This window comes from Rhinolophus sinicus, chromosome 3 (genome assembly GCF_057876585.1).
Source record: "Rhinolophus sinicus isolate RSI-liver-muscle chromosome 3, RSI-T2T, whole genome shotgun sequence".
Lineage (NCBI taxonomy): Eukaryota > Metazoa > Chordata > Mammalia > Chiroptera > Rhinolophidae > Rhinolophus > Rhinolophus sinicus.
In genome coordinates, this window is record NC_142503.1 from 88430186 (window position 1) to 88574364 (window position 144179).

Here is a 144179-nt window from a genome sequence, read left to right on the forward strand (position 1 = left end):
GGGAGCAAGATCTCAAATGCTCCAGAGAGTAACAGGTTTGCAGTTTCTTTTGTGCATTTGAAATCAAGGAGGGAATATAAGGAAGATTACAGGGGGGAGGGGGGAGAAAGCAAGGCCGGGATTGGATTACAGAATAGTTAACAAGATTATGCGCTCTCTTGAGGGTGGTTATGGCTTATTTCAAAGGTGTGTTAATCCAGATGCACAGAAAGAATGGACAGGGCTTGCTTAAGGCAAAGATAATCCTTTTACATATCACTTTTTAGTGATATGCCTGGGGTATGACCACCCACCATAACCTGCCCAAGTTAGGGGTTTATGACCAAATCACCCTGTGAGGTTACTTTCCATAAAACACCTTTTTTTGCCCACAGAAGCCAGCCAAAGTCATGGAGAATCAACCACAGCTCAGAGGATAACGGAGGAGTGGCCTGGGGATGGGGGTGCAAAGGAAGTGGGATGGGGTGCAAAGGCAGAAAGAAAGGCCTGTGGTGGATACAGGAAAGCAAGCAGCCTATAAAGAACTGGAGTAGTTAACACCACAGAGCTAATTGCATTATAAGAAGCCAGGATAAATATTACTGCCTCCCTCCATGGAAAACTGGATGAACTAACATGGATAGATTTCCAGGACATTTTTAAGGGAAAAAAAAAATCAAGTTACATAAAAATATGTATAACACTACTTTTGTTTTTAAAAATCCACAAACTGGTATATATTTCCCAAAGGTAAATATGAATATCTATCTATACATTCATAGTGAAGAGACTGGAAGGATATTGTGGAAATAAACCAGGACCACCAAATGAGAACAATCAAGGGCTATTTATTCAGGGCTTGCTATAGCCAGGAAGTGTGGGAGAGGAGATATTTTCCTCTACTCTCAAGGTTCTCTTTGGCTGGTCTAATAATCAAATAGACCTAAGACAAGTTAGCAAGAGAAAGTAACCAAATTTAATACGTACTTATGGATGGAACCCCACATACATGAGAGAGTTAGAGACCCACATACATGAGAGATTCAGAGACAGAAAGGGAACATGGGCATATGAGATATTCTGAGCTGGGGATGAAGTAAGGTGCCTTGGGAGCATCAAGGGGGTCCTTGCAGAATGATAAGAAGAGCAGATGTTTAGTATTAATATAAGACCCAGTATTACATTATGTTATATTATACCCGGTCTCATATTCCCTGTTTCCCAGAAAATAAGACCTAGCTGGACAATCCGCTTTAATGTGACTTTTGGAGCAAAAATTAAGGTAAGACCTGGTATTATGTATTATATTATATATTATGATATGATATGATATGATATGATATGATATGATATGATATGATATGATATGATATAAGACCGGGTCTTATATTATAGTAAAAAAGACCAGATCTTATATTAATTTTTGCTCCAAAAGATATATTAGAGCTGATTGTCCAGCTAGGTCTTATTTTCAGGGAAACATGGTAAACAGAAGTTTGTCCTGCCCTACAGTACAGGTCAAAAGAGGTTACCTTTGATAATCTCCTATTATGGGCAAGGCCCCTAATTCAAGTTCTTCCAAGTAGTCAAGGGAGGGGCAGAAGTTTCTTCTGAACCAGCAGCTAAAATTGCCCTTAGTTCAAAACAATCCACATACTACAGCACATCTTGGATTGACTAGCTTTGAACCCCCACAGGAATCAGCCACCATCACTAATGTTTGGCAGAGGTTCAAAGACAAGCAGAGGAGTGGTGAAAAGAAGTGTGATAGAAGGGAAAAAAAGAAAAAAGGGAAGGCTTCAGTATGCCGTGACTGGAAATGGTTGGTATGGGAAGCTAGATGGGCACTAGAAGTGGGCCATACTGTGTGATTGTTTGGGGAGCATGTTTGACTTTCTGTTGTTGCTCCTGAGTTGGAAGCTGAGTCACTGATCAAGTTCTGACACTTTTGGACCAATTGCTGCAGAACTTGCGTGTCAGAGTTCTATTGAAACACATAGTCTGACATTGTTTGCTGTACATTCAGTTTCTCAATATGCACCAAACTGATAATAGTGGTCACCACTGGCAAGGTGGGATGGGGTAGGGTCATCAAAAACTAATTCTCTCATCAGTAATATTTCATTATTTTATAAGGAGAATACCTTTACTCATTTTTCACTTGTATATATATCTTTTAAATTCTGAAGCAAAATGACAGGATGGTAATTGTCATTCCTAATCCTTACGACACTACAAGATGGCTCCGATTCATATTTTACAGTTGAGGAAAACGAGGCACTAGGAAGTTAATCTGCCCAAGCCACATAGTTAATAAATAGCTGACAGAATTTAATTCCAAGTATATCAGATCTTAAAAGTTACTTCTCACTATGCCATACTGCTGCTTACAAAAGTCTAATTGTTTTAACATTACAAGAGAGAATGGTCATTCGTTCCACTTACAAAGGATAAGCATAGACAGGTTGGATTAAAACTATATTAGCATCTATTGGTACAATATTAGAACCTATCTACAAATAAGATATTAAAACTCAGAAACGTTGCCCTTTTCAAACTGAGTTTATAAAACTATCATGTAACAGTCCTGGATGAATTATTACAAGTCTGATCCTTTACATTTCCAGAAGGATATTTAAAATGCAGTCGTAACTAATTAGAAAATCGGAGAGTTTGGAACCTTTTTGTGTCTTTCAGTGAATTCCTTGCAGAGCACAATGTATCACGTATGTGCTGATGAAATGATGTGCCAATTTCTCTTCTAGGAGATGCTAATGAATCCATTTCCTGTGGGTTTAAAATCAGTTGACTGTTTCTCATTTGCTAATGTAACTAACCTAACTGATTATCTTGTTGATCAAGAGCTTATAAAGGTGTTATATTTACCACTTGAGTGCAAATCAATACGTGAATATTTGAATGAGCTGAACTCCATTTTTTTTTTACATCTTTAATTGGAATCACAGGTTGTGATGACCTGTGAATTAAAAAAAAATTATATTAAGTAACAATAGCACTCACATGAGACAACACATTAATATCTATAACTATTTTTGCCATTTTTCTGCCCTGAATATTAACTCAATGATTTACAAAATAATCCAACGGTTCTCAACACTGACTGTGAAAACCTCCCATTTTGTACAGCCCCTCGGAGCTCCACTGTGGTTATTAGACAGGATGCTTCCCGGTTCATGAATCGTTCAATAAAGCCTCTTAGATCTTCAAAGTTACTTGAATTTTTGCTCTTTAACAGTCTGTGGAACTAGCCTAAGTTATTTCATGCCAGCTTGAGTGGGGTTTTTATTGCTTGCAACCAATATAATAAAATATATATGTTTTATTGAAAAATAAATAAGCATTGAAACTGAAAAATATAATAAGAATTTAACATTTTTGTAACATCAGAACCAAGTTTTGAAGTTAGGGACTAACTCATGCTCCCCTCCCGTCTTCCAATCATGGTTTTAAAATCCTGTGTGTGTGTGTGTGTGTGTGTGTGTGTGTGTGTGTGTGTGTGTGTGAAATATAACATATGCAGAAAATGCATAAAACAATATGTGTAACTACCACCCCACTCAAAAAACAGAATTTTATTGGCAACTCGGAAGTCCACTTGTGTTATCTTCCAATCATTAATTTCAATGTACCCACTGAAGGTGACCACTATTCTAACTTGTATGGTAATCAGGTCCTTACATTTCAGTATAGGTCTACTACTTAAGCCAGAATGTCTAAAATATAAAACTTTGCCTGTTTTTAAATTTTCTCTGATAGGAATTATGTGTTGTGTTTGGCTTCTTTCAACATTGCACGTGTGAGATCCATCCATGTTCTTGCATGTAGCTGTAGCTCATTCATTCTCATTGCTGTATAATATTTTATTGTATGAATATATAACCAGTTATTTATTCATTCTACTGTTGATAGACATGTGAATTTTTCCCACTGTTTGGCTATTATAAATAATGCTGCTGTGGACATGTTTGTACATACTTCTTTGTACACACATGCAAGCATTTCTGTTGGGTACATACCTACCAGTGGAATCACAGGTTATAGAATATAATTATGCTCAACTTTAATACATATTTTCAAACTGATTTCCATAGTATTTATAACAATCTACATTCCTTTCAGCAATGGAAAAAGAGTTCCTTTTGCTCTACATTTTCACCAATACTTGACATTATCTGTCTAACCAGATGGGTGTCTAGGAATTTCATTTTGTTTTTAATCAAAATTAACATGATCACTAATGAAATTAAGTACCTTCTGATATGTTTACTAGCCATTTGGATACCTCTTCAGTAAAGTGCTGTTCAAGTCTTTTGCCCATTTTTCTAATTTTTTTTGTCATTTTCATATTAATTTGTGGTGAGATTTGCTTTGTACTGAATGTAAGCCCTCTTTCATTACATGTGTTGCAAATATATTCTCCAAGTTTGTCCTGACATTTCACTCCCTTAATGGTGTATTTTGATGAACAAAAGTTCTTAATTTTAATGTAGTCTCATTTACCATCTATATCTATACCTATACTTATTTACCATCTATATCTATACTTATTTATCATCTATATCTATACTTATTTACCATCTATACCATTACTTATCTATAATTAGTATCCATCAAAAAAATGAATCCATCAAAAAACTGAATGGATAAACAATTAAATATGATTCAATCATAAAAATAAATGAAGTTCTGAAACCTGTTACAACATGGATGAACCTTCAAAATATAATGCTAAGTGAAATAAGCCAGTCACAAAAGGACAAATATAGTATGATTCCACGCATAGGAAATATTATTAACAGGCAAATTCATGAAACAGAAAGTAGAATATATGTTACCAGGGATGGGGGAGGAGAGAATGGAATTCTTGCATAATGACTATACAATTTTAAATGACGAAAAGTTCGGGAAATATGTAGTGGTGATGGTTGCAAAACATTATGAAGGCAATTAGTGCCACTGAATTGTACACTTAAAAATGGTTAAAAAGATAAATTGTATGTTATGCATATTTTACCACAATGAAAAAAAAAGAATTCAGCTCTCACAACAATTGTTGCACTTTTGTGCTTGTGCATTACTTGATTTTCTTTCTCCTGGCTGCTCTAAAATTTTCTTGGTTTTGGTTTTCAACATTTTTACTTTTTCCCCCCGCTTTGATATAGGCCTGTTTTTGTTTATCTTTCCTGTTTTTCCTAGGCACCTTGAAACTGGGGCTTTATGTCTTTATTAGCTTTGGAAAGTTCTTGGTCATTATTTCTTCAAATATTGCTTTTGTCCCACTCTTCCTTTCTTTGCCTCTGGGACTCTCTGAGGACCTTAGACGTTCTCACTAGATTTTCTAAGTCCCTTATACTTTCTTACCTATTTCCTATCCTTTACCTCTCTAAGCTTTATTTTGGATACTTTCTTCAATTTTACTAATTTTTTCTTCAACTGTCTTTAAGTTTTCCATGCTTCATTCTGCATATTTTGTGACCTATATTCCCCTCCACAGATTATCTCTATGATTTATCTGTCCATTGAGTTAATTTCAGTGATATTTTCAATTCTAGAATTTCTACTTGCTTCTTATTAAATTTTAATTTACAAATTTTTAATCTTTTGTCTCCCTAAAAAATAGTAAGTATAATCTGATAACTAGAATATGTGTCAAGTAACTCCATGATGTAAAGGTCCCATGTGTCTGTTTCTGTTTCTATTGCTTATTTGTTTACACACACACACACACACACACACATATGTACACATATATGTGTGTGTGTATATGTGTGTGTATATATGTATGTATATTGTCTATGTTGTCTTGCCTCTTCATGCAAAATTTTTTATAGATGTAAATTGAGGTCTAGGATGCTATTATCTTCTTCAAAAGGCGATTTATAATGAATTACTCCAAGTTCCTAGAAGTACTAGCAATCCAGGATCACTTCAAAACACTCACAAACGATTTAAAATAATCCCTGAAAATGCTTATCTGCTCCTTATTCTTGTTTTCTTCTAACCCTTGGGGTGCCAACCTCATTGGACAAAGAGTTCACCACGACCCCTGCTTGGTGGACCCCAGATTCTTATCTCTGCACCTCTAACTGCTTATTCTAGGCCTAAAAATCAGGGGCCAGCCTCTTCATTCCTGTCCCCAGGGAACAGCAGCCCAATTGCCTAGCTATTTCCCTAGGTCTCCATCTGCCCCCAGATCCTGGGGGGGGCGGGGGGGGTTCTTTCTTATTTTGTTAACTTGGAGATCCCCTCATGCTTTTTCTTTAAAGAGCTTTTTAAGTTGTTCTATAAGGAAAATTGATTTAAATTGTCTAACATATCAATACTAGATGACAAATCTAGACCCAAGTTTAATATTCTTTGAGAATTGCTGTTCACAAGAGTTAAGAACCTTATGAGTAAAATTGTCACTGTTTTTGGAGGAATACATTATAGGGTTTTAGAATAAATCCTCCCCAAAAACTCCATGTAAATTTTTATCGTGCACTGTATTATAGAAGGGACAAGTTGCCAGTCACCTACTGTTAGTATCAAATGAATCATAGCTGTCTGGCTTACAGGTCAACTGATTTCCAAGAGTGAGTGAGGATGAAAATTATCTAGAAAAATCACTTAGGAAGACAGTGCTATTTCTTTTTATTATTATTATCTAATTAAATTTCCAGATATGACATTCTATTTCCAAGCAGATGTGCAGCAGTATGTGCTGTATCTTATTATTAGTCATGAGAAAAGCATGTGTGAAACACAAGACAATGATTTTCAGAAAAGTTCTGGGGAACTTGCTGGGGAAGCAGAATAGCCATTTGATCCCATGCTCTGCATCAGGGGTCTATCAGGGCTCTACGTCATCAACCAATGGCCCATGGGTCAGATCCAGCCCAATCACTGTCTCGGTGTGGCCTGCAAGCTAAGAATGGTTTTCATGTTTTTAAAGGAACACACACACACACACACACACACACACACACACAATTACACACAATCACAGAAGCATATGTGACAGAGATCATATATGGTCTACCTAGCCCTTTATAGAAAAAGTTTGCTGATCTCTGTTCTATATCATCTATCAAGACCTGTGAAGATTTTAAGAATTTTACACTACTTGCAAGCTAAATAGTTAGCTTGCTATAGTTTCACAGATGCTGGCAGAATACATGAGACTCCAGGGTCAGAAACAAAGGACTTGATTACTCACAGCACAGCAGTCAACAGAATATCAGCATTAACACCAGTTCCCTACACCCCAGTTCCCACAAGACAAAGTAAAGAGAGCCAGGTAACACCTGCACACACAGTAGTTGTTTCTAAAAGAGGAGTTTAGAGAACTTGAGCTTGGGGATCCTGAACCTTCTATAATGGGCAGTGAGCATACCTGCTCTTTGCTTCCAGGGAGACATTATTTCAATCTCCCAAGGCTATCTGCTATACAAACATTCAAGAAAAGACAGCCTGGAACAAAAGCAATCAAGTTAATGTATCTGCTTGCAAGACATGCAGAAGCACACAAGATATGGAGAATTGTCTCCCAATAAATATAAACCGTCTACAGCTACCGCCTTTCAGTATGTTATGGTAGCTATATCATTCCTAAAGTGGATCTGAGCAAAGAAAGTTAAAGTATTTTCATATTCTCTTAAAAAGTAGAGAAAAAATACATGGTACCTCATAAATATTTCTAGAGGCAGTTTAAAATCCTAAAAACAATTTTTCAGCTATTTTGAAATTTATGCTATTCAGAAGGGTTTATGTTTAATAGTGTCCAGGCAACTGATAACTTATATATTCACCTTTTAACTAACTTTTCAACTGACTTCTAGATTTTCTTTAGTGGAGGCACAACGTATATATACCATGTTCAATTCAACTTTTAATACTATAGTTAAATGTTGTTTTTAAGTTATTCTAAAATTTAATGAGAAATACACATTAGAAAAGAACTTTTAAATATTTTAGGAACATTTTTAACTGTATGCTCTAACTAGTATTACACTTTTGTTTAATTTCTAGAAGGAGAGCCAGCTAAGCAGTTTTTTTTCACAGCATTATAATTGGGACAGTGTTTAAGTAAAAATTATGACATAGTTTTTTTTGGTTGTTTTTTTTTAACTCTTTCATAACAAAGTTTTACAAGGCTATAAACTGAATAGCACTTAGTTAAATATTTAACAAGCTGCTTTCATTGAAAACAATAAGCTCTGTGAAATTGGAAATCTTTTATAAAATCTAGATCATCTTTAAACATCAGATATAGGATAGTTAGTAGAATACTCTCAGCCCAGTATGAAAGTTTCTTAAACCCCTCACACCAAGAGCTTGAGGTTAAGTCTAAAATGGCCAGATGCTGCCATTTAGAGCTGGACTCTGGAAAAAGTCAGATTAGTTGGGGGACAATGTGGAATTTCGTGTTTCCAACTAGGCATTATCTGGTGGCTTTGAATTCCTAGCCTACTGAACAAAGCCTGAAGATAAGATTTTATGTTACAATGTTTAATTTTACTCAGTAATTTGTAAAAAGCTTTAAAACATATAAGAAACAAAAATATAAACTAAAACAGTCTTGCATGATTGGTTGCTCCCCACTATTTATAAGTGCTAGTATTTAGTTTTATTCAGTCTCTTATTTTAATTTGGGTTAAACAAGTCATTTTAGTTGAGAAATTAGAAATCATTTTAGCTGAGAAATAAGTATGAGCTAGGCTCACATGGATTATTTTTATATATTCAAATACTAACTCATTTTGATGTCCTTCAGTGTGTTGATAATCTTTGTATGCCTATCATATTTTAACTATTCTATTAAAATATCTATTATAGATTTTCTATGGTAAATGTAGACTATAGAAAAGTCCATGTAAATCAATTCCATTTCATTTATGGCAAGCCAAAATTTAACCATGGATAGATAAGTTGTTATAAGAAATGCTGGAACTTCTGACAGCTTCTGATACAGTGTTTCAGGTACAGTGAGGACCTATCCTTTGAAAGAAGTTGGAGAGAAGGTATTCTCTACCTTCTTAGAGAACATACTTTATGTTTGGTAAGATAACGTTCTTTACTAATAACACTTTTCCACCCATTGACTTTAGTATGACTGAAGGAAGAAGGAAATAGTAGTCTTTTAAATGTGAAACATACTTTTGTTTTGTTTGGATCATCAAAACTCATTAAATTCATCAAACTACAGTGGTTTCTTCTAGGAGTCTTTTCAGGTTTCTTTGCCAAAAAAAAAAAAAAAAACCAAACAGAGACTGTGAACTAAATTTAGCTATCTTTATAAATTCACAAAACAAATTGCAATACATGAAAGAGGCTTCTAAGCAATTTGAAAGTTATGTACAACCTGAAAATCATAAAGAACATTAAAATTTATGCACAAAAGTTATAAATAAAGTGTAAAAATTAGCCAAAAAATAGTCAAAATATTTGTAGCACACAACACACAAAAAGTTAATTAATTTATAATGAGTTTTACAAATCACTAAAGAAAAACACTTCAATTACCCAATAGAAAAATAGGCAAAGGATATTAACAGGCAGTTGACAGAAAAAGAAAACTAGAATCATGCTCAATTTTACTCATAATTAAATAAATGCAAACAAAAACAAATTATATTTTTTAGCTCTCAGAACGGCACACATAAAATAGTCTGATAATACACAATGTTGACAAATTAGCAATTAATGGAAATATAAACTGATATAACTTTTTGGAGGGCAATTTTGCAATATTTATCAAAATTTAAAATGGTTGCACACTCTGAACTATAACTCTATAGCTAGGAATTTATCTAATAAATAAACTAAAAAATTACAACACATATGTTCCAGTGCATTTATTGATCCATCATTGGTAATAACAGAAACTTGGAGATGACCTAAATACCCACTAATTAGTCTGCCTGGTTAAATAAATTATTATATTGCCAACCAAGTCAATATATTTAGCATTGCAAAGAAAGAATTATACATGTTTTTAAAAGAATAGAATCATACATGCTCTTAAACAACGTGAAAAAACACTAGGTGCATTATGATCTATTTATGTATATGAAGAAATACAAACTTGTTTAAGGAAGCATACAAAAACTCTTAATTAGGCAGTTATTTATGGCAGAAGTTTAGGGAGAGGAATTAATAGAGACTTAGTTTTTTACTTTATATCTTTTGCCTGATATAAAATTTTATTTTTTCATATATACTTGTCAATATATTATAGATTTATAATATATTATATATTTGATATATATCTATAGCACTTATAGATACATTATATCTCCCTATATTTATATTATATAATTGTTTCATAAATATACTGTTAATTACTAATATATAACAGTTACACAACTATTATATATTAATATAAGTAATAATGTATTATCTATATGTTATCATATAATACATTGTATATTATCATTACATAATTTATAATTATATACCATATTCTATATTTTATATATTATATAATATGTAATGTTTTATATATTATATGTTATATAATATATTAATATATCTCATCCACATTGAGACATCTTTTTAAACCAATGACTGGGTTTCTATCTTTTCCAGATGGTATTTAAAAATTTATTTTATAATAAAATACAATACCATAGTATACCAAATTTGTTTTCCTCTCTCAAGAAACTTTTAGCAAATATTTGAAGACATGGTAAAGAACCTTAAAAATAATACCATCCTTGATACAACCACTGGGAAAACTGATGAGTCAGAAAGTTAATAAGAACGAGTCTGGGAGCTAACAGGAACAGATTTAAAGATTAATCACTTAGCTCTGAGTCCCCCAGCTAGTACTACACTTGCAGGCTGACAAACACCAGGACAATTTTCAGAGGAAGCCAACTGCAACAAGAGTACTCAAAACCGGCCAGTGGAACCAGTAAACAACTGCAAGATGCCTAGCCCCCTGCATCCTGCATAGAAACATAAAACCCCAGCTAAGCAGCAACCTACTGCAGCTATCTACTCTAGATTCTGCCCCGGGCTCCTCTGCCGGTGTTTCTCTCCTTACTACCTGCGGTAGCCATATTCTTTACACACTGCCATGTGCATTCTCTCTGCTCAACCTTAATAAAACTTTCCTTGCTTTCCTACTTGTCTGAGTCTTGCAAATTTTTTCACATTCTGCGAATGACCCAGGGTAGTTCTACACCAATACAAAAACTGTCATCTATGATTTGTCACCTTCTATAGATGGTTTGTCACCATTTATCCAAGGTGAAGAACATATCCTATGAACCAGCAATAACCTCCTAAATATAGACCCTACAGGAATTTACACACATATTCACTATGATGTGTGCTGAAATATTCACAGCTGCCAGGTTCACAACAGCAAAAATAAAAACAAACCTGGAAACCACCAAAATATTCATTAACAGTAGGATGGCCACATCAGTTGTGGTATATCAATACAAGGTAATACTATAACATTGTGAAAATAAGTGCACCAAGACACATAAAACAGTATGGATCAGCTGTACAAACATATTCTGAAAAGAAGCAAGACACAAAAGAAACATGCAGTGTGAATCCATTTATAGAATTCTTAGGGATGTATATACAGATAGTAAAACCAAGGAAATGACTATCAGACTATCACAACCTGAGAGTGGGATAAAAGGGTTATGAGCCAGAATGGGGCACATTTGGGGGTTGGGTAATGTAATGTTTTGTGACCTAGATGCTGATTTATACAGATATATCAAATGTGCATGTATGTATTAAACACTTCCCTGTATGTATGTTATGCTCATAATAAAAACTATGAAAAGAAAATAAAGTACCCAATATCATTCTGCTTCAAAACCATGGTTCACACTACACCTGAAGCTGAAGCTGTGTAATAGTGAATGTCAACTATAATTAAATATATATAGTCACGGGATGTGGAGTACAGCATAGGGAATAGAGTCAATGGAATTGTAATAGCTGTATATGATATCAGAGGGGGAGTAGATTGGGGGAGGGGGTTATCAATTTGTGAAGGGTGTAAATGTCTATTACATTGTTTTGTACACCTGAAACTAATGAAAAATTTTTTAAAAAAACACTGTTCACATAGACAAAAAAACAACAACACTGTTCACATAGTCCAAAGGACATCTTACATGAATTTCCAAGGAGTCATCCTCAGGCTTGCAGGATAAATTCTAAAGTTGGGCATTTACAACTCTAAAATAATGTACAAAGAGACTGAATATGGAATCGTGTCTAAACCATCACAATAAAAATCAGTACCAGTACTGAGAATAGATTTAGATGAGAAGATAGAACTTCTGATTCTTTATTTGATCTTGAATATTCCTATGTCATTCCTAAATCAGACATAGGTCATTCCTTTTCAAAAATATTGTATTAATTTACTTCACCAATTGCAAATCCTCTTAAATAATCATACTAATATAACCTTCCTATCATCGTTGCTCATAGTCACCCAGCCTGCACAGAAAGAATCTGAGAGCTGAACAAAAGTACATGAAGCATATCAAGACACTTAAAAGTCATCCAGTTAAAAAAAAATCTCAACTCATGCTCCACATCCACATATATGGCGGCAGTGATGGCAGAGAGAGGGAAAAAGAGAAGCTTTGAATTACTATGACGTGCGCTCGTGTACACACACACACACACACACACACCATTTTGTAAGGAGTAAAACCCTTTGCATATTAGCTATGTGTTAATTTTTACTTAATATTTGTACATTCATTTTCAGTTCCATGTTCAACATAATTACCACTTTAATGCTAGTATCAGAATATTTTATAACCCTTTAAAATGCAGGTTTTTAAAAATGCTGGAAGGATTCATCATCATAGATAATTCCAGAGCTCCATGCGTTCTGGCTATCTATCCGAATGCCCAGTAAAAGATTGTATTTCCCAACTTGCTACACATAGCCAAGTGCCTAAATTTTGGCCAATGAGATGCAAGAGTGTGTGTTTAAGAAATTGCTTCTTTCCACTCTCTAGTTCCCCCTTCCCACTGATTGCAAAATAGCAAGAAAGGAAGCAACTGCCTCTGACCCACAGATGAGAGCCTGCAGATGAGAATGGCAGAGCTGTCTGACCAGCTTGAGACAAATCATTTCTGGACTATTGTCTGAGTAAAAAATAAGTATCCATCTTATTTAAGCATTGAAATTAGAGGATACTGGTAAAGTAGATATTCACATAAAAGCCTAAATATTTAGTTAAATTATTTGAAGAAAATTGTTAAATCATTGCCTTATACCAACGCAAAAATAAATGTTATAAGAATTAGAGGATTAAAAACCTTACACTGAAATGTATATACATATTGATTTTACGTACATGATCTTGTGATTGCAAAAACCTCTCTAAGCATTAGATCAAAGGTAAAAATCACAAAGAAAAAGATTGAGATACTTGATAGCAATACATTTTTTAAATAATTGAATGTCAATACTATAATGAACAGAACTACAAGGCAAACTGAAGAGGACCAATTTAGTTTAAGGCTTAAGCCTGTGATACACAAAAAGCTCAACAATGGTAAGTAAAAGACATCAGAAAAATGGCTAAAAAAAAACAAAAAACCAAAATACCCCCATGGTATTAATACTGATTCTTGGCTACAAGCCATAGGAACCACCTCTTAAACAGAGTTAATTCCTGGGAGAATATGGGAAACCTGAAAGGAAGAACTGGATGCGAAAAGGACAAGAGAAGTAGTTCCAGAGGGTGCTGGTAGCAGGAACTACTCGTACATTTTTCCTTGAGTGCTGTCACTGGAATAAACGAACAGTTCCCTGGAAACAGACTGAGATAGAGGATGGCATAGAGAAGGTTTCCGGGGAGGGCTCTCAGGAGATACACCTGTGAGGAAAAGAAGAGTGCAGGAATTGGGCAGAGGGAGCAGAAGCCTCAGCCAGTCCTACGGGTTGCTCTTGGGAGCAGTCGCAAATAGAGGCAAAAGCCTTTGCAGTGTCCCTTTAGCCAGTTGTCTTGGGCTGCACCAGGCAAGGCAATTCTCTAGTGACGGAGGCGGTGAGGTATGAGCAGTTAATAGTCCCAGCAACTGGGCTTATTTTCTGACTTTGTACCACACTACTCAAAATTCAAAACCCTTAGGAGAGCCAGATTGGCACATTTGGTCATGTGCTCACAATTTAGCTGGGCAGGCAAGGTCCTCTAATACTATGTCCTTCCAAAACTGCACAGAGAGGTCATTCCCACACCAAAAAACATTTGTATGCTATCACCAAAACGAGGCAGAATAGAAGTCAGGCCTCCAGGATACAGTAAATCTCTACTATAGCTATCAAAAAGTGCCTCAGAAATAATGATATACAAATGATTAATAAACATTAAAAAGTTCACCCTCACTAGCAGTCAATGATCTGAAAATTAAACCATCTTTTGCTAATCAGATTGACAAAGATAAAGAAGAAGGATCTTTCTCAGAAACTGTACAGGTGGTGAAATTCAGGTATTCAAATACAATGCTGATAGAAGAATAAATGGGTATAACCTCTCTGAAAACCAATTTTGCAATGTATGCCAGAAGATTTACCCTGTAATTTCACCTCTAGGAATTTATCCTATGGAAAAAAATTGATTATGAAGAAAGATACATGTACAATGATATTCAATGCAGCACATGCAGCACTGCTTGTTATAATTATAAAATAAATGAAATTCAAAAATAGGTGCTAGATTGAGTAAATTATAATAAATCCAAATGATGCAATATTATGAAGCCATTAGGAATCATGCAGCTTCAAGATATATACAGAAAGATGTTCATGCTATTGGTAAGTTTTAAAATTACAAAACAAAACATGTAATAAATCATTTTATATCATCATAAATGAAAAAGTAAATGTTATTTTAGGGCCTTTGATTTTTTTCCCCATGATTTCTCCATTAAACATGTATTACTTTTATAATTAGAAAAATCATATCAGTATCAAATTAATTGATCTCTTATAACTGAAAATTTTGATTTATATTCTAGAACTTTATGTCTTTAGAAGTGGGTTGAAATAGAGGTGGACTTTTAGTTCAAATTACTTAAAAGGCAAAAAACATTTTTTGACTAATCAGAAGAGTTGATACCCAGGGCCACATTTGAAGTCAGATATGGTAGCCCAGTTTTAAGTTAAAGCAATTACTTAACCTACCAAAATCTGTCTTTACCTTTATAATCATCAGTTGTTGTTTCTTTAACTGGAATATTGAACCTAATAGTTTTGGCCCACATTTAAAGGGAGATTAAATTACTTGGAAAGAGCCCAGCGGAAAGTAATAAAAATAATTACATACTTAGAAACTGGGCTCTATAATGACATGCAAGAGGAAATCATTTAGAAAGTAAAACCAAAAATAACCTTACATTTTATGTGTTACCATAACCTCTGAAGAATAGAACAAGAAGCAAAAAGGTTGAATTGTTAGAAAAACAATTTAGTTTAACCATTAGGAAGAATGTCCTCTTGTTTCAATGTTTATTACATGTCCAGTATTATGGCTGTAAAGACTTATAACCATTAGAATATGTTACTAAAGAAAGAAAATGTTTTGTTTTTCTTTAAGTGTCAAAGATAGAATAATTACTCTATTTTTTACAGTATGGGCTCACTACATATTGTTTTAGGACCCCTTCCATGTTTATGGTTTTTTGAATTTCAGTCATCTTGAACAATTATAAAAACATATCTCAATTATACTCATAGCTTTTTGAGAGTGAAAACATGAATTAATCATTAAGGAATATAACAGAGGATAAAAATTAGATATTTTTCATTAACAGTGAAAAAATATAGGTATGGAATTTAGTCATGGGGTACATTACAATATTTGACTGCGCAAGGGGGATGCAATTAAACTAATTATTAAGGTATGTGTTTTGTAAGGGTTGATGTATGTGTTTTAAACCTCTATTTTTTGGAAAGTGTAATGCAATACAGTGAATGCAGACAGAACATTCCTATAGCATACTTTAGTACATAACATACATTTAGTATGTAATGGTTTTAGTAACAAACCATTTAAAGAGCCCAGCAGGAGGAAAAATGGATTTAAAGTGTACAGGAAAGAAATCCTCAGTCTCGACTGTTGTCTTCCAAATAATTGATATTAACAACTGCTTTAAAAATTCAAAATTGGTAACAGAAGAAAATAGCTTACATACTACTCAAAAAATCACTTACATGCCTCTCAAAAACGAAAAGCAAAATTTAAAAACTAAACAGGTCACAAAAAAGATACAATTTTAAAGGTTTGCCTTAGCACTATTTCTTTTTTTTTAAATAAAATATTAAAAGTTTTAAACACTTATTTAATGTTTATATGCATCAGGGCTTATCATGTATCTGGCATTGTTCTAAGTAGCTTACAGATAGTAATTCATGTAATCCTCAGAACGCCATGCGGTAGCTACCATTATTATCACTATTTTTCAGATGAAGAAACACAGGCACAGAGATCACATTAGCCCAAGTTCACATGACCAGTAAGTAACTAGCGAAGCTGAGATTCAAATCCAGGCAGTCTGGCTATGGAGATTATGATTGTAACTACTAAGCTATTTTGTTAAAGTATTTACTTCATATATTAATATTTTATAACAATTTTGAAGTTTTCAAAATGTTCACAGCTTGCAGAGTTAGAAGTATAAAAGTAAATCAGTGTAGATGGAAGATAACTTTTCTAATACAAAATTTGAGTGGAAGATATTTCCTTGACTAGTTTTGTGATATACATTTGTAGGTAGAAGTGGGGATGAGAAAAGACAGAAACTACATTTATTTTAAATGTATTCATTGTGAATTTGCTGCTTGGATAAACAAAACATAAAAGATTTAAATTCAATAAAACTTTGGGCTGTCTTTTGTGAAAGACATAATTCACAAATATGATTTAAATATTATAGAAAACGCACAGATTTTCATTGTTTAATTCTATGACTGACTTTAAACTGTTTATAACATTTTTAATTAAAGAAGCATGTGATTGGGACTTGGGTAAGAAAAAATTATAACACAGCATAAACAAGCTTCTCTTGGTAACTTTTTTCCAAGATAGGCTAATCACTTTATTTCTCAATAGAAATACCACCGATTTAATCTGTATGCTGGTAAAAAAGGAAAAGGAAAACCATAACCAAGTAGACTGTGACCATAGCCCATCTAACGAAAACTTACTGTTAAATAAAAAAAGGAGCTGATTTAAATGCTCTACATGATTTCTACATGATTCTCACATGTTTTAATGCTAGCGATATGAAAAGTTGTAGGTCTAACACAATTTATATCTCCTTTTAGCATTTGTGAAATGAAAGGCATGGAATAACCTAAGTCCCTTTAGTTATAAATCAGCATACCTAGTACTAAGTACATTGAAACCTATACTGCCAAAGGCTAACTTTTGGGCAAAAGAGGAAAATGAGCAAAGTGACTTGGGTACTTCATCATGGCACTGATAATGATTCTGTTCTCCTCAAGGTTAGTCTTTAAACTGACACATGGTAAGTCTAATAATCAAATGTTTGCTGACAGTGAATTAAAGGAGACCTCTCCTGACAGTGTTTCTATGAGTTTCACATGTGTATTTTGATGATATCTCCTAGAATCCTTGTTCTCCTCCCATTACCCGCCCATTATATTGGCTAATACATGTTACTAAGTTCAATATGCTATATTCATCTTGTCCACCTCTTGGTCCAAGTTAATCCTACTTCTAAAATACCTTCAGCTGGTTTTCTTCTCATCTCTCAGGCCACTCCTCCTTTTCTCTACTCATTAAATGTTGGAATTCACCCTGAGCTTTCTTCTGAATTCTATATCTATACTGATCAATATGGTAGCCACCAGCTGAGGTAGCTATTTAATAAACTTAAATTAATAAAATAAAAAAATTTCCTAGTGAAATTCAAAATTCACTGCCTTGGTCGCAATAGCCATTTCAATAGCCACAGGTGGCTCATAGCTATCATATAGCTATGCTATAGACAGCACTGCTATAGAACATTTCCATCATCGCAGAAAGTTCTATTGTACACTGCAGTTATATACCATCTGCGAGTGACCCTTTTCATGTCTGAGGACAAAAAAAGGGGCTCTATGGAAAGTAACCTCACAGAGTGATCATAAAGTCCTAACTGGGCAGGTCAAGGTGGGCAGTCATACCCCAGGCATATAAGTTTTTAGTAAAAGGTTTATCTTTGCCTTAAGCAAGCCCTGTCCATTGTTTCTGTGCATCTACCATGTTTCCCTGGAAATAAGACCTACCACGAAAATAAGCCCCAGTTAAGATCATCAGCCAGATGGACGCATTTAGTACGTTATGACGATGTTCCAGAAAAAGATGACATGACTGTATTTGAATAAATGTACACTGCTGTACATGAAAAAATAAGACATCCCCTGAAAATACACCCTAATGCATCTTTTGGAGCAAAAATTAATATAAGACCTGGTCGGTCTTATTTTCAGGGAAATACGGTATAAGACCTGGTCTTATTTTCGGGGAAACATGGTAGGTTAACATGCCTTTGAAATAAGCCATAACCACACTCAAGAAAGCACATAATCATGTCAACTATTCTGCAATCCAATCCTGGCCTTGCTTTCTCCCTCCTCCATGTAATTTTCCATATATTACCTCCCCAATTTCAAATGCATAAAAGAAGCTGCAAACCTGTTACTCTCCAGAACATGTGAGATCTTGCTTTCTGGTATATGCCATCGTGTTGGCTCAAGTAAACCCTTATAAAAATTCTCTATGGGTTTGGATACTTTGTACATCGACATGTCCATGGTGTCAGTTATCACCTATTGTCAGAAGACCTCCACTTCTGTACTTGCTCACAAGCTTCTTCTTTGAGCACAAGATCCATGTAGCCAAATACTTCAACTTTGCCAAGTGGATGTCTCAAAAATACCTCAAGCCCAATATGTCCAAGACAAAATTTCTCATATTTGTCTCCAAACATAGTTTTACAATGTTCTCTTTCTCATGAATGTCACCACCATATAACCCCAGGCAAATAAGTTAGAAAACTCATTATCCCTATTCTCCCTCATTCCTCAATTCATTTCCAAGTCTTTTATCTCTCAAAATTTTTGAGGGTTCCAGTGTGGGGACAGAGCCCCAGAGAGCAGTTTCCAGGCTCTCGGCCTCATGTGGAAAGGTGCTGGCTCAGGTGGTAAATGGCCATCAACTATGATTGGATGGCCATCAGCTGTGGCTATTTGGCTGTCAGCTGTAACCAGTGAGCCATTGGCCACTAATATAACTGCTGTGGCTATGCAAGCAGAAAAGGGGGGCTAGGAAGAAGATGGTGACTGAGCTAGCAAGAGCGGATTACAGTTAGGTCGGTGGACAGTGTGGCTCCTGCTTCCCATGTCTCCAACCCAGCCGCCAGCGAGAATATAGTGTGTGTGACTCCCCTATCTATGTCTCCATGGGTGTTCCTTTTTGGCCTCACCATATCCTGCGTTCTTATGTGGGGTCAGGAGCAGAGACCCCGCAGGCCGCCCCACAGGACATCCAGTCAAGATGGTGGGTAAACACTGTGCTTATGATCTCTCACGACCACATCAAAATTACAACTAAACTACAAAACAACCATCATTGAGAATTACCTGAAATCTTGCGGAACAAAAGCCCTATAACTAGGGACATAGAGAAAAAGCGATCTCAAGACTGGTAGGAGGGTGGAGATGCAGAACAGGCTGGTTCCACACCCATGTGTGATCACTAAAAATTGGGAGGGATATCTTGGCTGCTGAGGTCCCCCCTGGAGGAGCAAGGGGTCCTATCCCCACCCCAGCCCAGGGTTCCAGTGCTGGGGAGAGAAGTCGTCATAATTTCTGGTTATGAAAATAAGCGAGGTTGTGGCTGAGTAAGAAGGAAGGCAGCTGCAGTCCCAGGTGGTTTTCTTAAAGGGGCTGTGCCAAACTCACTCACCTATGGAATCACTGGCTCTGAGCACCAGCAGTGGGGAAGCAGCTGAACAGGCAATGGGACATATAAGGGTGGTAGGAACTGAGTTGTTTGGCTTCAGGACAAGGGCTGGAGGGACAGCTTTCTCCCAGACAGAGGAGCTGGTGGAAACCACTGTTTCATTGTTGAGCCCTCCCCTTCCTGGCGTGCAGAAGCAGGTGACTGCCATATCTGAGTCTCCATAAAACTGGCTAATGCCATTCATTCACCAAGCCCTGGTGATTCCAGACTCCACCGCACCCAATTTTGGGGCACACCTAAACTGTTTCCAGTGGCTTGTTCATACAAACCTCCTACTTTGGCTCATGCTGTAGACTTTCCTAGGGTCTCTCAAAAGCTGACAAAACCCAGACAAGCAACATCTGGCTTGAGCATGTCCTGTATCTCTGGCTGAGCATCTCTAAGCTCAGCACTAGTGGTAGCCAACTTTGGTTCACGGCTTGGCCACTCGAGGCACTTCCAAGCATAGCATGGGTGGTGGCCATCTGCAAATTGCTGTGGTTCCTGCTGGGTGACCCTGGGTGGGCAGGGACTTTGGCTCAACTTGACCTGAAGCAGATCCTTTCCAAGGTGGTCCTGGAGCTGGTGCCCCAAGTGGCCAATTTTGAAATGAGCTGGAGCATCACCCGGCCATCTCCAAGAATGACACACCCAAGCGGCGGATTGGGCAGGTACCAGAGCCCTGCTGAGGCAGATCTGGCTCCGTAGGGTCAGCCCCTGCTCCACAACTCCTCCACTGTAGTCATGGCCAGTCCTCACAACAAATCAGCCTGCAGGTCAATCCCTCCCATTGACATGCAAATAGCAACCCAGGCTCAACTACCAGAGGAAGGCATACACAGCCCACACAAGGGACACACCTGGAGTGCCCAGCTCTAGTGACCAGGAAGACTGTGCCACTGAGCCCCACATAAGGTCACTCTACTAAGACAGGAGACATAGCAACCCTGCCTAGTACCTAGAAACAAACACAGGGAGGCAGCCAAAATGGGGAGAGAAAGAAACATGTCCCAAATAAAAGAACAGAACAAATCTCCAGAAAAAGAACTAAACAAAATGGAGACAAATAATCTACCAGATGCAGAGTTCCACAAACTGGTCATAGGAATGCTCCCCTCAAAATTCCATTTTGAGCTTCTTCAGTTAAATACCCAGAAATGGGATTATTAGGTCCTTCTTTGTCTCTTGTTATAGATAGTCTTTCTTTTCTTTTCTTTTATTTTATTATTATTTTTTAAGATTTTATTGGGGAAGGGGAACAGGACTTTATTGGGGAACAGTGTGTACTTCCAGGCCTTTTTTCCAAGTCAAGTTGTTGTGCTTTCAATCTTAGTTTTGGAGGGCGCAGCTCAGCTCCAGGTCCAGTTGTCGTTCTCTAGTTGCAGGGGGCACAGCCCACCATCACTTGTGGAGGTCGAACCGGCAACCTTGTGGTTGAGAGGGTGTGCTCCAACCAACTGAGCCATCTGGGAGCTCAGCTCAAGGTGCTGTGTTCAGTCTCAGTTGCAGGGGGCAGAGCCCACCATCCCTTGCGGGACTCGAGGAATTGAACTGGCAACCTTGTGGTTGAGAGCCCACTGGCCCATGTGAGAATCGAACCGGCAGCCTTTGGAGTTAGGAGCATGGAGCTCTAACCGCCTGAGCCACCGGGCCGGCCCGACAGTCTTTGTTTTAAAGTCTATTTTGTCTGGTATAAGTATTACTAACCCAGCCTTTGGTTTGTTTGTTTTCATTTTCATGAAATATCTTTTTCCATGACTTTACTTTCAGTCTCTGTGTATCTTTCAGTCTGAAGTGAGTCTCTTGTAGGCAGCAAATATAAGGGTCTTGTTTTCTTATCCATTCAGCCCCCTATCTTTTGATTGGAACATTTAATCCATTTACATTGAAAGTAATTGTTGATAGGTATATAGTAATTGGCATTTTATTATATTCGTATTTAAAATTTTTTTTCCCCATCGTAAAGAAATCCCTCTAAGATTCCTTGTAATACTGATTTGGCGGTGATGAACTCTAGTTTTTTCAAGGAAGACCTTTATCTGTCCTTTGATTCTAAATGATAGCTTTGCTGAATAGAGTAATCCCACTTCTGAGTATTTAACTGAAGAAACTCAAAACGGAAATTTGAGGGGAGGTGCTCATCCATATATTCATTGCTGCATTGTTTACAGTAGTCAAGATATGAAGGCTACCTGGGTGTCTCTGAATGGATAAATGGATAAAGAAGAGGTGGTACATATATACAATGGAATATTACTCAGCCATTAAAAAAAGAGAAAGAAATCTTGCCATCTGCAACAACACAGATGGACCTAGGAGGTATTATGCTGAGTGTAGTAAGTCAGACAGTGAAGGATAATGTCATATGATTTCACTTATAAGTGGAATCTAAAGAATAAAATAAACAAATGAACCAGAAGCAAACTCATAGAACATTTTGATGGTTGCCAGATGGAAGGGTGGTTGTGAGTGGGTGAAAAAGGGGAAGGAATTAAAAAATACAAATTGGTTGCTACACAGTAGTGATGGGGATGTAGGGTACAACATAAGGAATATAGTCAATAATATTGTAATAGCTATGTATGATTGCATATGGGTACTCGATCTATCAGGGTGATAGATGGGAGGGAATTGAGGCAGGGTGAAAAAGGCAAAGGGATTAAGAAGTACAAATTGGTAGTTATAAAAGTCATGGGGATGTAAAGCATAGGGAATATAGTCAGTAATATGGTAATAACTATGCATAGTGCCAGGTGTGTACTAGCCAGGGCGTTCACTTCATAATTATATAAATGTCTAACCACTATGCTGTATACCTGAAATTCATATAAAATAATATTGAATGTCAACTAAAATTGAAAAATTTTAAAAGGAAGGAAAACATAAATGGGAAATGAGAGGTTCCAAGTTCCAGGTATAAAACAAGTAAGTCATGGGAATGCAATATACAGCATAGGGAATATAGTCAATGATATTGTGATAGCGTGGTACAGTGTCAGATGGTTGTTGGACTTATGATGATCACCTCTTTAGCATAGGGAAATAATCAATAATATGGTAATAACTCTGTAGTGCTAGGTGGGTACCATTGAATAACTATGATGTACAACTGAAACTAATATAATATTGTATGTTAGCTATATTTTAATAAAAATCTTTAAAAAATTTTTTTCTTGTTCCCCATCTCCTCCGTAGTCTCTATAATCCAAACACTTCTATCTTGATTAGTGGACGAATCACCCTGGATTCAAATCTTGGTTTTGGCTGAGTGACCTCGGGTAAGTTACTCAACATGTTTTTCTTAACCAAGTGTTACATCTGTAAAATGAGAGAAATACTATGATTTTTTTCAGAGTTGTTGTAAGAACAAAATAAGATTTATTGATGTAGAGTTTAGCACAATAACCAGGACATAAATTCCCTATAAATGTTAGCTACTATTATTACTATCATCTTATGCCTAGATTACTGTAATTGTATCCTGTCTTGCCATGCTTACTGTTGCTCCTCTCCAATCTTCTCCCTACAGAATAACTACAGAGACTTTTAATGTAAATCTGATCATGTGCTTTTCTTCCTAGAAACCCATTAATAATTTTATAGCCTTTTAGAATAGACAGACTCATCTTATCACTCTTGCCCCTAAATTACTATGCTTTAACCAAATTGGCTTCAGGCTCCTTAGCAGTTCACGTTCATTCCACAATATTTCCCTGTTTTGAAACCCCTCTGCAAATTATATTTTGATCCTAATTATCCTTCAGACTTCAGCTGAAAAGTCACTTCCTTCCTAAGGCTGGTCCCTCTATTTTGCATTCTCATTCTACCATGTTCCTTTGTCCCAGAACTTCTCACTTTGCACACAATTATATGAATGACTACTTTCATTAGGGTGGTAATTGTGTTTTTTGCAATTATTTTTAACCTTTTAAACCACAATTACTTTGCACCAACCTAATTTTATTACTATACATTTGTTTCCTCCAACAGACATCTTAGACTGAGCTCCTGATATTCCTCCCATCCAAGGCTGCTCCATTCACCATCTACTCATCTAAAAAAATAATACCATCCTTCTTCCACTTGCTCAGGCCCAAACTCTTGGATTCTCTCTCATACTCCATTATCCATTAGCAACTTCTATTGCCTCCTCAGAATTGAACGATTTTCCCACCATTTCCACTGCTACCCATCTTGGTCAAAGCCTTATCATCACTTTCCGAATTTTTGTGTTACCTCTTAACACATTTCTTTGCTTCTTTCTTTGTCTCTACCACTTACCCCTTGTATATTTACAACAAGGCAGTTAGACTAACCATGTAAACATACATCAAATCATGTCATTCAATAATTTGCCATCTGCTGGGGACTGAATGGTGTCCCTCACTCCCCAATCCGTATGTTGTAGCCCTAACCTATATGACTGTATTAGAGAGAGTACCTTTAAAGTGGTTAAGATTAAATGAGGTCATAAGGGTGGAGGCCTGATCTGATAGAACTGGTGTTCTTAAAAAGAGACACTAGAGTTCTCTCTTCACCATGTGAAGACGCAACGAGAAGGTGGCGGTCTACAAGCCAGAAAGAGAACCCCTCACCAGAATCTAACCTTGCTGGCACCCTGAGCTGACTTTCTAGCATCTGGAACTGTAGGAAAATTTCTATTGTTTAAGTCACCAAGTCTATGATATTTTGTTATGGCAGCCCAAGTTGACTAATACTCCATCCCACTCAGAGTAAAAGTCAAAGACCTTCCAACAGCCTAAGAAGTCCTACACATTTTGGTCTGTCATGCCCCCAACATGTGAACTCTCCAACCTGTGAACTCTCCCACCTAATCACCTTTGATTCTCCCTATCCCTTAAGCAGCTTCAATCACACTGGCCCACATGCAATTCCATGCACATGTCAGACATGGTCTCATCTTTGGACTTCTGTTTTTCCTTTGCTTGGAACATTCCTTTCCCAAATATTTGCATCACTCACTTCCTCACTCAAATGTCACCTTCTCAGTGGAAACTTTTACCATCTCAATAGCACACACATATCCTTTTCCCCTTTCCTCAGCATTCCAAGCATGCTGTGTATTTCTATGTATTTCTACGTCCCTCTAGCATGCTATATATCTCTCTATCTTGTTTATTGCCTTTCTTTCTCACCCCAGATTATGAGCTCCACGAGAGAAGGGATTGTGTGTTTTGCTCACTGCTAGATCCCCAGGACACAGAGCACTTCACAGTACGTGCTTACCATTTATTCAGTTCAATGAATGTTGAATTCCAACAGCCACCTAATTAGTTTTGCACACAGGTCAGCTACAAAGGCTGCAATCCCCTAGTAGGAACAGCACAGCTTAAAGGACCACTTGATTTTTCTGGCCTTTTCTGGTTTTCTGCTAATATTACTAAAGCTCAAGAGCGGATTTGAAAACTGGCTACATGATGCAAGAGTGGTTCCTTCCTGTCTCCATCTTTACAATAGAGATAATAAACTGTGATGAAAAGTTATGCAGGTCAAATAAGATCATGGTTATGACAATTTTTAAAAAACTACCTGGTTGCAGCTTTCTTTACAGTATTGTATTTCAAAACAGTTCAGCAAACTCTGCAGCTGTTTGATCATACTTCTAGGGTTCGGCAAAGGATGGTGTTTATCCTCAAAAATAAAATTTAAAAATACATAAATAAAAATCAAGTGATTGAAGAAGCCATTCATTGTTACCTGTTTTTACATAGGGTTATGGGTAGAATTTAGGTTAAAAATGGATTCTGCTGCAACTTTAAGTTGCAAAAATAATTATTTTCCCGTACATTTTACAAAAGAGAAAATCGACCGCCGAGGAGTACCTCTGTTTGAATTAAAACAGGAATAATTCTTCACAACTTTAACCATGCTGAAACTTCCCCGTTACTGCTTTTATTATATCCATCTCTAAGCTTCCTATCATTTTTGGAGATGCCTCGTTACAAAAAGGTATCCCAACTAACCTTTCTCACCTTCAGACATCACAGCTTTTAAAATAAAGGTGTCATCGGAAATTTGCACACACCAAACTGCGTTAGGACTGGAACTGGTTTTTGGTTATGCAAATCTAACACTGCCAGGCGTGTGAGTTCACCGCCTCAAAGGCGGCACAGAGGAAATCCTGTTTTCCCCTAGGCTCAGGCCTGAATTGAATGCGGGGAGTCGCGGCGGGAAGGAGCTCCGCCGAGCAGGCCTCGCCGAGGGGCGCACCTCGCCCGCAACTCCGGAAGCACCTGCGCGCGGGACAGGAAAGCGCCCGGCAGCACCCGGAGGAGCCTGGGGCAGCAGGCGGCTCCAGTACCGCCGCGGGTACCGCGCGCCTGAGGGGAAGCGGCCCTGTAGCCCTGCAGCATCTCGCGAGATCTCGCCGGCTCACCCCCAAGTACTGCGAGCTCAGAACTTAAAAAAAAGCCAGCGGGGAGAGTCCCTAGAGCCGCCGCTGTGGTGGCAGCTACCGCTGGAGCATCAGCAGTCGGCGTGCCCCCAAGCAGGGCCCGCGCGCCCCTTCGCCGGCCGTGCCGGGAGCCGTCCGCAGCCTGGGCTGCCGCGGCCGGGGCTGTCGGCTCGTAGAGGCACAGCCCCAGGGGCGGGGAGACGGCCGGGGGGCCTGCTCCTCATCACCGCAGAGCGGGGCGGGGGAAGGAGGTGGGGGAAGATGGGAGGAGGGCGACGGAAGGGGAGGTAGCGGCGCGGATATCTTCCCGGCGACGGCGGTCAGGCGGCCGCGCCCGCTACCCGCTCGCTCTGCTCGTGCTGCCGGAGGCCCGGCGCGGACTGGCTGGACGCGGTCTTAACGCTGGCCGCTCTCGCGTGGGGCAGCGCAGGACCCCGGGAGGGCAGGGGCGCCCAGGGACCGTACGCCGAGTGCCACTGCAGGACCACGGGTGGGCGGGCTGAGGGGCGGAGGAGCTTCGGGCCCCGCCTCCCGCGTGCTGCAGCGGGAGCCTCCACCGCCGCGGCCCCGGCGAGGCTTTAAACAGCGGGGCCCGCCCCGCGGCCGCTGCACTCGCGCGCTGACTCGGCTCCTGACGGCGTTGGTGCCGGCCCGGTCGGGCTAGCGGCGGAGAGCGGGCGACGGCGAGAGCGACTCCCTCATCTGACGTTGCGGCCGCGGCCACCGCCGGCCAGGGGCGCGGAAGGCGTGCTGCCCGCGACGTCCGCCAGGCTCTCCGGGTCCTCCGGGGGTCGGGCAGCGATGGAGCCGAGGCCTACGGCGCCCTCCTCCGGCGCCCGGAGGCTGGCCGGGGTCGGGGAGACGCCGCCAGCCGCTCCGCTGGCTGCCTCTGGGGTGGACCTGCCCGGCGCGGCTGTGCCCTCGATGCCGGAGGATGCTGCGGCCGCTAGCCTGGGCGGCGGCGGGGTTCGCGGTGAGGGCTCAGCGGCGGCCGGGGACGGGCTGGGCAGACCCTTGGGGCCCACGCCGAGCCAGAGCCGCTTCCAGGTGGACCTGGTTTCCGAGAACGCGGGGCGGGCTGCTGCGGCGGCGGCAGCGGCCGGTGCTGCGGCGGGGAGCAAGGAGACCCCCACGGGCGGGAAAGTTAGCGGCGAAAGCGGGCCGGCCAAAGGTAGCGAGGAAGCCAAGGGCCGCTTCCGTGTGAACTTCGTGGACCCGGCTGCTTCCTCGGCGGACGAGAGCCTGTCGGATGCGGCAGGGGTCGGAGGCGAGGGGCCCAACGTGAGCTTCCAGAACGGCGGGGACACAGTGCTGAGCGAGGGTAGCAGCCTGCACTCGGGCGGCGGCGGCAGTGGGCACCACCAGCAGTACTACTATGACACCCACACCAACACCTACTACCTGCGCACCTTTGGGCACAACACCATGGACGCCGTGCCCAGGATCGACTACTACCGGCATACAGCCGCGCAGCTGGGCGAGAAGTTGCTCCGGCCAAGCCTAGCGGAACTCCACGATGAGCTGGAAAAGGTGAGCTCTCCCTGCAGCCCTGTTGCCAGTCCTCCCTCCTTCCCCAACCTCTGGTCCGCGCTGACCGCGGCATGTGGCCGCCGGCTCTCCACGGGTGAGGCGGCGGGAAAGGACGTGCACGACTCGCTGGCATCTTTGGATTCAGCTGTCAAGGGTGGAATTGCAGAGGAATGTAACTTAATCTCTTAAAAGTTTGCAGCGCGGGTTAGGCTAGTTACGTGATACAGGAGAGGCTGCGTTTAACAACCTTCCCCATCCAGTTATGTATCTCCTTGTACGCTTTTGTTTCTCACCCACGCTTAACAATTACCATCCCTTTGTATGACAGTTATGCTTGTGGGACCCGGGAAGGGAATGTGCAGGAGGTTTAGGTGAGGACGTCTCTCGGGAGAGAGTGGAGAGCACCTACCATCTGTGTCCTTTTCAAAGATTGTGTTGTATAGCTTATGTACACCCATTAGGGGTCCCAAGAGTGGGAACTTCAGTGTTTCAAGGAAAAATCTTAACAGGATGTGTTTGTGGTCTATGAATTATTAAAGCTCAATTCCTGCAGTCTTGAATATGCAAAGATCATAAATCTTGGGACATGCTGTTCCTTATAATGGCATAAATCCATTTTTTAATGTAAACCTTTTGGGAGAGGACTATATCAAAATACATAGGCGGGAATGGGGGGAAGCGGGACACAGAGGGGAGAGAGAGAGAGAGAGAGAGAGAGAGGAGAGAGGAGAGAGGAGAGAGAGAGAGAGATAGAGAATAGAGAATTGGTTTTTTTTCTGTGGAGGAAGTCCAGAAAGATTTTCTAGGGTCTTGCATAAGTAGTTATACTCTGCAAACAGAAAGCCATCCCTATAAATTCTATTGATTTTTGTAATTCTATTTTTTATGGCCACATACGACTTTTATTTCTTTAGGGTACAAAATCATTATTTCGAGATAACATTGATGCTTTTGAGGTTCAGTTAATATTTAACTTTTTTATGAGTTGGGATTACTTCAAATCTGCTTTTACAAGTGTGTAATGACTACATTGATGGAATTTTGTGAATGCAGAGAGTCGGTACCGTACAGGTTGAAATGATCATAATGTGGAAAAGTTTAAATACAGAAAGTATGTAATTTGTTTTGGATATGATTATTTGAACTCATAGTCATTTCGTACAAGACTGTACTTGTCCCAGTGTTTGATAATGTAACATTCATACAGTTTGAAATAATTACAGAGGTCCCAACCCTCACAGCTTATTGATTGTTTAAAAACCTGACATCATTTAGCTTTGGATAATGCTACTCCTGTTATTCCATTGTGGTATTTTGTCATATCAGAAGAAGAACAATTTTTAAAACACTTCTTTTATTCATACTCCTGTAGTTCCTCCCAGATCTATTTTTTGTTTCTTTTCAAAACTCAGTCTTTATAAAATAGGTTCGTAGCTGGTAATTTTCCCTTTTTAAGAGAACTTTTATACTGAAAATATTATACAGATACATTTCAGATTTATTTTACCAAAGCCGTGTAGTTTTAGCAGTAAAGCACTCTATATTTACCCGTAAGTTTTAGAAAGGCTTTTTAAATTGAAGGATATTATATTCCTTGAACTTGTATGCTTCCTAGGAAAGTTTTTATTTTAAATTATCTAGTAAGAAAGCACTAGAAATTCTCTAAAACTTCAGGGTTGTTTTTGTTTGTTTTGGCATTTTTGGTCAGTTTACAGTGTCTAAAAAAAGAAGACCTGTATTGCTAGCTGTATAGTACTTGAACTCAAGCAGACTGTCAGCCTCAGCTTTCTCAGCTTTCAGGGTTATTTTGAAAATTGGGAGGAAAAAATGCACATAAAGACGCATGTTCAGTGCCTGGAAAATAATGGCTAGGGTAGTCATTTCAGTCTTCTATTGATTGACCCTTCAGAAAGTATGTGGTTAAACTCTAGGATTTTAATTAGATTCTCAATTCCTACATTATCAGATAATGTATATAAAATGTTCAGAGTTTCATTTATGCAACAGGTAATATAATGAATTCTTTGTAGTTTTTTATCTACCACTCGGGTCCTTTATGTCCCACCCCCGACCTCCCCCCCCAAAAAAAAAAAAGATTTATTAGGTTAACTCAGCATAGAGCCTCCTATTGATGATACTTTTGTTTAGAATTTAGCAAATGGACTAAAGAAATGTTTCATGTTAAGGAGTACAAATCTGGCTATAGAGATACACCGTTGTTGAAGGAGGGCAGGAGAGGGGTGATAGCATAGGTTGGCTAGATCCCCAAAAGTTGTTCCTCACCCTGTCTAGATTGACTTCTATCTCCCTAAAACCGTTTGTAATACTTGTAGCCCCCAGTGAACCACATATTTTATAACATTTAATTCTAACACTTCATTGATTGTCATGTAGTAGTATAGATTGGTCACTAAGTGCTTGTGTATCTTCCATGGATCAAACTCTGTGCTAGGAACTATGGAAGAGCAAAAGCAAAAGACAAGCACTCCAGATTGTCAGGGGAAAGGACCACATTGTCTTTCTTCTACTTGAATTCCTTTCATTGCATAGCACTGTTACTTTGAAGTATTTTGCCTAAAAATCCAACAGAAAGGGAATAGTTAAATGTGCATGGTGCATCTTGCTGTATTATGCAGCCATTCTAGGGCCAGCACTGATGAATTCTCCGTTTATCAAACATTTATTGGTGAGAGGAATTTCTTAGGTGTTGGACACATGGCTGTAGCACTGTGGGGTGATGCAGTGATTAGAAAATCAGTTACGAACTCTGTTTAATCATACATTAACCAAATAGTTGAACAAATAACATAGTTAACAAACTTTTCTCCCCAATGCTATGCAAGGAAAGTACATATAGGATTCTAGTCAGGCTATAATAGGACCTAATTTTAATAGGAATTGGGGAGGCCTTTTTCAAGAAGTGTGACATTGAAGCTGAACCCTGAAGGATAAGTTGATGATAGGGCAGGACAACGTTCCAGGTCAAAAGAACATACGCGAAGGTAGTGAGGCGAGACATTGGTATGTCCAATGCTCTATAAGGAGGCTAGTGTAAGATTTTACAATAAATGCAGTCAGAAGGGATTGAAGGATTTTGTGTGAGGCGGCAACATGATCTGGTTTGTTTTAACATTGCTGGGTGCTGGGTGGAGAATGGATTGGCCAGGGCAAGAATGGAAGCAGTGAGACCCAAGCTATTACTGTGGTCTGGGTTGCAGATAATAAGGGTTGGTGGCAGAATGAATTGGATGTAGGTGGACTGGATGTGGGAGTGAAAGAGAAGCTGATTCCCAGGTTTTGGATTTGAGTAACTGAGTAGATGGTGTTATACATTTGGGGGGTGGGAGGAGAAAGAAATCTGTTTGGGTAGCCGGTAAGATGTCTTAGGGAGCGGGGCATTAAACATCTATATGTAAATGTATGTATGTGTGTATACACATACATATACGTATATATGTAAAAAATATATATATAGTGTATTTGTATATATGTGTGTATATAGTGTCTAAGGTTGTGGATGAAATTACTTAAGGAGAGTGGGTAGATGAGAGAACGGAAATAGGGTCTGGGAATGTCTGAAGGTCTGTTAGAGATTGAGAGACACTAGCAAAGGATATGAAGGAGCTGCTAGGCTGGTGAGAAATAGTCAAGCTGTGTCAGGGAGGCTGAAAAAAGTTTCAAAGAAGGCAGGAACTCTTTAGAGCTGATGCCAGAAATTGATTTTCTTAAAAAAAAAAAAAAAGTATTTCAAAAAATAAAACGAAATGGTGATTCCTGCTCCTACAAGAAGAAAAAAAGTGGAGGGAGGGTAAACAAAGAAATAAGAATTTGATGTACAACTTCAGCATGAAGATGGAAAGCATGATTATCAAATTTGGAAAAGTATGTGGTGGACAATCTCTAATAGCTCCTACTGAATATAAAGCACTATTACAGTAGTTTTAGAAGGTAGCATTACCTTTGTACAGTTTTCCTTAGGCCAAGGCTTAGGAGCCTTTTACTGGTAGTGTATCAAGTCTTTGTATAAGACCTCTGTTTTAGCCTTTTTCATTAATAAAATCAGACAGGTAAAGTGTCCTTTATGTCTCGATGAGCTTGTTGGTTTTTTCATTTAATTCCTAAGAAATAGGTTTTACATATATTTTACTCATGATAAAATGGGCTCACAGAAAGTGAAGAAATTGCTTAATATCACTCTCATGGAAAGTGGTACAGATGTAATTAACACCCAGCTTTTTCTGACTCTAATGCTAAGCCATAGGACCTCCTCTTTTTAATTATCTCTTTTCCTTTCTATCCCCCAGACCTGCTCTGAAATGGCAGGGATGTTGAGGGGGACACACTGGGGATTACCACCGTCACCTCTCTACCATGACCTCCTGAGAGTGGAATGATTACATAACAGAGAAGTGAGGAATTCTTGTGATGATGTATGACATGACTGCCTCTTTCCCTAGGATCTGAACTCGTGTCTCGTTCATCTTCATACAGAGAATAGGTACTCAATAAACATTTATTCACCGACTGTATTAGGGTGGGCAATTCCGCCTACTTGACAAGGACTTTCATTTAAAACGTTCAACAAGTATGTTACCTTTTCTAACTCCTGTAGCTGCTTCTGAGTGGGCTGTGTTGATTCTTGGACAAGAAATTCCACACACTACTAATCACTTCAGTGCATAGCTTGAGTCCTTAGAGGTCGTCCTGGAGGAACACGAATGAGTCACATCCCTGGGGTTAGGGAGTAGAGTAGTTCCAGGATTGAGTGAAGGTGGGACCCTGATAAGAAATATTTGCACGTGGCAAAGTCAAACTTGGACTATTTCACAATTTTGTCAGGGGCTCCACCCTGATATGGTGGAGCCAGCAGAGCTGAAGTCTGATGTATGTGTGCTGCTGTGTGCATTTCCTAGGTCGACACAAACTGCCAGCGAGATGGCAAGATCAACTGTGCGATTTCCAATGTGGCCCCCAGTCTACACTGCTGTGTAATCGATGTCTTCTCTGTGTATTGCTGTTCATACTCATATTCCCAGTCCTGTGGCACTAGAATCTAAAGGACCAAACAGTGTTTCTCGGTGCTGGTGGGTTGAGTGTGTTTGTTTTCATTAATTTTCAATTACGTTTCATATATATGTTTAGAAAGTCTGTAGTACTATGATCAAATTGGTTCCATGCTGAAGTGAAAAGAAGATGACTTTGGTGACTCAGCACATCCTTGCTGAGCACCAGCCACACTGTTCTCCGTGGCGGGGACAGGCAGTGAGCACAACAGAATTATGGCGCGTTCATTCCAGTGGCAGGAGACAAACAAATAGGTCCGGTGTAATTGCTGTGAAGAAAACTGAAGATGGGTAGTGATGCCTGGGGGGTTCTTTTTTGGAGTGGTTAGAGAAAGCCTCTCTGCTAGGTGAGCAGATGCTAGAAAGGAGTAAGAGCTCGTCCCATGCAGATACCTGGGGCGAAGAACATTCTAGGCAGCGGAACTGCAAACACCAAGACCCTGAGATGAGAGTGTGCTTGGCGTGACTGAGAAACAAGGCGGCCAGCAAGACTGGAGGGCCAAGTGGGAGGAGAGAGCAGTTGGGAGTGAGGAATGAATAGTGTAGAACTCGCACCTCATGACAAAGACAGGACTGGACTGTAAGTGAGGTCAGGAGCCATGGAGGCTTTTGAGCACAGACTTGATATGATCTGATTTACGTTTTTAAAATATCACTGATTCTGTGTGCAGAATACACTGTAAGGAGATAATGGTGGAAGCTGGGAGACCAGTTAGAAGCCTCTTACAGTGTTTCGGTGAAGATGATGATGACTTATTTACTAAGGTGGTAGTGTGTGATACAAAGAAAGGTGTTCTTCAAGTGCTGGGTGTGTTTGAAAGGTAGAATTACTGAGATTTGCTGATGGCTTGGATGAAGGGGATGGAAAGATTAATGCCAGGTTCCCCCAGCCCCCTTAGGGTGGGTGGAGTCCATAGATAGGGAAATTGGGAAGAGCAAGTTTGGGAGGTGGACTCAGGAGGTGAGTTTCATTCTACAAATTAGTTCTACAGTGGGAGCTACTGGTTAGTGAAATAAAAGAACTTAAGAAAATGGATTGTAAATTGTAGCATAAAAATGTGCTCGTATGCTACAAATTTTAGGTAAAGCCATGAAAACTCGTTTTTCAAATAGAGTACAAAGGGGTGGGGAACTAGTGGGTTGATTCCACAGAGTGAAAGGGTGGGGGGATGGACAACAAGGAAAACTACTTAAAATACTGAAGTTAAAACCAGATCAGTGGCTTTCTATTTAAAATACAGAAGCTGTCGTCTGCTAGTGGCTTTATTATTCTTCCATTTTTCACTAGAACCTGTACCAGTTCTGTCTTAAAGCTGTTATGAAAAATGTGGAGTTGATAAAGAACTTGGGGATTTCTAATTAGAAGAAAGGGAAAATCTGAAAAGCAAAAATAACTTAGTGGAATGTTGTCTCTCTGCAGAAGCTAATTATGGCTGGTGTGTTTGTAATACCCTTGGGCTCAAATTTCTCTTGCTTTAAATGTGCTGTTGCTGAACATTCACAAATTAGATGCTCATTTAGGTTGAGAACTCTAAAAACCTCTGGCATGGATCTTTGTTGCTTTGGTGTGAGTTAGTTCCTTCATCAATGTAGCTTCTAAATAGTTTAGTATGCAAGTCATTTTGGAGCTGTTTTGCAGATGGGGGGCTTGGTAGGCTAGGCTTGATTACTTGAGTGGAAGAAGACTCAAAGGACCTGGGACCCACCATCTCTGTAGTATGACTTCTACTACATCATTTCACCTGAATAGTTCTTGTTGAAGTCCCCAGTCACCTTAGACCTTATCACCAATTCAGGACACTCCCCCTCCCCCCCCCCCCCCAAGCAGCATTCAGCCTTTCACCAGCACTTGATGTTCTTTTGAAGTCTTGTCACTGCCTTGGCTTGCATAATAGCACTCTGTCTTTCCATTTTTCTTTTCCCACTCCGGCTCTTTCAGCCCAGTGTCTTTTGCGTTTTCTTTATCTCTAAACTGGCCACCCTCAAGGCTTGATTCTGGCTTTTGGTCTTCCTCTGTCTTCTTTCCCTACACTATATTATCTGTAGGCTAATGACTGAAAATTGTGTCTCCCACCTGTACCCCTTTACTGAGTGGGCATCCAGTGCCTGCTGGAAATTTTTGCTTTATGTCTCAAAGGCACCGCAGACTCACAAACTTGATTGCCTCACTCCCTCTCCAAAAACAAGACAGCCCAGGCCTTCTTCCAGTGTGTCCTATGTCTCTGTGAATGGTACCACTATTTATCGCATTGCACAAGTGAGAAACCTATGAGTCATCCTTGACGCTTTCTTTTATTCCTCCCATCCAATTCATCACTGAGTTCTATCACCTTTATTTCCTAAATATCTTTATCTTCACTATTATCATCCTAGACCCAACTGCAGCATGTGCCTCTACAGTAACCTGACTAGATTCTCCAAATTCACTATGCCTGCTTCTCCCCCCACCCCCCATCACTATTATGCCCAGAATGATCTTTTCAAAACAGAATGGGTTATGTCATTCCTTGGCTTAAAACTAGCCCTGCATTGTCTAGCTCTAGCGTACCTCTTCTCCAGTGTTGAAACTATTCAATGGCACAATACTTCCTTTGCTATAGGGTCCTTGTACTTCGTACTGTCTGAACTCTTCCTCTCTTCTCTCCCATACACAGTTAACTTTTCAGTTTAAAGATTTTACTTCAATCCGTATTTCCTCAGAGAGAAAGCCGTATTGTCCTCTAGTCTAGGACAAACCCTTTTTCCCCTTAAAGCCCTTATTTCAGTTAGTGATCGTATACTTATTAACATGGTTATTTGAGTCAACTTGAACTTCAAGCTGTATGAGAAGCACACTGTGTCTGTGTCTGCTTATCATCCCTGTCCCTAGCACCTTGTATGCAGGCTTGACCCTCAATCAATACATGTTGAATAATAGAACTAGTTCTTTATAAATTATGAATATTATGTTTAATTATATAAATATTATGTTATACTACACTATTTATAAATTAATGTAGTATAAAAGAATCTTAAACTCTTTTACGTACCTTATATTTGTTAGCTAGAATTTCTAAAGGACATTTGACAGGCAAATTGCCCCAATTTGCACATTTGAAGTTGAAGGTGCAAAAGAGCTAAGGAACTTGTGCAAAAGAGCTAAGTAAGGAACTTGTGCAAAAGAGCTAAGGAACTTGTGCAAAATCATAGGACCTGTAACTGGCAGAACAAGGATTGAAACTTGTGGCAAACATTCTGACTCCCAGTTGGTGTTACTTCCAATACCCTACAGTTTAATACTGTATAAGTTCTTGTTATTTTGGTGAGTTTTTTCTCTTTTTAAAATATCTGTGACAGTTGTTTATTATTCCATTAAAGATAAAGTAGAAAAGATTTGGACTCCTCAGTTTCAATGTGTGGATACATCTTTTCCTAGTAGAAGAGTCTTCAAAAAGAAATTAAATATAAGAAAGTTTCTTATAAATGGAGTCTTAACTAAGTTTTTTCCCCCATTTCCTCTGCCTTTCCCTATCACTATCTCCCATAAATTTGACCTAAATTTTTTAATGTTCTAGGGATGTGCTTTTCAATGTTGTAACCATTAGTCACAGGTGGCTGTTAAACTCAGTTTAAATTAAAATTAAAAATTATGTTCTTCAATTAATTACTCAAGCCACGTTTTAAGTGCTCATACTCACATGGGGCTAATGGCTACTGTATTGGACAGTGGAGATATAGACCATCTCCATCATCACAGAGAGATCTGTTACACAGGCCTGTCAAAGGAGCGATGTTTAAGGGAACTTTTCTCCTTTCCTCATTCCTCGTTTCTTTTTTTTTTTCCTTCCACATTAAATAGTCACCACTAGTTTAAAATAAAATTTTCTTCTAATTTTGCAGGGGATTCTTCCTCAAATAAAGGTTTCTAAAACATATTAGGCCCTCAATGAATTGTTTGTTGAATCAGTGGAATATTTTTTATTCCAAGAATTGAGATCTGGGTCTTTAATTGGAAAGGCTGTATAGAATTTCTTAACGTTATATAAAGTGTTAGAGTTTCCAAAGCACTCTAAAGCTACATACTCTATTTTTGGTCTTCAAATCTATCTTTAAAAGAGATGGGTTTTCAAAAGGTCTTGGAGTAACAGTCTCATTTTGCAAGGCTGTGGTTTGCCTAAAGCCACAAAGCTAATACTTGGTAAAGCTTTTGAAATTAGGTCTCTGTCCCCCATCCTTTTTTTCTGAACCAGTGATTCCTAAATTTCTAAATCACCTAGAGAAACATTACAGACTCTTCTCTGCCAAGGAATGTACATATAGTTTTCTACATATACAAAAACTTTCTGGTGATTTCCCAGAAAGCCAGGTTTGAGAACCATTTCCCAGACCATACTAAGAGTCCTACACTTTGGTTGTCCCAGTGACAATATGCATAGTTATTTTCTTTGATATGCTAGCTCTCAACTTTGAAATACCCTTTTATAGACAAATGCTAACTATGAAAATAATCTGTTTTCATAGCTTTATGATAAATTACTCTCTGTACTGGCTTAACTGTAAATTTATAGAAATAATAGATTTGGGTTATAGGCTTGGAGAAATTATGATGCTATCTCACTTATTTCTATCCCAATTATTTGGCATATTTGCTGATCAAAAAAAAAAGAAAAATGATCCAGTAATTCAGCAAGGCAACAACAACGACAACAAAAAAGGCCTCACACAAAAGGGATTCACCACACCTGCACTTGGGGACTGTATAGTTACACTTTATACATAGTTACAACAAATATGGCTGTCTGGTTTCCAGAACCAGGGCAGGTTAAAAAGAAGGAACACTGCAAAGGTGGATCCAGAGATAGCCAGCATGTTACAGAGACAAGATAAGAAAATCATGAAAAGCAGAAACAAAGTTCTCAGAAAATAGACTAGAATAGCCTTTTTAAGTAGATGCAAAGATATAGGACCTGAGTTTTGGTTATCGCAGCATCTCCATCTAGCATAATGCTGGCGCAAAATAAACGACAGTAGTTTAAATATTAATACAAGAAAGAGTCAACGAACTACATACACATTTTTGGAAAATTTCAGTCTCAAGTCATCCTAGAGTATTACATTTTCAGAGACTGAGGACTAAATCCTTTTCAAAACCCACACTTTAAAAATTGACTCCAAGGTTTTCACTTTCATTGTGTGTTGTTTATTTAAAATTTTTATTATTTCATTATGTAGAGAAAATAATATAGAAGGGTTGGAAAATAGAGAAAGTAAGTTACAGACTTTAAATTCTTAACATTTTTGCACTTTTATATATATTTTTAAACTACAATTTTATATTCTACTTTTCTCACCTAGTATTAAATAATCAATAGTAAAAAAATAGTTTCCTATTTCACCACTTAGTAGTTGTCTATTTAAGTGAATGTTTGTATGATACTCATACATGTACCATACGATACATGTATACCATAACTTGCATTTTCTCTTTGTAGACTATTTAGTCCATTTACATTTATTGTGATTTGGTTGTAATTAGGCCCGGTATTTTGCTGTTTTTCTTTTTTTTTTTTAAAATCTGGTTTATGATCCTCTAACTTTTTTATTGTTCCATTTTAATTCTTCTATTGAGTTTCTAAAAGTTTTGTATCTCTGCATTATTGTTTTAGTGGTTGCTCTACTTAGGGAGAATTTTGAATGTCTCAGCTAAAATACTGAACCTTAAAACAAAGTACTTTCCTTAGTGCTCTGGTTTTCATATAAATTATAAAACCAACAATACAGTTGTATTTTTGCTTTCAACAGTCACGGCTTTAAAAAAGAAAAATACATAATAGTGTTTTATACTCATATTTATTTTTATTGTTTTTCATTTCTTCTTATAGATCTGCGTTGCCATTTGATACCGATTTGGTTCCATGAGTACTTCTTGTAACGGAGGTCAACTGGCAACAAAATTCTTTTAGTTTTTAATTAGTTGAAGGTGTCTTTATTTCACTTCACTTTGGATGTAAACTTCTTGGTTGACAGGGTTTTCTTCTTTCAGCCCTTTGAATATGCACTTCCAGTGCCTTTTGGCCACCACCGTTTCTGATAGGACAGCCATTAATCATATCATTGCTCTTCTATATATATGTTGTTTTTCTCTGGTTGTTTTTAAGATATTATCTTTGGTTTTCAGCTGTTTTCATAGGGGTGTCTCTCTTCGTGTATCCTTTTTGGGTTTGTTAAGTTTCTTGTATCTATAAGTTAATTCTTTTCACTGCTTCCTCCGCCATTTCCATTCTGCTGTTGAATCCATCTAGTGAATTTTTTATTTCAATTATTGTGATTTTCAGGTCTAAACTTCTAATTTTTAAAATAGAGTTTCCATTTGTCAGTTGAGATTCCCTCTGTTATTCGCTGGTACCATATTTACCTTTAATTTTTGAACGTGTTTATTATACCTATTCTGAAATCTTTGCCTACTTGGAGTTAATTTCTAATGATTGGTTTGTTTGTTTTTATTACGAGTTCAATTTTCCTGTTTAGTAATATTTTGGGGTGAAAACTTGAAGTATAGATAATACATTGTAGTAACTTTGGGTTGTTGTTTATATTCTTCTAAGGATTATTGTTTTTTGTTCTAACATGTACTTAACTTGCCTAGGTTAAAACTTCAAACTGGTTCCTTTCCTGGCAATGTACTAGCTGATATCTGCTCTGTTTTATGGTTTCCAGCTGCTTTGTTTAGCCTGGCTCCTGGTGGAAGCTGGGTGGTTTCCCCTACACCTGTGTAATTTAGTTGTCAGCTGAGATTTGGGGCTTACCCTTACTATCATTACATTTTTTTCCTAGAGATTCCAATTTCCAATTCTTTTGCTGGCTTTTGGGCTCTCTTCTGTGATATTTCAAGTTATTAAGGCTTCAGTTTCAGCCTTCCAAGTTACACATCTCTGGGGAATGCTCTCAGTTAAAAAAGGCAGCAAACCCAGGGATCTCACCCACAGCAGCTCTATCTACCAAGAGTATTTCCTTTCTGGTCTTTGCTTTTCTCCCATTTGCCCTAGGTAGGTAGGTATGTATATTATTTTAAAAATAAAACAATTTTAAATATAGATCACATATTTATATTATTCATTACTACTGGAAGGTATAAGTTTTCTGGTGATTTGAATTTAAATGTTTTCAAGCTACGAGTTTATTGGCATTAGCAAGTTGGGATTTGAAATGATACATAATTATGCTATTCTTAATGCTTTCTGTTGTAATTCAGTCTTGAATGATTAGTAAAGAACATGATGGGCTAGGTAGAGGACTGAATTCTTTAACTGCAGTCAGCAGTTCTGACTTGGTTCATTGTAAAGTCACATGGCCACACCATCCACTTTTATCTGTGGCACTTGAGTTTTGAGCTTTGCATTAGTACCACTGGATATTAATAGACCATTGTTAACCAGAGCAGATTGGATTCCTGTAAAACAATACTTCGTTTTGAGAGAATAGCCTTTGGAGGGGGGGGCATTACACTGAATACACCAATCACCGACAGCACGGATAGGAAATGTTGGTGGCTTGAGGATGATATAATTGGCTAGTACTTGATGAAAAAATTGTTAGAATAAACCCAGCCACTTTGGCACCTCAATTTGCACATGTATGCATCAGTTTTAATTACTAATTTGGCTATGTTTCATGGTATTGACTTACCTTAGTATTAAGCAGATGCTATTAAACTATACAAGAAGAAATTTTTACCTTTAAAGTATCTTTATTAATACTTTAGTTCAGAGGTTTGCTTTTAGGATTTAAATAGCATTTTGGGGTGAACTTTTAACAGTTTAAGTGTAATTTTGGGTTTATTTAAATTGGTAATAAGCTGCTTGTAAACAAAGTAATAAATTCTTGTATATTAACTGTGCCCTGGAATAAAGATCCCCACTCCTCTGGCTGCCATTAGCAGTGATTTAATTTGCTTAATTAAAGATGGGCCTAGAAGTTTTGCTTCTATTCTCAGACTATGAAATCTAACCTGAACCTCAGCTAGGCCTGCTATAAAGTGCTTAATGGTTGCCAGAGGAAGTTACCATTTACTCAGTAGCTTTTAGTTCTAAAGAAGATACAGAACATTTCTAGTAGCATGATCTTTGATCATCACAGCCACATTCTTCACACTATACCCAACTGACTTGCAGATGGGGTAGGTGATAAATCCTCGCTCATCAGGCAAAAAGGTGATGCCATGTTTGTCTGTAAAGCTCATTGTTTTTGGTTATACTTTTAAAAGTATTTTTTGGGGGGCAGTCGTGATGGCTGAGTTGGTTAGAGCGCGAGCTCTGAACAACAGGGTTACCGGTTCGATTCCCACATGGGATGGTGGGCTGCTCCCCCTGCAAGTAAAGATTGTAAACGGCGACTAGACTTGGAGCTGAGCTGCGCCCTCCACAACTAGATTGAAGGGCAACGACTTGGAGCTGATGGGCCCTGGAGAAACACACTGTTCCCCAATAAAATTTATATTAAAAAAAGTCTTTTTATTGTGGAAAATAGCAGAGAAAAAAAATAATAAATGTATAACTTAAGTGATCAACACCCAGATCAAGAAATGGAACATTGCTGGCACCCCAGAAATCCTCTGTGCACTCCTTGCTGATCTCCCAAAGGAGCTGCTGTCATGGCTTAATGGTGATGATTTCCTTCAGCCTTGGTTTTAATTTTTTTTTTAAATGGCTTTCATTACCTTTATGTATTCCTGAAGAATATTACAGTTGACCTTTGAACAACGCAGGTTTGAACTGTGCAAGTCCACTTATACATGGATGTTTAAATAAATGTTATAAATGTATTTTCTCTTCCTTAATGATTTTCTTAATATGCTTTTTACTAGCTTACTTTGTTCTAAGAATGTAGTATATAATACACATAACATACAAAATATATGTTAATTGACTGTTTGTTATTGGTATGGTTTCCATAATAAGTCAATAGTAGGCTATTAGTAGTTAATTTTGGGGGGAGTCAAAATTATACATGTATTTTTGACTGCACAGGGGTTTGCCCCCCCAATCCCTGCATTATTCAAGGGTCAACTGTAGTCTAGTTTTGCCTGTGGAATTATACAGTATATTTTTATCTGCCATCTTTTGTCTTTTGTTCACTGTTAGGTTTGTTTGTATTGATAATTCATTCATTTTTATAGCTATTACATTTTTATTTCATTGTATGAGATGCTACAGTTTATTTATTCTGCAGTTACGGATGTTTGGATCGTGTCTAGTTTTTGACAGTTTTTTACAGTGCTAATATGAACATTGTTATACAAGTGTCCTGCTTCATGTTAGTATTGTTTATGTATAGAGATATACCTAGGAGTAGAATTGCTGGGTTAAAGGGTATGCATATTTTCAGCTTTAGAAGATAATGCCCAATTTTTTCCAAAATAGTTTACTAATTTATATTTCCATCATCATCATATTTTCTCGGTTCATCTTCTCAAACAGTATGGGGCAACCCAGTAATATTATCTCTTATTTTTACAGATGTGGAAACTAAGGGCCACAAGGGTTAAATAACTTGCCAGTGTTCACATAGGTAGTATGTAACAGAGCTGGAATTTGAATCTAGATATGACTTAGGAGCAGACTCGCTAAATTTCACTTCTGTTTCTGGACGTTATTTGGAAAACAGATTGCCCATAAAAGCTCAACATTTATTCACTGTGTCTCTGATAAAAATGATAGGAAAGGTGTGCCCTGGTGGACCTTCCATTTTAATGCATATTGAAGGAGTGGGGGTGGGTGGGTGCATAGATTACAAAAACTAAGTAAATTAAAAAGTTAATTACACACTGTGATGTATGCTATGAAGAGAATAAAAGAGGGGCTTGGATGAGAAGAAAGTATATATATGTTGGGTGGACTGGGAAGTAGAGGGCTCCATTTAAACTAAGACCTAACGGATGAGAAGGAGCCCAACCATCTTCCAAGTATGTTAAGCAAGCAAAAAGTCCCTCAGGAGAAAATACTTTAAAACCAGTATTTCAGCAATATTATCTAATAAAATATTTTAGTTGGAGCTCTTTTAGTAATTTTCTAACTTAAAGGATAGGCATTCAAGGGTATGTAAAAAACTTTAAGGAAAATTAATAGAAATAGGAAATTGGTCCATACAGTGGGAAAAAATACAGAAACTTTACTTATAAAACAGACTAATACCTTTTCTTTAATCATGTCAAATCTTACTATGAGTGGTTAACAAAACATTGATTACAAATTCAAGAATTCTGTGTGGATAATTTTATTTTTTAAGCCTTCTTGAAAGGAATTGCTAGCTTGAGCAACTAATGTGGGTCTTTAATTGGAAAAAAAATCCTAGGTAACACAGAAACTGAATGATTGGCCTATTTTAACTACCCTCTCTACCACAATAGCCTCCAAATAAACTTCCAAAGTAAAGTCACACACATAACTATCCAGTCACAGTTTCATACTTAAACATTTGACATGCCTTCCAGATGGGATATGTCTAGACACGAGCAATTCTTTCTCCACCATAGGTAGTCCAGTGCAGCTGTCTATAGCTTACAGCCCTGTAGGGCAAAGAGTTTTATAGACACTCTAGACCCTGGAGGAATTTCTACAAAGCACAGAGGTCTTTAAATTTCCTGTGGTGCCATCCAGTGCAGAACTTCTGTCATTTTTATGAGGACCATGTCAGGAAACCCCTAGCTTCTGTGTATTTGGAAGTACAGGAAGGAGGGAAAGATGAAGCAATGTGAAGAGTGAAAATAGCTAGAGAATTGGAAAGTTCAAGCAGGACAGTGTCCTAAACTGGGTGATTTGTCAATCTTATGCCTCCTTGTCCCAAAATAGATGCCTAATATAATTTACCTTGGTGTACTGTAATATGTGGAATTGTACCAGTTAGAAGAGTCTCTGAATTGCCATATTAATAGCTGCATGATTTGGGGAATCTTAATCTCTCAAAGACTGTTTCCTTGTTTGTTAAGGGGGGCTAATAATACCTCTCACCAATGTGCCAGTTCGGGGAAAGAGGACATGTAAGCATTTAAGGGAAGTGTCTGACTGTAACTTTCAAGGAAGCCAGACAGAGTATGAGGGTCTCACATACTAAGACTTCTTAGTTTATCCCATAGCTAACGGATAACCAGACCTAGATTATGTACAACTATATTTTATAAGAAACTCTTATTTCTTGAAGGCAGAAAAACTATTTTGTGTTTTGCAATATTACTTTGCACAAAAAACTTGGGGTCTATCACAATAAACGTGAATTGGGTTGGATTCTATGCCATGGTTAACATCACCCCCAAATATGCAAAATCAAGTTATTTGTTACCCTACAAACCAATTCTTTATCCAGGATTGCCCTCTTTAAAAGTCATGGGGAAAAAAATCATCCCTTTCCCTGTTCTATTTTCCAAGTGTTTGTGTAGTTATAGGAAATAGTAAGGGAATTTCTCAGAAACAGATGGAAATCTGCTTGCTAAATAGTCTTTTCCATCTTGTTTTTCATTTAGTGCAAGTGTTAATTTGAGGTAGGATATAAAACTCAGCTTCTGGAAGGGATTATTGTATTGGTTTTATTTATGTGTTACTTTCCCTAACAATGGACTTGTGACTTTTTTGGTAGTTGTAGTTACCAGCATTTTTTAGCATTGAGATGATGTGTGTGCTCTGCCAGAATAATTTGAAGTTGGATAACTTAAATGAGGGTAAATATTTTTGAATTTCTGTATTCTCTACCATAGCTACTACCCTGTATATAGCACCTTCTTCTGCATATGCAGTTGTTAAATGCATCAAAGCTTTATAGCTGCGTATCCCCCCCGCCCCATTTTTTCCTGCTCATGTTGCTTTTTTTCTGTCATTTTATTTAGTAAGGTTGATTTACTGTGTAAAAAGATACATCAATTGTGATTGGGACCCAAATTTTATTTCCCAGATCATCTGGCAGGGCTAGTCATTGTTTGACCCCTATTTTGTGACAGCAAGAAAATGATTAGCCTATACAAGTAACTTTGTCTTAATTGAAAAGCTAAAACAATCTCATATTCTTTCTTTTTCTGCTTTGCAGCTTTCTTCATCAATAATCACCCTTGTTTTTTATATATATACTTTTTGTAAATGAATACCTGCTCTTATACAATCTTCACATTATCTGTGTAAGTTAGTGTATTAGTTTAAGAACCACTTTCTAGTCACAGAGGTGATGCTAAAAGCAATTTTGATGCTAAAAACAATTTTGTTCCTTTACAAAGAAGCATACACTCATATGATCAAGATTTAATGCAATATGTATATACGTGTATCAGAGATGCAGTGAGGGGACAAAAAGAGGAGGATCCCTGGTTGAAGGAGGAGGTGCCTCAGGCTTTGGTCCTCCTGTAATGTCACAGGTCCCAGCTTTTCCACAGGTGCCATGGGAGCAGCACTGACTGGGTCCTGAGAGCATGTGGAGTTCCAGGGACACTTCTGCCATTGCTCTCATAAAGTCAAGTGAGTGTGTAATCGTGTTCTTGTTGGAAAATGGCCAGGCATTGAAAAGCCAGGCCACCTAGGAATAAGTTTCCTACTCATTATTTTGAAATCTATAACTAAGTCACACTCACATTTCTAACATGGCCTTGGCACTTAAATTGCTGCATTGTAATCAAGCTGTATCAGCTGGCTTTATAGCCATGCGCTAGAAGCCTTACTTGCTTTATATGGCTGTCTTATTACAAATTGATCTTTATTTAGAGCCTCAAGACTCCAAAGGGATGGTACTGGAGGCAGGGATTATCTCCATTTCACAGAGTAGGTAACTGATTTTCACAGAGAGGCTGACTTGAAAAGGAGTATTATTGAAAAAAGCAACCACCCTTTTATGGACTGGGTAAACATTTAATTTAATAGAGGCTGCTTAGTATAGTGGAAACTGCCTGGGATTAAAGTTAGAAGACCTACCTTTCATCTCTAGTCTCTACTATAAAAATATAAACTCTAGGAGGGCTGGAAAGTACCTAGTATGTGCTTGATAAAATTGATTAATAAATGTTTGTTTAATGAATGAGTGGAAGGATGTGATTGTGGTTTATCACCAGAAACTTTATTTGCAAATGAAGACTCTTCAAATAACAGAACATCAGAAGTTACTTTGGACTTTTTATAATAATATATTAAATACAGTTAAGGGTTTGGAACATTTCCCTCTTCAAAGGGTGCCCCTATTTGAATATCCTTAAGTCTACCTGGAACCAATACTGTGACAGCCTTAAGACCTGAAGAGACATTTTGGTACAGCTATGGTCAATTGTTCTTTAAAACAACAAACAAAACGAAAACTTAAACATTTCCCCCTCCTTCCAACTTAAAAAAATATATATGTAATTGTCTTTTGCCCACTGTGGCCTAAAATTGCTGAACAAAGACTTTTGCCCAGCCTTTACTATTGCCAGAAACGTGTTTTATTAGTATTTTAATTGTATTTAGAGGTTACAATGTTTAAATGATCTTGAGTTTTCTTTGCACAATGGTAAACACCTTTATTAACTTACTTTGGAAAAAAATGTGATCATAAATCATTTGATCCCCGCACAATCATCTTTCATGGGTTTGACTGACATCCTTGGCCAGTGACATTGCAGAGACCCACCTATGCTACATTATACACTTGAGATGAAAATTTTGTGGACTTAGTAACTGGGGTGTTCAAAGAAAGGTAAATACAATATTTTAGTGTAATGTGTACTTAAAGCATTTAACAGTGAAAAGTGCATTTAGGAACTGATAAGGGTGTCACAGGAGACATTTCTACACAATATGGTCCAGAGCTAGTTAAAGCAGTGTTAAGGTTTTTCATTGTAAGTTTCTTAAAAACTTGGGTAAGTATTTTTTTCTAAAGCTTGATTTTTGTCTATTATTTTAAAATGAAATCTGATTTCATCATAGATTGTCACAAAAAATACTGAAGACAATTTTAGTGTTAGGGAATAAACAGTACCTTGATTTTGTAAGAGTTTTTTGTTTTTTTAACTGAAAAATCACCATTAAACCAAGTCAGTATATTATAACTAGTGTTTTCTCTTAAGTCAAGCAGAATTGAAATGTGACCTTTGATACGTAAAAGATCATTTAAATCAGTGGGTTAAAAGATGAGTTAATTTTTGGATATTGGAAACTGAAAATACTTTGTAAATTTTTAGACATGTGCATTGAGGAATAAATCTAAAATACATTTATATTACAAAGGATTTTCATTATTAAGAACTTACTATCTTTCTGGTCAGATGCTTTTTTGATAGTTAAGTATTCACTGAAAGCTTAAGGAATTAAAAACTAATCAAAAAAGAGAAACCTTTTCCCTCTTTTCATTTAGAGGAAAGTTGCTGTTCATCACACATTGACAATTTCTTCTTCTCATTTGATAGGAATTGGAATAGTAAACATAATGAAATATCCAAGTGGCCACATCAGTATTTACACCCACAGCTGAAATTCAGAGGGAAGGTCTGACCTGGAAATGAATGGGAGCCATCACTTACTGCTTATCACATTTAGATGGTGTTTAAAGCTACAGGTCTGGTGAGATGACCATAGGAAGAAAATACAGAGTGAGAAAAGGAGCTGTCTAGGACCAAGTGTTGGAGGGACTGTTACTCTTCAATTGCTGGTAGAAGAGGCTGACAGAACGTATGGTATTTCAGGAAATGTTTCAGGAAAGAGGGAGTGTTTAACAGAATCATGCTGTTTCAAAAGTCCAGTGAGACAGAGACTGCAAAATGTACTTTAGAGAAGTCTTTGGATGTGTTATAAAACTTTCAGTGTTGGGATGGCGGGGGGCTGAAGCCAGGTTGCTGTGCGCTGAGGAATGTGCTATAGTATTTACAGCAAGTTCGGCTGGACGATTGCGATGGGTGGAGTGAGTGGTGTGCAGTAAAAAGTTAACCGCGGTTAAAGGAGAAAGAACGATCAAATTGAGGTGGAAATTTGAATGTATAAGGCAGAGAAGACATTATCCACAGTGTAAAAATTCTCCTTTTCTCTACTCTCTGCAAAGACGTACTGACCATGGGGACCAGAATTCTCTTTCATTCTTGTATTTTCTATATCCTCAGAAGAATGTTCAACTCCTCGTGTTTTTTCTTTGTAAGTTTCTTTTTTCATTCGGTTTCCGTATCTTCACCCACTAGCTGTTTACCTGGCCTTTCTCCTAAGTTCCAGTCATGAATTTTTTAACTGCTTGATAGAAAGAACTCTTGAATTGTCTCATGGCTCCTCAAATTCAGCACATCCAATTGAATTAATCATTTCCTTTTCAGGTGACATAATTTACTGGTATCTCTATTTCTCTAGTTAAGAAATCCTTCTAGTTACTGAGGGTCTTACTTATCTGGGTCTTCCCTTGTTTCCTCTGTCTCTTCCTCTCTCCTCCCTTCTGTTCTCCGCCCGACCCTCAATCCCTGCTTGGTAGATAGACTCAGAATCACAGTGCTGCTTTTTGAGAGATTATTTCCCCAAATAAATTCAGATTAATTTGGTCCATCTCATTTAATATGGTGTTATACATAAAATCATTTATGTTGCTATTTTTGATGTATTATCCATTATGTGAAAAACAGTAAAGAACACAAACCCATCGTTTCTGTGAAAAGGGTAGGTAAATTGAAGATTTTATTTATGTACCTTTGCGTCAGCATTATTTATAGTTCATAATTGTATATGTGAAATTCTTCTGAGTGTAAGGTTTTAAAGCAATATTTTTGTATGTAGACAAAATGCCATACCCAACAATTTACTTATTTCTCTGGAATTGATGTATTTAAAGAAATAAAATACAGATATTCCCCAACTTTTTGAAAACTTGTTTTATGCCACTTTACTTCTTACAATAGAACTGCACTAGTACTTATTTTCACTAACTGAAAGAAATCCAAAGAGAAGTTTTGCTTTTATGAAAAACTATGAAAAGCAAACATAGCATTCAGCATTTGTTTTGCAATGGGCCATTCTTTACGGAGGCGGTGCACACCCCAAGCAGTGAGAGTAGCCCCGCCAAGCTCCTTCCCCGGGAACTGCACTCAGCATCTCAGCATCAAGCTGTCATAACTTTGAACGGTGTCTGTGAGCACCTGTGCTTTAATCTCGATTTATTCGGTGCATTCATTAGCAAAGTGTGTCCTAAGGTAAAGCTTCTTCGCTTTACGCCATTTCAGCTTACAAAAGGTTTCATAGGAACGCTCTACTTTCAGATAGTGGGGGAAACCTACATGTGTGTTCTACTCTGGTTTCCTATTGCTTCCAGAAATTAATATAATCATAAACCCAATTTCATTATATTTAAGTCTATTGATTGAACTATAAGTAATAATACTTATTTGATTTTAATTTTTGAGTTGTATTTTAGAGATTATCAACAAATATTTTTTTAAATAGAGCTATTGGAACATGATGAGGAAGATAAACTTCACTTTATGTGGGCCTATCTTTATTTTAAAATACTACTCCATGCACTCTGGAAAAATCTTTGTGTTTTTGAATATAGTTGTTTGTAGTATTATAGTGGAAACTAGTATAGTTACTGCTAAGTCTTCAACTTTGAGGTGGAATTCTGATAAACACCCACAGCAGAAATTTTAAGATGCTTGCATGCTTTTGCTTTGTTAAAAAGACACCCACACCAATACTTAGCTTTGAAAAAAGTAGCCTATTTCATACACACATCTTTAGTTTTTTGTTTTTGTTTTTAAACTGAGATGAGAGAGAGAAGTCTTTTTGTGTATATTATGGACATTATATTTTCTTGTAATACTTGCAAATTATATGGTATTTTAAAGTCTTCTTTCATAAGTTAACTGAAGAGCACTAAATATCCTACAATGAGAAATAAGAAACTTCTGTCTGCTTTAAATTGAATTAACAGGCAAACATTTTTGTTCTGGCTTTTATTTGAATAATTGAACAGTTGAATCATCGGTTCTTTCGAGGAATCTTTTTTTTTTTTTTTTTTAATTTGGGATCATCACTGGTGCTCTACCATCTAGAACACACCCAACAGTGGCAATAAAACCTAAGCGGGTTTCTCTTGTGATTGCGCTATACAGACCCCAGGTCACAATTTTTTTTTTCTATTTATCCGTATTTCTAACAAGTTGAATGGTTACTTGTTTCCATGTTTATACCAGATTCTAAGCGAGGAACGGTAACAATAGGCAGACACATTGACTGAAATGAGGAGTAACAGTCTGCAGTCTGATATAAAACAAGAGATGAGAAAAATGATCAGACGTAGTCATTTCAAGAAGTATTCATGACCCAGCAATTCCATTCCTAGGTATATGCCCAAGATAATTAAAACATATGTTCACACAAAGACTTGTAGATAACTGTTCACAGCAGCATTATTCATAATAGCCAAAACGTGGAGTCAGCCCAGATATTCATCAGCTGCTGAGTGGATAAACAAAATACGGTACACCCATACCGTGGAATATTATTTGGCAATAAAAAAGTGAAGTACTGATACATGCTATATAACATGGATGTGGCTTGAAAACGTTATGCTAAGTGAAAGAAGCCACACACACAGGCCACACATTGTATGATTCATTATTCCATTTATATGAAATGTCAGAATAGCAAATCCATAGCAACAGAAAATCCATAAGTGATTGCCAGGAGCTGGAGGAAAAGGGTAATGGGGAGTGACTGCTAATGGGTATGAAGCTCGTTCTGGGAATGATGAAAATGTTCTAAAATTGACTGTGGTGATAATGGCACAACTTCATGAATATACTAAAAATCAATGATTTGTGTACTTTACATGGGTAAGTCGTGTGGTATGTAAATTATGTCTCAAATAAAGCTGTTTAAAAAGCGTAGCACTGGGATAATTAAAAATATTTGGGAGTGGTTAGTTCTTTATACCACTAGCTTGGGGCATCCCTCATACAGTATAATAGTCATCGATACAGTAGATAGTAGTTTTGGAACTGTGTGTTGAAAGGGAAATTGTTATAATTTATTTCTCTTAGGAACTGTTTTCAATTTGTGAACTATCGGAGTGGCTAAAGTAAAATTCATTTTTAAGTTCTTAATGATCTCTGAATGACTTATTTTCCATGTGTTTCACATAGTTGAAGTTATAGCTGTGTTTGTTAATGGAAACATGGAGATTAGTTGAAAATTTGATTGTTTTTCTCTTAGCACCATTAAAAAGCCTAAGTAAAATAATTTTTAAAAATATACTTAAAGATATTATTGCATTTAACTTCTGTTGCTTAAAAATCTAAAATTTAGCAGTAGTTAAGTTGTATAAATGTGGAATCTAAGAGCTAATCTAGGTTGATAGTACTTTGAAAAAGCATATAGCAATTATGCATTAAACAGAATTAAATTAATCCACCGAGCTAACAGATATTGGTCAAGGAAAATAGGGAAGTTTGGATTTTGACAGGTTTTGCTCTGTGGTAACACAGAACTTGCTAACAGCTCATTTCTATGAAAAATTAATATTCAGAATTCACTAGAAGATGTGAACCACTGAAAATTGTTTTTTGAAAAGTACTGTAGGAAATTTAGATCACAATTTTCAGGATTAAATGATAATTAATTTAGTTGGCTCTTTTGCATTTAAAGAATTATGTTTGAAATATAGCTGGGTTTTTTTTTACCTACGGTTGAGGATATGGGTAGAGGAAGAAGTATGGGGATAGTGTTAGGGCCATGATTTTAGATCTAGAACATTTTCTGTCTCCAACACCTCCCTCTACCCTTCATGACCTGTTTAGGGCACCAGTATTGGTTTGGAAATTTGTCATCTGCCTTGGGTCTGTTGGGACTGACCAAAAGTTGAGAACCAGGGAGAGAGGGAGAGAAAGAAGGTAGAGAACAAAAAACTTAAGAATTATAGAATCACACATGAAATGTAAAAACTATGAAGGAAACACTAATTATGAAAATGAATTGTGTTAACCAGTTCATGTCTGAATCTGAGAAAAATTACCAAGGGAAAAGTGAAGAGCACTGAGTGACTGAATGAAGAGAAGGAGTAAAGGGAGGAGTTCTGAGTGAATCTTGGGGTCTGTGGGAATCCTGCTGTCATCGACTGTCGAGGGAAAACTGTTCTTTGGTGGTGATGAGGAGTTTTAAATGGCTAACGGTGAAATTTCAGATGTGGAACGGATGCCAGCTAGGTAGTGTGAGGTGGCTGGAAAGACAAAGATGTGAATTGACTGACCCAGTAGCTTAACAAACCATACTCATTGTGTTCTCCAGATACCACCACAGTGTAATGAAAATCTGAAATGATTGAAATGGGTTTACTGTCATGATAAGATTTACATTTTTAAAGCTCAGTAATTAAGGTTTCTTCCACTTGATTGCTTTACATTTTCCTCAGGTAAAATATTCAGGAACCCTTCATTTTTGGAAATCTGTACCATGTCCTTCTAAACATGGTTGAGTGCATTTAGTGATGTTTGTTTTTATCAGGTGATTTTCAATTTTAAATAATTCTAAATTACATTTCCTTTTATAACCAGGAACCTTTTGAGGATGGCTTTGCAAATGGGGAAGAAAGTACTCCTGCCAGAGATGCTGTGGTCACGTATACAGCGGAAAGTAAAGGAGTTGTGAAGTTTGGCTGGATCAAGGGTGTATTAGTATGTACATAGAGACTTGATTTTAGAGTTAATAAAATTATACTGGACTACCTCTACACTGTATTTCATTGTCTCTTGTAAGTCTTGTATATTGTGACTTTTCAGTAAGTATGAAGCTGTTAAATTGATGAGAGCATTGGAATTAAGAAAGCGGAGCAGGCGATAGAGATGAAATATACCTGCTTCCTTTCCTGCTACCCCAGTATCTTTTGAAGAGAAATGTATAGAACAGAAATCCTTTTCTTAAGTGGTGAGGTCCCTTCAATAGATAGTTTTAGGTGATTAAGGTTCCGATTTACTTCTCTGTTTTCTGTATTCAAACCGGCGCTAAGGATCTGACTAGACAGACTGAAGTGACCTCTCACTGGGACTTCAGAAGCACTTAATTGGAGTTGCATTGACACTTAGGGGAGAGGTAGAGGAAAAATCCCAGTTCTAGTAGTAATTTCATTGCCTAATCAATAGTGAATGTGAAACTCCAGATAGTTTAGTTTGCCTGTGCTTAGATTTTAGTATTTTAGAAGATTATGTTCTATTTCTGAACATAATAAATAAAAATGAGGAAACTGTCTCACAAATAGTTTTTGAAAGATACGTGAACAATTGGCATTTTGTATTGACAAATATTATATAATACTTAAATCTCTTGTAGAAATCCTGACATGAGGATGTTATGAAAAAATAAACAAAAATTAAACTTACTTCCATTGATAAAGGGGAACATAGACTACTGGTTTTTAGGGTTGAAGTCTTAAAATATTCCTTGTACCTTTCGTGTTCAGTTGATTCTGCTGCTTCAGGAAAGTATGATGGGTGTGTGTATGTGTGTGTACACACACACTTGTATATATACACTCACGTATTACATTATACTTACATTAGCTCACATTTAAGCTCTTAAAAAACTGTTAAAGGGTGGGATAATAGTTATATTTAAAACAACTTTCTGTAGTTTTAAATGTATGTTATAACGACTTTGTAGTTTTAAATGTATGTTATAGTGCTTTTGGCTAGTTTAGCATTTATTGCTGTATCATACTCAATCATGTTCCTCATCTGTGCCTTGGCCTCTTCCTTTCCTAGGTACGTTGTATGTTAAACATCTGGGGTGTGATGCTCTTCATTAGACTGTCATGGATTGTAGGTCAAGCTGGAATAGGTAAGTGAAGTTCAGGCTGCTTGACTCATTGAGAATGAATAAGCTGTGTTCGTGTCTAGGCTCTGAACCTCATAATACAAGCGATTGGAATCATTCTAAGCTACGTTCTCCTTAGTATAAGATTCTAAGTTGTGTTCTCCTTAGTAAAAGATTGTTGTTTTAATGTTTTTTTCATAATTCAGATTTGATTTATTTAAAATGGGATAAAAATAAGGTAATTCGTAAGTTATAATCGGACTATCCAGTTGTAAATATGGCAGGTTAAAATAAAGGTGTAAGCATTCTCAGTCTCTCTTCTTTTTTCTAAAGGTCTGTCAGTCCTTGTAATAATGATGGCCACTGTTGTGACAACTATCACGGGTTTGTCAACTTCTGCCATAGCCACGAATGGATTTGTACGAGGAGGTAAATTCAGTCTCTGCACATCGTCGTCATCAGATTACTGTTACTAAAAGCACGACATTTACATCTTATTTTTCACCTTTTAAAAGCAACATACCAGGTCTGTGCAGGTAAAAAAAGGTTGCTACTGAGCACTTTCAAACAAGTCTATTTGAATATAAAATTTTATATTGACCCATACACAAACATGTACACTTTATTTAGGGTGTTCATTGTATTTGATAGAAACAATGGAGCTTCTGACTGGGTTTCTTCTTCACTGGGCTGCCCCTGGTTGCCTCCTCTCAGGCTTTAGCCCAGGGTCAGTAGCATGCATCCTGCATTAGGTCACTGTTATACAGGTGTGACCTCATTCCTCCCCATTGAGGGAAACAGGCAGAGTTCTTTCCCTGTGACCTAACAGCTTTTGTGAGTTACACCTGGGACTCTGAATCCATACCCTCAACTCCAGCTCTCTTCTATGGGTGCCCTGAGGCCTCTTTCATTGAACTTCAAGATCCGCCTTGTGAGATTTTTATCCTCTTAGCACCCAGGAGAATGGCCTTGGGACCCCTGAGAACAAGAAAAAAGGAATTGCGTTTTCCACACCAAAACTCATCAGACAGCTAGCACAAGGAAAAGATCCTAGAAGAAGGAGAGAAAATATGTACCAGCCTCTGCAAAGTCATCCTAGCAGATCAACTGAGAAAAGAAGCAGCCTGTTCCATCTGCCCCAACTCTTTTTCAGATTTGTATTTGACATTACGTACAGTCAATTTCTGGTTTATCTGCATCAGATATTTGGAGAGAGAACCAGACTGAGCTTTTCATTTTTTCCATCATCTTCATATTTCTTACATGCCAGAAGATTCAGATCAGCATGGCACTGGGGGAAAGCTGGGAACTCGTATCAGTGTGGTTATGATTATGCTGAACATGCATCACTGTCTGCTGAAGTCTCGTGCACATGAGGCTAGACTGAGTCATATGGGGTGTAAGATGTGGATATGTCCAACAGAGTTACCAGACAACACCAACTAAAAGGGTCTTTTTTGGCTTCTTGTGTACCAGATGCCCGTGCTTCATTTCTTTCTGTTACCACTGGGGAATGGAAATGGCAGAAGAAATGGGTTGGGGTGTTTGATATTTGAGAGAACCAGGAAATCATGAAAGAATTTCTCCTTGTTTTCAGCCTTTCGACTCTAGATTGTAAGCCTCAAGGGGAATGGGACATGAAGCCTCTGGCAGCATGAACCCCAGAGTATTCTCCATGTGAATTCAAACTGATGGGAAATACAGATTTTTCTACATTATGAGTAAAAACCCGTTTTATCTTTCAATAATACCATATTTTATGTATCTGCACAAATACATCTAGTTCAGAGACTTTGTGTCTAGTCTTTTGTCCTGGGATACTAAGGAAGTACGAGAATGTGGAATGCATGAAGATGTGCCTCAATAAATTACCATGTGTTGCAATTTTGTCTGAGCTCCCTCAAAATGATAGTTCACAAAGGAAGAAACTATAGGAAGAAACCCCAATGGATCATACAAGTCCAAATCCTTCTGTTCTTATCAGATATTCATACAAATGAGAGAGCAAATACTTGCTGAAATAATAGAACCTGAAGAAAAAAGAGAAAGGCATTAATTTAAAGAAATAACCAAATACTCTGAAGCTTTGCTAGAAGGCAGTTGTTTTTCCCTTGTTGAATGGTGACTTTGGACACCTGGCTGAGCCTTTACCAGAGTATAAATGAGTTGCATCATCTGTATTGAACATTTACTGGGGATTCTTTCAATGAACGTAAGCCTCTTCAGTCTTCTCTGTTATCTGCTTCATAGACTTGGATACCCCTAACAGGATTTATCTTGGTTTCCTGAGAAAATAGGATTTTCCACATGGGAGAAAGTACATACAGATATAAAAATTGAAGAGATTACATTGCACCCTGTATTCATGATTCTAAATTGAAAGTATCAGATCGGTATGACTCATAGATTTTTACCCCAAAAGTACACACTTCTTAGCTCTGTCCACAAAAATCACCTGGACCAACCCAGTAGCAACGAGCACCCTTAGTGCCCATGTTGTGTATTTCCATTCAAAGGAAGCAGGGAACCTTGGAGAAAAGGTCGATTCCAGATCTGGGCAGGAAATGTACTAGAGGAGGCTAGACATCTTACATCTGAAAGTAAAGAAGATAACAAAAGGCTACTAATTTCATGTCAGAAAGACCCAGGAGCCAACTTGAAGAAACTGATACTAAAGTTTGGATAGTTTGGACAGCAATACCACTACTAATAACAACTGATTTGAATACAAACATATGATAAGATCCTTAAGTTCACAGATCCCACAAAAAAGGTCTTTTTTCACCTTTGAAGAATGCTAAAGAATGCTATGAAAATTGAAAAATAAAGGTAAAGAATCTAATGTTAAATAAAGCTTTTATGAATGAAAGTTGCTTTTCCTGAACTCAGTGCAAGAAATTAATAAGAGATTTGTTCTTTAGATAATTATTCTATGTGATAAGAATGAAAGAGAATTAGAATATTCCAATTTTGTATACCCTTTACTCAATAAGAGTACCTGTGAAGTATTGTTTCCAACAAATTGACTCTGAATCACTTCGTGCCTTCAGCTCCAGGAATCATTTTATAGAATAAGCAGGGGAGAGAGGAACTTATTAAATGACACTGTCGGCTGATGCCAGCACATTCCAGACTGGGAATATCTCTGGAACAAACAATTTTTATTCAAAATTTTCCAAGGACCAAAAATATAAAGAGGTATGGTTGCAACAAACTTGAAGAGACTCAAGGTATAGATGTGCCTTTGTTTGCTGTTCTTAATAAACTACTTTAGGTTTTAGTAGGGTGGCACCACGAGTGCCTGGAGTGGATCTTCTCTAGCCCAGCCACTGAGGAGCTGATTTGGACTGCCTCCCGTGAAAGGGCTGCATGGAGAGGAGAGGAATAGAGCTAGAACTATGCAAAGGCTCGGGTGCCAAAGGCTTAGGTCGGAGAAATGGAGGAACACTATGGGAATAGTGATGTTCGGAGAACACTTTCAGTCGGTTGACTGAAAGTTGACTAATAAAGAAATTTTACCTAAAATACTGCTTAAAGGTTGCAGTTGTTCTATTTAGCAATTTCAATTTGAAGAGCCCCCTTTTAAACTTATGTAGTTATTAATATAAAGAACTATTTTTAGGTAGTGCTTAATAGTTTAATTTTGTTTATCTTATTTCTTATCTGAATTATAACATTTATCAATATTTTATTAATATTGAATAATATTTTCTCGTTTTGTAAGGTATATGTTTCCAGCCCTGTGGAAGTATGTGGAATTTATACTTTTCCTAGTGCTGTGTGCTTTTTTGCCATTGGAGAGACATTTAATATTACTAAGTAACCTTAACATTGGCTTTAACAGTACATTTCAGAGATTAAACAGTTACCAACCTAGAAAAGTATAGGTTGTACCCCCCAACCCCTCCCACACCCTGGATTCCCCCATTTAATCAGACAGACAGAAAGCACAAGGGCCCTTATTTTCCCTTGCTTCTGTAGTGGAAGTACGAGATGTGATCAAACAATACGGTGAATGTTTAAATAAAAAAAAAAAATTATTGCAGTAAAAGACACATTGCCATTAATCCCCCTCAAAATACTCTCCCTAACTTCGAACACATTTATCCCACCATTCTTACCACTTTCTGAAGCAGTTCTGGAAGTCCTCTTTTGTGAGTGTCTTTATTTGGTCTGTCCTGGCTGCCTCGATGTCCTGAATCATTTTGACTTTGGGGAAGAGCCAGAAGTCGCACGGTGCCAGATCTGGTGAATAAGGTGGATGAGGACACACCGTAATGTTTTTATGTGACAGAAATTGCCGTATACTAGAAGCGATGTGTGACATGGAGCATTGTCTTGATGAAGGATGATTTATGGCACACTTTAAAACACACCTTCTCTCAACCATAGCTCACACCTGACTGACTGTACCAAACAAGTTGAAACTTGTCAGACACTGTTACTAAGGTTTGATGCACCGCTTCCGGTATTGAAAATCCCTGCCTTTCCGTTGGATGCCTCTTGGCAGCAGCATTCACCATAGTTTTTTATCACAATGGAAAGGCTCTGTGTCACAAATCGCTTCTGGTATATGGCAGTTTCTGTCAAATAAAAACATTACGGTGTGTCGTCATCCATCTTATTCACTGGATCTGGCACCGTGCGACTACTGGCTCTTCCCCAAAGTCAAAATGACCAGGAAAGGTAAACGTTTGGAATTGATTCAGTACATCGAGGCAGCCACGACAGCATAACTAAAGACACTCAAAAAAAAAAAAAAGTCTATTAAAAAATGGACAGAAGACCCAAATAGATGTTTTTACAAAGAAGACAAGTTCATGAAAAGGTGCTTAACAGGGACATGCAAATCAAAACCACAGTGAGTTATCACCTCATACCTGTTAGAATGGCTAATAACAAAAAGACGAGATAATAAAAGCTGGTCAGGATGTGGGAAAATGGAACCCTTGTGCATTACTGGGAATGTAAATTGGTACAGCCACTATGGAAAACAGTATGGAAGTGTCTCAGAAAATGAATTACCATATAATCCAGCAAACTCACTTTTGGGTATTTAAATGAAGGAAATGAAATCATTATTTGGTAGAGATGCTTGTGCCCCTATGTTCCATTATGTTCACTGCAGCATTATTCACAATAGCCAAGACATAGAAACAACCTAAGTGTTCACTGATGGATGAATGGATGAAGAAAATGTGATATATATATGTCTATGTACACACACACAGAGGAATATTATTCAACCTTAAAAAGATCTTGCCATTTGCAACAACATGGATGAAACTTGAGGGTATTATGCTAAGTGAAATAAGTCAGAGAAAGGCAAATACTGTGTAATCTCGCTTATGTAGAATTTTAAAAAGCTAAACTAATAGAAACAGAGTAGAAAAGTGGCCGGGGGATGAAAGAAATGATGAGATGTTGGTCAAAGAATACAAACTTCCATTTATAAGAAGAGTAAGCTCTGGAGATCTAATGTATAGCATGGAGACTGTAGTTAACAGTACTGAGTGTATACTTGAAAGCTGCTAAGGAGTGGATCTTAAATGTTTTTACCATAACAACAAAAAGGTAATAGTGTGAGGTGAAGGATATGTTAACCTTATTTTGCCAGCATTTTACAATGTATAGGTGTATCAGATTGTCAGTGTGCATCTTAAACTTACACAATGTTACATGTCAACTGAACATCAATAAAGCTGGAGAAAAAAATTAATTGGCCCTACATGTGTGGTTTACTTCTGGACTCTGTACTGGCCCATTATCTATAGATCTATCCTGAATGTAATACCATACTATGTTGGTACTGTAGCTTTATAGAAATTCTTTAAAATGGGTAGTGTCAGTTTTCCAACTTTGTTCTTTTTCAAATTTGTTTTGGCTATTCTAGTTCTTTTGCCTTTTCATATGAATTTTAGAATCACCTTGTCCATTTCTGGGAAATAGCCTGCTGAAGTTTTGATTAGAATTGGGTTGAATCTGGAGATCAATCAATTTGGAGAGAATAAATATCTTGACTATGTCTTCCATTTCATAAACATGGTATATCTGTTTAGTTAACTTTTTTTTGTTTTAAGTTGTCAGTACACAGATCTTGCAAATATTTTTTAGATTTAGACTTAAATATTTCTTGTTTTTGAGTGCTATTGTAGGTTACTTTTTAAAATTTCAGTTTCTTAATTGTTCATTGCTAGTATATGGAAATAGGGATTTTGGTATATTTACCATATAACATGTCTATATTAACATTCTACAGAAAAACAGAACCAATAGGGGTGTGTGTGTGTATGTGTGTGTGTAAAGATTTGAAGGAATTGATTCCCATGATTATGGAGGCTGCAGGGCGTCTGCGCAGAATTCCCTCTTGTTCTGGGGAGGCCTGTCTTCTGTTCAGGCCTTCATCTGATTGAATGAGGCCCTCCCACATGATGGAGGAGGACACTTAAAATCCTAACTTTAGTACTTGTGTTTTTCCTTTAGGAGGAGCATATTACTTGATATCTAGAAGCCTAGGGCCAGAGTTTGGTGGTGCGATTGGCCTCATCTTTGCTTTTGCCAACGCTGTTGCAGTTGCTATGTATGTGGTTGGATTTGCAGAAACTGTGGTGGAGTTGCTTAAGGTAATTCACCTTTCCTCTAGTCGTTTGTTTCCCAAATGTTTTTTGCGGCCTTTTGTACCACTCACCATATTAGATGCTAAAGACAGTGATGCACACAAAATTCGTCCTTCAAGAAGTTTGGTGTGTGAAAAAGACAAAGAGAAAATCATCACAGAATGTCAGAAGTGGGTAACTGTGGGAGGCCTTAGCAACACAAAGGATAGAAGAGGTGTGTCAAGGAGAGGTGGGCTGTGGTTGAGGGGGACAGGGAAGAAAGGGAAACAAAGGCCTGGAAGGGATGGAGGGTGATGTTTAAAAATAAATAAATAAATATTTCTGGAGCACAAAGTGACAAGAGGCTTGAGACTAGGTAGAGGAAAAAGAATCAAGTCAGGAAGGGTCTTGTTAGCTATTAAGTTTCGGTCTTACTTGATTGGAGTTGGAGACCATGACATGATCAGATTTGAGACCTAAAGAAATATCTGACCACCGTATAGAGAATGGGTTTGAGGGATCACACCCGAAGGCGAAGGCCATCCCAGGAGAGGAGATGTGGCTGACATTAAAACAGTGACCAGTGGGCTGGAGAGGTCTGGGTGAATTTAAGAGGTTTGAAAAATGTGGAATAAGTGGACTTGATCAATGGGATGTGAGAAATTAAAAGAGAAAGAAGGACTTCAAATTTATACACAGATTTCCGAGTTGGGGATTTAGATGGACGGTAATACCATTCACTTGAGATAAGAGAGCACAGAACAGTTTAGTTCTGGATGTCTAATTTGAGGAACCAGAGGTATATCCAAGTGGAGCTGGCCAGAAAGTAGTTGATAACACAGCTCTGGAGTTTAGAAGAGAACTTGTTTGAAAAGAGTTATTAGGATGTGTGTAAAGTAGTAGAAGTGAAATAGGATTAAGCATCCTCGGCTGACACAGTTCATGTTAGGTTAGGTTGTAACTCCTTCTGTACTAGTATGCGGTACATTACGAAGTGTAAACTTTGAAAATGACACTTAATGTTGGCATTGACCTCATCTGTGTAGGCCAAAAGGTGGAGAAAAGGAAGGGCTATAAGTAAGCAACTAATAATCAAAAGTTTATATTTTTTCATCGTTTAGTATATGTTTTTAATCTCATTGATATTAAACCACAAATACTTTTGCTCATAGAATGGGAACAGTGTATTTTGGACAACTGCATGAAAGTGTATTGATCTCTTCTTTATGCAAACTAAAGACCATTTAAAGCATGAGTTCACTAATCACAACAAATACAAAATATATTTCTGCTATGTAACTTAAGAAAATTCTAACTATTAGTACTATTTAGTCATGATTTTTATTTGCCTGTTAGCAATTTTCCTTTTTGATTTATTGTGTCTGCACTAAATATAGAATTATTCATTTGATCATATTTTTGATGTCAGCAGATACTTGAATGACATCTCAATATTAAATAGTTATTCCTTTTCCTTAGGTTTCCATATTCATTTGTTAAATAAGCATTTATTCAACTTCTACATGTAAGGCGCGGTGCTTTCTCTAAAATGTTTCAAAATAATTAAAGACGTTATCTAAAATAACTAGTATTGCTATTTACATTTATAATTCTCTTTTTCTAGGAACATTCCTTACTTATGATAGATGAACTCAATGATATCCGAATTATTGGAGCCATTACAGTGGTGATCCTTTTAGGTATCTCAGTGGCTGGAATGGAGTGGGAAGCAAAAGTAAGTAATGATATCGGAATATCTGTAAATCTTTAATATATGAACTTTTAGAGCTTTTGTTTTAGGAATGCTATCAAGTGTAGTAATATTCTTAGATTTTGAAGGTTCCTAAATGGCCATTTTCAGAAAAAATTATGCATAAGGTTATTTTCTAATTGACAAGATGGGAAATATTTGGAGGTAGCCACCAGTCTAGAAACCAGTTAAACACAGTACTTTCTCAATTTTTGACTTCCTACCTCCCCTTCCATCCTCTATTCTTGATTTATGTTATATAGAAAGGCTCAGATCAGTATTAGGTAGCCCAAATGAAACTGCTGGCTTTGTGATTTATTTAAGAGATTGGCTTCAAAAATAAACATGGGGACAATAAGTTAATGCCCATTAGGGATAAGAGAAGCTAATCTTGCTCCCTGCTATTGAAATCTCAGAAATCCTAACAACCAAAGTCAGTCCCACTGTTTCTGGGGGAAATTGCTGAAGTCGTATGTTAACATGTAGGTAGAGCACTCAAACATATTTCTGTGTCTTTGAGAGAATGTGTCACAGCACAGTTTCCTGAGTAATGCATATCCACAAGGTGCTGCTGAGAACTCAAAAGTCCCTTCCAGGTTCCTTTGTGTTTACTTTTATAGATTGTACAAAATCTGACATTTGTGCTCTGTATGAGCTATGATAACATTTACCAAACCCAAAATTAGGAAAGTCTGAAAGAATAATTTTTCCATGGTTATTTAAGTCATTAGTATAAAATTAAATCATTTACTTAAGCATTTAACAAATTGACTTTACTGAAAAGACTAAAATTTCATACTACCTGGGACATGATTAGCATATAAGTTGTTCTTATTCCCACAGATAACACAGTTTTTCATGGGTAGCTGCTCAGTCTTATTGGGAGGTTAAGAGTGGAGGAGGAGAGGCAGGGGGTGGGCGAAATGGGTGAAGGGGGTCAAATGATACAAACTTCCAATTATAGGTAAGTGATGGATGTTAACTAGACTTACTGTGGTGATCATTTCACAATGTATACAAATATCAAATCATTATGTTGTACACCTGAAACTAATGTATTGTTCTATGTCAATTATGTGCCAATAAAACAAAGAGTGGAAGAGGAGAGATGGTAGTTCTCATAGATTGTTCCTTTTTTCCAGTCCCATTGCTATTACTTAAATTCCCCTCCTCAATGTTGTCTTTTTTCTATACTTTTTCTTTTTTTCCTATTACTGTCAGACATTCAATATTGTGTTTGGACTTGGTATAAAACTTTTTTTTGTAGTAAGTATGTTCCACATGTGAAGATTGTACTGTATGGTGGAGGGAACGGGAAAGGATGATACAGAATGAAAAGCCTGCAGTATTTTGGAATTTATAATGCTTCATGATTTGTGGGAGGACATGCATATTGTTGATTCATTTCAGAAATATATGGCATGATCCTACTTTTGCTATCCATTTTTCATTGTTTTGAACATTTTAGGATAGTTCTTTAAAGATTAGTCATTAGTTTAACAAATTTATTGAGCACCTACTTTGTGCTTGAAATTGAGGCACTGAGGAAACAAGATAAATCTTTTCCCCCATAGAAATTATAATCTAGTGGAACTGAATCAATGTATAAATATATGAGATAGATTTTGATTTTTAATATTTAAAATTCCAGGCTCAGATTGTTCTTTTGGTGATTCTGCTACTCGCCATTGCTGATTTCATCATAGGAACATTTATCCCATTGGAGAGCAAGAAGCCCAAAGGTTTCTTCAGTTATAAATGTAAGTAAAAATGATAGAACATTTTAAAGGTGCATATTATATACCATTCTATTAGTAAATAAATTTAGTGTGTTTTAGATACAATGTAATTGAGTTTGGTACAGTGACTCACACTGATTGACAATTGAATTTAGTTTTGTCTCCTTTATGTATGTTACAATTGGATTAAAAAATCAGTTTTATTTATGTCTTTCCTTTTCATTATTAGCAACAAAAGATAATAGAATGTAAAAAAAAAAAGTCAATGCCCACAGAAAAGGTGCTTTAGTTCTTTGCTAATTTGGGGAATTTGTATATGAAAAGTAATTTTTGTTCTGACTGGGCTTTTTCATTCTTTTAGTTGTATTGCATCACAACAGTATAAAAATACCTGAAACTGTGAAAGTAACTAGAAATACTAGTTTCTGTGTAATTGCAGTTTAAGTTTTTTTACAATTTGCATTATTAATTGTGTGAGAATTTCCTACAGTTTTCATCTTCTGTAACCCTTTCATTCTACATCTAATTGTCACTACTGGTGAAATTTACTTGTTATTTATTATTTCTGAAAGGGTCTATCTGTATCTTCTCTTCTACTTCCCACTTGTCACCCCCTGCATCCTCTCCCCACTTATTTGAGCAACTGTGACTTTGCTCCACAAAATAAAATGAAAGTAGGAAAGAATAGTTGCAATAGCTTATCAGGGCTTACCACTTGGGGTGACAGGTCTGTCTGTCTTTAGTTGATAAAAACTCCTTGATTTGAAGCCCTACAAGAAAAGACCTAGTTTAGATCTCCTGAGTTGTTTAGCCCAGAGCTACTCGTAAAGATACAGAATGTAAATCAATGTACTACTTCCTTCAGAAAATCTTACAGGAAAAATATCCACTGAACTAAACTATAGAGCCTATAGGCCTATTTGATTTACATTCTGGTGTAAGCTCCTTAATCTTGTTGCTGACTGGTGACAACATACAGTCTTTGGATCATAGGTGAGTAGCACTGGTTTAGCTCGTATCCGACCCTGATTTAGCTGGCTGGGCAATTTTCTGACATGAATTGTTTTAAGGTACTTATACCTTTACTCACATCTGGCTATTGTGCCTATAGGTCCTGGGTTGATAGATGTCTATTCTGACTACTAGTGCTCACGCCTACTTCTAAACTGTCTGGGCTTTAAATTCCTGATTTCCTGGGTTGGAGGAAGAGATGTCTGCTAGGCATGCCAGAAGTGAAAATTAGTAGCATCAGTTAGGTAGATAATTTTCTGTATTTTGTGCTCTCATAAATTATATTTGTGACATTTCTTCTAAATATAAATGATTTTTTTACCTCAATTTAAAAAATATGTGTTTTTAAAATTTTGATTTTTGTCACTTTTATTTGTAAAATAAACATTAAAAATTACAGTGGATGATTACTTCTAAAATATTACTAATACTATATATTTCTGTTTATGACTTTATTGATTTAAAAATATCTACAAATACCTGCTAGGCCATATTTTTCATTTCCTTTTTTTTCAGATCCTGGGCAACTTATAGAAGTATTACATAGTTAGCTAGTATAGTTAATTTATATTGTATGTAAGTAGCACATACAGGCTTATCTCAATCTGAGGTAAATAAACCTAAACATACTTTGGAATGTGACTTGTTTTGGTGGTTGATACTGCTTGGCTCTCCTCTCATTCTTTATACTAAGGCAGTGTCAGTAGTAAACAGGTTAATATTAATAAACTTGCCAGTTCAAATGACTATGTAATAGGGGTATTCATTTTTCCTCTTTTTTTTTTTTTTTTGATATGAGAAGTATTTCTCTTTCATCTGCTGTGTTCTCGATCACATTTCTTTTACTTTCTCAAAGGCATTTATCCTTTAATAATCGATTTTACTCCTTGCATCAAAACTCTTACCTATATATAAGTTTATGAAGTTGCTCTGTTAATCCCACCCTTGAAAATGCCATGTCTTTTCTTTCATTCTCCTCTAGTTACCATCTCATTTTCCAGTTCCCTTTCATAGATTTCTCAAATCCATACCTCTCACTTACTCTTTATTTCAAAATAATTTCAAACTTATTGAAAACTCGAAAAGTTAATACACTAAATTCCTTACACCCTTCACCTAGATTCACCAATGATAAATGCTTTTATATTCTTTTGTTTTGCCACATTTGTTTTATCACTTACATATATCTAATTATTACTAAAATTGCTAAACCTTTTGAGAGAAGTTGCAGAAGTCATGACTTCTTACCTCTAAACATTGTACTTAAGCATATCTATTAAGGAAAAGGACAATTCAGGAAGTTTAACTTTGGCACAGTGCTAATATCTAACATATGGTTCATGTACAAATTTTTCCAATTGTCCCTATAAAAATCTTTATAGTAACATTTCCTGTTCCAGGAACCCATCCATGATCATGCATTGCATTCAGTTGTCATGTCTCTTCATTCTCCTCTTTTAAAAAAATGGTCCTTTACATAATCTTCAATCTCCTTGAATCTGAAACTGCTCCTTAGCCTTTTTTTGTGATATTGACATTTTTCAAGAACAAGTCCCCAGAGTTGGGTTTGTCTGAGTTATTTCCATAGATTCAGATTATTCCTTTTTGCCAGAAACACTATATGAATGGCGTGTCCTCCTCAGTGCATCACATTAGGAGACTCACATGATGTCACTTTTTCCCATCATTGATGGTTTTATTTTGATGACTTGGTCAAAAGGGTACCTGAGAGGTTTTTTTTTTTACTGTATGGTTGCCATTTTCTTCTTTGTAATTGATAAGGCATCTGTGGTGGGGTACTTTGAGATGTGTGTAGCCTTTTCGCCATCATACTCGCCCCAGATGGTTTTATTTCTTCATCCTTAATCCTTTTCTGGCTTCTGTCTGGAAACGTCACAGCCACATGGTGCTAGATTGCCTGTGGGGCAACATTATATTTAGTTTTCCCATTCTGCTTGAAGTACTTTTCTTGTTTTAGTTGATGTCACACTGGTCATTGTGTCTATTACTCCTGTTATTCCTTCTCTTCTTTCTGTCTTCTAAATGTCAGAGTTGCACAGAGTCTGGTCCTGGGCCTTCTAATTATACTCTTTACTTTGGTGATGTCTATTCTCATTGTTCCAAGTGCTATCAAGAGACGTGTTTCTATTCCTGGATCTCTCCTTTAAACTCCACATAATGTGTATATATAAAAAGGGTGCCAAAAAAATGTATACACATTTTAAGAAAGGAAAAAACTGTATTAATATATGCCTATAACTAAAGATGAATACAAGTCACGTTTGACTTCTGCAATTACAAGAGGTGCTCAAAGTGGTTACCATCAGCGTCCAGACACTTCTGATTATGGCAAACTACTGCTTGAGCAACATGGACCAAAGTGTTAACATCTCTTAAAATGTGTATACATTTTTTTGGCACCCCTGGTATGTATGTATGTGTGTATATATATAGATATACGTATATATATCTGCTTATTTGATGTCTCTCCTACCTAATCCTTCTCAGACTTATCCATCTCAGTACGTAGAAGAAACCAGCATCTCAGAGTTTCTGATCTGCCCCCTGTCTAATCTTTCTCTAATCAGTACATTATTCTCTCCTCACTAGATTGAACCACTGCAGTAACCTCCATGGTCTCCCTGCTTCATATGTTGATGCCTTCAGTCCATTATCCACATAGCATCCACAAAAGCCTTAATCATATCAAATCATATCACATTATTTGCATGTTCCTAAGCCTTGGCTTCCATTATGTTTAGGATAAAATCTAAACTTTAAAATTTTGCATACTCTCACCCCCATTGATCTTTCCAATCTCATTTCGTTCCCCCCCTTACTATGTGAGCTTTACATTCTTTTTAATTCCTCAAGAAAGTTAAACTTTTTCCTCCCTCTGGGCCTTGATAAGTGTTGTTTCTTATTCTGATGTAATCTTTTTCCTGTTTGGCTAATTCTTGGCTCAGTAAAGTCTGTTTAAGTATTATCTCCTTCGTTATAGCTCTTCAGCTATAGCTCTTTAGCTCTGTAACTACATTGAACTAGATTCTCTCTTTCATTATTTACCGCAACACCCTGTTTCCATCAGTACATTTACTGCTATTTGTAAATGATCTGTTTCTTTACTTATTTTGTTAGCTCCCCATTGAGACTCTTTAAGTCCCGTAAACGTCGGAACCATGTCCAGCTTCTTGCTATTATATCTCTTACTATTATATCCCTGTCACAAGGTGAGTAGCACCTTGTGATACTCAGTGGCTCCAGTACTAGACCTGGCACATTGTAGATAATCAAATACTGAATGAATGGATAGATGGATGGATAAAGGACAATTAATTAGTTGTTTTATTGTTAGCACCTATCAGAATAGATGGAAACAGTAGGATTAGTTGCAGCTTTCATTACTGTTGAAATGGAAAGGAGCTTTACCTAATTTGCCTTAACTGAAATTATCTGGATGCCTGATGAATAACTTCAAAAATCGAACAGGTCACCACTACAAAACAGAGAAAGGTGTGCATATAGTATATAAGTTGGATGAAAGAAAAAAAAAATTGTTCAATTAGTATGATGTTCCGTTTATTTTCCTAACTCCTTTTTTGTTTCCTTGACCTCTCAGATTGAGGGGTTTATCCATGCTTTGATTTACATTTGGGCTAGTGACAACAATCAAGTTAGAGGTGCTTGAAACTTAATTATTAAGGTATACAAAATAGTAGGGCACGACCAGGTCAAATCATTTTGCTTGGAAAGTGTCCCCTCATACAAGAAAAGAGGAATATCAATAGTTGAACTAGGAAATATTCAAGAGTTTACCAGCTACTTGTACAAAAGTCAGGGACCATACACACCACTTACTCTTGACCTAATTATTGTGGTCTAACTTGCTATTCGCTAATTGCCAAAAAAATTTTGTTCTTTACAGCTGAAATATTTAATGAGAACTTTGGACCAGATTTTCGAGAGGAAGAGACTTTTTTTTCTGTCTTTGCCATCTTTTTTCCTGCTGCAACTGGTATTCTGGCTGGAGCAAATATCTCAGGTGATCTTGCAGTAAGTACTGTATTAATTATATATTAAAAAATACTGTACTGATTATATTTTTAAATGGCATATATATTTTTAAAGATAAGACTTAAAAAAAATCTTCTTGTCTTCTAGGATCCTCAGTCAGCCATACCCAAAGGAACACTTTTAGCCATTTTAATTACTACAGTGGTTTACGTAGGAATTGCAGTATCTGTAGGTAAATAGCTTTACATTTCTTTTTGTGTTTCAGAAATTTCATGATGTACATACTATAAATAGTTATTTTGTAATATATTTCTAACTTTTAAATTCAGAAATACTGCAATAAAAAGACATGGAGTTGCATATTTTAATTAAAAAACTGTTTTAAGTTAACTAGTAGTGATTTTATAGATATTATCTAAACCATCAAATGTTTTATTGCTCCTCCAGGATTTTTATTAATTATAATAAATTTAAAAAATTAAGTAAAATCTTATCGGCAAACTCTTAAATTTCACTGAGTATATTTATAGAAAATATTAATTCATATGTAAAATTTATATGCATTTTACTCTCTGTTACAAATTTTTGAATAATTTTATCTATGGTAATCTTATTATATGAAGATTGTTTCAAGCAGTGCCTGGCATTTTTTACCTTAAAAACTGATTTTGATGAACAGCACATATTATTAATACATTGAATGAAAAGTCTTACTGCTTACTAAGTTAAATGAAAATTGTTTTAAACCATTTTATTACATTTATGGAATCATAGCATTTTAGAACTTGAATGGACTTAAGTGGTCACCCAATCTCTAAATCCCCTTTTTATAGATGAGGGAATCAAAGCTACCAAAGATAACTGGTGCTTGCTTTAAAGAATTGGTTTCACGGAAAAGTGGGTTTTGATTTGTTTTTTTAATAAAGTCTTAAAAGCCTATTTATAAGTTTCTTTAACTGAAACACTTTAGTCCAGAAAAAATTTAATAACTATTAATTTATATATAATTTGTATGCAGTAATTAGATAAATTGTCTCAAATTTATTACACTTTCATGAAACTAGGTACTTTACCCAGAAAGCATTTCTTGAAATGTAAGCAATGTTTTTAATGTATGAACTCTAAAAGGCCAGTTTTACAGTTAAATGTCTTAAACATAATATAAGAGAAATTTTAGTTTAATACCAATTTAAAGAATCACAAACTCCAAATTCATAGACTGCAGAATATAAGGTTTCTGTAAGAAAATTTCACTTTTGTCATATATTCCGTGATTTGTTGGGAGGTAATGACAGAACTGTTTTTGCAAACTCTGCCTCTATTTTGCATCAATGTCATTTTGAAATTTCACTAAACAAAGACTTAGAAATGCTAATAATCATTATTGTGTTGGGCTAAATTAACATTTAAGAAAGGAATTGGATTTCATATAGCCTTACAATCCATCCATAAATCCCTGAAATTCATTTTGAACAAATGAATTATATATAATCTTACTGAAATATTTTTGTGTTCCCTTAAAAGTTCCTAGCATGCTTGTGTTTATCATACATAAGCTAGCTAAAGAAAATTTAGTTTTAAAGAATATAATTGATATAACTGCTTATGTTTCAAATTGGAAAATAATTTATTAGATCACATAAATGTTTCCTGTTTTTATTTGACCCTTTAACACTGTTGGCCCTCATACTCATTTTATTCTGTCCGCACTATGCCTTGGAGCAATAGGAGTAGCCCTGCCTCCCCAATATTAAGTAGCTGAACCAGTAAAGATTGTCTCTATACTAATGGTTGTATAACTGGTTCAAAGCAATGGAGCCTCCCCACCATCAAACATTTTTTGAAATACGAAGCACATAAAAGCATAACTGCTTTAGGACTAGATAGGGCTCGGTTCTCCCCTCACCCCTGCAATGGTTTCAGAAGTACCTTTAAAGAAACATGGTTTTGCAAACACTGCTCTGATTAGATGAAGAAATAATGAAGAACTATATGTAGTTGATCTAGTCATTAAAATATTCTCCCATTCAAATTTAATTTCCATGTATTGTTCAGTTTTTGCTGTTATGGTTATAATTTTTACCTCATGTGTGATGAGACAGTAGTGTTAAAGTGCTTCAAAAGTAAAAATATATGAAGTCTAAGGAATGCTAATTACTATTACTTATACATCATGTTATTCCAAATAATGAAGTGTTTTCTTCAAGAAAACTTTTTTAATGTTTATGGAAATTTTTAATTTTGCACAAAACCAAAGAGTGTTTTCTAATGAGCCTAATATAACAACCTTCTTCACCCAGCTTCAAAAAAGTTTTCAAGAATTATCAGTACATGGTTAATCTTATTTCATCTATATCCATTTACTCTGCCCCATAGGTTATTTTTAAGCAAATCTCAGATAAACCATATATTGTGATTAGAGTACACTTATTTGAGAAAAGGTTTAAATAGAATTATAATTCATTAATGTTCAAAATGTTTTCTTTCACAGAAGATAGTACCTGAACTCTGATCTTGGGGGCAGTTTTCAAATATAAAATATTTGGAGGGTAGGATAACGTTTCTGCCATTTGAACTCTTTCAACACAATGCTTTGATATTTCCTTAAGGGCATTTTCACCAAACAGGCCAGAAAGTAGTTTTGCTAATATACCATTTTCCACAACTATATTTACAAGCTTATTAAGTATATATATAAATATTTTTTATAAGGTTCCGTTTTATTCCTTAAATATTGGGGACTATGATGCTTTCCAAAGTCTGTTCCACGTAAAGCTATCTTAACTGTAAATGCAGTGTATGCTATTATAAGCAAGTACATATGCAGTCAGTATCATCATTTCTTTATGGGTATATGTGATTTTGAAATGAATATAAACATTAGCTTCTTATTTGTTCCTATTGTCATTTGGCCCTCAGGAGCTTGTGTGGTTCGGGATGCCACCGGGAACATTAATGACACTATTGTAACAGAGCTAACAAACTGTACTTCTGCAGCCTGCAAATTAAACTTTGACTTTTCTTATTGTGAAAGCAATCCTTGTTCCTATGGCCTAATGAACAACTTCCAGGTGAGCATCAAATTTATATTATATAAGTATTCTGTATTTATCTAGAGGTCAGACCGTTATCAAATCTGACCATTCAGAGTACAGCAATGACTTAGAAAGGAGGACTGTTGTTACTTTATACTTAGATCTTTTTTAAAGACTTTAGATAACTAATTGGGCAAACAAAAATTTGGAATGGTAAAGTCTGACGCTAGTCAAGAAGAGCAAAAGGGTCCCCAAAGACAACACTTTTATAATAGAGTATAATAGATTTAGTAGACTCTTTCAGAAACCCAGGAAGCATTGGAAGCATCTCACACATGGTCGTATTTGTTGGGTCTATTTTTGGATTCTCTATTCCATTGATTTTTGTGTCTATTCCTCCACCAATACCATACATTGATGTAGTTATACACATCTTGAGGTCAGGCAGATTGATTTTTCCCATTTTATCCTTTTTCAAAATTGTTTTAGTCTTTCCATGTAAGTTTTAGAATGATCTTATGTTTATCTACAAAAAGTCTTGCTTTGATAGGAACTGCACTGAATGTGTGTGTCAATTTGGGGAGAATTGAAATGTTTATTGTGTTGAGTATTCCAAACACAGTATGTTGCTCCATTTTTTTTTTTTTGGATGTTTGATTTCTTTCATCAGCATCGTATAGTTTTTAGACTACTAGTCCTATACATATTTTGTTAGATTCATACCTAAGTATTTAATTTTTATTTTGAACAATTTAAATCCACACTAATTGAAATAAGTTCAGTTTTCTAGGTAGAGTTGTCCACATAATTGCTTTATATAAATACCCTTTTTAAAAAGTATTGATCAGTATAAATAGTGTTATTTAATTAGATGTGGCCCATATAGTCATGCTGTGCCAAACCACCATTTAACAACAGAATTAAATTTTTTACGGACGCTTGAAAGTTTGTGAATGTTTAAAACATATGAACTATGTAAAGATTAGTAATCTCAAGTATTTGGAGAATGTCAGTGCTTCTGATTTTTATTGTTACCTTTATAAGATACTGAAAGTGAAATGAAATTTTTATAAAATTTATGGGTTTTTAGAAACTGAGAAAAGATTACATAGGGGAGAAGGAATCACTAAAATTTGGAGGATAATTTTGAAAATTGCTTGATAAGTTCTAGGATGCTAGAAGAAAAGAACACAAAGGTATAGATTCAGTAGATAAGACAAAATATTCTGCAGTAAATTTATAGAATAGATGGTTCTACTAATTGAAAGTGAAAAATAAAAATTTTGCTTCCTAGTGTTTTTCTAGTATTGTGTCAACACAATAAATAGAATACTTGAGGATTTGATATATTTCAGAACACTATAAATTTTATGTAGAATACATAAATATTGCAAAATTTTGTAACTTTAATTTTTAATGGCAATATTTTTATTTTCTATTGTATAGTTTCAAGCAATTGAGTACACTTTCAGTGGTTCTAAGTATTGAACCCAATTATGTAATAGAAGTTTGTTTTTCCTAGTCACAAGACTAGGCAAAATCATAGAAATGAAAGAAAGTATTCTTGTCCAGCTAATGATTCAGGCCAATTCTGACATTGATATTGTGTATGAAAGGCACAAATGTTGGTCTCTGCCCAGTGACTAAAGATGCCAATCAGTTTCTGTGTTGTTGCCTTAAAATAGAAAAGTGTGTTGTCTTTGTCAAGTGTAGTATGGACTCATTGAAGCAAAGAGAAGTTTGGTATACGTAAAGCTGCTTTTCTAATTTAAGTAAATAAATTTTTTTTAAAAGGCTTTCTAATGTGATAGAAAATTGGGGGGAAATTCCTGTGAAAATGTAAATTGGTTGTCATTTGGAGAATGAAGAATGCAGGATAGGACATAACTGAGGAGCATATAAGTGGGAGTCTCCATGAAATCTATGCAAAGCCACACTTTATAACTCTGTTTTGCATATAATTGACTTTTCATCTTCAGGAGGAAAAGGGATTTGATCCACCTTATTTGCCTGAAAATTTTAAGTTTATATGTATGTAGTCTTATGTTTCTTATTCTAGTTCTGCATTTTAATATCCTTTGAAACCTCTGACTCATCATTGCTTAATAAAGAAAATGTGAGCTTCTTTGCTCTGTCAGTCAAAGCCCTCCGTACCCAAACTTTAGTCCCACTGCCTTCTGTTCGGGCTGGACATCAGTCATTGTGTGTTAGTGTCTGTGTACCCGCACACACTGACCTCACTCTGTTCCTTTATTTGGTGCTTCACTCTGCTTGGAATGCAACCCCCTTTTCTGTGGAGATGGCCAAATCTGCGTGCCCTGAAGATTTTCCTAAATCCTAAATCATCAACACACACCCCAGATACAAAATTTCAACATTTATTTCACTTGCCACGTTTTTACCTTTTATTAGACTTTTGTCTTTTTTCCTTCTTTTTTAGAGACAAAACTGTTTTTTCTTTTCTTTGTTTCCACTATATCTGTGGACAACAGTGATAGTACCATTATTTATGTTATTATCATTATCCTTGCTACTCATATTTTACCATAAAATAGTGGGAAATTTAGAGGTTATTAGGTAAACATATTAACTAGAAAATAGGAAACTTGGGAAATAGTGTTTCCAGATGTTAAACAGGGAACATTATTTACCTCAATTTTGAGGTATAGAAGAAGAGAGAATGTAATTTTTTCCTCAATACACGATAGGTGAAAGGTTGTGGTTATAAGTAATGCCAGTGGTGTCAATTTTGCCTTATATCTGTCCTTTACAATCTCATTTCCTAAAGTTAGGACTGGCAATTCTAGATAACCTAGCACTAATAACTGTGAAAAATAGTGATTATGAAAAATGAATGGCATATATGTAACTACTAAATTGTTATTAAAGAGCTGAATAGAAAATCACCTTTTCAAGTTTTTCTTCTCCCCGAGATTCTCGGAGAAATCAATGCTAATGTTTCTTAAAACATTTAAATGTATTCTTCACTTTTAACCCTAGGACTTCTGAAATACATTTAAGTGAAAAAATGGTGGTTTATGTACACATGAAACCATATAGTCAAGTGTATAATAGTCATGAACAGCTCAGAGCCTGACTTCCTTATCTCCTTGGTCAGTGGCATGCTCTTGGTCAATATAAATGAAAGGCAAATGTCCACGAATGAAGTCATGACTGTAGTGATGATCATCATTCACTGCTGGTGAAATTTATAATGATTGAATCAAACTGACAGTAGCTGAATCCATCAACAATGCTTCTACCTTAATTTTGTATTTTGAGAAATTTTAAAACTGCAGAAAGGACAGTGCGGTGAATACCTATGTACCCATCTTTCACTTATATTGACTAGTTGTTTATATTTTGCCCCACTTGCTTATCTGGCTATGTATGTATATTATTTTTCTCAAACACATAAGAATATGAGTTGTGATAAATAAATACGGTATATATTTAAATAAAAAAATTTGTTACAGTAAAAGACATATTGCCATTAATTCCCCTCAAAATACTCCCTCTTGCTTTGAAGACACTTATCCCATCATTCTTGCCACTTTCTGAAGCAGTTCTGGAAGTCCTCTTTCATGAGTGTCTTTAGTTGTGCTGTTGTGACTGCCTCAGTGTCCTGAATCAATTCAAAACGTTTACCTTTCATGGTCATTTTGAGTTTGGGGAAGAGCCAGAAGTTGTACGGTGCCAGATCCGGTGAATAAGGTGGATGAGGACACACCGTAATGTTTTTATTTGACAGAAATTGCCATATACCAGAAACAATGTGTGACATGGAGCCTTTCCGTTCTGAACAAAAGCTATGGTGAATGCTGCTGCCAAGAGCCATCCAACAGAAAGGCAATGATCTTCAGTACCGGAAGTGGTACATCAAACCTTAGTAACAGTGTGTGACAAGTTTCAACTTGTTCAGTGCAGTCAGTTGGGTGTGAGCTGTGGTTAGGAGGTGTATTTTAAAGTGTGTTGTAAATCATCCTCCATCATGATAGCACTCTGTGTCACACATCGCTTCAGGTATAGAGCAATTTCTGTCAAATAAAAACATTATGGTGTGTCCTCATCCACCTTATTCACTGGATCTGGCACCATGTGACTTCAGGCTGTTCCCCAAAGTCAAAATGATTCAGGACATCGAGGCAGCCTTGACAGCACTTCTAAAGACACTAACAAAAGAAGACGTCCAGAACTGTTTCAGAAAGTGGCAAGAATGACAGGATAAGTGTGTTCGAAGCAAGGGGGAGTATTGTGAGGGGCATTAATGTCAATGTGTCTTTTACTGTAATACATTTTTCATTTAAACATTCACCGTATTGTTTAATCATACCTCATAAATTATAGACATCACAACATGAAAGTCAATTTGAAGTATTTAAAACACTCTATACATGCGAAGTACAATTATCCCATTCAAGCAATTTAAGTTGATAAAATACTGTTATCTAAATATATATTCCATATTCATATTTCCCCACCTGTCCCAGTAATGTCCTTTATAACTATTTTTCCCACATCCAGGATCCAATCTGGAATCACACATGGCAGTTAGTTATTATATTTTAAAATCTTAATCTAAAGGAGTTCCCAGCCTGACTATTTTAATCTAGTAGGATGTTGACATTTTGAAGAGTTAAGGCAAGTTATTTTGCAGTGTGCCACTTGGATGTATCTGATTGTCTTCTCATTATCTAAGTGATCAATCCATTTTTTAAAAAACTTCATCATAGGGAAATGTTTGAACATGTAAAAAGACAAGGAAAGCAATATAATGTACCCAATGTACACATTTTCCAGCTTCATCGGTTATCAGTGCTTGACTAATTTTGTTTTATTTATAACTCCCACATCCCAAATCCTAGACTTAGATTTTTTCAGCTAGAAATATTTCCACATTTAGCTCTAAAAGTAAGACTCTTTAAAAAAACAACCCTTCCCCCCGCCAAAAAATAAAATAACCACAATACTAATCTACTCTCTTAACATCAAAAATAGAAACAACCTTCCTAACCAAAGTATACCACCTTGAAAGATTCTTGCGAGAAAACTTATACTTTTTAGTCCGATTAACTGTCCATTTCCACCTACCAGTTGACTACAAATGCAGAGGTGAGAGGAACAGGTTAAACAACAGAGTGGAGATGAAGTCAGTGAAATCAAGAGTGGCATTTTTATAGGAGAAATAACATAAAAATAATAAAATGTAAAGGAAAGGGTGAACCCGTAGATTAAGAAAGACTTAAGACACACATCAACCAAAGGTAAAGTAGAATCCTTTTGTGGATTCTGATTTGAACAAACTATTTTAAAAAGCAAGAAAAGTGGGAGTTTGGGAATTTGGAGTGCCGCTCGGCTATTTGGTGCAGTGAAGTAATTATTCAGTTTTTAAGCTGTGACAATAGTTCTGTAGTTACAGTTTTTAAAAGTTGTTACTTATTAGAGGTAAATACCAAAACATTTATGCATGAAATGATATCTGTGGTTTGATTCACAATGATGTGGGGATTGGCCCTGAGTTGGTCATTGTTGTAACTAGATGATGGATACTTGGTGTTTCAATGTGCTCTTCTCTCTGCCATAGTGTGTCTTTGAAATTTTACAAAATAAAAAGATTTTTAAAGGTAAGAGCTAATGGTAAATCTGTTTTGGAAATTTAAGAGCTAGGGATAAATCTGCTTCAGCAATTTGTAATGAACATAACAATTATTACTGTTTATTATTATCAAATTTTCCCTAGTATTAGTCTCCTTCTTTAGATAATAATGATGTATAGTATCAAGTTCTTTTTTCACTTGTTTGTAAGACTTATTTTTTCCATTTTTATCACTTTTTTTAAGGTAATGAGCATGGTGTCAGGATTTGCACCATTAATTTCTGCAGGTATCTTTTCAGCCACTCTTTCTTCTGCGTTAGCATCCCTTGTGAGTGCTCCCAAAATATTTCAGGTAAATATTTTCACATTATGAACTTTATTAAAGGGGGAGTTAACGTACTATATTTTAATTTGGGATTGTTAATATTTTAAACTTGTTTCTTCTGTCAACCATATATATATATGTATATGTATATGTATGTATGTATATATATGTGTATATGTATATGTGTGTATATATATATACACACACGTACTAATGCTATTATATTGAATGCATATGAACATATTTATACAAACATTTATACATTCACATACTGTTAGAGTACAGTCTTTTTGTCTTTCTGGAACTACTGATGAATTTTTGCTTTTTTTGACATACTCTATTAGCATAAATTTTCATGTCTTAACCAAAGATAAGGAGTGCTTAATATGTGCCACACATTGTGTTAGATACTCACAGTGTAATGATGAATAAGTTAGACATTATCTCCCTTTAATGAGCATTAAATGAATAGCTGATACTGAATCGGAAATATTTTTTATTACTAAATAATAAATCCAGTAAATGAAATGTTGATTCTGCAGCTTTGTTCTTCACGTTGTAGTTATAGCCAGTTAGTACAGTAAAGGTGTAGAACTTCTTTCTTAAAACAATTTTCAGAATTTTTTTAAGAAAAATGATTAAGTTCTATAATTAGGAGTTTTAGCTGCTTTAAGTCTAGAATTTGAACTTGGTATGAAGTAGGTCATATCTCTGTCATACTTCTCAAGCTTCCAAATTTCTTCTATTTGTATGCCTGCTTTTCTGATTCCTTCATAAAACAGTTTCAACATAGGGGTGGGGTAAGGTGAATAAAAACTTCTGGTATTCTAAACCAGCTGCTGTTTGATTCTTGAAATGTTTGAATCACCTTTCCAGTTTGTAGGTGAAGAAGTATGAGACAGGGAAAAGAAGGAGGACAAAGAATTAGAAACGAGGGTTCCATTCCTAATTAACCTGTTGTAACTATAAGCAAATCTGCATATTTAATTTTGATATGTTTCATTTTATTGTTTACATTTTTTCATTAGGCTTTATGTAAGGATAACATCTACCCAGCTTTCCAGATGTTTGCTAAAGGTTATGGGAAAAACAATGAACCTCTTCGTGGCTACATCTTAACATTCTTAATTGCACTTGGATTCATCTTAATTGGTTAGTCATATAAATGGCCTGATAATGTAGATTTTGGTGCATTTATAATATTAGCTCTAAATATTGAATTATTAAATTAGAAACAAAATGTTACTTTGCCTAGTATACTAAGTTAGTTTCTTTTTGATCAAATGAGAGTGTTTTAAATCTACAAATAATAGCCCTCAATACATATTAACTAAAATTATTACCATCGCTAAGTCCCTGTTAGGGCTAGAAAGAACTCCTAGGTTCTTATCCCTAAAACAAATACAGTAAGAGCATAAAGAAAAGGATTTGAGCGTTCCCCTGAGGGTAGGACTTCCACTGATCTACTTTTTGGCACTTTTGCCTCTGATCACAAGTGAGCCAACGGGTCTTAACTGCTAAAGAAGACACTCAATTTTTATTAAAAGTCTAATGATAACCATCAGGTGTGGAAACTAACTCTCATGCAATGTCAGGTATGTATTTGGCATAGCTTCTTTTTGAGAACAAGTGGGCATTATTTAGTAGTTTCCCGCAATCCATTCTTTTTAAGGGTATGTATGTACCCTGCAGAAACTTGCATATATGCCCATACATAAGAATGTTTTTTGTGTCATTAATTATAGTAGGGAAAAATGGAAGCAACCTGAATACGTACCAGTGGAAGAATGAAACTGCAGAATAATATATAGCAGTAAAAAAAAAAAAGGAATAAACTTTGTTTTCATATATCAATATGAATGAATCTCAAGTATAATAAATGTAAAAAATAAAATTGCAGAATTATATAGTATGATACTATTTATGTAACTTTTAAAACACCCAGAACAGTACTACAGAATGCTAATGAACTATATATGTATGTAGTAAAACTATATAAAATCATTGGAAAAAGAATATACCCATTTTGGAAGAGTGAGGTATAAAGGGGGTTTCAAATGTGTACATAAGGTTTGATTTCTGCAAAATAAAATACATGAAGTACATATGGCAAAGTGTAAGTATTTATTAAATCTGGATGGTGGATATAGGAGTATTCATTATGCCATTATCTAAAGGTTTGAAATAATTCATGATTTTGGAAAGTTAAAAAATGCCTCATATGTCAACATGCCTGTTGTTTCTTTTGCAGCTGAACTGAATGTTATTGCTCCAATTATCTCTAACTTCTTCCTTGCGTCCTATGCACTGATCAATTTTTCAGTATTCCATGCATCACTTGCAAAATCTCCAGGTGATTTTACATTTTTTTGAAAATTTTGTAAATGTCATAATGTCTTTGACTTGAGAGAAAATAAAACTTTAACATTTTAAAGATGGTATATGTGGGATTAGCTCGCTGATGCTCCGTCTGTGAGTCACATTTTACAGTTGAATCAAATTGAGTCTTCAAAGATCTCCCAAATGGGAATGGAAGATAGTTTCTATAATCAACTCTTAGTATTTTAAGTAAGTAGATGAATTTTTAAAACTTCTCAGAAACATTTTGTTTGAACTGTTTTTTATATTCATTAGAATATGGATATATATCATGCTAAAAATCAGAAAATAAAGCCACACTATTAAGGACTCAATTTGAAACCTTTTTAAAATCTTTTCCAGTTTTCAGCTTTCACTAGGGTAGGTTGGTTTACACTTTTTTGGTAAAGAGTTTACTGAATACAGAACTAGTAAGATAGAATAATGTGGAAGTAAATAGATGGTGTGCCCTCTTCATAGCCATCAAGAATTGTGAAAGTAAATCATGATCAATAATGGCCTATGACTTTGCTGTTACATATTAGACATATACTTAATGTTTAAAACCCTCTCAGTGTAGCAACCACAAAATTATTTTGTGCATTCATATGTACCATTGTCTAAAGCAGATGAGGCATGTGAGTGACTTTTATTTATCTATTTTATTTGTTATTGTTAGGATGGCGGCCAGCATTCAAATACTACAACATGTGGATCTCACTCATTGGAGCAATTCTTTGTTGCATAGTGATGTTTGTCATTAACTGGTGGGCTGCATTGCTAACGTATGTGATAGTCTTGGGGCTGTATATTTATGTTACCTACAAAAAACCAGGTCAGTAACCTTTTCCATTTAGTATTTCAAGCTAGAACCTCTAGAAGTGTCTTGTTACCTTTTACTTAAGCATCATCTTTTGTGTATTTAAAAGTTTTATTTTGTGTCGAACTTCAAATACTTTGTTTCCAAATACATTTTAATGAAACAATTACTACAAGACTTTAGTCTATGGAATTCCATTCTCACCCATAAATTTAATTTAATCCTTTTTGTAGAAAATAACAAATCCATATAATTAACATTCTGTTGCACTCAGTATATTTTAAAATTATTCTTTGAGAGGATTAGATTTGTGGTAGTAGCAGCTGTTAGCCTAATAATCATATGTTTTATATGCTATGGCGTTAGTACCTACTGTACCGGTAATATGTACCATGGAATTCATAAAATACTGGAAGACACAGTATCTTCCCACTAGCTTACTGTGTATCAGGAAAAATTGGACAAACATATTTTAACTGGGAAATAGTCAAAGATTATCTAGAATATATCTTACTGATAACTGTTGGTATATCTTTACATAAGAAGATGATGCTAAGATATATTAGGATTGGTCCAGTATTCAGTGTGGTAACCCGAAACACAGGTTAGAAGAAAGATCCAGTGATAAGAGTTTTGAAAAGTTGTGGCCCAGTAGAATAGATTAGGAAGAGATTACAAGAGTAGTTGCAGTGTAGTCATTTTAAACAGTGAGGAAACATTTTGTGATTTTGATATGACACGGTGAGGTTTTAGAATAGCATGGTGGCTTTAGAAAGGAAATGGACAAAGAAAGCATTGTTTTAACCATCTTAGAAGCAATTATTTGTCTAGTATGCCTGTTACATCGCTAAAGTAACAAATGTCTAAAATCATCATTTGGTGTCCAGGCTGTTTATACAATAAGGAGTAAAATTTGCCTGTTTAAATAATTTAAACTGTTAAGTACTATAAATACTACTTCTTAACATTCAGAGATCTGTCTTTCCCTTTAAACTTTTGGCTATGTAAACACTAATTTTAAAATGTTTTCTTTATTTGTGAAAGACTTGAGTTGCATGCACAGCACGTCTGCAGCCCTGTCAGCTCCGTCTTTTCCAAATTGTACTTTCCCTTTAAATGCAACTATAGTTCAGATTAGCATTGTCTTCATGTCATGCTGGTTCCAACTGTAATAGTTTATTTTAGCAATTGACTATAAATGTGAAAGCATTGTTTACTTCTCTGTGTGTCTCATATTGGTTATTGATTGGGTTTTAATATTGGTGTTATGCCGCACGGACACTGTCTTCCCACAGATGTGAACTGGGGATCCTCTACACAAGCCCTGACTTACCTGAATGCACTGCAGCACTCGATCCGTCTTTCTGGAGTGGAAGACCATGTGAAAAACTTTAGGTAAGTGACTAGGTAACGTGGAAACTTTTGTCTCAGGTGATGATCAGATCTTCATTTACTGTTCAGTAACATTTGTATATGCTGATATTTCATGAAAAGTTCTCAAAAGCATAGAATATTTTTTGTTTGGTTGGACTTGGGCAATTTATTCAAAAACACGGTTGAGTTTTCTTCGTTACCAAAATTTTACAAACATAAATATCATCTGCCTTACAAAAATGTTATGAAAGTTTTAGAGGTCTCTCATCTGAAGACTTTTAAGTGGGAGTTATAAAGTGAAGTTTTTTCCCCCCTTTGTGGCCACTGAAGTTATATAACTACTGTATAACTACTGTGTATGGAATCCATAAAGATTTTTGACATAAATTGTTTTGTAATTTTATTAAGGAACTAAATATTTTCATCTTAGTTGCTTCTTTCTCATTATCTGCTTAACTGGAAACCACCTTTAGTGATAAAGAATCAATGCCTTAGAGTAAAGAGTATTTATTACTGTTTTTCTCAATAAATGACTTTATATTTTATCTCATAATAGTTTATTTGATCAGTCATCAGTTTAAAAACTATTCCTTAATTTAACATGCCTCTAATAATTGATGAGATTCATTTACTAAATCACTATTGATATATACTTTTCTAAATTCAGAAATACTATTTACTTATATAGATTCTTAGAAACTATAGATTATTATCTATTCTTAGTTAAAAATAGGCTTGTCATTTCTTTTTTTTTAAATGGATCATTAGTTGTTTTTACATTGTTCATTTAAGCCTGGCTGCGAACAGGTGACTTTCTGTAGTCATGAGTAATCCCCTTCTATTGGCTTTGGCAAAATAAACCCAGAAATATGTTCCATGTTTGTCAGTAAACCAAAAGAAAAATGTTTTTAAAGAAAGCCTGAGGAGTGGACAAGCACCAGAAAAGAATGGCTGTACCATATTTCTCCCAGTAAGAAAAGTCGTTGTGTATTTTCTTTGTGACTCTTGTTTAGATCTACCTCCTCTTTGTTTCTAAAATGAAAAGTTCCCTGAGACCACAGATCTTCAGCTTTGGAGTAGAGAGAACTTGGGAAAAGAAAAGGGAATGGGAGGAAAACTTTAATTTCAGTGCATGTTAGATAGTTGATGCCAAGTATGGCAGAAAATAGAAATCACTCCTTTATGTAAAAAATTGTATCCCAGAACAGAGTATATCCAAGAGTCAAAGTTAATTTGCCATCAATAAAAACCTGTTGCTTTGGCTTATCAGTAAGGGGAACATTTAAAAATATATATATTTTATTCCAATATGGCTTTTTTTTCTGGGTGCAGTACTATATTTTATTTTTAAAGTTTTATTAAATTTATTGGGGTGACATTGGTTAATGAGATTATATAGGTTTCAAATATACAATTCTAAAATATATCATCTATATTGTGCATTGTGTATGACTTTTAAAATTTTCACCAGAATTATGCATGAACATAGTTTAAAGAGGAAAAACTTAGATTTGTCATGAAAATCACAAGAATGACTGGGAGGTACAGGTAAATAGATGCCACTTGCAGAGATTGTCCCACTTCTCACATTCCTATTTCTCTCATACCACAAACAAACACTTAGAACTCTTAGCTGTTTCATTTACTATTTACTTCATACTCATATTCCCAAACAGCATGCTTCTCTTGCTGTACTTTTTAATCTTTAATTTTAGTCATTATCTATTGATGTCTTTCATCCACATGCACTCACTGCACACATGCACCCTTTCCCTGATCTCATCCAGAATATTTTTATGCCATGTTTGGATTACATCATGTTTGGTATTTATAGTTTTGTGACTTTTCAAACATGATTTGGAGCTAAGCCATGTAGTAAATTATGATTGCTTCGTCTTTCCTGTACAGCTGTCTTGTTTTCTCTGGTGCCCATAATTTTTTTTTTCTTACTTAATTTTATCACTATCTCAGCTTTCACCAAACTTGCTGAAAGAGTTTGTTTCCTTCGCTCTGTAGTTTCTGTTTCCTTGAACTGTCTTTCACTGTTTCTTGTCTGTTTAATTTGGGTTTCTTGGATTTAGCCTTGTCTGCAGTATCTGTGATCCTTGGCCAGGGAAGCCCTGCCCTGGTAGGTGGGGCTTGTCTGTGAAATCCTTAATATAGATTAATGTGGCCTTGCTGGTTCTCTGAGAAAGTTAAGTCGTCTTAAAGGCTTTCTTTTTCGGTCTGATAGATTTCCCAGAAGAAAATCTTTCAATATTCTGCTTGGTAATAAACTCCTGGGTACCGGTTTTGAGAGCCCAGTGGGAAAGGAAGCTCAGAGCTCTCAGGATAGAGCATTTAAGTGTTCTCCTAACTCCCTTATTTAAAGTAGCTGTTTCTGCCCCCAGATGTTGCTGATTTCTCTCCCACCAGAGGCCCTCTCTAGCAAATAAGCCCTCGCCTAATAGGATTGGAGAGGGACAGAGACGATGCCCATCATAGTGACAGAAATAATTTAGGTTTTCTAGTTGCTTCTTATGCAAACTTTAAACCAGTCCTTCTTATTTTAGTTTCACACATTGCCTGCCCTCCCCACCCCCCCACCCCACCCCCACTCCCAGAGGCATCTAACTCCGAGTCATTTTGGTGATTTTTTTAGGTGTAAATCAGGTAGCTTTGCAGCTTTCTCTAAAGCTCATTTAGGATCTAGCCTTTTCCTGATTTGTCAAATCCTTTATTGTTCGTCCATGTGTTTCCTAGCTTTTAATATTTTTATACTATTGTATCTGCGCCTGTTCTCCATCTTTTTGTGGTTTTGTGCCTTAAAAGATCCCACTGTATCCTGGAGATTTTTGAGGAAGGAGTTAAAAAGAAGGCAGATATTGACAGTCATTGCTGCTCAAGGTCATCCCTAATGTATTTTGCACTATACCTTTTTTGGTATGATAAAGCTATACGAAGTTATGCCTTTGTGCTATGTTTACTATTTAGTAAAGACAGACTACAGATTAATTTCCCATACTAATAGGTCATACTGAGTATAGGTTAAACCATGACAAAAAGCTGAAAAAATACAGTGGCTAAACAGGACAGACATCCGTGTTATGTGATATTCCAGAGGTAGAGGGATTGTTCTTTGGCAGGTAGGCAAATTTGCTACACTCGGTCATTCAGGTCCCACATTCCTTGTATTCATTCCCTTGGAGATTTTTGTCCATATGGTCAAAGTCATTACAACACACATGGCCTAGCTTACAGGAAAGGGAAAGAAAGTATGGAGTGCGGCCAGCTTTCGTTTTAAAGGACATGACCTGGAAATAGGAATATCTATGAGCGGTAATCAGTCATAGGCCCACTTTCAGCTGCTGGAAAGGCTAGGAAATGTAAGCTGTAGCTGGGGAGCCATTCAACCTGCAAAAGCTCAGACGGGGAGACTGGACTATATTAGCAGTCTGGGCTGTAGAGGATGATTTCACAATTGATTGCCCCAAAGCATTTCTCCCAGACAGAATTGGTTTTTCATATAGCTTGCTAAAATCCTGAATGTTAGTATATTTTTCAGTCTTTTTTAGGTTTCATGCTTATTTTATGAGTATAGTTAGAAACTACTCCAACAATTAATGTAGTGGTTAAGGCAGAATTTTTAGTCTATTTGCTTTTTCTTATTTCTGGTTTAATTATATACATTTTTGTTGTAAAGAACTTTTGCTAAACTGTTTGAACTTATAAAATGGATACCCAAATATTTTTTCATTAAACAAGATCATTTCTAGTCACGGAAAATTAGTATGAAAGTCATGCCATTGTCTTGTGTTTGCAAAGACATTTTAATTCAATTCTGGTTCTCTCCATCCATAATTAATTAGAATTAAAACTTTTAGTTCAAATAGAAGCCTTTTCTTCACAGATGGGTTTACTCATATGACAACAATCATTAAAATTAAGCTAGATTAGAGAGGGCTAATATTACAAAGTAGAAGTAATTATAATATGCTCAAGCTAAAAATGACAGTAAAGTAACCTGTTTTTGTACGTGAAGGCAAGGCCATACTCTCAGGAAGTTTTGTAAAGTGTGTGGAAGAACTGGAACATTTACTACCTTTAGAAGATGAAAATTTTTACTTATTTTTTTTAACTAGTATGGTCATGTCTTTCTGTAATATTTACCAGAATCTTGATGTGTAATATTAGCTATTAGTTTAGGACATTTGGCGTAATGCTCATTCCAAGAAAGTTCTTTTTCTGCGTTTCTCATACATCAAGAAACCCTGGTTAAAAGTCATCTATTATGACAACCTTGTGGCCTGTGTCTTGTGGACAGTTGCATTAATGAGATTCTAGTGTAATAATATATTCTTAGAGAAGTAAAATCACGTCCATGTTACCAAAACCCTAAACTCAATTTTGTTTTTAATCTTAAATTAGGCCACAGTGTCTTGTTATGACAGGTGCTCCAAACTCACGCCCAGCTTTACTTCATCTTGTTCATGATTTCACAAAAAATGTTGGTTTGATGATCTGTGGTCATGTACATATGGTAAGTGTTTGTTTTGTTTTTTATATTAAAACGTTTTTCACTCTGTGTATATAATTTATAATTTGTGGGACTTTCTAGATCTGAAATAATTTGACAACATAAATATGTTTGGCTTGTTTGGGTTTTTTTGAAGGTAGTTTTTTTCTTCAAAATATTTTTCCCGTTAAACTGTCTTAAAACCTTATTGCTAAAAAGACATTGGAATTTGAAACCTTAATTGTTTTTCTTATTTATTATGAGTAGATTTTAGCAAACTATATTGCCCATATAAAATGGTTTGGCTAAGCACAATAGCTTCTTGATAACTAAGGAGTCTAAATGAAATTCAGCATGTGCTTTTTCCTTACTGGTATTTCTTATAAAGTCCTGAGAACATTGTGAACATTTACTTACCAGGAAAAAAAAGAGTTTCGAGGAGGTAGACAAATCGTGGTAAATATCTAATATCAGGTGTATAACAAGAGCAGAGTGAATGCCAAATTTCCAAGTTTAAACACTTTTCATAACCCATTCATGTTTGTTTTAAACAAGAGTAAAATAATTAAAAATAATGGTAAACTTTCATCCAAAAGTAGTTTTATGTTTTTGGCATCTTGGCTATTGAAAATGGTCACTAGATGATGGATCTCCTGTTCTGCATGAGAAATTGGAGTATTTGTCAGATTAGTTTTTCTCCCAAGCTCTATTGTTCAGCTAGGAAAGATAAGTTGTACTTTTCCTTTACTTATTCATGTGTGATGAGGGTGTATTCTTAAAATAATTTTTACATTTTTGTTTTATACATTTGTGTATAACACATTTTATGTACTGTTTGCAAGGATCAAATAGAATTGCAAGTTAAAGCTCATTTTTATCCTTTAACAGAAGTATAAAGAAAAAATGCATTTATATTATATTACTCACTTTGATTTCCAATGATATTTCTAGGTTACTGAAAATGAACTCAGACATTTGGGACAAACAAAAAACAATCTAGGAAACTTTCTGTAGAAAAACAAAAGGCTCTTATTTTTCTCTTCTCCGTTTTCTATAACTTCTAATTCCTCTCATTTACTTAGCATCGAAAAGTTCTTATTTCTTTTTCAGTCTGTTCCTTCCTCTTCTCCCTTCTTTTGGCATTGCCTTAACTATTCCATCAGCTCGATCTTTTCATAATCTTAAGTACTGCAAAGAATTCACTGACATGAAAATGAAATGCTGTTATTATACTTCTCTCTTCTACTCCAAATGTTTAGGCACTTTGTTTAAGCCAATGTAACAGGAAGATTTTTATAAATGTGGATTAGATTACTTTTCAATTAAAGGTATTACTAATACGTTTTCCGTATAGGGCCCTCGAAGACAAGCCATGAAAGAGATGTCCATTGACCAAGCTAAATATCAGCGATGGCTTATTAAAAATAAAATGAAAGCTTTTTATGCTCCCGTACATGCAGATGATCTGAGAGAAGGTGCACAGTATTTGATGCAGGTAAAGTTGTTGTGCCTTTCAAATGAGCACATTTTAGTTTTGTTGTAAGCTTTTAAACACTTCTTTATTCTAGGTTTCATTCTTCATATTAATACAAATGGTAAAGCTTTTAAAATATCTTTATTAAAGTAGACTGCTAAGAGTTATATAAATGAGAGTTAAAGGGACTATATAGAAGTAATACACTGTTGGCTAACCGTGAAGTACCCATTTATAAATTATCTTAGCCTGTTTCTCTTCTTCTCTGTTTCCCATTCAACTTCCTGCTACACCTCACTGAGTTTTTTGTTTGTTTGTTTTTTGTAGGAGTGTTAAGTAATGGCAGTCCTTATTTATTTTCTTAAAAATTCCAGTTCTTTATTGTATTTCTCACTATTTATTTACTAGTACTAAACTTAGACTTCTCTTTCAGTTTTGTATGTGGCATAGTAGCCAGAATGTGGGATTTGGAATCAGTCCCAGGTTTAAATGCTAGCACTGCCACTTCCTTATTACGGGTTTTGGACTAAGCAAGTTACTTAATCTCTCTGAAACTCAGTTTCCTCAGCCCTAAAGGTTGTGGAGAGAAAAAAATGGGTTGATACAATGTTTGCCCACTGATTTTTATAGGAACCCCTCTCTCCAAAAGAAGCCCATTCACCATGTTAATTGTGGAGCTGCTTTGTTAAAGCAGAAGTGGGAGGCTGCCATCTGAGCCCCTTCTGTTTTGTGTTACTTAAAACTTGACATATACAGGATTAAGAATATCCTAGGCAGTCCTCAGGAATACTAAGGGGTGGGAGTGGGGCTGCTTTGGCAGATAGAAAGCCTGATCATAAAACTGTAGTAATAAGACATTGTGGTATTGAATTAGCAATAGATTATTAGATTAATGGAACAAAACAGAAGAAATAGAGCCACTCATATAGGAAATTTAATATATGACAGAGGTCGCATTGAAAGGATGACCTTGGACAATTGATTATCCATGTGAAAAAATAACATAACAGATCCTTACAAAGACCACACAAAAACCACTTCCAGATGGATTAAAGACCTAAATATGAAAGGTATTTTTTTAACCTTTAGACGAAAATATAATTTTGTGATGTTGGGCTAGAGAAGAATTTTTAAAAATGAGACAAAAAGTTGAACTATGAAGAAGAGCTCACTTATTTTTTAGGTAAAATTTAATACTTTGTGCTTCTAAAGAAAACATGGAAACAAAAAAGGAAGCCACAGACCAAAAGAAGATAATGTTACCAGCAAAAGAATATGGTTAAGAATATATAAAGAAATACTATACATCAATAAGAGGGGGAACAAAGCGCAGAAGATATGAGAAGTGGAAACCTAAATGACAGAAGTAAAGATTAAAACCACAATATAGTTTTATTTCATGCCCATCAGGTTGACCAAAATTAAGCCTGCCAAGTGTTAAAAATGGCATAGAGCAACTGGAAATCTTTGAGCTGCGTGGTATTGTAAGTTAGACAATCAATTTGGACAGCAACGTGGCAATTACCTGCAGATTTGAAAGTCTGGATATCCTAGGACACTCCATTCTTAAGTATATACTGTAGAGAAATTTACACACGTGAAATTTCATACAGACATTTGTGATAGTGAAAAGGAAATGGAAGAAACTTCATCGATTACAGGATTGAAAATTGTGGTATAATCAGTCATACAGTAGAATTCTGTATAGTGGGTGAAAGGAGCTATACATATCAACAGGGATAAACCTCAAAAAGTGTTAAGGAAAAATTGCAAGTTAAGAAAAGAATATGAAGAATATGAAGATATTATAAATTTTTAAAACTATGTAAATTTAAAATGTATATGTATGTGTGCCTAAATAATGAAATACATAGTAAAAATACAAAGGGCATGAAAAAGATACATAGGGTACTTGATGGGTTTTTGTAATGTTTATTTTCTTTCGCTAGATGGTGGGTATGATTATTTATTACTTTATTCACTTTTATATGTGAAATACTTATCTATTTCAAGTAGAATGCTACCCCTCATCATAAGGTTGTCTCTACTGGGTAAATCTTACTTGCTTTTGTACAATTTTATAGGAACATTTTGATAACTATGTATTTAATAAATTTTATGAAGGAAATATTTCCTTAGAGCAGTGGTTCTTAAACTTCATTATATATCAGAATCACCTGGCAGACTTGTTAAGACAGACTGCTGGGCCCCACCTTTGGAATCACTCAGTAGGTCTGGGGCAAGGCCCGAGAATTTGCATTCTAACAAGTTTCCATGTGATGCTGCTGCTGGTGGTTCAGTCCGGGTACTATTCTTCAACATTTCCACATAGAGGAAAAATTTAGGACAAGCATATTCATAGAGATAGAAGTAGATTTGATGTTACCAGGGCCTGGAGGGTGGTGACAATGGGTAAATTATTGCTTAGTGGTTACAGAACTTCTGTTTGAAGTGATGAGGAAGTTTTGGAAATAGATAGTGGGGTTGGTGGCACAGCATTGTCAATGTAATTAATGGCAATGAAGTATACATTTTAAAATGGTTAAAGTTACAAAATGTTTTATTTATCTTTTACCACAATAAAAAAAAATTATAAAAAACAAACAAAACAAAAAAACTTGTGTGCACGCTACCCTGGGAATAGAATTTTCAGTGTTATAAAATCTTACCAAAGCAGTGGTTCATTGGCTTTTTGGGCATGTTAAGCATTTTGCATTGGAAACTCTTGATGAGGTTGCAAGGAAAACTGATTGATGGAACAATTGAGGAAGGAAATTAACTAGCCAAATTTCAGCAGATACTTTGTCACGATTGGTAGAAAGAATTCAAAATTTAGTGTTGGTATGATTCAGAACTGTAACCAACGATGCATGTCCTGCATTTGGACTTTTGCTTCTAGGTTTTAATGGCTGTTATCAAAATATATCACTGAGAATACCACTGTATTATGATTTTTATAAAAGATTAAGTATATTCCGTCACCTTTCTTTTACTACAAATAGGAAAATTTTGATAAGTCGTAAAAGTACAAAAATGTACATTGAGAACTTTTCAAGTGTTTAATTTTACCTTTTATTTTGTATATGTTTAATCATAAGTACTATATGATTGATATAGTGTATGTAATTTATAAATATGCACGTACTGGATGTTTAAGAACTCTGGCCAGTAAGGGTGCATAGTTTTAAAATGTTTAGAGGTTTTCCATTTAAAGGATTTTATCATTTTAAAAACATTTTGTTGAATAGTAAGTATATCTTTAAAGTTGTATTTTTCCTATATTTTAGGCTGCTGGTCTTGGGCGTATGAAACCAAACACACTTGTCCTTGGATTTAAGAAAGATTGGTTGCAAGCAGATAAGAGGGAAGTGGATATGTATATAAATGTATTCCAGTAAGTATTCTTTCAATTCAGTAACTTGGCTCAGAAAAATGTAAATTTTGAAAGCTTGCACTGACTTTTGAAGACTGTTTCTCATATAGTCTCTTCCACTAGAAACATAAGAATGAAAAGAATCACATGAGGCTATTGAGGTTTTAAGTTGATGATCTACTAACAAAAAAATTGACTGATCTTTTTATGTCTCTTTACACACAAACATTCACACACATATCACACATACACGTACGCATATATCTGGCTTCCCATTTAAATTAGGAAGCTTTTTCACATCTTGACAGCTGTTGGTGAGCAGAGTTCCTGTATGTTGCTAGACCCATCACTTTCTAAGTTATGTCATTATAATAATACCTGCTGAGGAAGACATTGCATCACTGATACCAACCTTAGAGGTTAGGTTGTACCCCTCTCAAACTAATTCTGCAGTTAGTCACTTGGTCATCCATTAAATTATTTACATTTTTTAAAAAAATGTACTTAGATGTTTTGCTTCTCCACCCAGCCCCCTTGATGAACTACTGATAAGTTCTGAGTTTACTGTACACTTTCAGTGGTTTTTTCAATGATCTTTATCAGACAGCTTAGTTTTGACTTACATCACTTTAATTCCCTCTTATCTAGTGGGTTTTTTTGTATTCTTTTGTTACTTTGTCTTTCGGATTTTACTCTTCCTGTTATTATTTATTTCCATTACTGGAACTCCTGTTGTATCTCTATATAAAAGCACACAGCTGTTTGCCTGTATCATATACGATAGTTTTGTTTTCATAGCTGCCTTGAAACATCTCTGAGAAAGTAACCAGACTTCATACTTTACTTTTGTAAAAATGTTTAAATTACTTAAAAATGCCCTTTCTCCTTTTAGAAATGATCATACTCCATGACCTGCTCTCATTCTCAGTAAAATCTTTTTTGTCTTCATGTATTTCTCTTGGCTTTAAAGATACAAGCTTAAATTAAATATGAAAATCCCATTAAATATGGGATTCCTGAAAGTTGTTTTTCCACAATTTTAACTTGTTTCTGATAGGATAAAAATATAGTTACTGCTTTAAACAGCTGCTGTAGGTAGAATATCAGTACTCTAAAGATCTACATGTAAGTAGTTTTTAGAGGTATTACAGAAAAGGGGAAAGGGAATGGTATAAGATTGGAGAGTTAACATATGGATCTCACTAGAATTCTTAAAGCATATTAAAGAATCAGACATTTAAAGTTGAAAGTAATTTTAGAGGTCATCCACTATTGCCTTCAATTTATAAAAGTTGAGACCCATCTTTGTGATTCTTTTTTCCCCCTTATTGTAGTGATGCCTTTGACATCCAATATGGAGTGGTGGTTATCCGCCTAAAAGAGGGTCTGGATATATCTCATCTTCAAGGACAAGGTAAATCTTGTTTGAAATATGTTTTTTATTTTAAAAATAGAAATTACTTTGTTAGAAAACTATATATAATTCTTACAAGTTCTTCAACAATTTTAATGTTTACCATCTGTTCTGTGTTATGTACTTATTGTATGGCATTTTAAGATCATATATGTTTGGCTCCACCAAAGTTTGTGTTTACTCTCTGTACCAACCTGGATGGTGGCTAGTGATTATTAATCAAGAGAATAAAATTCAATCATAAATTTAACAGAAACAATTATTAGGTATGATTGTAGATTGGCCAAATTTGTAAAATTACATAATAAAATGGAGGAAAAAACTTTTTTTAAGTGCTATTTATTTTTCACTTCCTATTGATATGATTTAGCATGTTAAATTTAGTTTCAGGTGTACAAAGCAACGTAATAGACATTTACACCCCTCACAAAGTGATAACCCCGCTCCTCCAAGCTACTATCCCTCTGACATCTTGTATAGCTGTTACATTACCATTGACTATCTTCCTTATGCTATACTCCACCTCCCATGACTGTGTGTGTGTGCGTGTGTGTGTGTGTGTATAAGGTTGGTGCAAAAGTAATTGTGGTTTTTGCAATTGTTTTTAACCTTTTAAACCGCAGTTACTTTTGCACCAACCTAATATATATATATATATATATATATATATATATATATATATATATATATATATATATATATATATATATTTAATTATAATTGACATACAGTATTATTCTACATCAGCTTCAGGTGTACAGTGCAGTGGTCAGGCATCTACACAGTCTATGAAGTGATCTCCCTGATAAGTCCAGTGCCCATCTGGTACCTTACATGATCTTTACAACACTGTTGATTATATTCCCCACACTAGTGCTAAATCAGTAGACATTTTCTTGTTTATGAAAATCATGTTTTGTATATAGAGGCATAGTAATAATGAAAAACTAAACTTTATGATATCATTTACTACGTCTCAAAAAAAGACCCTGTAAATCATTTTTTAAAAGTTTTTACTTTGAAATAATTATAGACTCACAAGAAGTTGTAAAAAATAGTACACAGAGGTCCTTTGTACTCTCCATTTAGTTTTCCCCAATTGTAACGTCTTGCTTATCTGTAGTTCTATATCGAAACCGGGAAATTGACATTAGGACAATTTACGTACCGTATTGAGATTTCACCAGCTTTGTATACAAGTGTGTGTGCATGCATGTGTGTGTGGGGTCTATGCCATTGATCACAGATGCTGATTCACGTAACGAGCACCATGATCAAGATACAGCACCCGAGTGCCCCTACCCCTTATGGCCTTCAGCGTACTCTTCCCCTGCCGACCCCCATCACTAGCCGCACACCACTCATCTCTTCTCCAACTATAGCAGTTTTAAAGCATTAAAAATAACACATTTTTTTTAAAAGTGAAGATTAAAATCAATTATAATTTACCTACTACTTTTGCCAACTTTTAGAAAAATGATGGAAAATTCCACATCCTCTAATGATTTCATGGTAGTTTAAAAAATATTCTAAGCTCTAAGAAAATTTGCATACCTAATGTTTTCCCCTTATCAATTAATTAACCGAATGATCAAAATTAGCTAAGCCTAATTAGCTGAGAGGCATATAATGAACTTTTGTCATCTGTTTATATATTTAAACTGTTTTAATCCTCCCACTCCCCTCACCATTTTGTGCAGTTCTGAAAGGAATGTCTTTACCCATGTAACAAAAGTATGGCTTGCTGAAAACGAATTTTCTTACTCTGGAGTAGGCCTTGCAAAATACCTGTTTCATTCTCTCTTGCTCTAATAGTGATTTAGGTTTAGGGTACTTGTTAACTCTGCATAATTATTGGTAGTGTTTTCTTTCACTCAAAAATATCACAGCTTGGCTAATAAATTATATAGTTCTGTAATTTACTGAGATTTGAACGTGATTGGAACTTGAAGAAAATACTTTCATGTATTTATAATCATTATGAAAATTGTTTTGAAATCCTTGTTATTCATCATTAGGTTTGGAGACAGGGATTTGGTTTAGCACAGGAATCAAGACTACAGGCTTTGGAGTCAGATGTGCATTAAAAATCTCAGCTTTTTCTCTTAGTAGTTTTATAGCCTGGGGAAATTTGCTGACTTCCAACCCTCAGTTTCATCATCTGTTAAAACATAATTACTTCATAGGGTTGTTTTTGAAAGAATTGTTTTTTCAGTTACAGTTGACATTTAATATTATATTAGTTTCAGGTGTACAGCATGGTGGTTAGACATTTGTATAGCTTACAGTGATCCCCCGAAAAATCTAGTACCGCCATGACACTATACAGTTATTACAATATTACTGACTACGTTCCCTATGCTGTACTTTACATTCCCATGACTGTTTTGTAACAGCCAGTTTGTACTTCTTAATCCCTTCACCTTTTTCATCCAAGCCCCCAGGTCCCCCTCCCACCTGGAAACCATCAGTTTCTTCTCTGTATCTATGAGTCTGTTTCTTTTTTGTTCATTTATTTTGTTTTTCAGATTCCACATATAAGTGAGATCATGTGGTATTTGTCTTTCTCAGTCTGACTTATTTCACTTAGCATAATACCCTCTAGGTACATCCATATTATTATTGCAAATGGTAAGATTTCATTCTTTTTTATGGCAGAGTAATACTCCATTGTATAAACGCACCACAGTTTCTTTATCCAATCATCTATTGATGGGTATTTCGGTTGTTTCCATATCTTAGCTATTGTGAATAGCACTGAAATAAACATAGGGATACATACTTTTTTTTTCAATTTAGTGTTTTGGATAAATACTCAGGAGTGGAACTGCTGGGTCATAATGTAGTTCTACTTTTAATATTTTGAGGAACCTCCAGACTGCTTTCCATTGTGGCTGCACCAATCTGCAATCTCACCAACAGTGCACAAGAGTTCCCTTTTCTCCATGTCCTCACCAGCACTTGTTTGTTGATTTATTGATAATAGTCATTCTGACAGGAGTGAGGTGGTATCTTGTGATTTTTATTTGCATTTCTCTGATGATTAGTGAGGTTGAACATCTTTTCATATGTCTATTGTCCACCTGTATGTCCTCTTTGGAGAAATGTCTGTTCAGGTCCTCTGCCACTTTTAATTGGAATGTTTGTCTTTTTGGTGTTAAGTTATATGAGTTCCTATATATTTTGGGTATTAACCCCTTTTCTTATGTATCTTTGGCAAATATCTTCTCCCATTCGGTAGACTGTCTTTTTGTTTTGTTGATGGTTTCCTTCGCTGTGAAAAACTTTTTAGTTTGATGTAGTCCCATTTGTTAGTTTTTTCTTTTGTTTCCCTTCCCTGACGAGATATATCAGTAAAAATATTACTAAGGGTAATGTCTGGAAGTTTCCTGCCTGTTTTCTTCCAGGAGTTTTATGGTTTCAAGTCTTACATTTAAGTCTTTAATCCATTTTGAGTTTATTCTTGTATATGGTATAAGAAAGTGGTCTAATTTCATTTTTTTTGCATGTATCTATCCAGTTTTCACAACACCATTTCTTGAAGAGACTGTCTTTACCCCACTATAAAGTCTTGCCTCCTTTGTCATAGATTAGTTGACCATGGAGGCATGGGTTTATTTCTGGGCTCTCTGTTCTTTTGATCTATGTGTCTGTTTTTATGCCAGTATCATGCTGCTTTGATTACTGTAGTCTTGTAGTGTAGTTTGATATCAGGTAGTGTGATACATCCAGCTTTGTTCTTCTTTCTCAAGATTGCTGTGGCTGTTAGGGGTCTTCTATAGTTCCATATACATTTTAGGATTAATTGTTCTATCACATATTTTCTATTGTTATTTCTCTTAAAACACAAATTAGTGATCAGGATTAAGAATAGATGATCAATTTCTTATTATGTTTGTCTTTATAGTAAATGTTTTTATGGTGGAAGTTACATGTGTACTAATTCTTTCCCAAAAGATGGAAGAAGAAATGGTACTTTTACCATGAGCTTAGAAAAGGTCTCTGTCACCTAGTTTTGGCTCTGTAGTCATGGCTATAATTTTTCAGTGTTGTCTGTCATCGTACGTGTATATGAACATTTGTCACATTTTACATTTTTTTACATATGTAAATGACTTTGAGAGTAGAGTTGATTCACATGTCATACATCATTCCCTTGTCTACCAGATTCTTTGTTTCATGAATCTCACTCATTACCGATTGCCCAGCACATAATTCAAATGCTTGACACTTAGTTGTGGCTCAACATATTTAAGTGAATAGTCATTTCAAAACAGATTATCATATTTGTTTGCACAAGAAATCATTTAATATAAACTTATTTCATAATAAACTTTGCTTAGAATTGCCATTTAATTGATTTATGCCATGATGCTTTCTTTAATCGTTAATGTAAGATTTAGATAATATTTTGAATACTTTCATATCTACAGAAGAATTACTGTCATCACAAGAGAAATCTCCTGGTATGAAGGATGTGGTACTAAGTATGGAGTATAGTAAGAAATCAGATTTAGATACTTCCAAACCATCTGGTGAAAAACCTGTTACACATAAAGGTAATTTTTATTCGAACAAGAAATTTTATTGAGGTAATATTTTAATTGGGGGAGAAATGGTTTTTATTATATAATGTAGCTAATAAATTAACCTATTCTCAAACTTGTACTTTTCATTTCTAATTGCTCAGATAAAATTATGGCTTTCAAAAATGGCAAGAAAATGATTACTTATTTTTAAGATATTAAAGTAGATCATAGAACAGAAACCACACCAATTAATTATATACTAATGTTTTCTTGTATGTTTTTATTTATGCTTGCTTTAAATCAAACATTTTAATTTGAACCTTAGGTTAAATATAAACTTGGAAAGAAACATGATACTTTTAGAGCAGTGTGTATATAGGATATGATAGCATTGAAAGGAATGAAGTTTATATAATTAATTTACGTAATTTTTTGGTTCAAGTCAAGATACTTAAATACTAGGGGTTTTGTTTATGTGCTAAGATATTCAGGATTTTTTTTACATTTACTATATCTGAAGTTCTTTAGGTAAAACAATGTAATAAGAAATCAAGTGCAATTTTATTTCTCAGTTTAGTCTCTGAAGAAACAAACTATTTGAATTTGATTGCTGAATTATTAGGCCATAATTACAGACATAATACCCCGGTGGCTCATGTGCTTTAAGCCACAAAATGCTTTCCAAATCTTATGAGACTTTCAGGTGCTTTCATCCACAAATCTGTATGTCATGTTTATGAGAAAGAAAGAGGGATGACTTCCAAATCTTACTCTCCCGCCCTCACTCTCCTACCTCTGTTCAGTCTAGTATCTCCATCTGTCCTATTCCCAGCTGACACGCAACGAGAAATCTGCACTGTAAATCATCAAACCATATCATACTTTTGATTCCTGTAAAATAATTGCCATTCTTTTTCTGAAATTGATAACTTGGGACAAATCCCGTCTCTGAGAAAAGTGATCTCTCCTCCATTACTTAGAAGTGTTAATGTTACTTTTTTATTTCTTTCCTCCTCCTTTACCTTGTTTGCCTAGAGTAATGGTAGTGGAGAGCTTAGTTGAGACCCATTTTCCTTTTCAGTTCTTTTCTGGCTTGATTGTAATTTTTTTGTTTCATCTCAAAACTCTAAACTGATTGTGATAATACTATTCTTATGTTCCTGCATTTATTTTTAGTTTACAGTATATGTTCTTTCATTTCCTCTTACTTTTGTTCTTATCCTTTTTTCTTGCCCAAAACAAATCCTTTCTTTACAGAATCTTTTAGGAATAGATAAAACTATGATGAGGTTGGAGGAGAAGTAATAGTTACCAGGCATTTACTTTGTGTCTCCCACGTTGTAGTAGATGTTATCTATACATTAGCTCATTAATGTGTGTCCCAATCTTATGATGTCATTATTTTTATAAAGTAGGAAACTAGACAGTACATTTCTATCTTTTTATTGTAAAAATGTAAATACTTTCAACTTACTTTAAATCATTTTGAAGTATCAATATTTCCTTGACCATATCCAAGCTCTTTGAAATGAAGACAAAATATCCAATTATATTTATAAACGTTTTTATCATCAAAGACCTAATTTATAGGAACAATAATATTTAATACTAAAAAATTAAATGTAATAATTGAAATGGTTTTTGTTCCATAACAGGCATAAGAAATTAGCATTCAAAAGTAGCATTAAATTTATTTTGTGTTTATTTTCTATTTAGCCTGTTATTTTCAAAATTAGCATAGAAACTAGAAAAGTTTATACAATTTTAAAAGTTTTCAGAATTATAGATATTCTGGTGTAGTTATTATAACCATAGATATTTGAGATGTCTGTCTTGATTATTGAGGCATATATATAGTCTATAAGGGAACAAAGAGAGCAAGCACCCTTTGAATACTTACTTTGTGTTAAGCACTGAGCTAAATGCATTAATGCTTGCAGTATAACAGCCTTAAGCGTTAGGTATTGTTCATCCTTTTTACAACTGAGGAAAATGAGGAGTTCAGTCACACAGCCAGAAAAGGGGTTAGTGGGAATATCGGATTGCTGAGAGTCTGGCTGAAGAGCCCACTGCCGTGTATTCGTTCCTGTCCAAGTTGGGCGTTTTATATGCCTTAAACCTTAATAATACAAGCTTACATTAAGAAAAAACACTGAGGTTATGAAAACTTAACCCCAGGAAAATAATTTATAGATATTTAAATGTAAATGGACCAATATATGCATACATACATGCATATACATATACACAAATTGATGTATGTGTAAAAAAATCACTCTTGTATAACCTGGCATTTTGTATAAACCAAAAGACTGATCAAATTCTTCAATATTTCAAGCAGTGATTAACTTTTTACAAATACAAAATACCCATTAAATGCTTCTAAATTTACTTTTCAGTCATTTGCACAGTGATGCATTGGCATGATCAAAGTTTATATATTATCTGCAACATCAATTTTTTACTCTCATATTTCTACTCTGTAAGCCATAGTTCAACATCTTCAACTGATTTCAAGTATGAAAGTTGGAAAGTTTAAAAATTCTACTGAAGTTTTGGTCAGTTTGTACTGGAATAAAATTTAGGGATGAGTGTTAATCAGTAATCCCTTTGGAGGGGTCTAAAATATGTTTACTTTTTAAAGTCCTGAACACTCAGTGTAGAAAATACCTATCTTCAGTCTTGATTATTTTTCACAGACTGTTTCTTCATACTATGTTTTATTTATAAATGTGCTCTATTTACATTTTAATTATTTTATTAATATAAAGGCAATTAACTTATATTTTGTGTTTTTTAAACATAATCTAGATGAGGAAGAGGATGGCAAGACTCCAACTCAACCACTGTTGAAAAAAGGCAGGCATTTTTCATCATTTTCTTTTAATCCCTTTTTTCATACTGTTAACTCTTAACTCCAACCTTATGATTTTCTTTTTTTACATTAGTTTTTATTTTCATGGTGAGGTGATGTTACAGTTATTTATTAAATGCAGATTAGAAACATTATCATTAGTTCAACTAAAGAGTTAAAGCATTCCAGGAAAAGGTGATATATCAAAGACAAATGCTTTTATATCATCTTAGCATTTCTGAAATATTCAAACCCTGAAAGTCAATATTAATTTTTTAACTTAAACTGCATGGTTTAGATGATAAGTAGAGACACTGAAATAGGTTTATTTGCAGTGTCACTTGCATTCTTTACCATCAGTTGTACCCAGCCAAGTCCTTAATTTTGATACTAATATATTTTTCATTTCAAAAATTACAATATTTCTCACAGTCCTGCTGCGTTTGGGAGATACAGTCATGTCAACGTACATGAATTTTATGAAAAGGAGATAGAGGTGAGAGTTATGGAGCAGTGTGGTTTGGTAGCCATATTATTTCATCATGCAAAATCATTTGTCATGTTTGCGTACGTCATGGCAGCATGAAAAGTGAATGACAGACATTCTGCAGAAGGGATCAGATTTCCTCCTGTGGATTTCTGCTTTTCAAAATTTGGTGTAGGAATTTCATAATAGTCATTTGCTTGCTCACAGAGCCAGTGCTGATTCCCCCCCCCATTCCTGAGAATATAAAAGGGAACTCTCTTGATATATTGTCCAAAGACTTGTATCATATAGGTGCCCTTCCAGGGAGTTCCCATCATCTTTCTGTGGTTCAAAGAAAGATGTGGTTATATGGCTTTAGATTTGGGTGTTACATATTGAGGGGACAAATTTAGGTCAAGATAAGGGAATTTTTTCTTAGACTAAGAGGTTTTGCTGTGATAATTTTGTGATTGTATTGGTATGTCTTCCACTTCCTTCTGTCTTTCATATTATAGATAACATTTTATTTTTAAAAAATTTTTGAGCTTTGAATTATTGAGAATCCAGATTACAAAAGAAATATATTTATGGAATAGGCATAAACTTAATTTGTCCAGTTAGCCCAATATAGCCATTTAGAAATCAAAAGCCAGCAGTCAATTATAATATTCTTGATTGATATTTATGACTCTTTCAGAATGCTTAAAATTGGAAATTAGGCAAGATAATTTGGATGAGTTTAGCTATTGTAAAGATGTATTTATCTGTAACCATTTAAAAAGTATGCTTAAATCATAAACAACTGAAGGTTTATGATGGATGTCATACGCAGCTACCTGCATTATAAGCAATTGAATATATAAAAGTTAGGAAACTAGGAATTCAGCAAAAGGGACTTTAACATTTATCTCCCTCAAATCGTATTTTTCTCCTTAATCCTGTAGAATCCAAAAGCCCTGCTGTGCCTTTAAATGTAGCTGACCAAAAGCTTCTTGAGGCCAGTACACAGTTTCAGAAAAAACAAGGAAAGAAGACTATTGACGTCTGGTGGCTTTTTGATGATGGAGGTAAGGCTGTTTATATTTATATATATATATATATATATATATATATATAATATATATATATATATAATATATAATATATATATGTATTATATATATAATATATTTTTGTAAGATTTTTTTATTGGGGAAGGGGAACAGGACTTTATTGGGGAACAGTGTGTACTTCCAGGACTTTTTTTTTTTCTTTCCCCAAGTCAAGTTGTTGTCCTTTCAATCCTAGTTGTGGAGGGTGCCATTCATCTTCAAGTTGTTGTCCTTTCAGTCTTAGTTGTGGAAGGTGCAGCTCAGCTCCAGGTCCAGTTGCCATTGCTAGTTGCAGGGGGCGCAGCCCACCATGCCTTGCAGGAGTCGAACCAGCAACCTTGTGGTTGAGAGCCCGCGCTCCCTCCAACCAACTGAGCCATCCAGGAGGCAGCTCAGCTCAAGGTGCCGTGTTCAATCTTAGTTGCAGGGGTGGAGCCCACCATCCCTTGCGGGACTCAAGGAATTGAACCGGCAACCTTGTGGTTGAGAGCCCACTGGCCCATGTGGGAATCGAACCGGCAGCCTTTGGAGTTAGGAGCACGGAGCTCTAACCGCCTGAGCCACCAGGCCGGCCCTGTTAATATATTTTTTAACAGTTTTAAATGTACTCAAGTTGTGGGAATACTACTAAGAATTGGCAGATACTCTTCACCAAGAGACAGACCCCATTCCAGTTTTGCCAACGCTCCCAAAAGCAATAGGATTAATTTCAGAATCAGGCATTGCGCTTAGTGGTCACGTCTCTTCATTGTCCTCCAATTTGGGAGTTGCTAGGTCTTTCCGTGAGCTTCATGGTATTAACATTTTTTAAAAATTACAGACCATTTTGTAGACTGTCACGTAAAATTTGGAGTGCCATTTGATGTTGCATCATAATTATTTTCAAGTTAAGTATTTTTGGTAGAAATATCATGGAAGCGATGCTGTTCTCTTCTTCTGTCCATATCTCACCGTGGTATATGATGGTGATTTGTCCCATCACTGGTGAACTGTTGAGTAAGGTGGTTTTCCCCAGGTTTATACACTGAGAGTTACTGGTTTCCCCTTTTATAGTTACAGATATTTGGGGGGTGGGGAGTTACTTTGAGACTATGTCAATATACCATTGTTAATATAACTTTTACCACCACCTTAAGCATCCATTGATATTTCTGCCTGAACTTATTATTGTTGTTATGGTGGATTTGTGGTTGCCAAATGATGATTTTCCAATCCTATAACTTCTTCCTCATTTGTTAGTTGGCATTTAACTACAAGGAAGAGCTTTCTGTTTATTTCTATCTGTGCGGACTCTTGGATTTCTCTTGTATTCACTGGGAAATGCTTTGTCATTCTCATTATTTGTTTTGATATTCAAATTGTCCTGGATTTCCTGTTTAGTCTTTTGTGTCCATTTGTCATGTCCCAATCATTCTTTATTTTCTGATCTAATAAGATGTTCCAGGCTCAGTTTTGTACTTTCCTTACACCAGCCGTTGAATCACCCCTTTATCCAAGGAGCCCTGATTCCTTTTAATAGAGAGTGGTATTGAGAATAAAAGGTCAGGGCATTAGACATGCTTGTTGCTACTGGGGTGTCCTTGCTCCCAGACCCTCTCAGTGGACAGATTTGGAAAATACACGTATACTGGGGGTGCCAAAAAAATGTGTACACATGACTTGTATTCTTCATCTTTTGTTATTGGCATATATCAAGTATTACAATTTTAATAGTTTTTTCCTTTCTTAAAATGTGTATACATTTTTTTTGGCACCCTCTGTATATGTGTGTATGTGTACATGTAAATTGGAAACCACTTCCAGTCTAACACTGAGGGATTCAGGTCCAGCTTCTCCCAATTTATGTTTTCTTATTTATTTTAGTGAGAAACCTGACTCCCATTAGCTTCAATGAATATTCTCAACCTTCCTGTACGTGGCTAATTTCCCAACTCTGCCAGGTCACTGTCCCATTTCACTGCCTTGCTCACATGGGCCCTGGCTCATTGGGCTTCCCTCTTAGTTCAGCCCTGCCTATGGCTTTATGACTGAATCCTGAAAGGACAGAAAGAAAAAATTTGTTTTATATTGAGATGTAGTAAGCATGTTTTTAGAGACTAAATTGAATTAAAAGTTGTTAATTGAAAAATCAGCATTTAGTAAATGATTTGTTGTATTTTCATGATTCAGGTTTGACCTTATTGATACCTTATCTTCTGACTACCAAGAAAAAGTGGAAAGATTGTAAGATCAGAGTATTCATTGGTGGAAAAATAAACAGAATAGACCATGATCGGAGAGCGTAAGTCTACTTTAAATTGAAGGGCATTTAACTAGTAGTACTTTGCTATTACAATATAGATTCGATAGGATAAAAATTAGGCAATCCATAAAATGTCAGTCATGTGTTCTGTTCTATACTAAAGCTGAAAATTGTAAAGACATAAAACCTTATTGTCTTGAATTTAGCCTTTATGTTTAAGTTGTAAATATTTAGTTTTACTGATAATGTAATAATTTATAATATATTGACATTTTGAAAGTTTTTATTAAATACGGTATTAAAGTGTTAAGCAGTTTTTTTTCTTTTAAATCAGGGGAGAAAGTGCATATTCATATATGGGATACATTTTGTAGACTTCTAGACAACAGAAATGCAGGATGCCATTGTCATTCATTCTCTTTGTCTGTATTGTCACAATTCTAGGTTTGGTTTCAGTGCTTCTCTAAGTACCCTGTGTCTTGTGTCTGACCTTTTCAACATATATTGTACACATTGCTCCCACCTTCATGTTTGGAAAGCATAGCTTGATCATGATTCCTCTGCCCAAAATACCTTTAACTTCTTCTCTGTTATATACCATAGAAAGTCTATGCCAAAATGTGACAAGGCCCTTTACAACGTCTTCCTGTTCTCTTTCTGTTTTTATCTCCTGTTCCCCCCCCCATATTCCTTATACTGTAATTTACATTTTCTCCACCTGCCTTAAACTTGCATGTGATTTCAGACTTCTACTCCTTTGTCTACTCCCCTCTCTCTGCTATAAATAGCTCTTTACTGCCTCCCTTCTCTGTTAAAATACTCCATTCTTTTAAAGACCAGAATGGATGTCACCTTCTTCATAATGCCTTCCCTAATTTTTTTCCCCTTGTCCTCCCCAGTTGTTACATTTCCTTTCTAAATCATGATACCACTCACCACATTCTGGGGCTAAAATTTGAGTTTCGTGGGCCCTAGAACACATGGCAGGCACCTAGTAGATTTATACCAGAATTCAACTAGGTGTTTATTCATTTCAAATAGTGAATTATGCAAGAAATAGTAGAAATAATGTAAAAGTTAAACCTGTTGCTCATCTGTTTTCCAATATCTTAATTTAGAAAACTTATTTTATTAAAAATGAAATCTTGTTGTTAATTGCTTTTCCTGTTTGTATGTTTCAGCTTTCCTATTGTCACCAAGGCTTTCTTGCCAGCTATGCCTCCATAAAAGTATTTATTTACTGAAATATCAGAGACTTGTTGGGGCTCCTTACCCATGCCTGTCCAAGTCCTCCCCACCCCGCAGAAAAAGGCTGTGGACTTAATCTATGCCATCACTTACAGCTTCAGTTTGGCCCAAAAAGTTACATGTGGGCCTTGAGATATGCATTCTTCATGGATGAAAAATAATCCACAATTAATTAAACAAATAACTATTTACTAGTTTTTACTGAAGTCCATGTACTTAATAATATAATTTGACTAAAATTAACTTTAAAGAAACTAGTTGCCATTTAAATTTCATTATTAATGTCTTCTCTGTCCATTCATTATTGGATACTAAGGAGAGATTCAGAGAAAATAAAAGAATATAACAGAATTCTCTACTCAGGGAATTTAGACCTCTATTTTGTGCATATACTGTGTGAATTAATTCAGATGGACTTTGTTTAGCACCTAATAGACTTCATAAATCATGCTTTTCAGATACATAAATCAGGTACACAGACGCAGCCCTAAATAGAATAAAAATACTTGTACACAGCCTTCACGTATCTCAGTGCTATTAATTTTTGTTCTAGGATGGCTACTTTGCTTAGCAAGTTCCGGATAGACTTCTCTGATATCATGGTCCTGGGAGATATTAATACTAAACCAAAGAAAGAAAAGTAAGTAATTGAATAAGTTGCTTTGTACAAATTTCTGCACCTTTTATAGATAACCTACCCAGACACTTCAGTAACAGATCATTCAACTTAAATTATCGGGAGGTTTTGCCTGCTGTTAATTACATGTGAAGTCAGCTTTTTAAATCTAGCACAGATAGTTGGCACGCCTATAGCAGATATCGAAGCGCTTTCAATTTTCAAAGAATTCAATTACTGTTTATAAGTAATTTCTGAAAATCATAATGCCACAGAAACTCCACGTGGTTCTTTAAAGTTCCATTGTTTATGACCACTCAATCCCTACTCCACATCTGAATTACTTTACACTCTTTTGTTTTATTACTAAAATAGGAGAATCTAAGAATTTACTTATAATAGTTACATTCACAGTTCTCAACAGTCAAAAGTAGACTTGTGGAATATTCTATCTGAAAATAATATATAGTGGTTGTTACAATTATATGTATATTACCAGACAGAATTTTAATTATTCTCAGATAAATGTTGAATAAATGATGATGCTGGTATAAAGAATTCATTTTAAATAGAAAATAATAAGGAATACCTTTGTAAGGTTGTAATCAGGGAGAGATTTGTATGAGACTTCATACTCAAAAATGGGTGTCACATGTCCCATTCTAATGTATGTGTGGAGGCTTCCCCACACCAACAAGCAATTCTTGAACACCAGCAAGGTGTCTGAGAATTCAACTCAGGACATTGTCTACCCAGAGATAGAATCAGATTGCACAGCTTAAAGGGCTCAGTCCCACAAGAATTGCCCTCCACTTTAGATGCCAGTCACAAGCCTACGTTGTTACCTGTACTTCTGACCAAGTGGCTATAAATCAGTGGTTCTCACAACCCCCTCCTCGTGTTCAATTAATTTACTAGAACAGTCACTAGATTGCCGATTTCTTACAATGGATATTAAAGGATACAAATCAATAGCCAGATGAAGGGATACATAGGACGAGGTCCCCAAGCAAGGAACTTCTGGCCTCGTGGAGCTTGGGGCCTGGCAAGGTGGTACATGGAAACATTCTGGTTCCCCAAAATGGAAGCTCTCCAAAAAGGAGGGAAAGGAACCCATGAGCTGTCCTCCTGGGTCTTTATGGAGGCTTCATTGTATAGTCATGATTGCCTAAGTCATTGGCAATTGAACTCCATCCCCAGCCACTTCCCTGTCCCAGTAGGTTGTGGATGGGGGCTGCAACTGAAAGTTCCAAATCTCTAATCACAAGGTGGGTTCTCCTGGCAACCAGCTCCCACCCTTGTTATCCAAAAGGTACCTCATTAATATAACAAAACACCTTTATCACTTTCAACACAGGAGATTCCAAGGGTTTTGGGAGCTGTGAGCCAGGAACTGTGTATGAAGACCAAATGTCATAAATCACAGTATTGCATTGCTGAAAAATGCTTTTTGCATTCATGGAAGAGTAGAATGTTCTAATTCATGTTCTTTTAGTATCTTTTGTCCTATTAAGTATCTCTGGATCTAGAGATTAATTCTGCATCTTCTTAAATGTTTAGTATTTGCCCTTTCCTCCCTTCAAGATGCTGTAATCTTATACTACTTTTATTTAGTGGTCCTAGAACTGGGTTATCCTTTGATAAAGGATTAACATAGTTTCACTTATTGCTCACAGGAATCATTCTGGCTGTTGTGAAAATTTACTTAAGTTGAGGGGGGTGGGCATAGGAGCAGGGGTAGATACAGAGAGATCACAGTATTTAGAGTATGGAGGGGAGTATGGTAGATGGAAAATACTAACTTTTCAAGTTATAATTTAGCGTTTATAGATCTTATTGTTAAGTAATTCAAAATAAAGATAATTATCTGTACTCTTTCTATTTTTTTTTAAGTATTGTAGCTTTTGATGAAATGATTGAGCCATACAGACTTCATGAAGATGATAAAGAACAAGATATTGCAGATAAAATGAAAGAAGATGAACCATGGCGAATAACAGATAATGAGCTTGAACTTTATAAGACCAAGGTATTCTTTTCATTAACCTTCCATGTGATTTTTTAAATACTTAAGATATAAGTAAGTATCAAGAGCTGCAATTTGTTATGGGGGTAACCAGTTGTGTAAATTAAATCTACTTTAAGTTGGATTTATACATGGACAGTGTAAAGAATTAATTTTCTTAAATTAGGGAACAGACTTTTATTACACCAAAATTATTTTGGTTTCTCTCTGTCTACTTATAGTTTTATGAAACACTAGATATTCAAATGGTCTAGGAGTGACTTTGTCCGTTTCATTTCAGACACATCGGCAGATCAGGTTAAATGAATTATTAAAGGAACATTCAAGCACAGCTAATATCATTGTCATGTAAGTAATACTTGTACTAAGATTTTCGTAGGTATTCACTTTATGATAATGCAATTAGGATTGATTCATATGCCAAGTACATATCTATTTAACAGCCATAATGAATTAGTAGTTGAAAGGAGGAAAATAACTAACTTTAAAATATACTTTAAGCATATGGAAGAATCGTTGAAAGTAGGGGGAAGGAAAAACAAAAATCTTAAGCTTATGTGAATGTTTTTTTATCGTAACAGTTTATTCTGGAATTTTTCCTTTATCCTTATCCCCACCTTTTAAAATTATTTTTAGCTTTGGAAACACTGTAGCCTAGCCATGAAGCATGTGTGGGGTACAAGGGTCCAAAGTTAAAATATGGACCCCAGGCAGCTTCCTCGTAGAAATAACCCCATAAAGTCACCTGGAGGATTAAATTTAAAAAATGGCTCCTGTCTGTAGCCCACCCCATGTTCCCACACACAAACTTTCCATACAGACACACCGTCCCTGCATTGAGTGTAGATGCTGATGCTCACTCTGGCTTTTCCTCTACTGACCCAGCTTAGCTAGGTGTTACTTGAACCCAAATTTTCTCAGTCCTGGAGCCTGCGTTCCTAAGTAGGTAAGGAAAACTCATGCCTTCAATAACATGCCAAAATGAACACAAAGACTTGTTATTTTAATTAGCAATAAACATTTAATACACCAGAAAATTTCAAATTTTGCTGATGATCAAGTACCTATAATGGAAAATGCTAAAACAGAAATTTAGAAATACTCTATAGAGCAATTGGTCCCTACTACCAGTATCTACAAATAGAAATGAAAGCCCACAGAGGTGAGAAGAAAAAATTAATATGTAGAATTAATTATGTTTGAATTTCATTTATCCGTATATCCACTTTCTAAGTTTATCCAAGTTTTCACTTTCTAAATTCAGATGGAAACTTTATTTTCTCCTAAAAGAATTCCATACTTATTGATGAAGGGGAAATCTGGGGTTTAGTGTTAGGTACCAAATGTGTTATGGTTTATAGAAATATTTATTTGCTATTCTTATGAAGAAATATTTTAAAATCTTGTTCAAACTTAAAAAAATAAAAAGAGAAATAGTGTTATGGCAGTATAGTAGTAGTTGCTATACTATAGGCAGAATTTCCCCGCACTTAAGAATATTCTGCAACTGTAATAATTTTTAGTTACTGTTGTTCTGACTTAATTTATAATTTTTATTACCTATTGTTCTTCTCAACTTAAATGCATTGCTTCCTTTCCTTTCTCCTTTTGATACCAGGAGTCTCCCAGTTGCAAGAAAAGGTGCTGTGTCTAGCGCTCTCTATATGGCATGGTTAGAAGTGCTCTCTAAGGACCTACCACCAATTCTCCTAGTCCGTGGGAATCATCAGAGCGTCCTTACCTTCTATTCTTAAATGTGCTACACAGTGGACAGCTCTTCAGATGGTACTTCAGTGCCTCGTGAAGTAACTGAAATCTTCAGCGACACGTTAACATCACAATGGCGAACTGTGACTTTTCTCTCACTATTTCATTAATTTGAAAGCACACCGGAAGTTGCTCCATTGGTCTGTGCATGGAGACTTCAGTTTTAGTCAATAATGTATCTCAATCTTAATGATTCCTTGTTGGACTGAAGCTCATGAGCGTCAGGTTTTCCTTTGCTACTTGAATAGCAATAAAAGTGTGTTATTTTTTGATTGATGAAAGGAGTACAAAAAGCCTTTAGCCTTGAGGTGCCTTCTGAAAAATAACCAAATTTCATTCATATATGCTCTTTTATAAATTTATAGAATGTCAAACTTTGCCTTCAGCTATTTTTATTTCTAGTCTCTTTCACCTTAAAATAAAATGGACACTGCTTTTCTTCCATTGACCAATTAGTGTTGAGTACTGTATGTTTTCTATGATTTTTGTAAAGGTATATGTTAGATATTAAAGGTGAGAATTAGGGCAAGTTAATGAAAAATGAAAAAAAAAAAAAAAATGGGAACCAAAAAGTGACCCCCAGTTTAGGTTCGTATGAGTATGTATAAATGTAGCTCTAGGGAAAAAGGCCCAATAAACCTTGTTGTTGTTGTTGTTAAACTTCTCAGTGGCTCTTTTTATCTTTATTTGATTATTTCTTGAAACCTTAGTGAATGTTGAAGATTTATCCAGTACGTCTGTATACCATGCTGAAAAAACATATATTGCCATTCTTTAATGGCAAAACTCATTAAGATCATTTATATTTATTAGAAGAGAGATCTGTCCTAAGTTAAGAGTTTTCCTCAAATCTGAGGGACTTTTAAGAAATGCTAAAAAAAATTTTTTGGAGGAAAATTAGACAAAGCTATGCCATTTCATAGAATATTTCAATAAACACTACATGGAATTTCACTATATTCTTTTTAAATCATTAAAATAATATCTCATCAAATGGTTAAATGGACCACTGGTTTCTCAGTGAAATGTTTTTAGGCTTAATTCATTCAGTTGTCAAGTACGCTTAGTCTTAATTAATATACTCAGGTTTGAACAGATTATTCTGAACATTTAAATTTAATCCATTCTTAATACTTTAAGACTTTTGTGTTAAGAAAAACTGCCACTTTATGCTTTTGAAATGTCTGTTTTGACATCATCGTCTACTAGTACAAATTTGACAGTGCATATGTACTGTTACTACAAGCTTTATATAGTTATTAATGTGAAGTTTTTCATTTTTTATTCAAGGAAGGATTTCCTAAAAACATTTCAAGGGATATACATCTACATATCTGTGTGTGTATATGTATATGTGTATGTGTATACATTCACAGATGCATGTGTATATATACAGAGGGTGCCAAAAACATGTATACACATTTTAAGAAAGGAAAAAATTATTAAAATTGTAATACTCAATATTTACCAATAACAAAAGATGACTATAAGTCATGTATATACATTTTTTTGGCACCCCTGGTATATAATGACATTTATGTTGCTGGTTTTGCATTTTACCGTGTTTCCCCGAAAATAAGACCTAGAAATAAGACCGGGTCTCATATTAATTTTTGTTCCAAAAGACGCATTAGAGCTGATTGTCCAGCTAGGTCTTATTTTTGGGGAAACACAGTAACTGATCAAGACTCATTAAAGTTTTTTTGTTTTAGAAAACATAAGTTCAAAATTAGATGGAAAGCTACAGGTTTCCTGGAGAACAAGGGTGTTCATTTGAAGAGCATGTAACATAAAGCAGTTATCCAGTTAGAAAATGGGGAACATTTTATCTAAAGTGCTGTTCAGTGGGTTCCTTGGTATGTTTCAGTGGTAAAGAATTTAGGCAGGTTTTCATGAATCATGATAGAAAGCTATAAAATTACTACTGTTGTCAATAGTGCAGTATTTTTGCTGCAGGAGTATGAACTAAATATAAATATGGAGACCTGATAATAATTTTGAATTCAGAATAATGAAACAATTTTTTTGTTAACGTTTTCCTACATTATAATTCACAGCATTGTCCATTTATTGCAGGTTTTGTAGTGTTTTGGGGTAAAGACAGTAGAAATGTCACATTTTCAATAAACAATATCATGTTTGAACTTTTAAAATGAATAATAGGGCATGAACTGAGTGCTGCTATATTGAAATGTGCACAGGTACACTTACTTTTTTTTAAGTTTTTCCCATTCAGGAAAACAATGTGATCTGTACTGCAGGAACCAAATGTCATGCATCATACATATGTGTATAAAGTACATAAAATATATCTAAATATGCATAATGGGGGGAGGGTAATATTGTCTGTGAAATAATGTATGAAGCTTTTCACTTTAAAAAAATGTATTACTTTTACTTAACGCTAGACACCAGCTCAAAATTTTCAAGGTTATTGTAGTGCTTTAATAAATTTAAATAATTCTTAGAGATGCTAGCTTGTGTTGAAGCTATTCTCTATTTTATTTATGCTGAATTTAATTATTTTAATGCCAATTTTTCCCTAAATCATTGGTGATAACTTGGAAACAAATAATTATGCAATGACATTTGACAGTTCATTATTCATATAGGTAAAAATTAAGTGGGTTTAGAGAAAATGGTGGTGTTAAGCTGATTATAAATGGTTGATTAAATCAAATATTTATTTGTTACATTTTTTTCTTTTGTATTTTAGGTTCTTTTACATTCTTTTTATATGCTTTCTGACATTACGTATTTTTAAAGACTATGGAAATAATTTAAAGATTTGAGCTCTGGTGGCTGTTTACTAAGTTTGAAAATGTAATATTTTGATAATACTGTACTATAACTGTCACACAAATGCTTTTCTAATGTTTTAACATTGAGTATTGCAGTTGCTGCTTTGTACAGAGGTTAACTGCAATAAAGGAAGTGGATTCATTAAAACTATTTAATGTCTACTCATTTTATCTCTTTTATAAATCTATGTCAACTTTGTGACTTAACCTCATATACATAATTTATTAATGTGTGAGGGTTTTTTTGGTTTTGTTTTTTTTACATTTTTTTTTTTTAGTTTCAGGTACACAAGACAAAGTAATACTTAGACGTTTATCACTTATATCCCTCACACTGTGAACCCCCCGCCCCCATCCACTATCCCTCTGACATCGCACAGAGCCATTACATTTCCAGATGTGTGAGTTTTTTTAATGGCTTTCACCTTAATGATTTCGCTTTTTAAATTCTGCGTTATCTACCTTTGGGCCAAATCATGCATTTATGAATGAGGAAGCTAGAAGATTAAATGTCCCTGAATATAATCTGATTCTGTTCCTAAAATTTTTGGCTAAGCTGATTTACAATTTTACAAAGCATTTTCACTTTCTCATTTGAATATTATATAGGTGTGTTATATATATATACAGACAGCTACCGTGTTTCCCCGAAAATAAGACCTAGCCGGACAATCAGCTCTAATGCGTCTTTTGGAGCAAAAATTAATGTAAGACCAAGTCTTATTTTACTATAATATAAGACCGGGTCTTATATAAGACCCGGTCTTATATTAATTTTTGCTCCAGAAGACACATTAGAGCTGATTGCCCAGCTGAGTCTTATTTTTAGGGAAACAGAGTATCCCACTTTTATGAAAGTAGCATGGAGCAGTGTAGGGAGTTCCCCAAGATCATGTGGTAAATCAAGGAAGGATGTTGGCTTAGAGCCCAAGTCTTTAAACGTCAGGGATGTCTCCTACCCATTTGCTGTTGCATGGGCCATATCTTAGAGGATGGGCTAGATTGGTCATTTCCAAACTTTCTATACAGTTAGAAGAATACAGATTAAAGTCTGCTTTAATAGATCTGAAACAAAATATATGTGTCCATTGTATGATCTTTGCTTCATGCTCATTCTCCAGTAAGCTATTTTTCAGGCCAGTTCACTCACTGCTTTGGGGAGTTAAAGAGAATTCAAAGGCAACTCTGGCATTTCGTAATATTAGAGCATCCAACAGTTTTCCAAATGGAAATGTATTATAACTCATCTTTGAGCCCGCAGGATTTTTTCGGTCAATCACCAGGAAGACAAATGCATTTGATATGCTTCTGTCTGTTATCATCAGGATGTTTGTAGGGTCAGAGCAAATTGTTGGTAGTTTAACTGTTTGAATAAATATGTCACAAGCCCTAGGATATATTCATCAGAAAGTACTGTTTAATTTAGCTAGCTTGGATCATCGATACACAAAATGTGTTGGTGAGTTAACCAATTTGAATCTATTTTTTGTAGATTATGAAAATACCTAAAGATCTAAGTCTCATGGCTCCACAGAATTTGGAGGCAGTGGTTGTAGACATGTTTCACGTGTGTGACAGGCATTTCGTTTCAGATAGGCTGCTAAATGGTAGCATTCAGAACTTCAGCCCATTTTCCCCCCTTGAAACTACCATTGAATTTTGTTAGACAAAGTAAGAGTTAGAAACTATTTTTTAGGGGAAATGTGAAGGCCTCTGACTTTGTCATCTATTGTGCAGCCTTACTTGTGGCTGCTGTCCTCACAGATCAGGAACCGATTCTCAAAAATGATAGTGTCTTGTCAACTAGTTCCACTCTTCTAGGATATCAATGCAAATTACCAAGATAATTCTGCCCACAGCTACAAATGGAAATAAACTTACTTTTTTGATTCACAGAATAGGATCAGTGATCCATGGATACGCAAAAGCAAAGGACCCTGACTTTGGTACTTGCCAGAATTTCATTAGCATACTGCTGAAGCATTTGGGATGGGAAATTAAGGAGATTTTGTCCTAGAAGTGTTATCCAGTCTAAAGAAGGGAAACAGTTTGCAGGGTAATTTTATATCCAGCTCTTATATTTCTAATAACAGATATTCCAAGAAAAAGTTTTAAAATTAAGACGGCATTGGTTTTGATTTTTATATGGTACACATAAAGGCATATAAGAACTGTAAGATACGATTATACTTGCTCTTTGACATTGTGAATAAAATGAAGCCCCAATTACGCCATTTTTAAAGGAAGTAGTCACAATTTGAAAAGCAGCAAGCTTTAGAAGTTTACTTGAATGACCAATAAGCCACAGGTTGTTTGTATTTCAAGCCCACGTGTTACTAGTTAAATTTAAAAGATGACAGTTTGGGAATGGGGGTGTCAGCAGTAGGATGGAAAGTTATGCTCTAAGAAAAGAGGTTCATAGACTGAAAGATTTGCCTCTTTATGGCTAAAAGTTTTGCTGTCATCCTGGAAAACTGAATTGTGAAGAATGGAAGTCAGTTCTTTTTCTTTCTAAATTTTTAAATCTGTTCATCATAATCGGCATCTCCTATTAGTTACGTGGTACCTATCTCAGAGATACAACCTACAGCTTTCAGCCAATCCATTTCTTGAGCTTTTCCATTAATATTTTGTTTACTGCTTATGAACCTGAGTTTAGCATTGTTGACATAAACTTCATACTTGGGTTTTTAAAAAAAAAAATTGATGGAAAGGAAGCACAGGTGTGTTATTTATTGAAACACTAACTAGAACTGTAGTTTTCATTTGCATTGGAATCACCTGGAGGGTTGGTGAAAACATACTTGATTCCTGCCGGACAATCTCTGTTCTGAGTTCAGTTCCTCCCCTTCACATACGTGTGCACATTACTTCTCAGTATAACCCTCCCTCTATGTTTGCCTTTGTCTTTAACCATCTATGCCTTTTCTACCAAGTTTCTTCCATAGGCTCCTCTCACACTAGCTGTGAATTCTAATAATGATCTCCCAAACTCATCAGTGTTTTCTATTTATATTACTTAGATAGCGGTCAGTGGCAGGAGTAGAACCCTAAGCAACTTAATGGAAAAAGAAAGTCCAGGAAGACAGCTGGGTTCTGGAACTCAAGTTAGTGTAGGCAGGGACTCAGAACTGTGTCATCAGGGCTCTGTCCCTACCTTTCCTTCTCGCTGGTTTCCCTCCCTGGGCTGGATTCGATTCTTCAGGTAAGCTGTCTCCATGCACTGTGCTCAGTGGCGTCTGGAAAAACCATGCTCAGTCCCAGTATTATTAGTTCAGCAACCTCTGTAGTAAAAAAAAAAAAAAATTAAAAACAATAGTATGTTAGCAACAAAAGTAACATTTGTCAGGAGCCATATCCTCTCCTTTAGGGTTGTCCTTGCAGACTGGGGTTTGTGCAGCCCAGGAAATTAGGGAAGGGCCTCAGATCTTGGGTCACTGTGCTAGCTGCTGCTCCAGGTGCTGGGTTGCCCAGGTTCCAGCAATTGATTCAAAGGTGAACAGTTCTGCAGGCCAAACCTGGGCTACCATAACCTTTACTAGGTTCCCAAATCTCTGCAGCTCAATGCTTACTAGCCACTCCCCTCTCCGTCGTCCACCCCAGCCCAATAGCTGCTCAGCCATCCCCAACTCAAAAGCCTGTGTTCAGTTTAGCAGAGTGTTCCTGATCCCCTTGTCTGCAGCAGCTCCATTTGCAGCTCCTCTTGTCGTTTCTCCTTAGGACACTGTCTCTCTCGAACTGACTCCCACACCAGGGGGCAACCTCTACGCAACCGGGAACAAGACCCAGCCTTTATTCTCCTTCCCCTTTCCTTAACAATGGGCCTTCGTGACCCATAGGAAAATGCAGAAAAACTCAGCTAATAGGCTATAGTTCACAGAAGTGTCTGTTTTTCCTCCAGCAACTAGAAATGCAGTAACCACTTAGAAACCCAGTACCAGTCTTCCCTCACCAAAAGAGGCCAAGTACACTTTTTTTTAAAGCAATTGAAAATAATCTGGTTAATTTTTCATATCATGTTGCATTAAATTCCCAGCACCATACCCTGTTACTCTTGAACACCATGCCCAGGCAATGTAAACCAACAAAAGATTTAAGAAGTATACTGCAGGATCAGCTTCTTTGGGGGAAGACAGTAGTACCCAGACTAAAGTGAGAGGGAGCCAGTGGGCATTGGTGGCATGGGTACCAGATAGGAGGGCCTTACAACAGCTCAAGTGAGATGACGGGAGGGAGGGATTGAACCAAGTAAGGAGCAGAAAGAACAGAAAGAAAGTTTAGATGCAGAAAACATTGAGAGAATTAAAAAGCAATAATTTACACTACTCACAAAAATTAAATTCAAATGGATTAAAGACTTAAATATAAAACCTGAAACCATAAAACTCCTAGACGAATAAAGCTCCTTGACATTGGCCTTGGAAATGATTTTTTGGATATGACACCTAAAGCACAAGCAACAAACGCAAAAACAAACAACTGGGATTACATAAAACCAAAAAGCTTCTACACAGCAAAAGAAACCATCAACAAAGTGAAAAGACAACCTTTGGAACAGGAAAAAATATCTGCATACCATATGTCTGATAAGGGGTTAATATCCAAAATATATAAAGAACTCCTATAGCTCAATAGCAAACACACACACACACACACACACACACACACACACACACACACACAAATTACCCAACTGAAAAAAGGGCAAAGGACCTGAATAGACATTTCTCCAAAGAACATACACAAATGGCCAACAGGTACATGAAAATATGCTTGACATCACTAGTCATTAGGGAAATGCAAATTAAAACCACAGTTGAGCTATCACCTCACGCCTCTTAGAATGACCATCATCAAAAGATGCAATAAAGGGGGTGGGCGGATGGCTCAGTTGGTTAGAGCGGGAGCTCTGAACAACAGTGTTGCCAGTTCGATTCCCACATGGGCCAGTGAGCACCCTTCACAACTAGATTGAGGGATGACTGATGGTCCTGGAAAAACACTGTTCCCCAATATTCCCCAATAAAAACAAAAAGGAAGAAAAAATATAATGAAGGCTGGCATGGATGTGAAAAATAGTGAACTCGTGTACTGTCGCAGGGATTATAAATTGGTACAGCTACTATGGAAAATAGTATAGAGGTTCTTCAAAAAACTAAAAATTAACTACCATGTGATAAATCAATTCCACTTATGGGAATATATCCAAAGGAAACTAAAACACTAACTCGGAAAGGTATCTGCATTCCCATGTTCATAGCAGCATTATTTACAATAGCCAGGACATGAAAACAACCTGTGTGTACGATGGATGACTGGATAAAGAAATTGTGTTGTATATATACAATGGAATATTATTTAGCCCTAAAAAGGAAATCCTACCATTTGTGACAACATGGATGGACCTTGAAGGTGTTATGCTAAGTGAAATAAGTCAGAGAACACAATACTGTATGATCTCACTATATGTGGAATTAAAAAAAAACAGAAAAAGATATCAGACTTCTGGTTAGAGAGGTGGGGGGGAGGGGATTGGAGGGAGATGGTCAAAAAGTACGAATTTCCAGTTATAAGATGTAAGTACTAGGACTGTAATGTACACATGATGACTGTAGCTAACACTGATGTATGATATATAGGAAAGTTGTTAAGAGAGTCAATCCCAAGACTTCTCATCACAAGGAGGAAAATTTTTTTTCTTTTCTTTTTATTGTATCTATATGAGAAGATGGATGTTAGGTGAACCTATTGTAATAACACAATATATGTAAATCAAACCATCATGCCATACACCTTACACTTATATGAAAACATGTCAATTATTTCTCAATAAACTCAGGAGAAAAAAAGACAATAAGATGTAATGCGGATAGGAGGAGCCTGGGGGATGAGATGAGGATGACATCAAGGTTTCCGGCTTGGGCCAGGCAGAGATGCTGAGATTGCTGAGGCCGGAAGTTGAGCAGGTTTGAGGGCAGGTGTGCATGTGGGAGGGGGATAAAAGAACCTGTTTAGAATATGAGTTAAAGATACAGTGTCTGGAAACCCAACATGACAACTAGTTATTGAACCACTGAAATAATTTACCAATAAAACCATAGGGACTAGAGCCTTCTTTGGAGACTGTACTTAAATTATGTTCAGTTCAGTTCATGGTTACTGTTTACTTACGCTTTCTATTTCTTGCTGTGTCAGTTATAGTAATCTTTCATTAAATGTTAATTCCTATGCATTGAAATTTTTTAGCAATTAGGTAGAGCATACTTTTATAGTTTCAAATTTTATATACTTAATATATTCTTTTCTTTTTTACATTTTTTTTCTCATTTCTTGATTGGATTTCTTTCTGTTCCCTACATGAGACACATTTTTGGATTTATTTATCACCTCCATTAATTTTCTCAGGTGTCATGGCTGAAGAAACAAATACAGAGAAGCAATGCTTTATGTTTTAATTCTCCCCCTCATGAGATGTGATCTAAATCACATGGAATGTTTTTTTCTCATACTCCCAGAAAAATATATTATAAGATATCAATGTATGGAAATATATTCATCAGTTTACAAAAGACACCACTATCTTGCAAATAGTAGTCTGTAGATAAAGGAAAATGTGTGCTCATATCAACAACAGGTTTAATTGTTTCAAAACATTGGGGAGATCCAAAATGGCAGAGTAGATAAACACTGTGCCTGCTTCCTTCTGTGAACAAATTAAAATTACAATAAATTATAGAACAATCAATCTGGAGAACCATCTGAAGTCTGGCTGAACAGAAGTTTTATAATTAAGGGTACAAAGTAAAAAACACGTCGAGACTGGTAGGAGGGGCAGAGACATGGAACTGGCTAAGCCCAAACCTCCGTGTGGCAGTTGAGAACTGACAGGGATATCTCAGTCACGAAGTTTCCCCCCAGAGGAGCGAGAGACCCTAGCCCCACACTGGCCTCCCCAGCCCAGAGTACTGGTGCTGGGAAGATGAGCCTTCACAACATCTGGCTGCGAAAAACATTGGGAATTCCAACCATTCTGGTGGGTTGGAAGACAGTGGGAAACCCAGGTGTCCTCTTAAATGACCTGCACACAGACTCACTCACTCGCAGGCACTTACCTTGGGCTTCAGGAGAGAAACAATAACTCGGGGGATATCAGAGACATACAGGGGTGGGGGGAAGAGCAGACTGAGTTGTGTGACTTAGAGAAAAGGGCTGAAGGACAGTCGGCTGGCGCCATCTTTCCTGCATTGAACCCCCCTCCTATGCCTATGGCTAAATCTGAATCTGATTAGTCTGATGAGTTCTGCAGCTCCTGCTGACTCTGAATCTGATTGGTCTGGTCAGCTCTGCAGCTCTGCCGTGCTGACTCACTGGACCCCGCCCACCCAACTCCCCCAATGCCGGAAGCACTTTTTCTGTGAGCCAAGAGGACTGAATGGATAAGAAAACAAGACCCTTATATATGCTGCCTAGAAGAGAGTCACTTCAGTTTGAAAGACACGCAGACAGAAAGTAAAGGGATGGAAAAAGACATTTCATGAAAACGGGGGGAAAAAAAAGCTGGGGTAGCAATGCTTATACCAAACAAAATAGAATTTAAAACAAAAGCTATAACAAGAGACAAAGAAGGACCAACTAATCACACTTCTGATTATTTATCCAAAAAACCCCCCAAACATTACTTCAAGGGAACCTGTGCATCCATACATTCATTGCAGGATTGTTTACAATGGCCAAGATATGGAGGTAGCCTTGGTGTCTGTCTATGGAAGAATGGATAAAGAGGATGTGGTACATATATACAGTGGAATATTGCTCGGCCATGAAAGGGAATGGGTTCTTGCCATCTGTGGCGGCATGGATGTACCTGGAGGGAATTGTGCTGAGTGGAGTATGTCACACAGAGAAAGACAGATGCAATGTGATTTTGCTTATATGTGGAATCTAAGGAACAAAATAAACAAATAAAGCAGAAACAAACTCATAGATACAGAGAACATTTTGATGGTTGCCAAAAGGGAGGGCAGTTGAGAGTGTGGTGAAAAAAAGGAAAGGGATTAAGAAGCACAAATTGGCTGTTACACAGTAATCATGGGGCTGTAGGGTACAGCATAAGGAATATATTGCAATAACTATGTATGGTGTCAGATGGGTACTAGATTTGTTGGGGTAATAGATGGAAGGGGGACAGGACAGTGTGAAAAAGGTGAAGGGATTAAGACATATAAATTGGTAGTTACAAAATAGTCACTGGGATGTAAAGTAAAGCGGAGGGAATACAGTCAATGATATGGTAACAACTATGTATAGCACCATGTAATAGACTAATCAGGGGGATCACTTCTTAAATTATATAAATGTCTAACCACTACGCTGTACACCTGATGTAATGTGCCGCATAGGGAATATAGTCAATAATACTGTGATAGCATGGTATAGTGTCAGATGGTTGCTGGACTTATCATGGTGATCACTTTTTTTGGTATATAAATGTTGAATGACTATGGTGTGCACCTGCAACTAATATAATGTTGTATATTAGCTGTATTTTTAGAAAAATCTTACAAAAATAAATTTTTTTAAAAAGTTGAAGTAACTCTTCTATTTCTGAAACCATGGCACAAAATCAGCTCCATGGCAGAAAGCTGCACGTTGAGCTCAGGTTGCACAGAGAGCTGACATGTCCTGTTGGATGAACTTATACTGGAATAGCTGATAAACAAGAGCTATCTCTTGAATTTTTAAAGAAGTGATGAGGAATGCAACGACTATGTATAGTGCCAGGGGTTACTACACGAATCAAGGGGATCATTGCATAAATTATATAAATGTCTAACCACTATGCAGTACATCTGAAACTAATATAAAATAATATTGAATGTCAACTGTAACTAAAAATTTTTTTTAATTAAATTAAAAGTGTGACGACTAAGAAAGTCACCAGTGAAAGGAATATTATTTTCTGCTTACTACAGGAGACCATGTTTGTGCAGAGAAGTTAAGAAGTTGAGTATAAACTACTGGAGGGCCCCCCTGTGAGAGGAAACAGAAGTGTAAATGTGGCTTTCCAGGGACCCTGAGCCCGGTTTCAGTCCTGAGTCTGCTGCTGACTGTGCTCAGAACCCCTCTAAGCCTTGCTCCTCAACTCTAGGATAAGGATAATACTATCCACTTCAGAGGGGGCTTGTGATATTTTAAATAAGTTAAAATACATAAGCTGGTGGTACATGGAGTGTCCAGTTGATGCGAGTTCTCTGTTCTCCCCCATCTCTCCTGAATTAGGAGTCAGAAGATAATACTCACCAGTCAGGGCACTGTGAGTACCTCCATCTTCTTGCTCACCATCCAGGATAACCTCTCACCCAATCCTATTGCTGTTTTTCTCTTAAACGTCTCAAATCTCTACCTCTTCCAACCAATAGGTTAGCTATGGTGACAGTTTGTTTCCAACATGGCGAGACTGGCCATGGCAGGCCTGCTCTAAGCCTAATGAGAGAGTAAGGAAAAGTCGGGGATCATGAAGCCAGGGCAGAACAAGAATTCCTGCACCTGGGGAGGTGGCCCCTTGGGGGTTGTTGCAGGCCGCACCTCTGGGCTCCTCCTTCCTCATCCCCTGAATGTGTTGGGTGCATCCTTGAGGAACCAGGGGCCCCCTCAGAGCTCCGTCCGCCAACTTGTACCATTATACTGCCCTCCTTTGCACTGTTTCTTTACCAGTTTTTCAGCAAAACCAAGAGAAGTCCACTTAAGCTGAGTCCAAATTATTGCCTCTAGTCCTCTAACTTTATGGATTGGCCAAGATGGATCATATTTTTTCCTTACTTAATTGCAAAACATTTCTCATTTGTCTCTTTGTTTCCCATATTACATCATTCTGACCAGTCTCCGCACTAAAGTCAGGGTGAAGTTTTTAAAACAAAGATTTGATCGTATCACTCTTCTCCTTAAAACTTCCCCTTCGCTCCACATTTCACGCATTTCCAAGTGCTTCAGCGTCTTCTGAGTTCTTCATTTTCAGCCATTATTGCCAGCTGCCTTCACTCTCTACTCCAGCCACACTAACCATTTGCACAGGGCTCTCTTCTGCAGTTGAACATGCCACTTTCTCTGGCTGTCGGTCTTTGACCTTCCTCTTTAAGAGGAAACTCAAAATCACCTGCTCTGGGAACTTTTCTCTGATGCCACCAGGCTGCGTTAGCCACCCCCCCCCCCCCCTTCTCTGCTGGGCTCACCCACTTGCCCCTCTTCTACCCTCACCATCAGGACTCAAGTGACCTTGTTTTGTTCTCTTTTACACCCATCTGGGAGCTGCCTGGGGGCAGTGACCTTAGACAAGGCTTACAACTTAATGTTGTTGAATGTGTGAGTAAATGAAGGAAGTGAACAAATAAAGTAAGTAACTGATTTGTTTTTTAATCTTATGAACTATGTAATTAATTTTGTTTCCCATTTAACCTTGACTGGTAGGTAAAAAGGACTCTCAGAAGTTGATGGCAGGTATCCAAGGTATTAGGTTTATCCCTGGCTTTTCACATCCTTTCTCGCTCTTATTCCACTCCTAACCCCTACTTTTTCAATGATACTATAACATCATTACATTTCTGGAACTGAGTGGCCGTATTGAAACACTTACAAACTAAATAAACTTGTTTTATCATTGTGAAAAAGCCAATTGAACTTGTACCATCAATGCCTAATCTTGTCAAGTGTCTGTGGACCAAATGCCTCTCAAGCCCATGTTCTCTATACAGACTTTATGATTGATAAAATGCTATGTAAATATCACTCATCACTTTTTCTAATTGACAAAATCCTGCTCTTTCTTTATGGCACAGCTCAAAAGTCACCTTCTCTATGAAACTTCTATGACATCCTGTTGCCAAATTCCTCCTTCAGCCCTCTCTCTTGTTCTCTTGAACCATCCCATTGTTATTTATTTTCTTTCCCAATTAGATTGGGTAACTGACTTGATCGTTTTCATATCTCCAGCGGCTTATCTTAGTTGTGAGCAGTTAGGCAATTTCAACACAGGATTTAATCAATATAACAAACATCTATTGAACTCCCACATCCCAAGTACTGTGCTAAGTGCCAGGGAATAAAAAGGAATAAAACCCTGTCCCTGTCCTTGAGGAATTCACAGACTTCTGTTGTAAGTAAGTAATTGCAAAGTAAATAAGTAAATGCCAAAATCCAAAACAGTAAAGCAGTTTTTTTGGTTTTTTGTTTTGTTTTTTTAATGCCCTAGGAAAACATTTGCTGGAGGAATAGGTCAGAACTATTGGCTATTATGGACTTGAGTTACACATGGGTACCTTTTTCATCTGCAATGTTCATGAGCTGAAGATGCAAAGAAATGCAGGGGTTTTCGGTGCCTGACATGAAGGAACTCACAGTAACAGGTAGCAAGTTATCTCATTTAATCCCCAAATCTCCAATAAGGCAGTTTCTATTATTATCTCCATTTTACATAAAAGAAAAGGGGGCTTCCAGAGTTTAAGTGATGTCCTTGCCAAGGACACTTACTTTGATCTCAGAGAATAATCTGGTGAGGTGTGCTGTCAGGCGACCTAAGAGCAGGAAGCCCTGAGACTGGGAAGCCATCAGCTGGAGAAGAATGCACACGCCTGAGAGCCCTGGCTTTGGGAGGGATGTCACTGTCCCAACACTGAAGCCCAGCTGAGCCGGGCCTAGTATAGGAGGCCAAGCCTTAGGGAGGGTGGGGGTGGGGGGGTCTTGTGTCCCTTTCTGTGCCCAGCACCTCAGGGGTGAGAGAGGGAAGTGGAGGGACAACAGAAGGAGATGAACCAAGAAAGGGAACTGAAAGGATGGGAGCAAGGGGACAGAAACTGGGGGGCGGGGGGGGGGGGGGTGAGGGCAAGTAGAGGGCACCTGGAGGAGGGGAACAGGAACAGGGACAAGTGGTGGGGTGGAGGGTGGGGCTGGAGGCTGGGAAGAACTAAAGAAGTATAGGGCACAAGAGCTGGGAGCCCAGAATCTGGGGGAGGGTCCCTGGGGTGTGGGTGTGAGGAGAAATGGAGAAAAACAGTGGAGGGGACCTGGGGCTTGCGAGCTGGGCAGCTGTACGAAGGGGACCCTCATTTAAGACATCCCTAAAAGGCCACTCACAGGCTATGTGAGCCACCACACCAGCCCTGAGAAGGAAGTTGGATGAACAGTACAGCCAGGGCAGTCCTGAGACACCCACCCACCCTGGTGGGGAGACAGTGGGGCTGGGAGTAAAATGCTCAAGTACAGAAAGGCAGCCAGCGTTTAGCTAGGTGTGGAAGTATATGCTTAAGAATTCGTCACCTATTCGGCCAAGTCCAAGCACCAGTTTATATTTTAACTGCCCTTTAAACGCTTCTGGGTGGATTTCTTTGAGGATAATTGAACAATTCAGTACCACAGGTGTCTGCTATTGTGAGAAAACTTCGTGCTGAAAAGTACACAAATGGAGGCAAATCCTTATTTATTGTTAAACCTCAAGTCTTTTGAGAGGTTCTTTTCTGAGAGAGGTGACTCTGAGGGTTGACATAATCTCAGGGTCCTAAGTGGAGCCTGGGTTTCCTGGTTAATTGAGTCACTCCCAGCTCAGGTGCAGACCGACAGAAGAAGCCTCGATGGTTTCCGTCCTTCCTCTTGTGGACAAAAAAGGGGCCACATACTAAACCTGACAAGCTCAGGGGAGGCCAGCATGGCAGGCCCTACAAACTCAGAGACCGAAAATAACCACAAGGGATGGTGTGAACAGAAAAACTCCTAACCAAAAGCAGGCCATGGTGAGTAGTCATAATCCTAGCCTGTAGCTTCCTTGACAAAGGTCAGTCTTTACCTTAAGTGAGCCTGTCTATTGTCTTTGTGCATCTAAGATAACATACCTTTGAAATGTCAGAGCCTTTTCCAGACCCCCGAGGGCATATCCACAGCACCAGAGCAAGAGACCACAGAACCTCTCATTTTTATCTTGTTCCCCAAATACCATCTCTATGTGCTGAAAATGTTAATTTTTACCTATCCTGTACCCACCAATGTAAAAGAAGTATGTTTTACTTTTTATCCAATCACAGAGATTTCCCCGCTTTGCTTTCTCACGCCCCCTTAATCTACCACTAATGGATTTCATGTATCTCCTTACATCTCCTCCTTTGATTCTAATGTACGTATAAAATAAGCTGCAAAACTGCTATTCTCAGGAGCATTTTTTCAATTCATTGAGATTTTGCTTCCCTGCAATTATTGTCAGTTCGGCTCAAATAAACTCATAAAAATTCTGTACAGGTTTAACCATTTCCTATATCAACACTCTCCCCTTCCCTTCCTCCTTTCCTCAATCTTTCCTTCCTTTTTCTTTCCCTTTCTTGTCCCCCCTCTCTTCCAGTTAGAATAACTATAGTTCTGACTTAGTTCATTCCCTTCTGTGTTCTGTTTGACATTTCTCAGTTTTTGCCATTTTATTTATTTATTTATTTATTTATTTATTTATTTATTTATTTATTTTAGAAGGTGGGGGGTGTTTTGAAAAAAAAATGTGACTGGAAAATATTTTCTTTAAAAACACATCTTTTAAAAGAATAAATGAACGAATTAATCAGAAACAGTCTCAGAGACATAGAGGAAAAACAGGGTTGCTAGATAGGGGGGAATAAAGGGGGAGCTGAGGGGATTAGAAAGCACAATCGGTAACCACAATATGCCACGGGGATACCAAAGTCAATTTAGGGAATGTAATCAATAATGCTGTAAGGATTTTGTAGGGTATCTGATGGACATTTGTCTTATTAGGGAGACCACTTCAGGGATGATGTAGATGCCTGATATATATAGTTATATATATACATATATATAGTTATACATGTAACTATATATATAACTATATATATCTGTATATCTATATCTATATAGTTACAAGAAGTGGAGCACAGCCTTAGGAATAGAGACAGTGGAAATGGAAATGTAAGGGCTGTGTGCGATGTCAGAGCGGTAGTAGCTTGGGGGAGGGTAGTTATCACTTTGTGAGGCATATAAATGATAAATGTCTAACTATTACATTGTTTTCGTACACCTGAAAGTAATTTAAAAAAACACACATCTTGTTTTCCTCCCTTATTTTAACTTTACCTTTATTAAACGTCAAACCGCATAGTGAGGACTCAATTGCGGGGGTCTTGCCTGTTCTCTGGGGTGCAGGAGGGAGTCAGGGTAGGTCTCGCTTGCACGTGGAGAACCCGCCGCCTCCCTGCAGCTACTTTCGCAGGACTCTGGCTGCGCAATCCATGTTTAAGTTGACAAGGGCTCCCCCGTGTGGCTCCAGCGGTTAGTGACGTCTGTGACTTGAATATTTACTTCGGTTCTCTTCTGAGCGTGGAAGAAGGCCAGGCAGGGTCTTGCCCTCAGGAGCAGACATAGGAAACGCTCTTGTTTTCTTTTTAGCACATTTTTGTCTCTCTCTCAGAACAGAAAAGCTTTCCAACTTTTCTAAGACTAACATGGATTCTAGCAGAGGGATTTAGTGATGTTCAATTTCGAGTAACCAAATCCTGCCTGGGAGCAAGTTGGGGTAGAACTATTGCAGGATGCCCCAATGTTACTCTTGCCATGCAAATGGGGGAAAGGAAAGGGAAAAGACCTAGATGAGAATACTCCCGAGGTGCCAGGAAGTTACATTATTACTTAATCTTAGAATATCCCAACTTAAGTAGGAATTGTCCTCATTTTACAGAAGAGGAAACTGAGGTTCTCAGAGGCCCACAATCTCAAAGTGATGCAGTCAGGGTTCAAACTGTGACCTGCCTGACTCCAAAGCTTTGCACTAATAAGACCTGGTACAAAAGTGGAGAGTGTCCTGCTCAATTCCCTCTCTCTAGACATGTCATATTCCAGATAAATTTCCTTATGTTTTAAGTCCGATAACCTCATATCTGTTTGGCTCATCTATATGTATTTTTAATTTTAATGAAGCTCAGTTTAATAGTTGCTATTTTGTTGCTGTGCTGTTGATGTCAAATCTAAGAATCCATTGCTAAATCTGAGGTCATGAAGATTACTAGAAGAAATTATTTCTTCTAATAATTTTATAGTTTTAACTTTTATATTTAGGTCCTTGATCTATTTTGAGTTAATTTTTGTATAAGGTATGAGGTAAAAATTTATTTCATTCTTTTGCATGTGGCTATCCAGTTGTCCTAGCACCATTTGTTAAAAACTATCCTTACCTCCGCTGAATGGTCTTGGCAGCACTGTTGAAAATCAATTGAACATAAACACATGGGTTTATTTCTGGACTCTCAATTTTATTCCATTGATCTATCTGTTTATCCTTGTACCAGTGCCATGCTGGGTTGATTGCTGTTGCTTCACAGTAAATTTTGAAATTGGGAAGCGTGAGTCTTCCTACTTTGGTCTTCTTTTTCAAGATTCTTTTGGCTATTTGGGTCACTTGTAATTCCATGTAAATTTTGGAATCAGCTTGTCATTTTCTATACAGAAGTCAGTTGAGATTCTCATAGGGATTGCGTTGATTTTGTAGATCAATTTGGGGAGTATTGCCATCTTAACAATGCTAAGTTTTCCAATCCATGAACATGAGATATTTTTTTCATTTATTTAGATCCTCTTTAATTTAAACATGTTGTTCTTTTCAGAGTATAAGTTTTATACTTCTTATAACAAGTGTTGGAGAGGTTGTGGAGAAAAAGCTACCCTCATACACTGCTGGTGGGAATGTAAATTGGTATAGCCACTATGAAAAATAGTTTTTCAAAAAACTTAAGAGTAGAGCTACCATATGTCCCAGCAATCCCTTTTCTGGGTATCTACCCCCCAAAATTGAAAACATTTATTCATAAAGATATATGTACCCCTGTGCTCATTGCAGCATTATTCACAGTGGCCAAGACATGGAAACATCCTAAGTGTCCTTCAGTGGATGATTGGATAAAGGAGATGTGGAACATGTATGCAATGGAATATTACTCAGCCGTAAGAAAAGATGAAATACTGCCATTTGCAACAACATGTTTGGATCTTGAGAATATCATGCTAAGCGCAATAAGTGAAACAGAAAAAAACAAGGACAGCCATGTGATTTCAGTCATATGTGGGATATAAAACAGAAAGCAACAAATGAACAAACAAACAAACAAATAGCAACAAAAAAACTCAGACACAGACAACAGCATGGTGGTTATCAGAGAGGAAGGAGGGAGAGGGGAAAATAGAAGAGGGTAAGGTGGGTCAAATATATGATGACGGAAGAAGACTTGACTTTCAGTGGTGAACACACACTGCAAAATACAGATTACGTATTATAGACCTGTACACTCAAAACCTACATAATCTTATTAACCAATGTCACTCCAATAAATTTAATAAAATTTAAAAACGCAAAAAGTTTTACACTTCTTCTGTTAAATTTATTCCTAAGTATTTTATTCTTGCTGATGTTGTTGTGAATGGAATTATTTTCTTAATTTTATTTTCAGATAGTTCTTTACAACTGTATAGAAATACAATTGATTTTTGTATATGGAACCAAGACATTTTCGTTAACCTTAATACTGCCTGAATTGTATTTTTGGTACTTGGAACTGAAAGACTGCTAACCAACATTTTTCTCTAGACTGCCATAACTGGTTTTCCCAAAGGTTGGGATACAGAAATATATTTAACAGTGTTTACAAAGAGCTTTCACATGAATTTATTTGATCCCCACTCACCTTGGGAGATGTATAAAGTGGGTATTTTTATCTATATGTTAAAGGTGAGGAAACTGAGGCTTGAGAGGCTAAATGACTAACCCAGTCCTGAGCTTATCTGGTACTAGAACCCAGGTCTTCTAACCCCTAGTCCAAAACCTTTCATGTAGTGTCATTGTGAGAATCTCACTGGGCCTGACAGACTGACTGTCTCATGTGCCTGCTGGGAAGCAAGAGCAGAGCCGGGAAACTGCACCCCAAATAATGACATAAGGGTCTCAGAGGATGAGTCATAACTGAGTTGAAACTTGAGGATTAAATTCGAGTGCTCACCCCCACCCCCAAAAATGATATGTATCAACTGCAGAACCTTTTTCAAAAACAAACAAACAAAAAACAATTTTTAAAAGTATGGAAAATGAAACTGCGCCCCATCCCTTCCCCCAAAAAAATGGTTTGGAATATTTGTGGTAAATAATTTGTACTATCTTTGGAACTATACAAAGTCTTTAAAATGCAAGGCCAACAGCTAAGGAGGCCAATTTGGCACTGCATTTTTTTTAATAAATATAATTATAATGAAAGTTGAAGTAAAGGAAATTCAGTAGAATGTGTGCTGTACTTGGCATATATCTGAACATTGGAGTTAAGGCCAGTGAGGGAGGTCCATTTCTTGGCCTGAATGTTGAAAAATTTCTTTGTAATTGCTCTCTGTTGTAGGTCATTTTTTTTTATTATTAAAAAATGTTTCAACCATGTTCTCACACTTTTGTAGGGCTATGACAAATATGATTGTATTCATTAATAGTCTCTGTTAACTTAAAAGGAAGAATAGTTACAAAATTCTCCACCTTCCCCTTAATTGAGTCAAATTCAAATAGTCAGTTCCACTTAAAAGATAAATGTATTTTCTTTTAATTCTTATTCATATGTTCATGCTGGACTGTGAAGGAGAGTAATGAGGTGGTGCTGATAGTACCTGCCTTTGGTTGTCAGATTTCCTGGTAAGGGCATGGTTCACAACTGGAATGCTAGTCTTTTTGTGCTTCACCCAAAGGAGAAGTGGTTGGAATGGAGGTGGAAGGCTGTAAGCTATTTTATAATAATTTAAAGTAGGGAGTGGTTAGGAAATTCCTCATTCATTAGAGTCCTCCCCTATTACAACTGGAAGCCTTTTTTAATGACTCTATGTCTATTTGAGAGCCAGAAATCCTGTTTATAATTATGGATTACTGCACATGAACATTATAAAGAATTAAGCTTTTGGTATTATTTAGAAATATGTGTTCATATCAATCCATCTCTATAAACCACCTATGATGATGGCAGAGAAGGCATCAATAAAAATGTTAAACCCAAGTTGAAGACCCAGCTGGTATTCAGAGGGACCATTTACTAAGTGAAGAGGACCAGAGATCAGAGCTGAAGGTTGACATAGAAAAGATATCCACGCTCAGTCCACAAGCTGGCAGATATAGTATATTTACCTTATCATCACTGTCCCAAATCTCAGTGACATCCAATTGAGTGGGTAAAAAGCTTCCAGGAAATCCCTCAAGCTGGAGCTCTTTCACAGCTTGATCCCACCTGAGGGTTCTTTGGAGCACAGCCCCACTGCAGAGTGTGGTTTCAAAGGCCCAGAACAACTTGGACCCCAGTTGCCACCAATGGGAGGCTCCCTCCTTCACCAGTGCTAGTGGAGGCAGCCAGCCACCTGAGAGAAAAGAGTTGGTTTTCTGCTGTACCCTTCTACCTTTCCCTTTTACCTTCCTTCCATCCTGTGGGGCTGGGAAAAGAACCAGAAGGCAGTTTCTGTCTTTAATGTAGTTAGGTAAGCCTCCCCTTTCTCCTGACACACAGCAAAGAGTATAAGATGCGTATGTCCCCATTGCCTCAGGACAGTTCCCTGCACATACATGCTTCACAGTGAACTTCGTTAAAATGAACTAAATCTACAATCACTCCTACTGCATTTGTGGTTCTGTTTACCTCATGGTGACAGTGCCGGGTAGTTTTGGGGTGCTTGCATTTAAATGTTCATCTCTTTGCTTTTACTTTTGAAAGTACGGAAGAAGTGACTTTTTGGCTGCTCTAGCTGAGGCCTTGAGTCCTGGCTAAGTGTTTATTTGGCTATTGAGAAATGTTCATCTCAGTACAAGCGATTGTTTTCTTAACAGATCACAAAAGGCTGAGCCAATATAAAGATCCCTCAAAATTTTTAAATGCCCATTTATAAAAAAACCCAAATGGAAATATTATCCAGGAAGTAATAGTACAAGTTCAAAGAAACATACATTAAAGCAAATTTGAAGTGCCATTTACCACTATTAAATTAGGAAACATCTTAACATGGTAATCAAATATGCTAATATGTTCGTAGTGAATCTGATTTATTTTTATAGCTGTCTTGGGAAGCATGATGACAATATTAATATCTACCTATAGGATCTTAGTGAGCACAACTTCACAGTGTAAATGGTGGCCCTCCACATAAAAGTGTTTATCTTGTAATCTTTGCTTCTGGGTTTGTTTCTAAAGGACATAATGCAAAAGAAGTTAAAAACTATATGCGAAGGTGTTGAGAACTTCTAGTGCTGGTAATATTATAGACTTGGTTATCTGAAAAACTTCCCACTACAAATGTCTTGAAATCATAGGTAAAATATAATAAATATCAGTTAAAATAAATGAATCAGAGTTATATGTATCAACATGACTAAATTTCAAAAATATGACCTTAGCAAAAAAAGTTGTGCATACAGTATGATAACATCTAGGAAAAAATGTAAATGCTTAATAATATTACATATTGTTTTTGATACATACATCTATAGAAAAAATGTAAAGTTGGCCAGTAATAATACCAAATTCACGTTACTGATTACCTCTTGGAGGCAGCTGGGAATATTTTATCAAGAATGGGCTTTCTACCACATCTTGAAATTTTGTTTCTCTTAAAAAGAAAAGCTTTTGAGCAATATGGCAAACAATGTTAAGATTTGACAAAAGAAAGTGAATGGTAAAATATTTTATAATAAAGATATTCACTCTAGTGTTTTAATAGTGAGAGACAACCTAAATGTTCCATACATTTTGGAATGATTAGATAATTCCTGCCATTTAAATTTTATACATTATGTAGTTGTTAAAACGAGCATTTATAAGGCATATGGTATAATCAGAATAAAGCAAGGCAGTTTTGTAAACAGTCTCCATAAAGAGGCTCATTCAAACAAATATCATTCTAAAATCTGACAAATTATTAGAAATCAAGTCTTCCAATCTAAATTTCTCAAACTAAAATGAAAACCTCCTCCATTCTTAAAGCACAGTAAAAACTCTTTAAGGTTATCTTTCTGTATCTCTTATCCTTACTATCTGAAGCCAGGTTAGCTACCTGGGATTCCCCTCTTTCCTCCACATTTTTAACATGACTCCAAAACCAGTCCCCAAAACTATCATTTCATTCCTTTCTCAGGTCCTAGATTTCTTTAATTTTTCTATTTCCAGTAACTCTGAGCGTGTTCCAATATAAATGCTCAAGCATGCTCCGAAGACTTCCTCCTCCTCATCCATTCCTCCTCCTCATCCATTGTCTCAATTCTGCAAATTAAACGCCCTGGAACTGATTGACAAAGAAGGAATTCTTAACTGGTGGAGTCAGGGGAGTGGCCATGAACACTGCATTACTAATTTATTTTTTCTGCTAGTAAAAGCAAGTAAAACATTTATGATCTATTGTTAAGCAAAGAAAGTTACCCTATAAAATTCATGTTTATCACGACTTAACTATAGATTCAAACTGAAACGAGTCCTCATTTCAAGTTTCATAAAGGTGAGCTACGTTTGGATCAGCCTTCCCAGTGGGGGAAAAAAAGTGAAAATGGAAGATAAAATATAAAAAGTATTTTTTTTTAAGCACCAAAGTGCTGAATAGCAAGAAATCACTGGGCCAATATCTAAGTGAAGGTGGGAACTGAAAAAGCTAAGTAGACCCCTTAAGCCACAGTGCCCAGAGAGTATTTTCCATGTCTTCGGAACATGAGCTTCAGTTGTCAGCACTTTAATGGGCACCTGGGACAGCAGGACAAGCTCATGGCACACTCAGAGTAGGAGTTCAGCAGAAGAGTGTCTCAGAAAATGCTGAGATCTCAGCTGAGATCTCGCTCTCTCAAGTAAGGGTGCTCCGGAAGTTAATGTGTCCAAACCCCTGACTCTAGAGGAATACATTGATAATTGCTTAAGCAGAGAAAAGGAAAACAAACAAACAAACAAACCAAAAACAACCTATAACCAGAAGTTCATCTCTACAAGGCTATGCAAACCAAATTTACATTATCTTTGTCATCCAGAAAATCCTATCTATGAGCTTAATTGATAGTTATCCCAGAATAGTAATGGCCTGAGCTACAGGAAGAAGCAACCCTGATCTGTGAAGATACGTACTTTATCCTATGAATTCTCATACATGATTTTCCCAAGAAAGTGAAAAAATTAACTAGACTCACTATGATGGTTACTTTCATATGTCAAGCTGACTGGACTAAGGGATACCAAGATAGCTGATAAAACTTATTTCTGAGTATGTCTATCTGTGAGGATGTTTCTAGAAGAGATTAGCATTTAAACCAGTAGACCAAGTAATGAAGATCTGCCCTCACCAATGTGGGCAATCATCATCCAATTCCCTAAGGGCCCACATAGAACAAAAAAGCTGAAGGAAAGATAAATTTTTGCTCTCCTTTCTTGAGCTAAGAGGTCCACCCCCTCCTGCCCTCATACAGTGAAGCTCCTGGTTCTCAGCCTTTGGCCTGGACTGGGACTGAATTATACAACTGGCTTTCTTGGTTCTCCAGCTTTCATACAGCAAATTGTAGGACTTTGTGGCACCCATAACTGCATGACTCAATTACTAGAATAAGTATTTTCATATATGTATAGATTCTGTTCTATGGAGAACTCTGACTAATACACTCACCATAAGTAAGTACTTGAAGAAACAAAAGAGGAACAGACCCATAAGCCTCATATTGGAATTTTCAGACATAGAATATGAAAACTTGCTAACTTTATTAAACAAAATAAAAGGCAAACTAGAAAATTGCTATGGGAACGGTAAACTATAAGCTTTCAAGAACAAAGTGTTTTAAAATAAAACTAAACAGAACTTCTTGACTTAAAAAATACTTAACATTTTAACAATCGGATGGAAAGATTTAATAAAATTCAACATCACTGAAGAGAGGATTAGTAGTCTAATAGGCAGGTCAGAAAAAATTATTCAGAATGGAGAACAGAGAAATGAAGAGATAGAAAATATGAAAGAGGACATAAGATATGGAGTATAGAGTGAGAAGTTCAAAATACATTTGTTAGCAGTTCTCAAATAAGAGAAAGAATGACATGAGACAAACACAATGTCTGAAATTAGAAAACAGATTTTAGGTGCTCAAAAATAAAATGGCAGATAAATAAAAACAGATGCACTCATAGGTACTTAAGTGACACTGTAGAAAATCAAAATCGAAAAGAAGAATTTTAAAGCAGTAACAATTTGTGACAATACGGATGAAACTTTAGGGCATTATGCTAAATGAAGTAAGTCAGCTAGAGAAAGACAAACACTGTATGGCATCACTTATATGTGGAATCTAAAAAAGCCAAATTCATTGAAACAGAGACTAGAACCGGCAGTTACTAGGGGCTGGAGGTGTGTGTGTGTCTAGAAATGAGGAGATATTGATCAAAAAGTACAGACTTCCAGGAGGCGGCCAGATGGCTCAGTTGGTTAGAGCGCGAGCTCTGAACAACAGGGTTGCCAGTTCGATTCCCACATGGGCCAGTGAGCTGCACCCTCCACAACTGGATTGAAAATAACAAGTTGCCACTGAGCTTCTGGAGGGGCGGCAGGATGGCTCAGCTGGTTAGGGCGTGAGCTCTCAGCGACAAGATTGCCAGTTCAATTCCCCCATGGGATAGTGGGCTGCATTCCCTGCAACTAAAGATTGAAAACAGCAACTGGACATGGAGCTGACCTGTGCCTTCTACAACTAGATTGAAGGACAATGACTTGGAGCTGATGGGCCCTGGAGAAACACACTGTTCCCCAATATTCCCCAATTTAAAAAAAAAAGTACAAACCTCCAGTTATAAGATGAATAAGTTCTGGGGATCTAATGTACAGCAGGATGACTAGAGTTAACACTACTGTATCATTATATACTTGAAAAGTTGGTAAGAGAGATCTTAAATATTTTCATCCCAATAACAACAACAACAAAATGGTAATTACATGAGGTGATGGATATGTTTGTTAACTAAACTCACGGTAACCATTTCACAATATATACATGTATCAAATCATCACAATGTACACCTTACACTTACATAATGTGGTATGTCAATTATATCTCAATAAAGCTGGAAAAAATTTAAAAAAGTAAAAGCTGCAAGAAAAATACTGATTTCCTTGAAAGGGATGATAGCTTGACAGTGCTTCTTAACAGCAGCAATAAAAGTCAGGATACAATAGAACATCTTTAATAGAACATCTTATGTTAAGAAAAAAATAAATGCTAATGTCATATTCTATACACAGTAAAATATCTTTCAAGGATGAGGTTGAAATAAAGACATCTGCAGACAAATGAATACTGAGTTTTCCATCAGTAATCCTCACAAGAAAAAATTACAGATGTTGTACTGGAGGTAGAAATAAAGTGAATCCAGAAAGAATAGATATAAGAATAAATTAAGAGAAAAGAACATGGCTAATATATGGATATCTCTTAATAACTGTTGACCATATAAAGCAACAATATCTTGTGTGGGTTTTTAGAAAATCAAGACAGAGTTCAAACAAACAATTTAAATAAAAGTTTGGGTAGCTTCCAAATTAAAATAGTGAGAAACAGTATAGAAAATACTCAAGCAATCCCCAGAAAGGCAAGAATAGATAGAAAAAGAAACTCTTCATAGAATAGCAGGAACAAATAGAAAATACAAAGATGTAATTACTCTAAACCTAAATGAATTGCATCCTCCAGGTAAGAGAAAAAAGAATGCCTGCTTGGATACACAACATTCCTCAACCACATGTTGTTTAAGAGACGTATCTAAATCATAAGGACAAACGATGGTTGAAAGTAAAAGAATTAAAGAGAGTGCACCTGGTAAATTCTAAAGAAAATGACTGGTGCAGCAACATTAATATTAGACAAAAGAAACTTTCAGGCATAAAGCACTACTGAAAAATAAAGCAGGTTGCTCTTCAAGTATAAAATATTCAGTTTCAATGGAGATGTAATATTTTAAAATTTACATACTTTTGAAAACATGTTTTCATAATATATGAAGTAAAAATTGACAGACTTCCCAGGAGAAATAGACAAACTCAAAATCATAGTATAATAGATTTTCACACACCTCTCTGTAATTGATAGAAAGAGCAGAAAACTTTAAGGAAATATGCAAAGAAGAAAATACTGGTGGGGTTATGCTTGATTTTTTTCCTTTTAAAATTTGTCTTCACCTCACACTTGATAGAATGGCTATTATCAACAAGAAATAACAAGTGTTGGTGAGGATGTGGAATAAACAGAATCCTGTGCACTATTGATGGGATTGTAAATTGGTGCAGCCACTAGGCAAAACAGTATGGAGTTTCCTCAAAAAATTGAAAATAGAACTACCATATGACTCAACAATTCCATTTCTGGGTATTTATCTAAAGAAAATGAAAACACAATATTGAAAAGACATATGTACCCCCCATGTTCACTGTACCATTACTTTCAACAGCCAAGATATGGGAACAACCTAAGAGCCCATTGACGGATGAATGGATAAAGAAGATGTGAAATGTATAGCGCGCGCGCGCGCACACACACACACACACACACACACACACACAGACACACACACATTGGGATATTTATTCAGCCACAAAAAACGATGGAATCTTGTCATTCACGACAACATGGATGGACCTTGAGGGCATCATGCTAAGTGAAATAAGATAGAGAAAGACAAATACTATATAATCTCTCTTATATGTGAATCTAAAAACAAACAAGCAAATAACAACAACAAAAACCAAGCTCATAGATACAGAGAACAGATTGGTGGTTATCAGAGGCAGGGGGTGGGAGATGGGAGAAATGGGTGAAGGGGGTCAAAAGGTTAAAAAAAATGTTTCCCCTAATTTAAAATTACAATTACAGTTGAACAGAAAACAGAGGAGCTGAAGCGAGGCTTCGTGTCTTGGGGGACTATGAAAATTGAGGTTGCCTGCCTGTTCCTAACTTCGCAGTGCCTATGAGTGATTGCGAGCAGCAGAGGGGGGGAGGAAAGAACGCGTGAATCAGGTGTTAACAACGTTTTTTCCCAACGTTCTCTTTCCTGCTTTCCCCAATAACTTCGGTTTTGGAAAGTCCCTTGTGCCGCTCTAAAGTAAGGCCAGCTTCCTCCCCCAGGAGTGTGCTGTGGCCCTGCCGTGGGCTGTGTCCGCTTTGATCCTGATTCCAGGAGGGAAATGACCCCGAAGGGAACTGGCCTCCAGTCCTGCAGTGGAGACAAGCACACTTCCAAAGATGTGAAAAATCCCACTTGTTCAAGGTCATTTTGCTTTCTGCCTGGGACGTATAAAGGGGCCCTTGTTCTCTGGGAGGGGCTGTGCGGTTTATCCTGGTATGAGGTAAAGGCACTTTATATTATTTTATTGTCTGTGCAGAATGAACTGTCACCTCCCTGATTATTACACAGGAGTCTTACAGTCTTACTTAGCATCAGAGGAACACATCCAGGGGCCCGAACAGCTCACCAGAGACTGAACTAACAGCGAAGTGTGGAAGAGAGCCATTCCAAGATGAAAGATGTTTTCCGGTGCCGAGTGAGGTGATGGAAAAATAAAAAGCCAGACAAGTATGTACACAAATGTAGAAAGGGTACCTCTTCTCCAACTTCATGCAGTACTTAGGGCTTGCTTTTGCAAAGTACCTTTCATACAAACTGTTTCCAAAACCACTTTACAGTTAATAAAAAGCTCTATATTAGCCATTTGTTGGTGCTCAGTAATAAATCACGGTAGAGGCAGAGGAAAAAATTACGTCCAGGAGATGACACTGCTGTCGACTGTCCGTGTGGTGGGGACAGGCTGAAAGTCCCGGGCTGGGGCACAGGAGGGCTGACCCAGTTCACTGCCCCAACTTTCAGGGTCTTACGCAACTCCGTCAAGCAAGGATAACTCCTTTCTGAGCAGTAGCCACAAAGATTGGCTTCTCGATATTTCTCAGGTTTCCCCCACCCCCTGTGGCCCCTGCATGTCCATTGTGCAATGTGAAGATACTAAAGCACGCACCAATTGCCACTCGTCAGGTCTGTTTTAAGTATAACTGAATTGAGGGTGAAAGGTTGAAGACATACACAAGACACAGAAATTTGGAAGAAGAAATTTGACTAAATTAACCAAGATCCATCCTCAATCTCGAGACACAACAAGAGATTTTCAAACAGCGAACCTATGTGAAGCAGAATTTATTCCATAAGCTGAAATAGAAACTGAAGTATTAGTTTTATAAGGTAGAAGAGAAAACTTTTCTCAGCTTTACTTTAAGAGCAAGCAATTTCTCTTTGGTGATTGCAAAATGGAAACAGTAGATGGCGATGCTGCTCTTATTCAGGGCACAATAGCTGTTAGAAGCTAGTGAACTGAGCCAAACATGATGGACCTAGAGGATATTATGCTGAGTGAAGTCAGAGATAACCGAATACCATATTATTTCACTTATACGTGGAATCTAAAGAACAGAATAAATGAGCAAACAAAACAGAAATAGATGCATAGATACGGAGAACAAACTGATGGTTGCCAGAGGGGAAAGGGGTTGGGGGATGGGTGAAAAAGGTGAGGGGATTAGGAAGTACAAATTGGTAGTTACAAAATAGTCACCGGGATGTGAAATACAGCATGGGGACTATAGTCAATAATGTAAAGACTCTGTCGGGTGTCAGATGGGTACTGGACTTTTTGGGGAATCACTTCATAGATTATATAAATGTCTAACCACTGCACTGTACACCTGAAACTAATATAAAAAAATATTGAATGTCAACTATAATTAAATACAGAGGGTGCCAAAAATGTGTACACATTTTAAGAAAGAAAAAAACTGTATTAAAATTGTAATACTCAATATATACAAATAACAAAAGATGAATACAAGTCGTGTGTATACATTTTTTTGGCACCCCTGGTATATATAAAAGATAATAAAAAAATAAAATCTGGGGTTAAAATGTTTCAGTTGTGTTAGAAATGTACATACTCTATCCCACCAGAAGCTAAAGAGTTTTCCTCAACTTTTTATGACCTTTTTATACCTTTCTGCAGTGTTAAGGTTGTACTTTTATACAGCAAGGTGTGCCCAGAGTAATAGGTGTAGGGTAGGAATTTATGCTAACCCCAGGCCATTTGCTCTGACCTCCTAATATACTCATCTAAGGAGGCAGTCAGGAGCTAACAAAAATCTATTGAATTACCAGTTTTGAAAAAAGTACTCTGGATATTTGTTTGGAAGAAATGGTAGGAAAATTGCCAAATTGATATATTTGCACAATAGCAAATTTCAGAAACCAATAATAAAAAAGCAACAACAATAATATTACAAATATATCCACCATTTATTGAGTGTTTGCTATGAGCCGGGCATTGTGCCAAGTATTTTACATGTCTGCTATTAAGTAATTTTTAAAAATTTATAAGGTAGATATCATTACTTCCATTTTACAGATGAGGTCACTGATTCTCAGAAAGTTTAAGGACTTTTCCTGAGGTTTTAGTCACTGGATTGGCCAGAATTCAATTTTAAGCCTGTCTGACTTTTTAATGGCTTCCCTGAATTATAAAAAGAATTTTTCTTACTTGTCTAAAGCCAGTCAAGATAAAGGCAAGTTTACTGTTTCCAGAATGAACCTTCAAAGTTTAAATATGAGATATATAAATTTCAGAAATGGGGAATGTGTGTGTGTGTGTGTGTGTCGGTGTGTGTGTGTGTGTACACACATGTGTGAATTTACTTTGTAGAAAAAAGGACAAAAAGTATATATAGAGTTGTATTTAACTGCAATAAACTGGCCCTAAGTGTCCCTGCCTGATTAAAAAAAAAAAAAAAGGGGAATAAAGGAGCCTGTGGGGTTAAAGGAAATACTTAAAAAAAATTTTTTTAGAACCTCCTGTATCCTATCCAAAATCAGATCAAATGTGTGTGTGTGTGAGTGTATATACCGGGGGTGCCAAAAAATGTACATACATGACTTGTATTAATCTTTTGTTGTTGGTATATATTGAGTATTACAATTTTAATAGTTTTTTCCTTTCTTAAAATGTGTATACATTTTTTAATACCCTCTGTATATGTGTGTGTGTGTGTCTTGAAAATAAGTAATATCAATAGCATATCTGCCTACTTTTAATGACATTATTGCCAATTCAAAAGACCTCTGTGGTACAAAAATAAGTTTTCACAAACTGCCATCTCATACATCAATGACAATCATCCTTAACCATTCTAACCTTAAATATAAGTTTATTTCAAGGTAACATTTTTTCCCACAGTGACACTAGGCAATAACGTTTTCTTATTGGCTAACTGCTAATTTATTTTGAGTCCATAACAATGCGTGGTATTAGAATCTTTTATGCTTCCATTCCAGGGAGGTTAAGGGTAACAGTAGATAAGCCCAGAGCCAGTACAAGGAAGCTCGTGCAGAGCGAGTCTGCAGTACAGAATACATGCACCTCCTTTGGGAAGTCAAAGGAACTTGTTAGAACCAATCAAATCCTTTTGAAATGCCAACAACGCAGCAAAGAATTCCCTGAGTATGTACTTGGAAAGTTAGTTACACTTCAGATGAGCACAAGGAGCAAATCACAAAAAAGGCCCCTTGTCTTTGGAATAGCTTGACTTTGAAAACTTAGGTTGGAAGAATAGGAGAGGCAGAAAAAATCTGCCAATCTAGTTGCCAGTTGGGGTTTGCTCATGCAAATCCTTTGAATGTGAAGTCAAGGCCAACTAAACCACTCTACATCTCCTTTAATTTACTTCAGGACAGTTCATGAGTCTTTATGGGGAAAAAGACAAGTCTGGGTGAATATGAACTCCAAACGTGACACAAGAATCCAGGCCCACCCCTCATGTTTACAAGGTTGTGGGCAAGAGTAGAAATGAAAGCCCTGTATCCTAGTTTCTCATTTTTATGCTATAAATTAAGCTTAAAAACTGTTCAATAAAATATGTTCTATCATCCTAAGTTGACAAATATGCCTTCCTAATGGCCCAAAGGGAGTCTAGATTGTCAGAGCCCTCAAGGTTCTGCCCAGTACATCAACTTTGAGGGAGAGGTAACTCCCGGCTGCCTAAGAGACCTTGTGTGCGTGTGTGCGGACCCCAGGTTACATGTCCATGTTATGTCCAGTCTCCTCACAAACAGCTGCCCTTGCCCTTCACCCCCTCTGGCCTTTTGAACTGCCCTTTGGAAGAAGGACTCAGAGAAGGAGATGGCACTTCTTCTACAAGCTGTCTGGGGCCGGTGGAGTGCGAAATTCTGGGGTCCATGTTTGAGTTTGGGGTGGGGTGAGGGCTCTAGTTCATCATGCTCCCTTGACCCTGCAGACTTTTCTCTCCATGGAGAGGGGCTCAGCCAGGGATGGCCAGGGCAGGGCACACAAAACATGGGGCCTGGCTGGGGCCTTCTTGAATGGGTCTAAATGCACCAAGTGTAAGATGCATCATAATTGGTCAAAAGAATCTATAAAGATCAGCTTACTCTTTAGAAAAGGAGGTCATGAGAGAAGATGGAAGACCAAGCACAGGAAAGGAAGGAAAAAGAATCAAGAAAACATCTCTCAGCAAAGCAAGAGGGGAGGAAGGTGATGACATTGCATGGCTCAGGCATGGGACACCAGAGATGAGCCAGGTGGCCTGAGGAAAGGCACTGGCCCCTGAACGGTGGACCCAGCATTTTAGAAACAAATTATGTTATGTGTGCATCTTTTAGAAGCATTGACATTTAAATAAAATTAAAACAAACAAACAAACAAGAAAAAACAGTGTCACAGGAGTTAACATTTTGGTCATTGGAAACATGAATTACAATCATGCCACTATTTCAAGTTAGGAGGCACAGAGATGCTCAGGGTCCCTCAGTTACATAGGGAGGGAAGGAAGAATGGGGAACCCCTCAGTGAGGCCTTTTGGGAAGCTGCACTGTTTTTATTTTCGCAGGCTGCAGCTGAACCTCAGGCACATTTCTACAGGAGGCCATTGTACATATACCCCCAATTAGGATGCAGCCTCTCCCTTCCGCCACTTTCTACTTCTACTCCTTAGTGTGGCCCATACGCAAACATTTCCAAGAGACACTCTAATTGGATTGTCCTTATCCACTGTGAAACCCACTGTTGGAACACAAAAATCTTGTCAGGCCCCCAGCATCCTCGTTCAGGTGGTGGCTACTAGCTGAGACTGAGCACTTCCAATCCACCCTGGCCAGGGTGACCTGCCACTTGAACAGTGGCTGAGGAAGACCTCAGGCTCACACGTCACCTAATTCGCATGCCCAGCTCCTTTTCCGAGGCTGTGTGAAGTAACCTTGGCTAGTCCAGATCTGAGGCCAGTAAGCTGGGAAGGTCAGGGGTTAATTGATTTTCTAAAACAAGGCAAACCTTGCCCATGATGTCTTTTAAAGCTCAGCAAAAGGCCAAACACACAAAGGAGACAACAGAACAGAAGGGGAGGCACCACAGTGGCCCAACATTTCCCTGTGTTCTACTTTGGCTTCTGCTCTGTGAGGTGAAATGTTTCGATTCAGTGGTCTCCAGGCCCTTTCGGGGGTACATTTCTCTGATTTGAATTCATGTCCTGGGATGCAGTGTCGTGTTCTGGAGGCGAACGCGGAGTGTATGCTGATGCTGTTGTAGCACCATTCCCACACAGCAACAGACTGTGCTCAGCTTTCATAACCCCCTTGGAGAGAGGCGTCACCTCCCTGTCCTCTTTCCTCTAAGAGCTAGTTGTGTGCCAGACCTCAGGAGGTCATTTGCAAAATCCACAGCTCAGAAAAAACACAGACCTTTGGTGACCACAGTGTTGAGGGAGCCTGGCAGAGGCTTTGCCAGGAGCCACGTTGTTGATACTGGCAGGGTTTCTGCCCTGATGTGGACAGGGCATGGGAGACCAGCCTCCCCTTGCTCTCACTCTGTTCCTGCTCCCCTGCTGTGCAGCAAGGCCTGAGTTTCTGAGACTCCCAGTGGGAGTTAAGCTGCTTGCCTCAGGCCAGGGGTTTGTGGCCTATGCCCGCAGTCCCCCGAGCCAGCCTTAATGTGCTCAGATGAGCCTGTGCTCGGAGACCCACAGCTGGAAAATGACTCAGGGCCAGCTGCAATCGGACCTGGGGCCAGTCAGGTCTTAATGAAAACTGGAACATTGCAGATCACACCTAAAATATACATCATATAAAACAAATGTAGTGGGACGATGTGAAGTATTAGCTGGGGTTCCCCACCTCTTTCCACCACTATGTCACTGCCAGTTGGGCTGAGACCCTTCAGTTTGGGGAGGAGTGTCAAGAGGGAGCTGGAGAACAAAGACAGCAAAGTCTGAGTTTTTAATTTCAAAGGACTTGGTTTCCACTATTTTAAGAACTTGAGACAATCGGCCGT

At 36.6% G+C, this 144179-nt stretch overlaps 1 protein-coding gene across 3 annotated transcripts; it reads left to right on the forward strand.

Annotated features, from left to right (window-relative positions):
• Nucleotides 1-26992: 26992 nt before the first annotated feature.
• On the forward strand, nucleotides 26993-110628 carry SLC12A2 (solute carrier family 12 member 2). 3 transcript variants are annotated; one of them, XM_019732390.3, is made up of 27 exons: nucleotides 26993-27936; nucleotides 52498-52617; nucleotides 53701-53776; nucleotides 54086-54181; nucleotides 60236-60375; nucleotides 61973-62083; nucleotides 63750-63858; nucleotides 68774-68901; nucleotides 69010-69094; nucleotides 71782-71933; nucleotides 77738-77845; nucleotides 78847-78970; nucleotides 80070-80171; nucleotides 80856-81011; nucleotides 82292-82391; nucleotides 86778-86889; nucleotides 88220-88360; nucleotides 91627-91733; nucleotides 93047-93126; nucleotides 97560-97685; nucleotides 100467-100514; nucleotides 101920-102042; nucleotides 104236-104347; nucleotides 106110-106196; nucleotides 108066-108201; nucleotides 108479-108546; nucleotides 109817-110628. In XM_019732390.3, exons 1-27 carry the CDS (start codon nucleotides 27208-27210, stop codon nucleotides 109950-109952), a joined length of 3612 nt encoding a protein of 1203 aa, XP_019587949.2. In that variant the 5' UTR covers nucleotides 26993-27207; the 3' UTR covers nucleotides 109953-110628. The 3 variants fall into 3 exon arrangements, with proteins under 3 accessions (XP_019587949.2, XP_019587950.2, XP_019587951.1); XM_019732391.3 differs by lacking the exon at nucleotides 100467-100514 and having other exon boundaries at nucleotides 27021-27936; XM_019732392.3 differs by lacking the exons at nucleotides 104236-104347; nucleotides 106110-106196; nucleotides 108066-108201; nucleotides 108479-108546; nucleotides 109817-110628 and adding an exon at nucleotides 100942-101005 and having other exon boundaries at nucleotides 27057-27936; nucleotides 101920-102044.
• Nucleotides 110629-144179: the final 33551 nt, after the last annotated feature.

What these genes read in the sequence shown, in the direction of transcription:
- SLC12A2 (XM_019732390.3), top strand. Translation starts at nt 27,208, where the DNA reads ATGGAGCCGAGGCCTACGGCGCCCTCCTCCGGCGCCCGGAGGCTGGCC. An exon ending in GTGCACAGTATTTGATGCAG is followed by an intron (nt 88,361 to 91,626) that starts GTAAAGTTGTTG and finishes CCTATATTTTAG; the next exon opens with GCTGCTGGTCTTGGGCGTAT. An exon ending in TTGAACTTTATAAGACCAAG is followed by an intron (nt 108,202 to 108,478) that starts GTATTCTTTTCA and finishes GTTTCATTTCAG; the next exon opens with ACACATCGGCAGATCAGGTT.